Here is a 134,356-nt window from a genome sequence, read left to right on the forward strand (position 1 = left end):
TCACTGTCTGTTTTCCAATACAAATGCTCTTCTTCTACCTGGCAGTGAGACTCTTCTCCTCTTTTTCTCCTTTAGACTCTGACCGCACTGAATGTTTACTGCACCAGAGGGTATATTTTTTAATTCGTGTTATTGGCTTAAAAAAAGTGCTATGAAAGACCACTGCAAACTTAACGAGTTTTTATAAATAATTTGTAACTCAAAAGCCGGGGCAATGGGCAATATATAAACCCCTTTAAAGAGAAAAGTCATTAAAATAGAAAAACTGAGTATAATATTTAGTATTATTTACTTAGTGTAAGTTATTTTAAAACATTGCTTGGTTTTTGTTAAAATAAGTTGAACATGGCATTTTCACGCTAAACAAAAAGTTATAACCCTGGTTGAAGATTTTGACTTATATATGTGGGCACTAAAATATTTTTGTTATAAGTACACACGATATTTGTAGCTGTTGCTTTTCAGCTTTCCTCACTGACTAAATTACACAATAAGCATCATACATCAACCAATTGCTCCTAATATTTTTCGCTTAAAAGAAAACCTCGTTCAAACTTTGGTTCGTTATTAACGCTATCAAGTACCCAAAGTTTTACTTTGCAAATAAAGTTTTAGTTTTCATACGTGAAGTATATACCAGTCACGCACAGTTAAGCATATTTCGCGCGACCTCCGGACTTACAACATTACAAGTTTTATTGTTGGTAAGGAGACTATGATGAATGGTGAATTTGATTAAATAGAGTTTTTGAAAACTTGTTATATACGCTCAACAATTTTTTTTTTTAAAATTTATATTTACGCGTTGCCAGTGGTACGAGAAACTGACAACTTTTGCACTATAAAAATGAGCTTGAAGTAACTGCTTCTACTGAATATTAGGCGGGAGTTCGAAACAAAATACAAAATGGTTACACCACGCAAAACAAGCCCAAGCTAACTTTCAATAAAGATGCTTAATTTTTTACCAATTTAAACGAGATTATTATAACAAAGATCGTTAATTTTTCTACAGAAGCAAGAAGTACACAAATTATAGGTAGATAGCCTTAACTATACAATTGAACCATTGAAAATGATTAATAGTAAAAAAACTTGAGAAAAAACTTTTCTAAAATGCTAGCGGGAGTAAAACGAGAGACACAAACTAAATTCGCTTTGCTTTAAATTTCATAAATACCCGGAAGAGTAGTATTCGGTTTTTGATCCTAAACTACAAAACTCACAGAAAAGAGGTTTAATTAGCTCAAATCATTAACCAGGGTTAGTTCGTAGCTCAAAAAATTAGGGCATTGATGCTTAAAATCAAGGTCTGGGTTCAACTCCCACGCAGTGGTTCTCTATTTTTCGGTATAGTGTTGTATATATAAATTATTACCTTATCACCCATAAACCAATAAATTCTGATGATACAATGTTGATATGGGGGCGTAACTATTCTCGTAAAAATGAAAATAACAGATTTTTTCATATTAGTTGAACTAAAGAGTAAAAAGTCTATTAAAGAGAAGACAAATTTGTGTACTAGCGCTGGAAAACATCTTTTTCTCTGGATGCTTTTCATTCAGCTTTGTTTAATTTAATTCAAGTAAGAGTCTATATAGAATAGCAGAGGTCGCAATTTCAATGGCAATTAAATTACAAACGAATGGGAAGAAACAACTTCTTTGTTGAAAATCTTCGAGGTTAGTCCATTGCGTTAATCGGATGGTTTGTATAGTTTTCCTTCATGTATTTTAACAATTGTCCACTGGAGCTTCATTTAAAATATTATATACTGGGTACTGGTTAACCATTTATGTCATTCAAGTTTATACCAACATTAATGTCTACTTTTTTAACTTAAACTTTTTAATTACGAGCCAAGTTATCGATCTGAAGATTTAGTTAGCCTTAAAAATATGGAATAAGTTTATTTGTACTCTGTGAGAGAGAGCCCGAAGCTGTTCACGGGTGCGAGATTGGTTTTCCTCTCTCTCAAATAACAAATCAGCTCTAGGCGCTACAGCTCACCTTTGGCTAAGCGCAGAAAGGAATAGATTTTACACAGTACAAAGATTTTTTCCGTGTACTATGTACTATGGGTATGTGCTTTTCTTCGGGCGGACATTTTTACTGTTATTTTTTAAATTTCAGAATTTGTTAATTACTCACTAACAGTGATATAAAATATTTAACAATTTTATTTAGTATATTATACATACCTGAAGTGGTCAGCTTTGAAATGAGAATTTTAAGTAACTCATTATCTTGCTGTTTACTAAAAAGTATTAACTTTTAAATTTGTTTGTTAATGAAATACTAATATGTTTAGCTTATTACTCGATTTACTCGGTTTTTGCTTTATTGTGAAATGTTTACAATAATACAATATTCTTTTTAAATTTGGATTAATCTTGTATACTTCCTTTTCTTAATTATTTTGGGTGTTATTGAGTAATTTTTTATTTCTATTCAGTATCTATTTCTTGCTATACTTTTGCTATAATATATTTTATTAAACTTTTTATTAAAATGAAGGATGTGAAAAGTTGACCCTTATATAATTCTATCTTGAAATATAATTAGTTTTTCCTCTACTTGAATTGACAGTTTTTATATTTTCAATGTTTTTTCTACAAGCATATTAAAAATATTATTTATTAAATGTTTAATTTATATATACTGCTAACGAAATTGTGTATACATATATACTTAAATGTAGTATTTATTATTAAATATATTATTAATGTTGTTGGCATATTAATTTGTTATCTCTATTAGTCCTTTCTTTGCTTTTGCACTGGGGGGGAGGAGGGGGAGTAAAAAAAAATATATAAGTTAATTAATTATTTATTAAGATTTAGGAACAGAGTAAATTAGGTATGTTTTGACTACACGTTTACCGCACTTTCTCTTCATATACTCCTTCCTTACCTACTGTCAATTTATCTACTAACAGCACTAAGGAAGCTGGCTAATAGTGTTTTTCACGAGACAAAGAAATAAGTAAATCAGATATAGCAATTTTTTTTGGCTCCGTGCCAAAAACTAATTTAATAAGTATGCTGAAAGGTTTATATTTTAGCAATAGTATATAGCACACTTAAAATGTGTATGTAGTAAAAACTTTGCAGAAATAAAGAGCGACTGCTTTAAAAAAAAAAAATTAAGAAATACTGCTAATCTGTGTGTAGATATGGTTTTGTTCAAATCTTTAAAACAAAATGGAGGTCTTCAATAATCACAGTATCTAAAAATCTTTTGGCTAAATTCTTCAACTTCCTAGACTAATTTAAGGAAGACAATAACTTTGCTTTTCTCCCAGGGCTTATTGATAAGTTAAAGTGAGGTAGAATAAAGTTAAAATAGCTTTGAAAAGTCACTAATACGGAAGAAGATTAGTAGTAAGCAATGTTAGCTTTTTCAACACACCAAAGGGCGTATGCCCCTCTAAAAAGTCAATAACTCAGTTTTTAGTTTTGAAGGATCACCCCTTGGTGAAAACAATCCGAAGGCGTAACTCCTACTATGTTTATATTTTTAATATGTATAAATAACATCATAGATAATCTAATCTGGCATATCCTGTTTTCTGGTCAAATTTATATATAGGTAAGTAGTACACGCATATTCCTAGAAAATTTAAGTCATAAAATTCTAGCTCTCTTGTGCCACAACTTCTTTTACTTTTTACCCAAATTTATTCCTTTAGTCAAGGACTCTAAATTGCAAAATGAGAAGTTACTACCATAACATTTTTAGTACAGCCGCCTAACTACTATTCTTCGTTAGAGATTAGCTTAAAGTCAGTAAGTTCTAATCAATTAAATTTTTTCCTTTGCTAACTATGTGCATTTTCAGTTAACTGAGCTCTGCTGAAGATTAACAGATTAATGCGCATCCAAATAAAGTTTAATTTCAAGATTGCGCTTTAAAGTCGGTTATATTAGAATTCATGAACGTTAACCAAATGCGCGCGTTTGAGGAGCTCATAAAACTTACAAATGACGTAATCGCTCGAGATTATAATCTGCCGAGTGCAGCGAAGTAACGATTTAAGAGTTCTAGTTCTACCTTTCTCCTTATTAATTATAATTAAGACGCTATAGTAAAATTCTGAGAACTACGCGTAGCGAGTATTTAGAACTAATACATGAAAAAGATTAATTTCGACAACAAAATTAAATTGAGCGACTAAGTGCTACATGTAAAATAAGAAGTTAAACGCCAAGTTACATTTTACGCAATTATAAAAAAGTAATTATTTCTTAGAAATTGAAATTTGACCAATGACTTGAAAGCTTTACTTTTAGCCCTTTTTTAAGCTGGGACCTTAACACCAAGAAATCTGGCCAGTATATTTGAGCAAATAAGCATAAGTTGAACTACGAAACCGTTTGCTAGTCTGAAGAGGTGATCCTACGGCGAAATGAGGCAGGAACTTAAGAACAGCAGAGGCAAATACAAATAGAATTGCTAACGAATAAATTACTACCAGAGCTCACACTTAATCAAAATAAAATTAATATTAAAGCCAACCCTCAACCCTAACCCTCACCTCTATATATACATTCAATGACGGTTATTGTTTACTTTATAAAACAGCTGGACAAAATAATAATCCTCATCACAAAATACACGATATTTTTAATGCAGAGTTTTATTATAAACTTCCAAAAGTTATTAATGAAGGTTTTTTTATGTAAAACAAAAAGCGACTTCAAAAACAAGAGTTAAAAAAAAAAAAAGATAGTCGCAGACAAATATTAAAAACCACTTCCTATTCACTCGAAATTCATAAACTATTATCCCGGCACCGGTTTGACGAACGTATACAAATTATTAGCAGCAGCGAGTGCAATCAAATCGGCGGCCGGATGCCACGTGGTATGCAAGATTTTCTTGTTGAAGTTAACGTTGCTAAAAAGTTCCCTCTGGTTCACGCATTTATTCCTTTTATAAAAAATAAGACAGAAATGAAGTAAAAAGTAAAACCTGTGTGGACTCGATGGAAAGTTCTAAATTTTCTTTTGTGCCGAAAACGCGGAAAATATTATCATAGCTACCCGTCACCACGGATCTGCGTGGTAAAGCAGTGATGAGACAAATACAAAAGACATAAACGTACAAAAGATGCACTGGTTGCTGCCATCCCAAGAGCATTCAAACTTGTCAAATATGCAATCATTCTCATACAATTCGCATAGATTATTATTAAGCCTTTCATGAATGTTATAGGTTTCCACGGGCTTGTCTTCCTTCTTTAGATCCCAAATTTTGACAGTCAAGTAATCACGAGAAAGCAAGAATCTCCCTTGTATTGCTTGTGTTGAGTAAAAGTATTTGCAGAAGGTTAAAGGCGCACCATCTCTGCTGTGTTTCAAATCCGATATCGAGGATGTTATCTCGGAAAAAAAGGTGCGAGAATTAGTATTTTCCTGTAGTTTAAAAACTTTAGAGTGTAAGGCCTTGCTATTACGGTTAACTGATCATCTATACAATATACAGATACCCCTCGAATTTCTATCGCACAAGGCGGAGTCTCGCATATCGCAGAGGTTAATAATCCCTTAAAATTATAAGTTAGTTTTCTACAAGTTAACAACATTTTCTTCATTTATTCAATAATCTACCTTGACTTAATATTGGAATGAAACATGTAAGAAACTGTTATTAATAAAAATACGGTAATATAAATTTGTTACTTAACAATAATAATCACACTTCTAAAAAACATATAGCCGAATTGTGCGTTGACTTAGTTTTAATTCTATAGAAAAAGAACAGGAATTGCAAAAAATAACTTTAAACCAGCTACATACCAGCTATAAATAGTAAGCGAATAGGGAAGTGTTAAAGACTTTAATAAATTGCTATTTTGCGGGAAACAATATAAGTTTATAAACTAAGTAAACCTTTGCTAGTACTATATGCAAATAAGTGACATGCTTGAGGGTGAAATTCAGCACGAGTTATTACCTCTGTTAGCTCCTACGGCACAAATGGGAGAAAGGAGCATATAAAGATACAAAAGCTTTAGGAAACCTCCATATTTAGCGGCTTGATGTCTACAATGTTAAAACTTTCCTTATTGCTTTCTATATGCCACAAGTTGATGCGCAAATCGTCAGCAGACAAAAATGTCTCGTCGTCGCTGTTTAAAGAGATAGAATTGATGTGATACTGGTGGGCGTGTGCGTAAATCCTTCTGGGAAATACTATTTAGAAGTTATTAATTTGCAAGTTGACGAGCGTAAACTTAAAATAACAAAAACCTGAGCATGAAGGCGTACTAGAAGTCAGTTGATCGTCAGAAGAAGCATTAACAGAATCCCTGTGAAGATCTGTTGCCTCAGTTGTAAGTAAGTAAACGTAGCCATACCACCCTTAATCAACCTGCAGAATCCGCAAGGCCTGAGGAATTTAAAGATTGCTCTAAAATTTTCCACAGTTTTATAGTTTTATCTTTTAGCAATAAACATAATGTTTATAAAAATCACGGGAAAGAGCGATAATGAAAAATAGAACACAAAGATAAATGATAAAACTAAAAGTTTCTAGAAGCTTAAGTTTGTAATACCGTTTGTGGATAACAAAAACTGAGCTAAATTTCTTTTTTTAAGCCAGCGAATACTATTTATTTTTTCTTCGATCTCAAGACTTTTTAAATAATCAAACTCAGGTTCATGGCTTTGAAATTCGCCATAAAAATTAAAAATAGGCCCCATCTATAGTAAAATAAGGTAAAATTATTGTTCTCTTTTAAAAAAATTAAAAACTTAGCATAAATAACATATTACTTTAGAAGAAGTCGAGTTAAAAAGGACCACCCTTCCGCCTTTGTCTCCGGTCGCCAGATAATCGCCATTTAACTCGAATTCAACAGCGGAAATTACGTCGGCTGTAGTGTAATATACTACACAAAACTTTATGTAGGTAAATAGTTAAATAAAAGTTACCTTCGGAAAGATCTTCAGTTTGTAACGAGTCACCAAACTTCTGTAAAAGCGTCCAAGACTTATGGTCCCCCATAAAAATTTAAATACTAAACTATAAGAAAACCAAAGTTATTTATAAAGCTTATATAAGGTGAAAGTGAATTACATAATAGGAGTAGAAAAAGATATATAAGTAATCTTAAAGCGTTACAAGAAACAGGGCACGTTACCACAGAGAAAGGCTTTCTCAAAAAAAACCACTAATTGGTTATGAAAGGTAAAAACGTTTCCAAATGTAGAATACATAGGGATTAGAGATTAGAGTTTTCTCGGAAGAAAAAAAGGTTATTAATTTCAATCTTTGTAATTTCTCTAGCTATATATAACCACGTTTTAGACTATTTCAATAATATCTAAATGATTTCCCTTTCCTAAAAGATGAATCATACTATCTATCATTTTATAGTAAAAATGTAGACTATTGAGATATTGTAATTTAAGATAAAAAAAAGTAAGCACTTTTTATAAAGCAAAAAAACTTAGAAAAAACTTTTCCCTATTGAGGCTGAGAAGTACTTGGAACGAGCTCTTGCAAAAGTAAGTTTAAGTAATGTCCACGGCAAAAAATTGTAAACCAAAATTTCTTCTCTACTAAATAACCCTTGCACAAATCCACTCTCGGTTCGTCTTAGATACTGGCACTTTTAAGTCTAAAACTGCACCATTCGAATAATATGGACGTTGCTTTAGTTTAAAAGCTGTTGTTCAACACAAACCCTGAAACTTTGAGATAAAGCAAGCCTAATTATTTTTATCATACTTACATGAATTGAACGAAATATGTTATTAAACCGCAACGCTTCAATCGTCAGCCATTATAGATGCTCTCCAATAGTATGTCTTCCGAGGATTGTCAACAAAAGTTATCAGATGCATCGGGGTTAGTTTTTTTATGTTCCTTCTTTTTGGAGTCAAGAATATTATTAAAAACGTATCTAAGATAAACTAAAAACGATTTTCTGGCGTTAACAGTTTAACATCATACACAACGTACTTTCTTATTATGATTTTGTTTTCAAGCAACTATCTTTTTAAACATCTGCTTACTGCACTATTAAAAAAAATTTATGTCGGTTTAGTATTTTTCAAGTTTGTTTTAGTTTAACCGTTATTTTAAAATGTTTTTCCCCTTTAAATAGTGTCGTCTTTTCCAGTGATAATAAGTATTGACACTCATGACTACGCTTTTTAAAGGGGTGCGTGCATAGAAGAGAAAATTTAATTTTAATGTTCACCGCTAAAGTATGTGACTTACTATTTCTTCTTTAAATTTGGCAGCTTCTCTTAATCACATTTTTCTTTGGTCCGCATTTCTTCTTCCTATCTAAATAAATACTCCTGTTTTTATATTAAAATTTTCTATAATTAAATAAAACTTAAATAAAACACCTTTGAATCATAATTAATTATAATTATTTCTCTTAAAGTGTGCTGTACTTATCTACCCGTTTGAATTAAAAAAAAATATTTATTCACCTTAAGATTAAATTACACCTAAGAAAATATAGTACAAAGTGTGGGAGCGCTGAGATTTATATATCTTTAAAATTATGTTAACGCGAAACGTCACACACCTTGAAAATTACGGTATGCCTGCAAAAAGTTGATTGCTCGGACTCAATTCTTGGCGCCCTGTCTTCAGACTTAATTAACTACTAAAACAATTGCAATTTAGATTTTTTTTTTTTTATAAAAGTTATTTGTTTAAATTAGGAAGCACCTTAACTAATAGGGCGTTAATGTTAAATAAATATTTGTATAAAATAACATATTCTGTCCTGTTCCAGACTTTTTACAGTTAATCTGAATCACTAATATCCTTTTTTGTAAAAGGACTAAATGGGGAAGGGTTGGGAACTTAACTCTCCTATTATATTTTGCACTACCCACCACATTATATCTCTCGAGTAATACATGGTTTTATAGTCTTTTATGCACTTCTTGCACGCTCATCTAACTAACACTATATTTCTTGTTTTGTGTGATGGTAGGAAAGGTAATTATATTAAAATTACATGATAACATGATACTTTGGAAATAATTAAATAACTTTTAATAACTTAAACAGAAAATTTTTTACTTCTACGTATTTTTTAATACTTTCAATAATTTTTACTTTTCGTCTTGTAATTTTATTGCATCATGCCTTAATCTTGTATTGGAATATCACCGTTGGCCATGTTTCATCAGCAGTACATATGAGTACACATCTCTTTCTCAAGTGGGTGATAAAATCTGTAGTTAACCTTACGGCAGTCGCAGGGGCTCACAGATCTGGAAATTCTAAATTCAGATAGATCTCATGAAAATCATTGGCTATTATGCTCGGTCGTTTTCGATACCTTGCGATATGGTATGCTCTTTTTTTTTGGCTGATACCAATTCACACCAGTTTGTTATGTTACTTCGGGAATTAGCAGCACTGAAAGTCTGAGAGACCTCTTTGCGACTACTAAAGTTGTTATTGTGTAACTATTGTTTTATTTTTGGTATAAGTTAATGAGGTAAGGATGTAGAACTTTTGTATAGTTTTTTGCAACCATTTTTCTTTCTGTAGCATATTAAAATGTGGAGTTGTGAAGCAGAACAAGCTCTGCATGATGAAGTTCAGACAGGCGAAGAGATACTTGATGATGATGAGCACATAGACGAAGATATCACCAATTATGAAGTCCCAGATCAAGAATCTGACACGAAGGAAAAGTTATCAGATAACGAAAATGAAGAAGTAGACGCTGGACCATGGTATTTAAGAAGAAATGGGAATACTAAGTGTCAAATGACTCCACCAAAAAACGTTAAAACAAGAACACGAAATATAGTAACTCATTTACCCGGAGTAACTGCTCGATCTAAAGAAAAAATACTCCTATAGATTGTTGGAAACGTTTTTTGATGAAGAATTATTGACGTAATTGTTGAAAATACCAATATTTATTTCATTAAGTATATTAAACTTAGTAAGTCTGAAAAAATCTATCCCTGTACCATTTGTGGCCCATAGTTGCTCATTGTTTAGTCTACTACTCATGGTTATAGCAGCGAGATACACTAAGCCAAGAAGAGTTAATATTTCACTTCGACTGGTTAATTTAGCAACTCTTTTCTGTACAATGTCTACTGTGAGTTTCCGTTTTTTAATGAGGTACATACGATTCGACGGTATAGACACTCGGACAGAAAGGAAAACTACAGGTAAGTTAGCACCAATACGGCCAAATTTTGATTTGTCGAAAACTGTAAAAACTCCTATGTTCCATCCTAGGATCTGACTATAAATGAAAAATTGGAGACTTTGGGGACGTCTCAATTTTACGCAATTTATGCCTAATAAACCAAATAAATATGGTGTCAAAATTTTTTTGCTCTGGCAGATGCGAAAATGTACTATATTTAAAATATGGAGGTATACGTCAGAACTCAACATCAGAGGGACAATTCAAAGTAAATAATGAGCCGCTAGTATTGTCAAACGACTTGGTGAACCAGTGTGCAATACTGGAAGAAATATTACCATAGATAAAGGGTAACCAATGTTATATTACTTGATGTCCTGTTACTGAACCATGACTAAAACTATTTCGGGTACAGTTAGAAAGCCATTATTTCTCGATGGTAAATCCGTCCACCGTTTTCAAGTATGTTCCAAAATAAATACATATTAGTATCATACATCCCTAAGAAAAGCAAGATTGTGCTTTTATTATAAAATTTGCTTGAAGACGGCATTGGTAAGAATACTGGTGAAAAACAGAAACCTGAGATAATAACAAGCTACAATCAAACAAAGGGAGGTGTAGATATGGTCGACAGATTATATACTTTGTATAATTGCGCCCGCAACCCAAGGCGGTTTTCAATGATAGCATTCATCAGTATGCTGAACGTGTCTAGTATAAATTCTCAAGTTATATATGAAGGAAACGTTGACTGAAGTAAATTTACGAAAAGAATTTTTTTTTGGAAGATCTATCATTTTCACTTGTTGACGAACATTTGAGGAATCGTGCAATAAACAAAAATATTCCGGGAAACATAACTGCTAGAATAAAAAAATTTTAGGTATTCAAGAAAGAGACAACCATAGAGGAAACTGCTCTGAGTGTAAGGGTAAAAAGCAGAAAACAAGATATTATTGCGCAAAATGTAATATATACTTGCGCTTAGAACATTCCTTTGTTATTTGTAACGAATGTTGCGAAAAAAAAGGTAATATTTAGTCATATGAGATGCCCCTCTCAACAAATTGTCTTTGAAAATTTTATTTTTTTACATTTAATGAACTTTCTTTTTATTTTTTCAGGAGTAACATACGGCGTTCAATGTACAATATTTGAAAAAAAATAAAAAAAATGTAAGACTATATCATGAATTGTATTCGTTGCATTCTGAGTTTGCTTTCTAAATTTTCAAATTAGGTACAAGTTAAAATTTAGTGTGACCTGTACCTCATCTTAAACAACAAATATCCAAAAATTAACGTTATTTATTTAATATAGAAGTAAAAAATTTAAATTGGAGAGGTCTGAGAAACACACTGCAACCACTATGCCTAAATAAGAGGATAAGAGATGCGACTACTGTTAGATTAAATGGGTTAAACGGGTTAAGTTACCGTCCTTAATATTTTGACTATCATTTTACTGGGGATGATGTGCTCAGCTTCGCAGTCAGAGGTGTTGATTAAAGCAGGGTTGTCTATCTCTGGTATCGGTGCATGGTGTCCAAGTAAGCATTGGACCAGAGCTAGTGGCATACCCTTATTGCGGTTTTAACTTATGTCTGCTATGTTTGGCAAAGACCTGTTGGGATATAATATAAAGTTCTTGTAGCCTCATCCTCTTCTCCCGGCATAATGCATCTCTTCTCATGGTATGTCACTACAAAAAATTTATCTGTAATATATTCTTTTATTTTTTTATTAAAAATTTGTCTATTTTGTAATTAATATTGTTGCCTAATTTTTACTCAACCTTAGTAGGTGTTGCCAGCTCATATTCTTTTTATTTTATTAACTATTGTGAGTCGTTCAAAATAGTACAGTCATATATGTGCATCCTAAATATGACATTTTTTCCCTTTGATATAGTAATCAAACATGAAAATCTTGCTTTTTTAAAAACCACACTTTATAAATTCACAAATAAGCTCCTGTTAAAAAGATGCTTTAGTTTCTATTCCGCTAACCAGATCATTTTTTTTTTAAAATGCGTCCTCCGAATTTGCGATTGAGTAAAAAAGAACAATAAGAAATGCGGTAAACATATTAAATCAAACCAGGATAAATATTTTATGGAGACACTGATATAGGACACACGCTCTCATGGAGTTTACAAATACATCGTCGTTGCCATATCAAAATACGTTACTATAATAACAAGACTCGCGTCATAAATCATAATAAATATGTTAAAATATTGAAAAGAAACGGAAAAAATAAGACAGACAAAGGAGAGAAGAACCTTGATAAATAGGGAACGGAACATACAAACAATATGCAACATAACTCATCGTATACTAAAACATTAGCATTACCCTTAATATACTGAACAGAAGCTATGCGTGTCGCATTAGCTTATTGTATAACTAAAAACTTACCAAAGAATTTAGAAAAACTCTTACCAAATCAATTCTACGGAAGGAGACTTAGAAATGTCATGTCACAAACAGCTAGGGCATAAAGTTATAGTATACAAATAAATTTAAAAGGAAATAATATATTAAAATTTAAGAGGGCGAGGTTAAATACGCGATCATAAACCGGTATAATGACTTTACGTATTAACCTGTTATAGTAAGGCAGAGCGGTTGAAGGGGTACTCCAAATTAAGTCATTTGATTCAATACCTCGAAGGAAAAGTAGAACGTAACGTATACACAAGTATACTAACTTTAAAAAACAAACATAATAACGCAGTACCGAGAGAAAATCCAAAACAATATTTTAGGTACTATGAATCAACTTAAAATGATGAAGGTTACAGTCTTACGATAACCTTACAAAAATTCACGACCTACTTAGCGAGAGTGAGTATAACGACATGGACAGTTTGAAACGAAGAAACAATATAAATGAGCCACCAATTCACTCTAAACTGTTGAAACTGAAACATCTCAAGCGATAGAACACAGCGCACGACGGCCGCCAAGAAGGAACTATTATTTATACTTCAACGTCAAGGATATACGATCTGAATGCTTACAAAAGTATCAGTAAAAATATTATAACTACCAAAGGGCGATTTATTATCGAAAGAACAGTTTATACAGAGCTAGGCTCACTGCGAGGAATTTCCAGCAAGCCAAAAGCGTAAACTACCAGGAAACTTATTTACCGATGTAATCTAATTGAAGTTTTCAGATTACCGGTGTGGACTGCAAATCATAAGCAAATGCCTATAGGAACAATTGATATTTTACTGCCTTTTTACATACAAAACTTATTAAACCGGCGTGCACGACAACTGAAACTATAAACTAGACACTACTCAAACAGATTTTTAAGTGGTACGTTTAGTGAACGTTGGGCCATATGACTTGAATGACTCCGCTCTCTCCTATAAAGCTCTTACTTAAAAAACTAGAAAAATACGGATTTATATAGAACATAACAAATGAGGACATATTTTACTTTTTTTAAAAACTTTAAATACAATTATTGGTGTCCACGTTAACAATTGTATAATACTAGAAAATCACGAAATATTTTTAAAAACCCAATATAAAGGTTATAATCCGAAGGATGAGAGTAGTATTGTAGCAATATTAGGTATTAATATACGCCATTTTCATATCTGAACGGTTATGAGCCTAAAGAAAAAAGGTTAAGCGTCTAGCCCAAGCATTCAATATATATACTAATAGGAGACACACTACTCCCGTTCATACTAGAGTTGAAACAGCATCCTCTCACAGAAAAACTGGACATATATTCTAAAAATTATAAAGTTGTTGAGTCTTTTAGAGACATAACTGATAATACAAGACATGATCTCGCTTACGCTACCATATTACTGTTGGAATTTACACACAGTGAAAACGATACACTTAATGATGGCTAAAAAAGTTTTGGGATATTTATACAAAACAGATATTAATCTATACTTTAGATATAAAGATAATAGGCAGACAATTAAGATTTCCTCACTACAATGGGCATTTAATTCTGTTAAACGGGAATCCTGTGGATTAGAAGTCGAACATCGGCAAAACAACATTTAAAAACGTAATGAGCGGCTGAATACATGTCTTTAAGCAAAGCAATAACTTACAACTACCAATCGAAAACATGGTAAACGAAATTACCGCCAGGAAAGTATAAAAAAAAATCTCACACAGATATTGAGGCAGTAAAAAATAATTGCAGAGATGAGGGAAAAAAAAAACTTCAGCATGAAGAATAATCTTACCATTCCCAACCAGACTTAACAAGGGATGACACAAAAAATAACCATAGCTCCCTAAAAAATAATCTAGCACATATTTGTAAAAACAACAAAGAATACTTAAGCGAAATGATTTAAGATGCGAAAAAACCAAATTAATTTAATTTAAAATATCACATATTGAATACATTTTTACTAAACCAAAAAATAATTTTGTAATTTAGTAAGGATGAATTACAGAATATATGAAAATTAATCTCATCCTTCCGGAAAAGGTACAGATATAGATTGTTGGTCATTAAATTTCTTGTAAAGAATATGCATTTGTTATAGATATGATATAACTACTTTATATAATGAGTTATTTTTCCTTTTTTTTTTATACATTACATAATAATTATAATTAATATAACAATAAAATCTTTAAATTTTGTTGATTTTATGCCATATAATTTAATAGTTCACACATTAAAAACTTGCTCAGTTTTTAAAGCCACAATTTTTCAGTCCACAAATAAGATCTTGTTAAAAAAACGCATCCGTGTAGATCATAAATCCAATCACTTAACTTAAAAACGAATCTTCTGAGCATGAAGAGAACGAGCAGGTAGAAGAATAAAAATTGTAAAATCTTTAGGTTTAGTTAAAAAGGACCTCTATGCTTTTAGAATCAATTAAAAAAAAACATAGAAAGTCTAATTATTACGGGCGTGAAGCTGGGTGAAGATATCTTAGGTTTGTGATTTAAGTTGGCAAACGCCCACAATTAAACTATCAGAAAGCTAAGAGTAGGTTTAAAAAGAAAAACCAGTAAGATCTTAGAACAAACAATGAAATTATGATGAAGAATTCAAAGATATTAATAAATAGGTTACTTAAGAAGCTGTCAGTAATTCTTGTAGAACTAACTCTATATGGATCATGGCCCCTCTCGAAAGATCTTTTTGTATTAATTCCCAATATGCGACTACAATCACGCGCGAAATTTGGTGGTTAAAAAAGTTTCTCGATTAAGCGTAATATGCATATGTAAGTGCAGGACATATAGAAAAGGCATGTTTCCGTTTAATTTACCCTTCATGCCAAAAAGGAATATAATATGAAAGTTCCTAGCATCCAAAAACTAGTTGTAAAAGGAAATATACATTTATTCACTCAACATTATTTTTGTTTGCAGGTAACTTTTTATTAAAGTAGTTACCCTCTCTAGACTTGGAATACTTAATGAAATCCTGAATTCCAATACTAGTTATAATGAGAAACAACATTTATTTTAAAATAATTAAGGTCGCCAAATATCTATATATGAGTAGCAAAAACACTAACATGCTCATTTCTTTGCCAATCTTGTTTTCCGGAATAGGTTTTACTTCCTAACCAGAAGAGTTACTTTACGACTCTTCACGAACATCTACTCATTTTAGGGGTTATGTCAAGACTTTAACTCTAACTTCTATCTTTTATCTTTGGTTATCTTTGGCACCGCCATGAATAAAACCATCAGGCTAGCTAACTCTATAGCTATTGAGGCAACTCTTCACCGGGTATTAACCCATCCTACGTGTCCGAAAAAGATCTAACCTCTAACCATGAAAAGCAGCCCAGCTCGGAAAAAACCGCTTATGAAAACAGTAAAAGCTATCTTAGAAAGCAATGCTTCAACTAAGCCCTGCACTTCTTGGATCTGCGAAGTTAGTTTTTATGCTTCCGGTCGCATCATGGCGGGTCATACCCGTTCCTTGTTAGAGGCGTACGCTAGTGCGAGATGGCTTGTTTAACCTTTTAATTATAAACTAGAGATATGGTCAGCGCCTTGACCTGAGTCCTCTCTTATCCATCGACCCCGTGAAGCAGATTAATATATTGTATAAGGCCAATGAGATGGTTTTACCAACTAAATATTAGTCTTATTAATTAAGAAATAGATAATAAACAAGTGGACCTATTTTCTTCCTAAGTAGTATTCAAGGAAACCATGATAGGAAAAGAGGGGAGGGACGAAGGCTAAGGTTCCCTCAAAGAGAGTAGCTCGTCTAGCGTAAAAGATGCATAGTGGCCATAGTGAATGGGTTTTTTTTAAAACTTCTTAATCCGTTTTTCCTTAAAGAGGTATTGAAGGTTTTTCCCTATGCCATTAACACATATAATGTTAAGTTGTTCCTGGTGCTCGATCGAGTTACTAAACTTTATACTCGAGCTTTCACCGGGTTTATTAAAGTACTTTAATAAACAGTTAATTTAAAGAATTTTTAACTATAATTAGTAAATAAAATTTGTAATTTCTAAAAAAAAAGTTACATTACCATTTTGCATAGATTACTTCTTAACTATAACAACCCTCATAAGCGACTCAAGTAGCCCTCAGTTTTTACCATTATGCCAAAAAGTGGACGCCCTGGGTTATCATTTAGTAAGACAACCGAAATTGATAAGGCCCTTTTCATTCATTGGAGTGCTAAAATCTGAGCTATGTGATAGCTTCTAAGACTTCGGAAAGTATCCTTTGGCTTTTCGCTATAAATGTTTTGCCATTTTCCCTCTCTTCCTCTAAATCCTGTTATCTCTGGTATTTTTAAGCTATATACAATATATTTTTTTTTAATTTTTCAAGGAAATCAAGACAAAAATAATATTTTGTGGAGACCTTTATTCATAAAGCAACTTCTATTATAAAATAGAACGTCGCGAAGTCTTAACATGTTTTCCTTTTAGCGTCCAAAGAAGTATTATAACGTCAGTTGTTACTAGTATACATGACCAACGTGAATCAATAATCTTAACGTAACTTGTTTTCTTACGTCCTTATATCCCTTAAACAAACTTGGTTAGGAAAAAAACAACTTCTGTGGAACTTGGAGATTATTGGTCAAGGTCTTCTTCTTCAGTTAGAAGATATAAACATTATTACTAAATGCATTGAAGTTTTAGAATCATGGACTGTTGGTAATTAAACTTAATTAGAAAAGCCTTAAAAACTCACTTTATTGTTTACAGGGTTGTGGCTTTCAGCGCCCACCATACCATCACCTCTTTTAGAAAACCCCAGTTTCTTTATTATAGTATATTTGTATTACTCAATTTTGTACTCTTTTATAAATTTATTGTCTTTAACAGATTATTTTTGACCAAATTACTAAAGTGTTTATTCCAAGAGTTTTTGGTGAACTTTCAAAGTATCATTATCTAATTATCCAGCATTGCGCCTTATGTGCCAAAGCTGTTACCTTGATTCAAGAAAACACGTAAGCACTTCTTTTAAGCTTTTTTTTTTGTTTTTTAATTCTTCATTATAGTCGACGCATTAATTCACGAATTTCCTATAAAACTTGGAAAAAGATGCTTATTATAATGATGAGCATAACAGATTTATTTTTTTCTCAAGCAAACAGTTTGGCTGACACTGTTTATGACAAAATGCGGAAAGAAACGTTAAAGTTTATGTCTAAGTACTTAAACAATTTAGTACTCAGAGCTTTGGTACTTTCTTGGGAACTATTAGTAGCACGTTTTCTCTGTTAAAATATATAACTAGTTTGAAATGTGGGTTGCATCGTGCTCGCATTGTTTCCCTGATCCCACCCTCTGGAAAACACTATTTGTAGATTCTTCTTCCTTTTTTTCTCTTATATTTCGATCTACTCAAAATATCTGTCTAGTTCCACGCACAGTTTTGGCGGCACGAATCTGCGTTTGTACCCCAGTGGAGTTTTCTTTCGATATCCTTGACCCATCGCCTATTGAGCATCCTCTACGGGAAAGCAACCGGAGCGGTAAGAGCTTCCAGCATGCATACTCATGGGTAGGTGTGTACGGATCGCGCTACGAGTTCGTTGCGTCGACGCTTAGCCTTGCGAGTAGGACTAAAATTGCTCAGAGTTTGTAGTCTAAGTTTAGTAACGCTCCTTTTTCCTGTTTTGCCTGCAGCCGAACCTTGTGCTAGACGGCCCGACCGATTCTTCCCTCATTGAACTGCAGGTGTCCTCATTTATAAGATTTTTATATTTGGTTATTGGCCGTTTACTTTTCTGGGATTTCACCGGCAGGTTAAAGCTTTGGAACCTTTTATAATAGAAGATTTCAATATCCAATGCTTTGTGCACTGCTGGTTTCGTATGCTCATGCTCATTGGTTACGGTCTTACTTATATCGCCTGGGACATATCACAACTCGGCTTGTATTAGGCAATCCATGCGAATTAGAGTTGTCCATCTGCTTTTTACAAGCAATGCAAGCTGTTTCTTCCATTATACTGTCATTTATAGATGTGTCCGAACCTCCTGAAGAAGTACCTCTTCCCATGTTTATCTGAAAAACAAGACTAACTAATCTGTTCATATAGGAACAAGCAACCCTGAAAGACTTTATCTATCAATCCCTCGCTCGATACCTTACCGGAAAATACTACCCACCCTTTATGCCCAGTGATGACAGTTTTATTATAAAAGAAAAAAAATTACAAAAAAGAAATAATTATCTGAAGCCCCCCTGTGGAAACAGCATCTTGAATTTATTTGGGGAGTGGCTCGTTGGTATGGTACTGACTCAGTGTCAGCGCTTCTCTATTATAACAGCAAACCCGCAGAAGCAGCCTATAGTCCATTCCACCAGGGGCGGGCTCAGGCCATCGGAATCCTCTGCCGCATCTTTTCTTCTTCTAAACAAGACGCTCGCCCCTTTTTGCTGACCTACTTGGCCAGATTTTACATCGCTGTGACAGACGCGCTAGAAAGCGGAGACGGTATGGTCACAACTCTGGTCATTATGGTACTCGTCGTTGGCGCATAAGTGGTGCAATCCAAAATGAATTTTTTCTCCTGTAGAACTCGGAAAGGTTGTTTCTTAATAAGCTACAGGGAATGAAGCTCCTAGTTGTTCCATTTCTTGTTGCATTGGAGAAGACTTTAACTTCTAAGGAGCCAAGCTATCAGGTCCCTTACTTTGTAACGCTTGAAAAATTACGCCGCACGGCAATACAGGTCCGTATATTTTACGACTCGCCGGTTGCTGCTGCCGTAACTGTTTGTATCAGATACTGCTATCTCTCTTTCTCTATCCCAACTATTATAAAGAGTTATATGCGCTGAGATGCTCTTCTAGCAATTTAAATTCCCTTCAAATTAACGATTTAAAAAGAGGGGAAGATTCGTCTACTTCGTCTTCAGATTCTGTGCACGTAAAAGTTACAAAAAATGCGCCTCACGTAGAACAGAAAAGTGTAGAATGCGAGGACGCCTTATTCAACTTTTCCGATCTTCGAGCTGTAATAAAATTTTGACAGTGATATATAGCAAACTGCGGTTACTTTGCTTTTGAGCTACAGAGCGGACCTTTTTTGTTCAAAAAGCAAGCCTACACAACTCTCTCCTTGAAGAAGACATTTTCCAATCATTGGCCCCGAAAGCATTCTGTTCACTCAACGCGCTCTCTCCTTCCCGTGGACGCCTCTTTCAAACAGCCCTCGGAATTTTCTGTGGAACCCTCACCAAGCAGTAACGCATCACTACTATTTGCCTTGTGATGTGTTTCTGTGCGTCTTGCTTATATTCAAGTTAACAACAACCACTCCTCATAGCAGTCATAACTGTATTATATAACACCATAGAACTTACTTCTAAGGGACCTTTAAAAAGCACTATTAACTTGGTACTAATTTCTTTCGGTATTGTATTGTTGTTGGTGATATATGTTTCTGAACAATGCTGAAGTCTAAGACAAAAAGTACAAGCTTTCAAGAAAACCATCAGTTCAATAAGAAAGAACTTTACCTTGGAAAAAACATGCTTTACTACACTTTACTCCGAGCTTTCATCAGTGAAAAGTACGCAGACAATCTCAAAACGTTATTGTATATCTTTTATTAGTCATCTGTTTATATAAGCAAAAACCTTTATTACCAATGAAGGTGTATATTCCACGTCTATTTAGAAAATGTCCATACTTCCGCCCCTACCATGGCTCAGAACATTGCCAAAAGTCTTTTTTATATAAACTCTTACCACCGGCTTAAAAATATCAAATTTTTTAGTCGTTTACCGGAGACTTTCGGTCGAAAATAATGCTTGGGCAACTTCCGTGGCGCTGACCGCTTTCGACGTTCTTGCAGGCTTTGCAGCTTTGCAAGAATATCTGGTGGTCAAGGATCTCGTCTATTTCCTATGCAGTTATATTGACGGCTGCATAAGACTGCCTCCCCAACGACAAACGCAGGATCTTCATTTAAAAATTGCAGGAGCATTTCGTTGCTTACTGGCATGGAGTGGCACATCCCCTGTTCTCAGCAATGAGGGCGTTCTCCAGCAAGTGTTACAGGTGGGGGCCGCATATTAATACTCGACCAGTGAATCAGAATGTGTCATCAAAACTGTTAGGCTATAGAATTAGGTTTAACTGGAAAGTGCAGTGGTGTAATGCGCGGTGATAACAATTTTAAAAACCTCTCTTTGCGAGAATTTGCGGTAGAAAAACCGACTCCCCCCTCTAAAAGGTAATATTATATCTTTTAAATTTAAGATGCGGATATCGCATAATTCTCGCAGGGTAGAGAATACAGCTGAGCAGCTCCTGTTATTCCTTCTAGGCAATACCCAAAATAATTTTTCATCACGGACTTTGCTTACAGCAAGCCAAGGGGTTTTTTAGTTGGCGCTATAATATACTATATGCAATATTTTACCTTAGATCTTTTGATAGATAAACCCTAAAGAAAATGTTCGGCATTTCGCTGTTGATAAAAACTTTATTATATCCTTTGCCGAATCCGAATTGGAAAATTCTTGTAAACGTTCTTCGATCATTATAATTAGGGACCAGAACGGTTATCTCTGTACTCTTATGGTACTCGCCTAATCATAACTTATCACCCGTTTTACCCAGGACTTTTCTCTTTTGAGTACCGCTTAAAATTGCTAGAAGAAGAAAAATCGGGATCCCAGAGAAGTCAAAGGGAGCTCCGACTTACAAACGTTCTTGATCAAAGTAAAGTAAGGCTGCCGTAAAATAGTAAAGTGTGCATTTGTCGACTCTTATTGGTTATTTTTTTTTCAAGTCTGTACCCAGTTATGACGAAGGCGATTTACCATTGGCGGAACTTCCTCACTACGGAGAAGTATGCGCTAACACGTATCAGTTGCATGGGTTATTTTAATTTGCAGCTGATTTAGTGTTACCTGCCTTCACTCATGAGCACTGTTCCGGAGGCCGAACTGGACTTTTTCTCTCAGCTCCACGATATATGCTACTGGCAGTTCGAGCAGGAGTCGCAGACAGATGGCTCTTCTGACTCAGCCTCCGCGATTCCTGTGTGATGCTGCGTGGCGTTTATCAACTCTTTATTTACCTTGATAATAGGTAGGAGAATACCCCCCATACTCCCCGGTTAGAATGGGCTCCCTTAGGGGGCGGCAATTTATGTCTCACTTAAACTTTATTTCTTTTGAAAATGGACCAGCTAACTCTCGCCAGCCACGTGTTGTAGAACTTTTATCGTCTGAAGACTTCTATTCTTCCCTTCAAGTACAATATTATATATGCATAACAGGACAAGTAATAATTTTGATGTGTGCGTCTAGGAACTCGACTCCTTACCTGAATGCGAAACAGAGACTTTCACGATATTTTATGCTAGGAAGGGCATGTGTCTACCCCACCAACTATTGGAGCATTGGGAGCCTGTATGGAACTCTAGCGAATTTATGAGTTTTCTTCAAACGTAATTTTTTTAAGTTTATCTTCATTATACTCTACTAATAACGTGTTTTGTACGCACCAGTTTAGGGAGAGCGAGAGGATGTGCTACATTGCGATACTTCAAGTATTTCACCTCCCATACTTCAAGCCCAGAAGTATTTTTTTACAGAGATAACTTTGGAGAGGTTCGTTTGAAAATTAGAATATTCGCCATTTCAAACTGAACCTCTTTAACTTGTGTTGCAGCTAGCCATACCCTTACATACTTTGCATTATAATAAAGGGCTCCTGTAAAAATTTATTAAAACCATTTAGAGAGTTTATACAGATTTATTTTTTGTTAAACGAATAGACTGTCTTCCACGTGCCAGCTTGCATTGAAGATCTTTACCCTTCTGACGGTGAATTTGGCGATCTGAAGCTTGACATTGAGTGCACCAGCGAAATTAAAAAGGAAACAAACATCCGCAGCGTTCCCTATGATAATTATCCAGAGAGCTCTAACACGAGCCGCAAACCGTGTAATACTAGTGCCGGTAGTGAATGTGCGTGTTTAAACTGCTTCGTTAAAGTCCACCAAGATAGAGTAACGTTGATTGAAAAGGCGAATATAACAGTCAAAAGGTTGCGGTTTACGTTTCCTGTCACCTGCACCTGTTAAGTATCTTTATTGTCGTTAAACCATTCAGTTGCGCCTTAATAATCTGGCTAGAAAATCTACAGGATATCCCTGTTTTCCCTTTTAAGGATTCAACTAAAGTACGCATGTGTAACAGTGTTTTACATTTCACGAGATTTACAGTTTGTTATGCACCGCCAGCTTCTCATATACATTTATCCTCTGAAACGCAACTTGTATAGAATTATTATCAGCGGACCCCCTTTACATGGTCCTCTCTTAGATGGTACAATACTTGTCCTGTAGCCGTTACTTACTTTGAGCAAAGTTAAACTGTGCTTAACTTCGATTATGAGCATCGTTTCTTTTTTTTTCTTATAATTATTTACTTATTATTTATCTTTATAGGAATGATTGTCAATAACGAAGTGCTTGGTCGCATGACTAGAGCCACCCTCTTAAACTTTTCTAGGTACTGTAAAGCCAAGTGAGCTTATGCCAGCAGTGAGCAAAATCTTATGATCAGGCATTTACGAATTAATATGGACGTTATGACAAGACCTAGCCACGTCAGGAAACGTTTCATCGAGGGGATCGCCAGTAGATACCACCGAAAAGAGGGCCAAGACGATGTGCCGATCGAACTTCTTTATAAATAGTTGTTAGTATTAAAGAACGTAAGGGTTAAGTACGGAGCACACAATTCTTATGACACTTTTTTTGGTGAAATTATTCCGGGTCTAATATAGTATATAAGTTTGTAAAGCATAAAATAAACTAAGGTATTTAACTCACGATATCATATAACCAAAGCGAAACTGTATTATTTTTTAATATCAATCAATAATTTTGTTTTCTTATTGTTGCTTTTTGGCTCAATCAATACGTAATTTTTGTTTTACGTTGTCAGCGAATTAGCTGAATATATGTAGCAAGCTTCACGCTACCCAAGTTAGTATTCGAGTTATGCTTGCTACATTCTGGCTAACTTGGAAATGACAACGCTAAAATATTTCTCTTGGGTATCTAAAAGTTGCCTAAAGGCGTTAAAAAAATAAATGACTACACCATTACAGCGCCAATTATACTGTTTCTGTTATAAACAACGGATGGAAAAAAGCTGGTAGTGAGTAGAAAAATTAGTTTTTAAAAGGTTAATGCTAAACCTTAAAGCCTCCAGAAAACAGTAGGGTAAGTATGTAATAGTACCACAAGTACACTTTTATAACATTCTAAGTAGATGGACAGAAGGATAATCTCTTCCTGACATAAGATATACTACTACATATTTCCATGAAAAATAAAGAAAAATTAAAAATAGTTTTTTCCGACCAGTCCAATTTATTTAACCCCAAAACTTTAATAACTTTTTTAACTTTATCCTTTTAATAACACTCCTTCCTACAAATTTTTATTTTACGATACCTCTCGGATTATATTCGAAAGTAAAGAGTGGTAGCCACTGACGGCCCTCGCCTCAACAGAATGCGTTTAAAAGCCTGAAGAAAGTGCACCCTAGGAAAGATAAAACCTTCAAACGTATCAGCATAAAAATTATACGCTCATTTTTAGGTGCGTCCTTTTTCGTCAGCGAGCTACATTTTTCTATGTTATGCTATTATGGCGACCAAAGCAAGTTTCAAAGAAATCACCTTCCGGTAAGAAAACCTTACTACACAGGGATCTTGGTCTTCAAGCCATTAAAACTAGCTAGTGAAGAATTATTTCAAAGAGTTTACTGTTCGGTGACTAGATGAAGATAAACGTTTTATCTTTGTCCTCACTATAACATTTTATTTGAATACGTTGTGCCATAAGATATATGAATACCAGATGGGTAGACTATAAATACTAATAAACCAGTTTGGATAATTTATCTTTTACAAGAAGGTTTAAAGTTAAAAACAATACCATTTTAACCTTATTATAAATAATAAAAGAAATAAAAAAAAAACATCTCTATTTCATTATTGTCTAGAGATAGCTCAACGGCCCTCGAGACGAAAAAAAGTAGAGAGCCAAGAAGCTTCTTTAGCCATCTCCTCCAAACTTCTCGAGGGACGTCCATCTTTATCGTGTTTCGCTAGCTTGAAATTATATAATTATATGACGCACTCAAGCGCGCGCTTAACGTACCTCTGTGTACACTTCATCTGAATTTTCGTAATCACCCTTTTTCCTTGGAATAATGTGAACATGGACATGATCAACGGTTTGTCCCGAATCTGGTCCGTCCTATGGTTGTGCAAAGATTAAGTTTCGTTCTTAGATGGCGGCTCTTCGTGGGAACATACATCATGGCATTAAGTTATACGAGGTTAAAATTTACTTATTACAAACTTGAGCAGTTGCTCAGTAAATTTAACGCAGACCGCTTATTTTCGCTGACAATTTAAATTTTTTGTGCTTTACATTTTTAGTTTCCATGAATTTTATAATATAAATATGTAGAAATAAGAATAGTATGCGGTCAAAAGACATTTAAACCTGAGAAAAAGTACTTAGCTCCACCCATTTAAGCTACGAAAGATTAAAAAGAAAATCTAGTTCGCGTATTACGCTGTAAATTTGAGCCGGCAAGCCGCAAAGTAGATGAACTCCAGCACTTTTTTATAGGTGTGAACCCGCAACACCTACGCTGTCTATTATTATTACGAGGTCGTGCTGAAAAAAGGAAATGTAGTCAGTAGAACATTTCACTTGAGATGGCAACGATAGAAACAGACAACCAGGAGTGTATAATCATAGCAGGTCGCGAACTAAATAGATTATCCTATATTGTAACTAGTAAAGAGGTTAAGTTTTAGTCAAGGAATATCCGGTTTCCTCTAGTGAGTACTCAACCCTCTTAACGAGCTTTTATTAATAAGCTCCCCTACCCCAAATAATATGTTTTCTCGATTGACACCCGAATCTAAGCAGCAAAAATTATCTCTTAACAGTACTGCATTATGAGCAATATGATAACTTAAAAAAACCTCTATTTCATCCCTTTCTTTGAATAAATATTAAAAAATTCACCACGTAAAGTCATTTTAAGAGATTTGATAACGCAAAAAATTAAGTTATCATGCTAAGTGTTTTTCCTTACCGAATTAAGTGTTATTTGAAACCAACAAAAATATATTATAGGTTCCTTATTAAAAACAAAAATTTGCACGTCAATAGTATAATTACAACTTAAAAAGAAATAAAAACGGGTAAACTAAAACCAACCGGTAACAAAAAATTCGTTACCCACACAATAATCTCTTAAGAGGCAAGCGTATCAAACTTAAACATTTATATATTACTAAACGTGACATAATAATATTCTCAACAACCCACAGAATTTTAAATAACAAAATACCCTACAAATCCAACGAGCAGAGGTAGAAGTTACATTATCGGTATATTAGGCTGAAGACTAGAATACGGAGCAAAAGTAACTGAGTGTGAGGGAGCATATTATTAACGCCCCTAACTCGACTCCAAGAAATTATTTAAATGTTCAACCGAAGGCCGAGGTGTCGATCAACGTCTTAAAAAATTACGGACTCTACATTATAAACTAATAATCATGCTATAAGTCAATTGGCCTTAACCTTCATTAAGTTATTTTTTCTAAAACATTAAATAACTTTATATTAAAAAACCCAACAGTTTAACGCAAATACTCAAATAGTTAATGACTTTCACAGCAAAAAAAAAAATTACCTAATCACCCTTATATAACCCAAGCTTAAAATTAAGACCAGTTTCTATATTGCTATTAAATTATTTGGTTTACGTAAAGATTTTACTAATTAAATAAAATAACTCTAATGCAAACCTGTATGCAAAAAGTTAAGGAGGTGGCTTTAAACTCACGTTCGATAACAATCCCTAAATCTATGTAAAAAAAAACATAGAGATTTCAATTACAGTTGTATACCCACTTCTTGTACAGTTTTAAAAAGATCAGTAATTTCTTTAAAGGATAATTCAGCATATCTTTTTACTACCCTGAATTTGAATAAAAATATAAAATAAAATGTACGTAAGCTGATAAACCTACTTACCTTCGCGGACAGACAAGTACGTGGCCAGGGACGACTGGCTTCAGATTAACGAATGCAAAGCTACAATGAGGGTATAATTAATAATATAATATTACATTTTTTGACATAGAATGCACTAACCTAAGCCTGGTTGAATGGAAAACCTCATCTCCGGTAAGAGAAATAAATGAGCCAAAGCTAAAGGTCATGGCTTCTATCGCTGGCGTTAAAGATAGAGAACTTTATCAAATTCTTAGTAACGCGTGATTTTCTATATTTGGTAACCTTGCACGGGCGTTTTGTAGTCCACTCTTGATAAGTGGACGCTCACGCGTACTTCAAAGAATTAGAAAAAGTATTTTAGGTTTCAAGTCTCAACACATGTCTCTTCAAAACTACTCTTCCATTCTACTTCAATTTATTCATCCATGTTTACCAATATTCAGCAACTAATTCACTTTTTCGAAAGAGAAGCACTCAAATTCTACGCAAAATTGTGAACTTACCTTTTTTAGGAATTGGATAATCGCCGTTCTCCCCAGCTTCAAGAAGTTAAACCACGAACACCAGTGTTTATCTCATAAAGCTCAGACTCTTCTATGATTGATCCGTTTACGGAAGATGTCCATCCTTTGAAAAATTATAAGTTAGGGTTAACAAAACATGGCACTGGTTTATAACCCTCTAGGTTCCTTGTACACCAGCAGCTCGCAATGGGAACGGGAGAATTAAATCTATGGAATTTAGGCTTACAATACAGTGTTTTAGTGCATTAATCCTCTAAAAACCGTTGTGCTACATCGTTAACTTTTAGTTTCCTCTTAATAAAGTAATATAATCTGATGTTTTAGAGTCTAAGAGGGGGCGATTGAAGAGGTAACCACGAATGAAGAAACCTCGTGAACTAATCCACAGTATTGCTAGCTTATTACCCTACCGAGACGTTGTTGATAGACTAGGACAACCGCGGGGAACTTGATTATAATTAACTGTTTTATTTTTTAAAAATTCTCTGTCCGACGCTATTATAAATGGAAAGCCCCCTCTATTACATTTAGGCTTCCTTCCAAATCTAATGAAAGTTCCCTCAGTCACTTAATACTAAGTGTAACATGTTATGCACTGAATCACTCTTAATTGATAGTAAACCGAACAAGGCCTAACAATTTATTTTTTCCTTTAAAACAAGTTAAAATCTTGTATGTTATAGTCTTGAAAAATCTATACTTTATATTAAATCGAGAGGAAGGGGAGTAGCCTTCTACCAACTAGGTTAATATAAGGTTATTTTCCTTAGGATAAAGAGCCTCTTACCTTTAACCCTAACAGTTCTCCTGTAACCTCTACTTGTTCGTTATTCGTTAATTATAATTTAACATCACCTATAATTGTTATTTTCATACATTCCGCTTTTCTTTTATCCTCTTTATTTATTATTACGGTTTTTAAAATTTATAACGCTATTTTCGGTTAAGTTTAACTCTTTTTATCTTCATGGAACGTTATAACCTTTGTTTGGATTACTTTTTTATTATTGTTAGTTTCATTTTTAATATTTAGTATTTATTATTATTATCATATATAATAAATTGGCATCAAAACCAAGAATATCACGTTTTTTTAAAGGACGAAACAATCTCGTTTATGAAAAGCAAGCACACAAACGTTTATCCAAAGCGAAACTTTTGCTTAAATATTTTTCTTGCCTCGCTTTCTTTTCCTCAATAACTAAGAGTTGTTTGACTGAGCTCTAAATAGACTACTATATAGTTTATTGTGGGAAATGCAGTTAAGACAGTTAAGACCTTATATTACACTGCCCTACTGAATATGACCTTTTAAAGACAGTAGTGAACTGAAAATTAGTGAAGGAAATAGCTTCTGGTGAAAATTAGTATTGACCATTTATATTTATGTATTTTCAGCTTTTCGTCATTGTATAATTAAGAAGACGATGCGATCTTTAAGGGATTTAAAGCGTACCTTGGATAATTTCATGGATCTGTTGACAATAGATACTGTAGTGAACAATATAGGTGTAATAAAATTACTCTATGATCATCTTTTTCCCGAAAGCTTATAATAACAGGCGCAAGGGCCCTCCTTTGCATCCCTCTTCCATGCTATATAATATGGCGACCACGAGACGGGTAAATATACAATAATAACAATCAGCCAGTTAGCTATTGCTTTCTAAGATTGGTTGCTGAAATAAGGTACTTTCTACCCCGCTCTCTCTCGACTTTGGCGTAAAGCAATATAATAGATTGTTTCTGCTTCTTTCCTTTTCCACGTCATTCGCTATAGTTGATGTATTAACCCGGGCGCACTAAGGGCAAGATTTTAATTTCTTTTAATAAGGAAAAAGTTTTAGCAATACCATTACGGCTTTATATAAAATGAAGCAGAAAGATAACTTGGATATACCAACTTTGTAGATAGAGTAATAATTGTCGTCGAAAGTAAAGTTTAATAGGACTAACGTTTAAAGCATTGATATTACCACAGAAAAAAGGAAACCCTACCCTCTAGCACCCTAAAAACATTTGAGTATACGCCCGGCGGACTTAAGCGGTCAATTAACTAATATTCAATTTTCCAGCTCGGAGTTCATAAAAAGTTGTATATAACCAATACTCTATGCCTCGCTTGAAAGCAAAGACTAAGGGCAACCCTACTTTAACTGCCTCATCTACTCTAGCTGCACAAAAATTAGAGACTTTTTATTCCAGTTTTTCTGGCTTTAAGAGCTTGAATACCACGCTAACACTCGTAACATGTTTTTCGCATTTGTTTTTGCTTTTGCGAAATTTTAAAATAAGGAACACGAGCTTGCACCGGATCTAACCCCTGTCTTGAAAAATATATATAAGAAACTTTTAAAAAAAGATAACTTAACCCGCGCTAAAGCTTTAAATCAGTTAGAAAATGAAGGTTTATAACTTTTTGACTAATTAATAATTTTCGTTTTATTATTTGTTTATTTGGACCTTATACTGATCGTTCGGTTTTTTATATTATTTAACTTTATTTATTAAATCTAAGTAATTGTAACTTGCTATAACTACTTCCACGGACTAATTGAAGTTACTGTAGTTATTAAAGATAAAGATGCTTACCGGACTCTACTATATAGGTGGCCTGAATTTTTTAATAAGTTTGCTTTGGATGCTGATAGGTTTGTAGTCTGATACTTTTTAGGTTATACTTCATAATTTTTATCTAGGTCCATCCGGTTAGCGTGTTTTAAAGTGCACTCAGTTCTGATGGAGAAGTCAGTTAAAGTTAAAGCCTCTTTTTACAAGAAGTACTGTTTCGCGTATGACGGTTAAGTTTAAATTTATAAATAAAAATTCAGAATAGCAGTGGTCTGGATAGTCGGTCGATTTGACAGTGCAGCGGAGGTGGCGGGTATTACCTATATACCTTCAGCCAATCCACTTTTTAAAAACCGCCTTTTTACTTTTTACTTTAAAGATCTTGCTTTATCCTGTTTTGAAAGAACCTTTCCTCAAAGTAAGCATGGTATGATAAGCTCTATTAAATCCTACGGTTATTACTTGAAGAAACTTTACAACAAATTTTTTTTTGTAGCTGAGGCGATAAGATTTGTGCAGGATGAGCTTTCCTCTTACGTTCTGGCTTCTGTCGCTCCCCTTGTTTTTGAAGATCATTCGGCAGACTTTGTTGACGCTCGTGAGGTTTGCTTACCAGGCAATTTTATTCAGCTTAGATTCTCGAGCATGACTTCTAATTATTTAGGTTTTTGGCGCTATAAGGGTGCTCGCTCTCTTGACGCAAAGTGTTGAAGTCTTGAATGTAAACTGATTTTACCTTTTTTGTATTATCTAGATCGTCTAATGTATATACCACTGATCTGCCAAACCGCTTTGTATAGCTATAATTAATTCTGTTTGTGTTTATTTTTCTATTAATTATTTGTACATCTTTTTTTTGCAGAAAAGCTTAACCACTGCTTTAATAACAAAGAAGTTTTGGGCCTTTCTTAAAAACGAGGACGCAATGGTTTTCTACTCTTGGCTTTAGCCCTATTCCGTCTACTCATCTACCATCCACCAGATCCGCTTGTCCATGTATGAGTTTGTTACCACATGTGTAGAATGTAGCCTTAAAGTTTTGGAAGTCGCTCTTCCTGTGGCTTCTCCCGCTGTTTTGTCTTCCATAAGTTTCTCCGCCTCACTTCTTTCAAGCGTTTCTTTCTTATCCTGCTGGTGTTGCAGCGGAGAAAAGACTTCAGAACATCTCTGCTATGTGGAACTGTGTTGTCTCGTATTCTTCAAAACTTCCAAGCTGTTGGGCTTTTGTCGACTATCGAGAGGTGGCGTTTCAGGTTGACTCCCCTCTAGCTCGCTAAACTCTGGTACAACCCCCAGGAAGTTGCCCCGTGCCTTCATAAGGCTCTCGAGGACTGCCCCCCAGCCACTGCATGCGCTTTTTATCCTTTCATACTGCCATTTCTTTCCTCTTTGCCGCAGGGTAGTATCTTTGGCCACCATTCTATTATGAAAGTTTTATTGTTTCTTTTAGCTCTCATTGCTAGCGTAGACCTGGTTGTATTTGTACTGGAGACCATATGTTTGTCGACTCAGCGCTCCTGTTCTTTCTTGGATGCATTCAATTTATATTTTCCTTATCGACTGTTGTTTTAAAAGATGACGCGCAACATTTGGAAGCAGCCACTTTAGCTTATATGGAAATTTTAAAGTTTTATTTGGTTATTTTTATGTATTTCTCCACTTTAACGCTATTTTTTCCTTATAACTTTCTGTAGCCCCTTCACACCGAGCATGTAGCTCAACTCGAAGATCATCTACTGTCGATTTTCTTCTCTTCCGTACAGAGTCCTGTACGGAACGATATGTTTATTGCTGCATGGTGCAGCTTCATATTACGGGCGCCTTCCCTTTCTTATAGTTTTTGTACAACAGGTGCAAAGTTTTTGCTGAAGTAGTTTACTGGTTATCTACTACCGAGCACTTCGACGACGTATATGCAATTTTATTAATTGTCATTTTTATTTTAAAATTCAAACAGAAATGTTTGGCTAAGTCTTTCTGTGCCAAGTTAAGCGCTCAAATTATTTGTACAGATGTATTTCTGTTGCTTCGAGGCCCCTTCTTTCGGTTATGGTTAATGGTGTTTTTACTACAAGCATTTGGATACCATTTCTAGCGGAGAAGTCAAGTTCTTAGAAAACCTTCTTTCTTCATTTCGCCCTGACCAACGTGAGTTGACAAATACATCGACCGTCCTTCCGTGTACGCCCTCACGACGAGAATTCACTAGTACTTCACTGTCGAGATGCACTTTTGAAGCTTTTAAAGCCGATAATGGAGAAATTGACCAGTCAACCTGAAAGGTAACAGCATAGAGCTCAACTCGCAGCCTCTCATCTTCTACGACTGCCTTCCAGTCTGTCAACTTCTCAGTTGCAGTTGCTCGAGATTATTATAAACTCCTTTGAGTGCGACAGTCGTTTGCTACTTATGTTCTCAACACCAGGTTGAATACTTACTAATAATGTTCTCCGTATATGTCGAACTGTATCGCAGGCTCTTTTGTCAAGGAGCTTTCCCCTGCTTTGAACTTCCTCAACTCTTTTGTGTGTCCCTCTATCAGTCGTATGCCTGTCTCTTAAGTTGACTTTCATTTGTTCCGTCGTATTGGTTGTACTGTTTACAGAAGGACATCGAGCTCTCTACCACGCGAAAGTTAGCTCGCTTGGCTGCCACTCTTTTGGTTTGCTCCGAAAAAATTGAGAGAACTCAACTTTTCCATGCTTTTACGATTTTTTTGTTGAATGATATTTTTGCTGGAAGCAAAGAAACTGTTTTATATCTCACTTTGGAGTTTATTTCTTCTTTAAAGGAGCGTAAAGCCTTAGCTGGCATCACTGAGAATATTCCTTTCAGCGATTTTTTGTCGAGTCAGTTAGGTTGTTTATTGCTTTTTGGAGACAAATCCTCTGAGCAGTTTCAAAGTGCTTGCGCTGCGCTCAGAAGCATAGTCGCTCACGTCATAGGTTAGACCCGATCGTTCATCTCGTCAGCACGCACTTTTCTCAAGCTATATCGTTACAATAGGGTATCCATTATTGCGTCACGATGTTGCTGTGGCAGCGATTGATTTGCTGTCTAAAGCGTGTGGCAAGGTCTTACTTGGTAGATCCGCGGTATTACTCATTCTCCAAGTTGTCTCTGTTTTTCAACTTATTTTCTTTTCTTGTTCTACCAGATGGAAAACGAGTGTATTAGGTGTCTAGTGTTGTTTGCTTTACAATGCCTTGACGGGTACTGCTCTCGAGCAAAAGTAGCCTTCATGGCACTGGCCCGTCTTGTTTCTTCCCTTTTCTTTCTTATTCAATGTCCTCTTCTTACGCCAACGTTATGAGTCGAGCTTATATTCCTTTTACAGCTCACATGACAGAAGGAAAACATAATTTAGTAGAACCGATCCTACTAAAGGCGTGCCACTTCCTTCAAGGCTGCGATTCAGTTCTGTGGGACCACATGTTGCTATCATATTCGCAGTTGGCCCATCATCTCGCTGTGTCCCTCGAGTGCAAACAGTACGTCCCCTGGTATTAGTCAGATACGAATTTATCCATCTTTGTAGGCAATGTCTCCTTGAATCCTCCAGAGAAGCTCTTCTTCGAATGCCCCTCCGACAGGAAGACCAAGTTAAACTTCTCCGTTGGTGCTTACTTGATGAACACACGCAGTTCTCTCTGGTCGAAGCTCTTCCAGTTTTCCAAGAGCCTCAACTACTATTGGCCGGTATTCGCCATAACGCTCATTATTTTTGGTGTAGCTGCACTTCTCTCAGGTTATGACCTCTTAAATGAAAGCCCTTCTTTTACCGCCGGAAACTTTATTCTTTTGCTATCTCTGACACTCTACAGTTTGGATTGTATAAGGGCCCTTGCTCTCGTTTTGGACCTGAAAGGTAAAGACATAGAGCGAAATGTGCTTTAAATGCACTCCCCCCGTTTTAAAAGGAAGCAGTGGCAGTGCTGTAAAAGAGGCACTGCTAAAGGAGTTTATCTTTGTAATGATAGCACTTTCCTTTTCAGAGAAGTTCGTAGAACAAAAACCTTTTAAAAAGGTAGTGTAAAGGTATACTAGCCAAGTTATTACATAATTAATAACCTCGTAGGAAAGCAGGACCGTCATGAAGGAGCTTTATTCTGCTCTAAAAGATCGTGAGAGCTATCTTCGCGCGGTGCCTTCAGAAATCGTCTGTCTTATATTTGAGGACGTTTATTTTGAGTTGATAAAGAAGGGAACTGTTTATAGCGCATATGTATTGGAAATTATAAATGCTCATTAGCGGTTTCCATGCTTTACTCTCGTAAATTAGGCATCTGTTAAGTTACTTCGCTTTTTTCCCGACTGCGTGAGCACGATTGAGTTTACAGCCCTTAAAGTTGTTTGACTAGCTTTTTTTCCTCGTTTTCCTTTTTGTTATGCCCTACTAAATGCAGCGCTGTGAATCGAGTCCGTTCCTCTCTTTGCTTTTGGGAGAGCTGGTTGCTCTCTTTTGTTCCCAGCCTCTTTTACCACCAAGTCCACGCGAGCATAGTGGCGCTTCTCCCTGTATTGCTTCAACACTGTCTTCCTTGCAAGCTAGTATGTTGGAGGAGCTGGATGCTTTTATTATAACCGAGCACACGGGGGACGTTAAACGCAAAACTTGTATCTTTTTGTATTCCATTTCAAAATGCCACTCGCTTTCTCTTACCTTTATTACTTGGGGGGAAGATATGCTCAGCGTGTTCGCAAGTTTGTTGCTACCTGGCCACGAAAACAGTATATTGAATTGCTCACTCCTGCTAAGTAACTTTAGGGGCTATCAACTTGAGTTGCTCACGAATAACCTTGGTCCCCTTTTTTTGACTGGCTATTATATTCATAAGAATTGTTTTAAAGCTATTTGGTACGTTAGAAAAGCAGTACGCCATCCAGTTAGGAAGACTCTTTCGCTTTTTTGCTTCTTACTGTGGTCGTGAGCTGCCTTATAACTTTAGAGAACTGATCACAGTATGCGAAAAACTTGTAGCGGTGCCTCCTCTTTTCTTAGTTCGCAACGTCGATTCTCCCTCATCGTTATAACAACTATAGCATGAGGGCTTAGTGCTGGACTCAGAAGAAAGCATTCTATTATGTTCTCTTTTTACAGAAACTCTGCTTTGCATCTATTCAAGGGCAGATGTTTTTGAAAATTGTATATCACCAGGTATCTATTTTTTGTATATTGCAATGGCTGGTTTTTGCAGAGAAACTTCTTTATTAGAAAGACTCCAAGCGGTCTTTGGGAGCTTTATAGATGTGGTTTGCTTTTTCTCTAAATTGAAAGGTTAGTACCTAACATTGTGTTTCGCACAATCTCCTACTGGCCTCTACCTTAGATGCTTCTGTGGCTGGTTTCTTGTTTGCTGATAACTTGCGACAAATGCTGACTTTTTTAACGAAAAATAACCATTTTACTCCTCTTTTCGGGGTGGGATGAACAAAAAGGAATACTCTTTGCGCTAACTTAAGCCTTTTTCTCCAGAGCTTTAACGATATGATACTCCGGCTCGGACCAATATTGTTTTGCGATATTATAAGCCTCCAATATTCGGGTATTTCTCTTTCGTAAAGAATAATGTGCTCTTATGATAGCAGCTCTCTTTTCGTGGAGCTTTCTTACTTTTACTGCCTCTGATGCAACAAGAAGCAGGTAAAATCAGTAGTAAGGTTAACAATAGTTGCCTATTATTGGCCCATACTACAAGTTAGTAACTTTATAACCCTCTATAATTTCAAGCACAACAACCTCAATAGCGCTTTCCCCGAAGAAGTTTTTAAGGGCGACTATTCTTTGCCCGTGGCGGAGGTGATTGAGTATTACTACTGATTGTGGTTTCTCTTTGGCTTTATTTTGTTATTTTGCATTATAATTTTCAGAGTTGTGTGAGAGATTCGCTACCACCGTTTTTAAAGGTAAAATATACAGTGTTATATTTTCTTTTTTTTACTCTCTTAAACTTTCTGCACTCAAATTAGGAGTTTATTACATTGCTTGAGCAAGAAGGGGCCACTTTACGACATCAAGGCTTTATTCTTTGGTGGCTGCTCTTGATCCGTTTTTTGAAGTCTATCGACCATGTTTCGGTTGTTTTTTTCGATCTAAAGCAGTTGGAGTTTATAACTTTGCTATTATTAGTTGCGAAGGTCGTATATACACTGCCTCCAGAGGAAAAACTGTTTTTTATCTGTTCTTGAGAATCTTGTCGAACACCTTCCCTCCTTAAAGGAAGCATTGAAGCTGCAACTTCTTAGACCAATCGACTGTAAAATGTAACTACATTTCCACCCATCTTCTTTTAAAAAATGCAATCAGTTTATACTCTGGGAGATGCACACTATTGTGATCTCTCCTTTTTATCGGGGGTACTGTACGGAGAACTGCTGTCTGTAGTTCCCGCTTTGTGCCGGAGTTGGTTTGGTTCTTGTCCTCCACACCAGAAAGCCCTGATAGAGACGCTTACGCTCGAGTCTGTGTCGCCCCCGCTCATCCAGAGAGAACTCGACTTTGCCTCTGTAGTCTTTCTTATTGGGCATTTTGGTCCTAACCTTATAAATTATTTTTTGCTGAAGTCGAAACAGGCTGAGCTTAATGCTCGTGTGAGTCGGCGGGCCAGAAATATTCACATATCTTACGAATGTATTTTTCAAATGCGTTTTCTTTTCGTGGTTTGAAGATATATTTTATAGTTGTCGACGGCACTACGATGGAGTTGTCCGTGCAGATCCCTTCGAACTATCCGCTTAGCAATGTTTTCTGTTGTCTTGCGTCTGTTATTTTATTGTCGGACCGCCCAAAAGGTTCTTGTCAGCTGTGAATCTTATAAAGTCCAGAAAACCGAACAGGCACTAATAAAGTCCTTATCGACTTTCTTACTCTTTCAGGTGTCTGTACAGCTCGTACCAGCGCTCTTTTATTACAACTGCATATCTTGCTTTAATCGCAGAATGGACCCATTGCGGAGGCAATCTCTTTATGGAAGCATAATACAGACAAACGATACGCAGGAATTGCAGAATGCGTCATATGCTATTCAGTATGCTGTACTTTTTTAGTTTATACCTCATTTTCAAATTATTGCTTAACGTTTAGGTTATACAACCCTCTGACTATTCGCTCCCGAAATATAAATGTCATGTTTGTAGAAACAAATTCCACGTTTCATGTTTATGTAAATGGTCCGACTTTTAATGGCTCTTCTTTTAAAACTGCAGAGCCCTTCATTGTATAATGTTTATATAAATATATTCTCATAGGTATCAAACAAGTCTACGAACACTATGTCCCCTTTGCAGAAGCCCTCATAATATGATGAAATAGTGTCATTTCTTTCGTTTATGGCGCACAATAAAACAGTTTTGTACCTTTAATAATTTAAAAAAGTTGTTTACTATATGATTTTTCCTTGCGGTATCTCTCGCAATTGGTCGGAAAATGTAACCCTAGTAAAATCAAGAGTTTATTGCGGCTTACTTTTAATAGTTTAGTAAAAAAAACTGAGAAATTTAGCCAAACTTGTATTCGATTATTTACCGACTCCCACCTAGTCAATGACCTTTCTCTCACTGTCTCCTCGTTATCATTATATAAGTAGATATGTTCACCCTTAAAAATAGGAATACTGGTAAATAGGTAGAGGAATCAGTTGGGCAATAGTCAATTTATTATAGAGAAAAAAGGATTTCATATTGTTTTAATTCTTTTAAATCTTGTGTAACTTAAAAAAATTGACTAGTAAATCTGAAGACTATAGTCTAACGAAAGTTTAAAAGAAGGTCAAGGTTTTTCACTATTATTTAGCTTTATTGTAGGTTAGATAAGTCTATTTACATACTGCGCCCAGACTCTTATCGAGGGTTCCTTGGTCGTTTGAGCTTTGCCTATATATTTAAAAGTGTTTTTTTGAGAGCACGATTCAGGCAACAAATTTAGAATACTTCGAGCTCTCTTTCACATATAGTCACATACATTATTCAATGGGCTGTCTCATTTGAAAAGTACTTCTCCGCATGGATATTCACGTAGTTACTCATTGTCCTCTTTACTACTCAAAAATATTGATTAAATTATCTGTTAATATGGCCGTCGTGGAGGTCGAAGTGGAGAGAACACTGAGTCCCGCCTTCCCCCATCGTCTAATCACAGATTTAAAGGTATGCAGAAAAGTAGAGGTAGGCCAATAAATAATAACCGATAAACAAATTACGATCCTTGTGATTAAGCTCATTTTGTGACAACTGAGGAATCTTACTACCTGTAAGAAGTTGAAGATAGTTAAAATAGACTCTCTGGGTTCTAAACAAGTAGCTAAGATAGTGTCAAAAGTTTAAAGATTAAGCTACATTGAATTAGAAGTTATAGGCCTAACAGCTTATTTATTCAAGGATCGGTACGCTCAATCTATTGAGAAACAACAAACTGTAATAGGGAAGCATCCCCAATTTATTTATTTATATATGAAGTTGGCCATGCTACAGTAAAAATTACAAGAACTTTACCGATTAATCTTTATCATTTCTAGGAAAGTCTAAAAGTATACTTGGGTAAACACTAAAAGTTATTTATAACATATGGCCTTATTAAATAATATTATAGTTCATAGTGCCACGTTTATCTAAATTTAGTAAGTAATTAATTTTTCTTAGAGATAGGGGGGAGGGGGGGGAGCAGTTCATAGCACACATAGAAGTGACTAACTGAACGTTATATGCTTACTTGACAGTACCGTTATGGGCAAAGAAGACTAACGCTCGTACATGTTTTAATAAGAATTACTTTATGATGAAGTAGGATTTTTTATGGCTTTGTGCATTGTACCTATCATAAACTAATTCTAGAAATTAAGTTTCAGCTTGCTATAAGCTAAACGTTTTCATAATAATTGTAGTAAATATTGTATAATGTATGTATGTAATGTGTGGGATGAGCGAAGGGCACAATACTAATTGTTGTTAGTTAAGGCGTGGCATGCAAATATTAAAAATCTTATTCTGGTTAAATAAAGTTTTTTGGAGTTTAAATTTTTAGTAAAACCAGTTAACTTTGTGTTAATTTAATTGTCCTCTAGACTACTAAGTTAGTTATCAACTTCGACTAAACTCACTTTAGATGTTTAGTCTTTGTAGTATTATCTTTACAACGTCTCTGGTCCTCTAGAGCAACTTAATACCACAACAAAGACGCGAGGAACACCAAAAAAGAAAGAAAGAGAAGATTTAAAATAAATGGAAGAACCACACATGTAATAGTAAAAATATATAGAGAGTTATATTTAAAAAGAAGTAAAAAGATAATTCTCTAGAAATAATAAAAACTCAGCTGTTATGTTACGACACTATTAACCGGAAGTGTTGCTCATGTTATGAAAATTAGATTAGTAGCACATCATCTCCAATAAAATTAAATATATTTAGGGTCTATGAATCGCGAGGGTGGTGCACACAACTTGAATATCTGTTTAGGTAAAAGATCTACAAAAGCTCGAAGCAGCGGAGATTTCCCCATGTAAGACCGACCAGGGGCCCATGTCTGTGGTCGCGGTTTATAAATACCCTTGGAAGCTACTTCCGCCTCCAATTTAAACGCCATCTTTGCGGGTGACTCCTCAGCTGTTTTGTGCGGTGATCTCAATTGCAAGCATTCTTCTTAGAACATACAAGCCTATAATTTGAATGGTCACGTCCTAGAAGCCTATGCTGATGAGCACGGGTTATGCATACTAGGCTCCCAACAACCAACACACTTGGCAATTACAGGCACCATGGACGTACTGCATATCCTCATGCTAAAAGATATACGTCTCACAACGGCATTTGAAGCCCTCCATGAGTAGTCCACCGATCACCTTCCAATTATTTTCGAATTAGGCGAGGAGAAGGACATACCGAAGTCTAGCACCCGCTTTTTTACCAACTGGGTCAAATATACCGAGTTCTTAGAAACCACTCTTCCGCCGTATCCTCCACAACCGTCTACACCCGCCCTGCTGGATGATGCTGTCGCCTTAATCGAAAGCGCACTGAACATGGCTCGCAATACCGCCACAAACAAGTGAAGTAACGCTCCGCCCGATCCACCTTACTGACCAACTAAAGACACTTATTTGCCAACCTCGGCCTCTTATTAGAGTGGCCATGTTCTCGTCAGTGCCGAAGACAAACTTGCGCTTAATCGACTGCACAGGTGCATAAGAAAGAATATGACTCACTTTAACACGAAATATGAGGCCAAACTAGATCATATATCCAATTCAGGCAACAGTAGCCGCTCTTCTCTTTGGAGAGTTGTTAAAAAAGGTAATATAGTGGCCGAGAGTGATGAAGACAAAGTCATACCTTTCGTAATCGTCAATCTATCCAAAACGTGCCAGCTTCTCATTTAACTGCCATTGATGCGTTCCAACAGCTGAACATCCTTCACTTGAGCTGGTTAATGTCGGCGAGCTCCAAGCTATTGTCGTAGCGCCATTCAAAAGAAAAGCATTTGGCCCCGATGGCGTCACTACTGAGATGCTGGAGAAATTGTCATTAAGAGGTCTGCATCATCTGTACCTCCTATTAAAACCTGAGATTTTCTTGGCGCCTTCCCTATCCGATGGAAGACGGCGACCGTTGTGAGGCTACCAAAGACATTTAAACCGGAATAATTAACTAGCAAATACCGACCCATCAGTCACCTGTCAGCGGTCGGCAAAGTGGCTGAGACCTTTTTACAGCCGTTTAGAGGAGGCCGTTGGCGCTCGGCAAAAGGGTACTCAACTACCCAGCTTAACTGAATGGGCCACTCGCGCTTTTAACTTTAAGAAGACAACGGACGCTGTCTTCCTGGACTTTGAAAAGCGTTTTATCAAGTTTGGCATGGAGGTCTGCTGCACAAACTGCTTTCGTTATCCGTTCCTCATGCCCTTTATAACGTGCTGAATTCATATTTATATTACCGCGTCTTCAGCGTGCGCGCGGAAGATATACAGCCTCCGCTGAGATCTTTGAGCGCAGGGTCCACCAGGGATCACTCTTTCGCTCCTTTAATTTGCAATCCATGAGTGACGTGCCCTTGCCACCATATCCACGCGCACGAATCGCTTCCTATGCCGATGATACGACCGTTTACTCAGCGTCGAAGTCTCCCGCCTTGCTATTCAAGCATCTACAGCGCTATCTGGAAGCTCTTGCTGACAGGTGCCTTAATTGGAAAGTTTCTATAAACGCGATGAAGAGCAAAGCGCTTTTAAGTACTGAGAAACGTGTCGCCTTGCCGGAGTCCTTAAGCTTTGATGGCGTGAAGATTCTCAAGCGAAATACTTAGGAGTCATCATTAACAACAAACTTTCCTGGCAGCTTCACGTGACTATCTAGCGGTGAAGGTCAAGAGGTGCTTTACCCTTTACTATGCGGCAAGAGCAAGCTTTCTCTCCGAAACAAACGGCCAACTGTATATACCTTAAATTTAGCCAATGATGACCCACGCGCTTGCTGCTTGAACCTACGGCCCCACTGCAATAGCGTAGGCAGTTCAAATGCGACAGAAAAAAAGAAATTGCTGTGGATGACAAAAGCACCTTGGTTTTTGCTAAAATGAGCTCTTCCTCGGGCCCTTCAGCTGGGCCTTTAGATGTCGTCTTACAACCTAATGTCTATGCCCCTTACAACAGGCTAGCCCGGCAACTATTCGCCTGCTAATGAGGGATCTTTTTTAAGAATCTTAGGACGGGGCAAAATATCATCGCCCACGGGACATGAGTTGTCGCTGGCTTTTGTATAGGCGTCAAGAAAGTAATGACATTTTTCTAATGAAAGCAATCACCTATCATGTCTGCGATCACTCCTGCATGAGAGCTCGAGTATTCAAGGGCTGCCTCTCTCGAGTTTTTAGCGGTTTTTCACCACACTAGGCCGAATAGCGGGAGTCCGGGGCCGATAATTTCCGTTTTTTTAGCTCTACAGGAAAGGTCATTATAATTCTATAAAGAGCGTACACTGGTGGACTCTAGGTCTCCAGATCCTGCAAAAGAGGAAAATTCTATTATAAAAAGATTAAGGAAAATTTATTTAAACATAAACATATATAATAATTGACAAAAGATCAAAAGAATCAAGAAACAAAACAATCTGAAACAAAGCGTAATAAGAGCAAACTTTACTAAACTACCCAGCATGAGTAAAACTATGGTCGTGGAGCCTGTTGAATTAGCACAAAAATAAATAGGTACAGTTTGTTTATCGGTTAATTTATAAAACCATTTAATAGAAACGAAGCACGATTTATATTTGCAAATTTAAAACATCGCCGAATTTTTGAAAACCTATATTGGGGAATAAATGCGATTTTAGAAACCGATGAAGGACGAGCATGGGATAAGGGGGGATAAAGTCTATCTACAGCGGACTTCACACACCCTCTCATAACTCCACTGTGGAAGAATACAACGGTCTTTTAAGAAATATGACCAAGGCAATGTCACTTTCAAAAGTCATGAAACTGTGGGTAGAGACAGTGACATATTCGACTATAATTATTAATTAAACATCAGCAGCCTAAGAAAAAGCTTAATGGTGTTTTTCTAAATATCAATTTAAAATGTTTTGAGCTAGAGTTTACCACCATGAATTTGAAGTGGGAAGTTGGAAAATAGTGACATGCAAGAAATCCTTCTAAAACCCGCTTTTCTGGGGACTGTTAGAGCATTACATTCTCCTAACTAAAAAAGAGGGGTCATTAGTAGATGTTCCTGGCCGAAATTTAAGGAAAACCACCAGTGCAGCTGGAAGTATCCACCATCCACTTAAAAAGCAAGCGATTTTATTGGTGCCTACATCGACGAAACTAATAACGAACAACGTGGATAGTAAAAGCAACTCCAATACTAAGCACTGATGACGTTAATTTGCCCAAGGGCCCAATTTTTTTTTTGATGAGACCACTTGCAATGATTTTGAATATTTGAAATACGCCCAGTTATGATTATAGCATCTACAGTGTTATATCTCAGTATCTACAAACCCCAACTAATCCATATAGTACTTTTAACGAGAAAAAACTGGCGTAGAGCTCTAATTATGGGTAGTATTCGAGTGTGTGTTGTTATCTATTAATATTATCTGAAATACGGCACTAGGTATGAAAATTTTATTAAAGTGCTATTTATTTATAATTATAGGTATATGAATTGACTTATTCTTGAAAAAGGAAAAAACTAACTTGTAAAACTATTATAACAATCCTATTATATAACATTTTTGACCCAGAACTAGGCTGCTTTTGACAAAAAAAAATAAGGGACAAAAAAACTTAAAGAAGGCCCACGGGCTTTTAAAATAAAAGAAGATGAATCAATAAAGTTAGAATTTGAATATGTGGAGTTTGTGGCTCATGGAATAGAATACTAAGTTACTACCCGACCCGCAATCTCATAAGAAATTACTAGACTACAAATAGTGGTAGCACATCAACTCAAACTTACACGGATGTAGTTGACCTTAAAAAACGCCTACGTTGATGCAAACATGTTTATTCCTATTAAAAAACCTTTGTGTTTCAAATAAGTGTACAACGAAGCTACGAGTAAAAATCGTTGACTGCTTAACAATATTATTCTACAAAAAATGAAAAAAACCGTCGGCTATTATGGGGCTTAATAATGAGCAAAACCACAAAAATCGTACCTAAATAGTCAAAACTTGATTCTCGCATATTCCACAGCCTGAGCAAAACGTCACTTACATAATAACCCTTTATGTGGAAGACATACGAGTGTTAACAAACATTGCAAAGGATTTAAAATGATTAATTAAATCGAATAGTCCAAAGGGTAGAAAGGTCGCCCCAAATAAACAAATCTCAGTAATTCATATATTATTAGATGAGTTGGCTTTAGCGAAACAAAATCTACTTCCTCTCCTATGAACAATAAAAAATTAAAGTTGGGCCAGGTTACTTATAACTGCCCGCAAAACGATCTCCACAGGAACGCGTTTAACACAATAACATTTATCAAAAAGCACTGAGAAGCGGTTAAGCAAATACTATGGTATTTGTCCGAAACAAAAGTGCTTTTATGTATGATGGTTAAGAGAGAAAGGGATATGACGTTCGACAATTATACAGGGGAGAGTAATATCCCGAGTTTGGCTTAAAGGGAAAAGCTGGTAGCAGTATTAAGTTAAAAGAACGCTTAATATTTTAAAAATCAAAACAATGGATAACTAGTTTGCACCTTAAGAAGACCAAATGAGCCATCATAGCATCAAAAGATAGTCTACAACATAGTTGAACGACAGAAACAACAGCTAGGACGTTTTTTTTCGTTAAAACATTTTACATGTTTCGATCGTTGTAGAGTCTCAAATCCCCCACTGACTATTTAATTCAACTTATTTCCTCTACCTAGATTATAAGCGAGCGTTCCTTAAGGCAAGCAGCCATGAGGGTGAGACTACACCTCTTGCCTATTTAACTACTAATGATGTAGTTTTCTAGCCGGCTGTTAAAAAATGACCGCCGGCTACCCGTGAGCAGCAAAACAAATCATCGCACGTGGTAAAGACATGTGGTATTATAGCCATGGCATTAGAATTTATGAGGACAAGGTTTGATGCGACCGAAAAAAGAGTCGGGTTGCTGAGGACCAAACCTACGACCTTTTTGTATGAGGCTATTAACCGCTGTTACGTTGACAATTGTCAAGCATGGTATCCTGGCTTAAAGTATATTACCTGTTACAAGAATGATGTACACGTGGTAAGACATCTCTCAGCCAATGTTCACATTGTGGTGCTCAATAAGCCTGTGTTAAAATGATTTATTGTCCAATTTCCCCATTATAATGTGGCAGCATCTATAGCGTTATCTCGACGCACGCTTTTGTTTTGAAGAAAAGCAAATAATTTCCTAGTAATTTTAAGTAAAATAAAAATAAAAATAACCTATGAATTGAACATCGGTTTTAAGCTTTCATGATGAAAATCTAGACTGCTGTGCGGTAAGTGGGGAGAGAAGGAGAAATTTTTTTTTTTGCATAGTTAGTGAGGGCTTTTATTTATAGCGCCTCTGGACATCTGTGGTTCATGCGACTGCTGTCTGAGATTATAACTGGCAACAATGACTTCATCGCCACATGCGCTGCTTAAAATGACCAACGCACTGTAGCGAAAGTGTACCGCTGGTATCGCTCATTTGGGACGAATGATTTGACAGACTGCCCTCCGACAGGCCAATTCATCTACGACTTATGAAAAGGGCACTATATTCACCTCTACGTGAAATGCTGTGAACAACAATATTTCTTTGTTCGCTCCTGAGTCTCTTTATTAGTATAAAAATTGTTATAAAAAGATTATTTTTACAAGCGTTGATCTCACAGGTTTTAAGCTTTTTGACTAAAAAATTGCAAATAATAAGTAATATAGTATTAATAAACAACAAGAAAAAACAACTTAGGTTTTGGTTGCATAACGCCCACCTCACAATAAAATGTTAAAAAATAAAGAGCACGTCACACACCATCCTTATAGTTTTTAATGAGTTTATGCCTCCCCTTCAGACGGTCGGCTCTCACTTCAATAAAATCAAATTTCAGGATTGCAACTCGTATAGTACCTGAAAGCGACCAACCTGTTTAAAAAGTTCGAGTACTCGACGTTTTTGTTGACTCGATCGGGCCTCCTGTTAGTAGACAAAACGTTAAGGACTTCTTGTCGTTGGGAAACTGCTCTATAGCCTACTTTGTCCTAAGGAACAACATTTAGTGACTGGATACTACTGAACCTCTTTGGCCGTTGATAAAAATTTTTCAAGCTGAATTTAACTTTTTAGCTCATTTTATGAATGTCCCTCAACTTGATTTTTTTATAAATAATAAAATTAAAAGGTAATCTTTTTATTAAATTACAACTCTTTTTTGCTTAAATCCTTGCTAAAGCCTTACACAGTTATTGCATCAAGAGTCGGTTGCTAATATACAGTTTCAACTTCTGGAATTTTCACATCATTGCTTTTGTCGTGGACTTTCTTCTCAGGCGATTCGCGCCGCAGATCTTGCTAACTCTATAAAAAAACGTTGCAGTTTTTGTTTAACAACTTCTTTTTTCATGACCTTCATAATAGGAACAGTGGAAGTATGGTTACAAGAAACTGTCTTTAACCCTCCTTTCAAATTTTTACACCCCACCACTGCTTGTGAAATTGATCTTTACTTGGTACCCTATTGTACCTCACTAGAGTAGCAAACTTTCAAAATATTAATAGAGAATCATCCAAAGTTATTATAAATATTATTTAAAGCTTTATATACTTGTACTGTACACATTTTACACTCCTTTATCTTTAAACGTAACCTAAGAGCTTGATAGTTGGTTTAACTTCACATCCTTTTCTCAAAAAAGTCTTTTTTTTTATTTTTTATTTTTGTTTCTGTACTCGATTATAGCAAGCTCTTTCCAACCTTATTAGTCGGAGGAGTTTTATCCTTAAGACGGATTAAAGCTTCTCTGCTATCGTTTAAATGTTGACTATTTACTGGCATTTTAGCGGACGAAGAATTCCTTTGAAAGAAAAGCGTATCGCGAGGCGATAAGTTTGGGGCTTTGCTCCACTAATCCTGTCATTCGCTTTCTATCGTTATACAGCTCGTATCTTGTAAGCATAACAGTAGCTATTTCTCCCTTCCCGTAATACCTTGTTTTGTTACAGAGGGAAACTGAGGCTCCAAATACTGAAAACTTCTCTTTCACACGTTTCTTTTATGTAAAGGCAATCTTGTTGTTTGTTTATATATATATATGTTAAGGCGAGCTGCCCAAGCAAGCTACACGTAAAGCAGACTTATCTTTTTTGCGACGTGAGTTAAAAGTACTTTATGATAAAAACCGTTTAGACCCCTTCGAGCTTTACCTGCAAGTATCTTGTTTAATAGAAATTCTCTTCTTGAGTTATTATTTTGTTAGATTCGGACTTGTTCTGAAGGAAGATAAAGACCACAAGGCCGCCGTTAGCGTTTTTGTAGAGGCTCTGGGTATCTACCCAGAGTTTTACGATTGCTGGATGGAGTTGGCTGCATTGCTTGCCGATAAGCTTACGGTAAATAGCGAAGTCTTCTGCATTTTCCACCCAGTTATTTTTTTTCATCTTTCTCCAGAAAGTTGAATTGCCCAACCATTGGATGCGCTTATTTTACGAGGCCGCTCTGGCAAGTGGCACGCGCTTATCTCGTGAAGACGGTATTTGAATTTTTTGACTTTCTTTCTTTTAGAACGTTTAAAGTACGAGAAGAGTCTTCGGTGCTGTGAGATTCTGCACGATTTTTTCCCAGTCAGTAGCCTCCTAATTGCCCAGAAGGCTCTTTGCCTCTACAACATGAGACGTCTATATATAGCTTCTTCGTATTTATGTAACCCTGCTACCTTCGACAATAGTGTTTGAGGAGGCTTTGCTTGTCTTTGCAGAGCTTCGTTTTAAAGATCCCTACAGGTGCCCGTAGTCTTTTACGTTTTGTCTGCAAGATATGTTAAGTTCATTTTAATAGGCTCGACTGTATTGACAGGCTGTCAGACATCTTTTACGTTAAGGGTGACAAGGTAGGAGTGTGTGAGTTTTAGTTTACTACACTTAAGCGCTCTGCATGGTAGGTCCAGTTGAGTTATTTAGCTCACGATGTGGCTCGTATAGACAAGTATCGACCAGAGACCTGCTGTGTTATTGGTAGTTTTTGACTAGTGGAGCTTGCCAAAGCAACAGTTTTCACGTCTTCATAGGAAACTTTTATAGTTTGCGCTCTAATCACGATAAGGCTGTTTTATACTTTACACGGGCTTTACTCTTTAAAAGTTCTTGTTTTTTTGCTTGGACGTTAATGGGCCACGAAGTAGGTTTTAGCATTCCTTTTAATTTTTCAAAAATAGTGCTTTTAATAGTATATGGAGCTCAAGTTTCCCTCTAAGGCAATAAACTGTTATCTACGCGCGCTCGGTTTTTAAATTAACAGTTTTCTAACGCTCTTATTATCGCTCATAAATAAAAAGAAGCTAACAATAAAGACTTTCGGGCGTGGTACGGCCTGGGTCAAGCCTTTGAAATTCTGGACATGTACGATTATGCTCTGTTTTATTATAGAAGGGCATGTCTTCTCAGGTGCCTCAGTGTATCTTCCTTGTAGTGGTGTAACGTTTAACATCAGTTTCAAAGACCATCGGACGGACGGATGTGGCTCGCTTTGGCTAGTAGCTACGAGTTGCTAGGGATGTTCTTAGAGGCGATTCAGTGCTACGAGGTTCGCTCGTGTAATTAAATTATACGTTCAACAATATTTAATACTATTATTGAAGGCGGCCGCGAAAGACGAGGAGGTTTCTTTGCTTTCTACTTGTAGACTCGCTCAAATGTGCTCTCACTTAAGTTGGTCATTTAAAGATTTAGCGACCTTTACTTTACCAACTCCATATGTAGAGATGAAAGACAGAGCTGCCAAAAACTTCATGAGAGTTCTGCAAGACACAAATGTACAAGACGACGAAGAGGTCAAAAATGTGAGAAACTCTTAATTACTGTCTCGCATGAGTTTTTTTTATTGCGCAGATGGAGAACTACAAAATAAAAGCGTGCTTGTACCTCGCCCGTTACTTTTTTGACCGCAAAAAGTATTCACTTTCAAAAGAATTTGCCGAGCGGGTAAAATTTTTATTGTATGTTTAACAATATTACAGCAAAGTTGCTTATTTGCAGATATTTAATTGGAACAAAAGAGAAAAAGAAGAGGCCAAGGCCATTTTACAGGATATCATGACAAGATCCGTAAACTGTGTAAATAAAGGAGTGTAACCAGAACGCTTTAAATGTTTTATTATGTGGTAAAGGTTAAAACTCTGTTCGTTTGTAACGTGTGTTGTAGTATTCCTCTTCCCGCTTTATCTTTTCTTCATGTTTCTTTCCGAGTTCTTCCTTTCTACATTCTATTCTGCGGACAATTACATACACCGCCAGCTACTATGTTTAAAAAATGGAACTTGGGTTGTAATTACTAAGCACCTACCTACCGACTCGCTCTCCAGAAGGGCAAACTTGCCTGCCTCTTTAGTTGCCAAATTCCTCTCGTCTTTTAAAGCACTGCCTTCTAGCGACCTGCCACCCGTCATATAAAGAGATTGTAGCAGTTTTAAACAACGTATAGACGACCACGTAAGCACACCTCACCGTTCCAGCAATGAAGAAATCTACTTTTAATACAACTATCATGTCTGCTGTTACCGACCAAGGCGAGCCAATCAGTATATCCTTAACGTACCTGCAACCTGTTAACAAAAGGAAGTTTGCTTCACTCTTTAGTCGTAGCAACTCTCATTTGTATATACCCAGAACGGACAGGGCTCTTTCCTGGAGGTTGGTGATAGGGTAACCTTCTCCGCTGTGATACCTGATGACCTGATCTGAGTGGACACCCATTATAAAGTGACTTTCTTATTAAATTAATTAGTGGTGATATCTATTAAAAAAATAAAAATTACTTGTATACTAAAATGTCCTGCGTGAAACAAGTCCCATCGACCTTTAACTGCTTCATTCGTGTCTTATGGGAGTTGTACTAAATTTGTATACCAAGGACGTACACAATAGTGTCTTCTTCCATTGGAGGCCGAAAATCCGAAGAAGGCAAAGGGGATATCTGCATGGTAACCCGGAATCCTGTTGTTTCGGTTTTCACCTGGAGCAAAGTTGCTCAACCTGTTTAATAGTCTACATGTCTGTAGGGTAAGCGAACCGAATAGGCGCTGAGATTCCGGAAGGGTAATGGTCTTCTGTACTTCAATGCAGCGTTATGCCAACGAGATCCGTCGTTGAAATTCCTGCACTACCAGCTTTAGATAGCTTACATATATAACGGGGTTAAAACCTTCAGTGAGGGGAGTTGTTTTGTTTTTTCCCCATTTTTTGTAGCTGCATACACATCCTTTCCGTTGACCAAGCAGGCATGGTCGCCATGTACTACGTAGCCGAGGTTATACTTATATACTTTTTAAATTATAACCGAAAACACGAGTGGAAAACAATAAACCTTAGGGAATATTTGCTCCAAGTATTCCTCGTTCATTATGTACGGAATTTAATCTCCAAGGCATCCACAAACTTACAGCCAAACCCAACAGTGGTTCTCTCAACTAATAAAAGTAGCAACTCCTCAACCAAGGCCAATATAGTAATGTAAATAATATGAGAGTTTCTTTCATTACTGGGGGGGGTTCCTTTATTTCCAAAGAGAGACTGATCCGAGTTTATTACTACACGGTTATTAGACCTTAAGCATAAAAGGGTTTTAGCAAAAATATAGGTCCAAAACCAAAAACGATCCAAATTGCTTCTGCTTGACGAAAAGAATTTATATGGCCGCAATGAATTAAGTCGAAAGCTCCGTCCTAAAAAAATACTTACATAAAACTGTTTTAAAAAAACCAAAATAGTACCATTCAAACACGAAAATTCTTTTTTCCCAAAGTACATCCATTTTTTCCAGAAGCTCTTTATTTTTTTTAAATTCTTCTTTAGTAAAATAATAATTTTTAAAAAACCATATCAACTTGTTCTTTCATTTTTTCAACTAGGGATAATGCATCTAGAAGGTTAGTTTTAAGATTTGAATGAGCGAAAGTATTGAAAACATAATTGTTTAGAACGAGCACACCGCCCACGATAGTAAAAAGCACGTCTACGGCTGCTAATGTTTTAAGTATTAAGTTGTTAACTTAAACGACTTACGTTCTCCACATAACTCTTGTAAGTCAAGCGACTTCAAATTTTGCGGCTAAAGGGATGCATATACACAAGTTACCCCATAAGATAAAACTAAATATTTGCTTAAAACAGTCCCTCAAACCTCCCACCCGGCAACTTACAACTATTAGGCGCTGAATGACTGTTAGATATGTGGCAAACACTAGACTGGGTTTTACCAGCCCTAGATCATAGCTGAAACTTATTACACGTAATTTATTTTCTCTTATTTCCTTTTCTTACTACCATATAAAATTGTTGCCCCTAAGCCTCCATACCGAACATGTAATTAAATATTTTTGTTATTGGGTACTATGGGGACCGCCTCCAAAGAGCACGTGTTAACGAACCCAAGGGGTTAATAAAAAGCTTTTATATAGTTTTTGATGAAATATTAAGGGTAGTGCACATGTGATTATATAAGTTTGGCTAGCGCACCCGCTGCAGATTTTTTTTCTTTACGGTTATTGTAGTGCAGTTGGGGTTGATGCGTTTAGAGAGTCTATAATCAAATAAATTTACAGTGCTTTATTACTTCGCTTTCTTACATTGTATTTCTTTATGGTCTACAATATACTTTATATTATCTATATGAAAATATTTTACTGCCTGTAGTACGCAAATAATATGTAAGTTTTCTTAGACACACAGCTTGTGAAAACCAATCCAAAAAAAAAAGTATTATTATTATAAAATAGCTATGTAATTTATTAAATAAATGAGAACGAGATAGGAAAGAACAAAACAGTACAATGGGGCGAGAAGCAGTACCCAATCATCACGAGATAAACAGATCTAAGTCAAATAAAGCCCATTACCACTGTAAACATGCAAAATTAAAGCTCATACTAAGTTCATAAAGGTGGGGTTATATAGACAAAGTATTTACGAAGTTTATTAATTACTGGGCTGCTTAGTACATATCGTCATGTTATACTTTTTTTTCTTCAAGCTGTACTCCTTATTTTTTCTTGAGCAACCTAATTTACCTTCTGTAAGTTATTTTTTTTTACTTTTAAGTTAGTATGCCATAATTTTTTACGATATCACCTTAAACATTTTTAGCTTCGAACACATATACATGGCGTAAACTAGAGTTTTCTTCCGGTTTAGAAGATAAGATTGTTTGTTCTTTGGAAGAGGAATTATTCTAGTCTTTACGAAATAAATAATTTCGAGGTATTTTCCACACCAAATGACTATTCTATACCAATTACTTAGTAAGTTATTGCCAGAGCACCCCAAAAATAACCAGACGTGAGAAAGGATTTTGTGTCTATGTTTTTTTTTCGCTCTACTAACGTGGATCATTGGACTATTCTCTTTTCAAGGTGAAACAAGAGGCTTACAGCTGGTAGAAACTAATTAGCAACTCGACTAGGAGTAACGTGGATTTTGTCAACTCGAGCTTTAATTTTCGGATTGGAGAACATTAATAAAAGTCGTACCTTTGGTAATACATACAATTGTGACAAAAATTTGTACTCAATGATAAGAATAATTTCTTCGTATCCTGTCTAGCATATCTTTTTATGAGGAATTTTTTATAAGCTTTGGAAACCCAAAACGAAATATTGAGAAAAAAAAAAAATGTAGCTGCAATCTACCTCAAATATAAGTCTTTTACTAGATTACTATTTTACTGCATAATTGAACGCGTAACTAGAGGATATAATTACAGGAAAGTCATAGGGACACTTTATTAGATACCGGAAAAAACGGTTCGGTGTGGGCCTTTGTTTAATATTTTTATTAAATTTTTGTGATGGTAAAATTTATATAACATTAATAAGGAAATACAGACTATTAATCAAGTGCATAGTGCACAAGCGCACGATGGTATGTAGTACAAATGGTTAAAGAAGTTAAACTTTTAAGGTACCAAAAAAATCTAAAATCTTTTTGCCATTTTAAAAATACCTGTGCCTAAATCTGCCCTAACTTAGTCACAATGTTATGCGAGTGTACATATTTAAGTTTGTGTCAAAGAAAACGTACACTTAACCACTAAGAAGCTCTACCTACAAAAGCCACACACGTGATATTGGTGTTACGCGTTAATGCTCTATTTATTTGACAATATTCAGTCCTTGGTCCTTGACGTTCTCAGATATAAAGCCTGATAATACCGCCATGTGAGGGCCCTTAGATTATAGTCTTCCCGCGCCGGCGCCTGTCTGCAAAATTTATTCCGGTTCGCAAAAGCATTTTACCCGAGAGTACTACCACACGATTCTCTACGGGCGGGGGGCCAACTCTGCGTGCAACGAGTATTGATGAAGAGCGCGATGCCAAAGCCATTATTGAGTCGGCTTGCATGTTAGGACATTGCAAAAACGTATTTTTTTTTTATAATTGTGCTGCGAAATTTTTAAAAACACGGTTTTTTTAATAAATTTTAAACCATACAAAATGAATAAAAAAGATCTAACATCAAAAACCGCTAACCTTTTTTAGAGGGGACAAAAACAGTATTTATCAGAAGATTAGTGACGATGCCTATTGTAGTACTAAATACTGGTGCTTCAAGTTTAACCCCACAGCAGCCCAGGGGGTCTCACAGATCTGGAAATTTGTTTTCTAAATTTTCAAATTAGATAGAAGTTAAAGTTACGTGTGACCTCTATCTTAATGTCTCAATAAACGACAAGTTTTTTTATTTAATGCAAAAGTAAAAAATTAAAAACTCAAGGGGTCTGAGAGACCTACTGCGACTACTGTAGGGTTAAGAGAAATAAAGAAAATGAGATAGTTTGATACTCTAGCATGTTCAATCATATACCAAGAAAGGGAAATAAAACTTTCTTAGACACCAGGATAAATATTCAAACCCTGGTTTCTTGGTAGCCCCTGACAATAAACTATCGCCACAGACCCTACGTGTAGATAGTTATAAAGTTCCTTCAAATAACGCTATGAAACCGACCAAACTTGTTCATCATTTGCATTCTAAGCGTAAAGACGACATTAATTAGCCATTTATATATTTTTTAAAGATTACGTGTCCCGATGAAACTTCAGAAAAGTTAATTGAAAACGATTAGCTGCTCTTTAAATTGCTAAAACTATAAAACCGTTTACTATTGGTGAGGAGTTAGAGTAAAGACTTGTGGCATAGAGGTCGCCCAAGAAATTTAGGGGCCCAAAGCCACTATGAAACTAGGCTATACCGCTTTCCGATAGAACACTCTTTAGGATGTTGATAAAAGAAATTGAGACGATTTGCGTTCAATTAAATGAATCAACTGACGTTATCAATCATGCTATTTTACATTGCTTCTTTAGGTATAGTAAAGATGAAGACTTAAGGGAAGAACATTTTTGTGGCCTTTAATACCCAGACTGGCCACTAGTTCAGTAATATTTGATACCTTAAAAACTGTTTTCAAGCAAAGTACTTAACTTTAACTTGAAGTATATGCGTTGGTGTTTGTATGGATGGTGCTGCGAGCTTAACTGCTCGCCGCTCAAGAGCAGTTGCGAAAAAAAGAAGTTACTTACCAAGAAGTTTTGTTTACACAATGTTTGACCCACCGGGAGCGTCTAGTTGTAGAGAAGCTCTCTCATGAACTAAATACTGCGGTGAAGATCATTCACCAAACTCGTAGTCGAGCTACGAACTCAAGATGGTTCTAAATACTGAGCGAGTATGGAAGCACAACACCAACATCTACTTTATGCAGAAATGGGCTGGTTATCGAGAGAAAGAGTTCTCCACGTCTGTTTGAACTGAGGGAAGAAGAAAATTTATTTCTGGGAGAACGATAATCTGGTCAAGTAGAACCTTGATAAAATGAGAAATGGATGGCTACGCTTGCGTAAATGGCAGTCATATTTAATCTTCTAAACGAGCTTTATAAGGGGGCCTGGACCAATATTTTTACCTTAAATAAAATGGACACCTTTCGGAAGAAGCTGGCTCTTTGGGATAGTTGCGTGATTGAGGAAAGGATAATTGGGTTTTCATTTCAGAAGCAATTTTATTTGATGCTGTTATTTGAGCACAAAAAATATTTAACTTGATTTATTTCCACGATATTTAAAAACACCGTAAAGGAAAATTTTTATGGGTTAGTAATCCCCTTTATGATGTTAAAAAAGTGCACTTGATTCCCGTGAGAAAGAGAAGCTAATCGATATGCCTTCTGATATCGCTCTGATGTCCAAACATTAAGTGTATTCATTGTCTCAATTTTAAATATCCCTTAATTAAGAATATATTAACTTGTTCCTTTATTCTGATTTTTATTTGAGTGAGATTTTTTCAGCTATGTCAGTAATAAAAACTAAACAGAGAAATCAGTAGGATGTTAATGCAGCCCTTTGTCACTCAGAAACGAAACTGCAATCTCGTATATTACATTTACGCAACAGCAAGTGTCACTTGAACGAGAAATTATAATATTATATAATAACATTTAATAAATAAATCCTTGAAAATATTTTTTATTTCTGGCTGATGCCCGGCCCCGCAAAATGTTTTTTCTTTCGCCGGTTCTGCGGCTGTGAAAAGGTTGGGGAACACTGCTTTAGCCGAGCTGGAGCGCCCTCAAAGTTTTAGTGGTAATCAATTATTAACCAGGACACACGTGTGTTTTTTATAGTTTTCTTCAGGCAACCTTTAGTGCTTAATATTTATTGTCTGTTCCCCAGGCGGGGCATTCAACCTATCTCGGATGCCCTTGAAGTTTTAGAGTTAGATCCATGACGATATCGAGAATATTCATAAAGGCACGCTTGTCGAAAAGATGAAATATCAACTACATAATAAACCTACTAACAGTATTGTTAACTATCGGGGTCAAAAGCAATGAGGACGGGGTTTCGACTGTGCTATAAATACCCATGATAAAAAACCTAGTTGCAATTTCCTAAATCCTTTTACGTTAGGCCGTCGCCAGATTTTACGAAGCCTCCACCTTAGTGCAGCTTTTACTGCACTGTGATTATTAAGAGTTGGGCGTTCTTTAAATAAGAAAATGGTACATGAAAATAATTGCTATCATATACTTTTAATTTATTTTTAGAAGTTTTTGTATTTACATTATATACTATTTGACAGGAGAAAAAAGATATTTTTTATCCTGACACCGTTCCTATATTGCTTTATAATAAACACATAGAATATTTAAAACACGTCTCATGTTCGAGTTATGGTAACAGTTATGATTTTAAATCTACAGAATCAATAAGAATGGTAGGCTTTTCCTCTTTATATTTCTATTTTAACTTACCTGCATATATATGCTTCTACTTGGCTGACTTTTTACACTGTTATCATGTACCCTATTCCCACCTTTTCATATTATCAAGATATTCCTTTGGTTTTAAACTTAATACTGGTTAACTAGAAGCTAACTTATAAACTTATTATTATATTGTCCCGTATATATTATATGAGAAATATTTATTTAAACTTGACCCCAATTTAAAGAGGTTTGGGCATGTAGACGTATATAATTTTGTTCACTTAAATTTAGGTCCAACATTAATTAAGTTTATTATAAAGGTAAGTATAGCTTAAACGGTTTAAAATGAAAAAAATTATAAGTTTTAATGTTTAAATTCTAGTTAACACTAGTCACTTCCAGTATTAATCATATTATTTCACTAAAGAGCGGCATTTACTGGTGCCTTACAGCTCTTGATATAACCCACTCTTTAAAAGAATTTCTCCAGAAGCCAGCGAATAACTGTAAGACTATGTGCGAAGAGCGTATATAAAGAAAACTTTTTTTTTAAGAGTTAAAAAAACTAATTCTTCTATCGAACTAATAATATTTACCTTAGCGGACTCTATTTCAGAAGAGGAAAGAATTGTGAATTTCTTACTCCAATGCTACAATCCTGATGGAGGCTTCGGCGCTGCTGTTGGCCATGACTCCCATATGCTGTATACACTAAGTGCTGTCCAAGTAACTAGGAGTTTTATGTGATCCTCTTTTGTGTAACATTTAAAGAAACTTTTTTTGTGTAAATAGATTTTGGTTCTTCTTCGAAAACTTGACCTTGTCGATAAACATAAAATTGCCCGCTTTATAAGTACTCTACAGCAGGTAGATGGCTCATTTGCCGGTGATAATAAATACAGTGAAATCGACTCCAGGTCCTTAACTGATCGTTAATAGATCATAAAAAACATATAGAGGCGAGTGGGGGATCCAAAAAGCTTTGGGATTGGCAGGAAACCCCTTAGCTAACTTGTCACGCCCTCACTTCCACCCCCAACATCACTGTTTTTATTTGTAGTTGCCCTGCTTTAAAAATTTGTTGGAAACTCACTTAGAACATACCTTTTTCTGTACCTATATATCATCGGGTTTCATTGATAAATACAAGATTTTAGTAGGTGGCATAAAAGAGTCGTAGTTATTAAAAATATATAATTTTATAACAAAACCCCGCTTACAGATTTTCTTTTTGCGCAATTGCTTGTTTGTACTTACTGTCACTCTTGGACGCCTTTGACCTCCAAAAACATCCTAGCTCGCCCTTTGGAATTGATACAAATAAAGCAGTTGATTTTGTGCTAAAATGTCAAAACTTTGACGGCGGTTTTGGTATATCTACACCCATTTACTTTAAGTCGCTGATATTTAGCGACTTTATGAACTAAGGTACAGTCCCTGGGAGCGAAAGTCATGCGGGCCAGGTCTATTGCTGCATCGGAGTCCTGACCATCACGAGAGCCCTGCATAAGATAGATACTGACTTGTTGGCGTGGTGGCTCTGTGAGCGTCAGCTCCCTTCAGGTCGTCTCGGTCTCTCCTCTTTTTCTGTAGACAGCCCAACATGTTAACGTTTTTGGCAGGGGGCCTAAACGGGAGACCTGAAAAACTACCCGATGTGTGGTAGCTCACTATTTTTATATATTCTTGTATAAAAGTCAGCAGTATATACCTCTATAAAAATAAAACAGCTATTGTTGGTGGGTACTCTCTTCATTAAAAATGCTTGGCAGACTACACTGGATTAATAAGGAAGCTCTTATATTCTACATACGCGCATGTCAGGTAGTTTGTTAGGTGTACAAGTAAATATTAGACGATATTCGCACGGGTGTTGTGGTAGGACCCGGAAACCGGGGGCATCTCGGACAGACCTGGAGACTGCTGCGATCCATTCCACACTTTGTTCGGCTTAGCAGGTTAAACTTTTTTTACATTAACAATAAATGCGCCCTATCGTTGTATTTCATGGCAGGTCTGCAACTTCTCGGCGCCGCGAGCGAGTTACAGGAGATCAACGCTGTGTTTTGCTTGCCTCAATATGTAGTAGATGCTATCGAAGAAGACTGCTGTCTCGACCAACTGAGGGCTCACAGAGACAAAAACGCTAAATAAGATGGATGTAAAAATAACTTTTAGTAAACCTTTATTTAAGCTTCTACACCTTTTTATCATAATTAATTTGTTTACTGCATGCTGGAAGTAAGAGCTTCCAGCTCTTTTTCTTCTTCCGTCATTTCCATTCCCGTTCCGGGCGCTTTTGTAGGGACCTTGGGTAGTGAAGAGGATGGTAATTCTGTTAGCAGTTTTTGGTCAAGTTCTTCTTGTTCAAGAGTGTCTAATTCGTCAAGGAGTTCATCTTCGTCGTACTGTTGCCCTAAACCTTTAAAGAAAAAATTAAATATAAAGTTTTACAGTACAAAAATTGAAGTTAAATAAGAGTGCCTTGAGAGAGAGCTTCACCAACTTCATTGACTATGTCCATCTGCTCTTGAATGTCTTCCATAGTGTCGTCAACTTCATTAAGTGTCCTGGGAAAATAACCAAAATTGCTAAATAAAAATATATTTACTGTAATTGTTTATAATAAACTAACATGCCCTGAGTTATCGTTTTCATGGTTCTAGAGCCTTGCTGCATCGCTTTTAAGGCCTCAAGGTTTACATTTGCCCCCTCGATGGCCATAAGTTGGGATTCTAAAGTCATCTATATATATGTAATTAGCTATGATATTTAAGACAATAGCTAGTGTGTGGTTAATAATGACAACGCAAAAAAGAGAGTATAGGGGACAATAAATTACTTGTGCCCCTAAAAGTCGCTCTATTTGTTGTTCATATTGCTTCTTCCTCTTTAAAGCCATTATAGCAGCTGAAGAGTGAAAAGAGCTGGAAGTTGGTTGCAAGTCATATTGCAAAATATAAAATTCAAAAAAAGAGGGGAAAAAAAATAAAAACCTTTTTTATTTTTGGTGGCATTCTTTTTGGCTACTTCTTTTTCCATTTCAACCTTTTTTTCTAAATAACATTGCCTTTTTTGCAGGGTTTCCATACTCTCCCGAATCTTTAAAAATGATGATATAACTTGTAAAAGTAAATGGCATAGGAGAGTTAACATGAGACAGTAATAACTGAGCTCAAATTTTTTTTAGGAATTTAAACCTTACTAATGCTTTCGGTGGCTAGAGGCGCCTTTTTCTTTCGGGAGAACAAAAACATATTCAATTTTAATTGCTTATTCTAATAAAATATTATGCAAGTATCAAGCGCCCTTCCTCCGAGCGCTAGTGGGTATATGAGGTTACCACTGCTCCTGTTAGGAATGAAGTCGGGAAAAAACAAATAGTGTTGGGGTCTCCTTACCCTTGACCCTAAAGTGTTGCGTGGACTACTCATTTAATATTGAGTGATATTATTTTACAACATTGACTTTTATAAAATGAAGAGCTTATACTTTAAAAGCAAAGGAGTTAAGCAAGTTGTGCCTCATATAAAGAAAATCTTTTTTCCCAATAAGAAAGATTCTGTTAAAAGAAGTCCGTAAGAGTATTAGGCCATAAAATATTTAAAACAATATGTTTGTTTATGACTCACATAAAAGGAAGCGCTACCAATATATTACTATTTATATATATAATATAATCGTTTGCATATTTTTTTGCTTCCTAGACTTAATAAAATCTTTTTATAATTCAAATTATTTTAAAACTAGGCTATGTAACTTCCTCTTGTACTTTATGATTAATATTGTTATTTCTTTTTTAAACGTAAAGGCGAAGGAATGAAAATTCCACTAGGACCGTTAGAAGAAAAATATAGGGCATCTAAGGGCATCTGCATCACTTTGCTTCCTGAACGCTTTTCCAGAAAACCTATATCTGAAAGTGAAGCTCTGGTTATACAGGTCCAGCAATTTAAAGACTTATCGAGTTAATGTCCCGTCTTTTACTATTAATAATTTATATTTTCATACATTTTTCTATAGCAAGGAGGCGAATGAAAGGGTTGACCAAAGTCTCTACTAAAAATTGTTAAAAAAATTGTAAATTTTAGGGAGGTGTGCCTTCAAGTAAGCAAGTCAATAAACTTTCGATAAACAAAATCGATTTTTTTACACTAAGTTTTTATTTTAAAGATTTTATTTATAAAAATATTTATTATTTCTTCAAGAAACAGAAATAATTTTGTTCTAAGCTTATACATTAACAAATAATAAGTTTTAAAAATTTCGCGCTTTTCTTTTGCTTTAAAGTTTTATAGTAGTTGCAGTTAAAATAATTCTTAGAAGCGCAATGAAAAGGAAATTAAATTGGAGCTACTTCAGTTGTAAAAAAAGAGTTAGAAGTTTATATAAGGTTCTGTTTTATAGAGTCCTTATGCTGCAAGTCTGGCCCGTTCAAGAGGAAAAAGTTAATAAGGATAATTATTTTTTATAATTTTTAAAAGGTTGATTAAAAAGTTTTAGCCATATGATCGTTCAGTGGTAGCGCCAGCCGTACAGAAAACAATTTTAACCGTTTAGAAAGTTACGCTTAGCAACTTTTAAGTTTTCTTGCGTTATTTAATAATTCCTTGCACTTTTCCACAATTTCAAAGTCCTATATATGTATGTTTTAGCAGCGATAAGTAAAGAAATAGTAAATTTTCAATACATATATAAAATATATGTTTATAGACAAAACAACAAGCATCCATTCGTGATTTAAAGCCTGAGTAATGGTGAATCGCGATTTCGGATCCACACGAAGCAACTTTTGTATTAGGTCGAAAACTAAAATTAAAATCAACTTTTCACCGAGACAGTCAAACAGAGGGCAGAAAGTAACCCTTGGGGGACAAACCCTCCCAGTCCTCTTCGTTGTAGTAGAGATGACCCGTCAAAACCTGCTCTTCTCTGATTTGCGGATCCTCTGAAAGATTGTGAATGAGCGGTGCTTCCACAGGGCGGTAGAAAAAAAACCACAGAAGGGAGGGTATCCCACAAGACAAATGTAAAGAATAACTCCAAGACTCCAGCAATCAACTACGTTTGTGTACTGCTCGGAGCGCGCTCCTCGGAAGATAACTTCCGGAGCTGAAGGAAATTAATATGGCGGAAATATTTAGTTAAAAATAAGGCAGCAAAAAAAGGACAAATTACCGACATAGCCTGGAGTGCCGCACAAAGTCTTCATATAAGAAGTTTCTCCTACAATTTTAGCCAGCTGGTTATAGAATTTTTTTTTTTCTTCTCTTCGTATATTTAGATATATATAAACCCCAAAATCGGTGATCTTATAAAGAAAGTCGCCCGAACTAGTTTTCTCCAGCAAAATATTTTCAGGCTTTAAGTCACGGTGGGTGATACCTAGCCGATGTAAATGCTGCGGTTTTACATAAATGTTTCATAATAATAAAAAGCTGGTGTAGACGAGTTAGTACATCCACTGCGGTTAGCATCTGATAAAAAAAGAAAAGCGACTCGCGCTCTGAGAGTTTTCCTTGATTAATTATGTGGTCGAAAAGAGAACCGTCGAGGGCACTGGAGAAGAGAAAAGAAGTCCCTCCTCAACAAGAGAGGCGCCAGGAAAGAGTCATACAGCTCCAGAAAGATGTAGTACGCGCTTTTCGTTTCAAAAAAGTCGTAAAATTGAATAATGCACGGCTAGAATAGTTTATAAGTACAGATCTCTTCGCTTGAGGTCAAAACGGTACGTGATCAATAGTCCTCAAAATGTCAGCTTCTCGCCGGAAGCAACGCTCGGCCTTCTCAATATTAAGATCGTTCACGGGAGCTTTATCGGTCTGAAATCAAGTGTACATATAAAAGTAAGCAGCCTAAGTATCGGTAATAAAACAAAAATTTATGAACTTAAAAAATATAAAAAAGGCTTAATAACTTTCAAGTCGTAGGATAAAGCAAATACCAAAGGAAACAGCTTCCTCTTACTTATACACTTCGCAGCAACCTTAAGCCCCGTGCAAAGATTAACGGCCAACCTAACCTCCGCAAAACTCCCACTGATTCCGCGAAACAGTCAAAAGACATTAAACCATTTTATGTAAACTAACGTCCCAAGAATGGTTGGGGTAATCTCATACGGGAAAAGTGTGCTGGGCGGCTGTATTTTTAACAAAGCAACAAAAACTTAAGTGCAGTATATATAACAGGCCGAGAAGGACCTCACTCACAGTGTGCTTTGCAGTTATAAGACTACGAAATTGATAAATTCGTTCTACTAAAAAAATATTAAAAGATTAAAAAAAAGAAAAATAAACTATGGCGCTTTGTTTACCTTCCCCCTTCTCAAACAACAAACCTATTTATAAAAATTATTGATAACTAGGTATAAAAAACTTTTTTAATTTTTTAAATTAACCTATTACAGTGTTATCTGCTAAAAACCGAGTTTCTTTAACAACTTTCTCACCGTTTAAAAGAGTCCCGTTCGTACTAGATAAGAATAGGTAAAATTGAAGACAATAAATCTGAAATTGCCAACCTAGTGTCTTCCAGAATAACTAAAGGTGCATGCCCGTCTTTGTCTAGTGTCATCTTGAAAAATTATTTAAAGGAAATCAATAAATATAATAATAACCGGAACAAATAAAGACAACTTTGGCTATCGTAAAATGTTTGCTGCTTACGGTAGCTCCGTTTATATTTACATCACAAGCTAGATGTCTGCCAAAGACGTATTTCTCTTTGACTAACGCTTTAAATATGGTTAGCGAAAGGAAGGTTAAGTAAAAATAAGTTAATAATACTAAGATCCTTTACTCCGGGGTGCAAAGATTCTAACTTACCCCATGCTCTATTAGTATTATTTTCTACCGGAAGAGAAGTAAGTAACGGATCAGCTTCTAAAGTTGGTTCCAAATGATCTGTCATTTAGAACTGTGGTGTAATGATTACAGTTTTTAAAACCACTATTTATAAAACTTAGTATAAAAAAAAAGTTGAGGCTAAAACTTTTAGGTTTTTGTTAACAACGCTAATGCAAAGGCAAAACTTATTCTAACATCCCATAATAAAGGCGTATAGCCGACAAAAAGAACACACTTCGCTCTAGCAGACCCACGATTTTTCAGTTTTACAAGTGGCATGCATAGTTTAACACTACCTAGGCTTTTTGTTTTAACTACCAAACTGTCATTGGCATTAACCTGGAACATTTTTGTTAATATTGGTATTTTTAAAGAGCAAACGACTCTTCCATATTCTTAGATTAAGTTTAAGGAAATGGATCTATGCCCATCGTTTGTTCATCAAGTATCTTTCCTTAAACTTTCGCAAAAATTGATCTCAGAAAATATTAATTTTTTTAAGTATAAGTTCATTTCGTTAGGTGTTTAAGCAAGTTATTGGTTAGCATTAGATACCGAGTAGAACCAGCAAATTATCCTGCTATAAAATTAAACTTAAAGTGACTAACCATATGCTCAAAAATTATCCAAGTTATAAAAATGCTGATTAAATTCATAAAATTGATGTAGTCTCTGTAACCCAGCCTTTTTAAACCGCCATTAATGCGAAGTATTTCATATATTTAACTGCTTAGTGTGTTTTATAGGTTGACCCATTAAGGTAAGTGATATATTTATAATAAATATGGATTAAATAGTATGTTAAAGTAGCTAAAGAGATCTTTATTTTTCAGTCAAAACTAAATTTAAAGTAATACAATAATTTCTATTTTAATAATTCATTGATAATAAATATACAAGTCTAACTTAAAATCTTTTTTTAAGTTAGTTATTTTAAACTGTGTATTACCTTTTAATATATGTTAAGTGATTTATAATTCCCTCTTTACAAAAAAGTAAAAAATATATTAAAAATGCACTCTGTTCACGGAAGCCATTAAGTGTACTATTAAGAATATCAAAGTGCACAATGCTGCCGAAAAAAAGCACTACGCTTAGAGATTAACTTCTAAATCGATAACTTCCACGTGTGAGGGTGCTGAAGTATGTGCTAGTTTACTATTAAATTTGGATATCCGATACGAAATTAAAAGTTTAATTTACAGCCAAACAAGCTAATAGATAGATAACTTGGTTACATTAATTAATCTGCACTATAGATATAAGGTTAACTGAATATTAACGTGACACGAAACAATTTACTTTGGTTTATGTCCTCAAATTAAAGTAAACCTAGTGCATATAATAAACTAACAAGAAAAAAAAATTTTTTTTTTTTTTGAATTTATAGAAATAATAACATTACACATAAGTCACAAAACCTTTACTGCTTAGTCTATCTGGGCTGGTCGCGCTCATTCTCATCTATATACTAGGTAATGGTTCTATTTCCTAACAGTACTACTACTACATATTCTATAGCAGCAAGTACTATTAGTCAGCGATCAGTCGAATGAACTAGGAACTACGCTAAGAACACAGCTCAAACTTACATTTAATCAGGCGCCGGCTAAAGGTCTAGCAAGTACCGTAGTAGTTCACTTGAGCATACCTTGTATCACGATGCCTTCGCACGCAGTTAGTGATAAGAAATCAGAGTATATGCAGAGATTAGCTGATTCCATTGAAATATACTGTCAAGTATAAGAAGATTTCCACAACTTTTTCATTGACTTTTTTTCCTTCGAATTGAAAGATGGGTGGTTTTTTTAACAGCATGTACTTTGAGCCTCACTTTAAAGAGAGGGATTTATTAGATACTACTTAGTCATTTAAAAGGTTTAGTGCGCGGTAATATTATTTATGGTTTACGTGGCGTCGCTTTTAGTTAGTTTAAATTTAATAGAAATAACTTTACTAACGCCAATTGTTCCTAGGGTGCAAGTGCAAAATCAATTTAATAAACTTGTTTCCTCTCTCTTATTTTATTAACATTTTAGTTAGAAGCGCTACGGCATAACTTTGACTATGCGCAGGGGAAGCTAGAGTTAAGAGTATTAAGAAAAACAAAGTCGCGAGGACTTTTCTATGAAAGATAAGACAGTCTACTTATCGGGTCCACTCCGTCTGTACCGACTGGGCTTTTAAATATTTTTCTAGCTTTTGGGTAGTACATGTTTTTTCCGCTTATATTAGTATCTCAACTGATCGTACTTGAACGCCTCAGTCAATAATTTTTTAGTTTGTTAACTTATGCAAGTAGAGATTCTTGTGCGCGACCTTTCAAAAAAGTATCTATAGGTACCAGTTAACAGTCTCTAGGTGCTATTGATGCATAAAGCAATACCAGTATACACAACATTTAAGGGCACAATTTAAAACACAAATAGGAAAACAAAAAATAAACATAAAAAACATTGTATAGTACGTTATGTATAAACTACAAAACACATACATAAGCACAAAAATATAAACACAAACACAACACTAACCTTAAATTTTCACAGAAAAAATGATCCGTAATTAGTCCAATCAGAAACCTGAGAAACAAAAAATATACGAAAAAAGAAGTTAATATTTCAACACATGAAAAATTTAATTGACCTACCTTATTTATGGATACAAAAATAAACAAAGTAAAAGTTATCTAGTTCAATTAATTTTATTCACATGTATGGAAGCATATTTCGACCTTTTGTAAAGCTATAAATGCAGACCGAAACTGGTCAATAAAAGCATCCTTGATTTAATATGCGTCTTTATATACATTTTTACGCAAATTTTGATACACTCTATGCATAGGAGAAGGTATAAACTGAATATGAAGGAGGATCGATAATGATTTGGTCCTGTATAACATCTAAGGGAGTCAGTTATTTGGTAACAATGAGCGGGACCATTACCGCAAGCACGTATTTAGAAATTAAGAATAACCTCTAAAAACATGCTATTGGTATGACCTTGGTCTTGATGAAATGGTTTTTCAGCAAGGTTATGCCCCGTCACACTACACCATCGGTTGATCAAGGCTTTGTTCTAGCCTCCGCAAGTTTCTGATTTCAATGCTATTGAGCATGCATGGAGGATCCTGAAGAGGAAATTGGGGTCATACGAATCAGCTCTTGCTAACTTGGACGACCTTTTGGGCACGTGCGCAATCAGAAGAGAAAACATAAAAACAAACATTTTAATCAATTATCTGGTAGCTTTTCCATTTAACAAAGCACAAGCATAAACACAAACCTTTTGAATTTCGACAATAATGGAAACCAAATTTTACAAAAGTTTTATTGAATTTCGGATAAGCCATTGGCTGAAAATTTCAGAATGATTGCCTCAGGTTTCTCGAAATTATCCGGAAATACTATAAATATAGAGCGCGGGGCCGCCGTTCTAAAAGGATTTTGCTACGGCTAACAATGTTTACCTCGGTTTTCTGTTCAGATTTTATTTCAAACCCCAGTCTGCCGCAGAGTATACAGGCATGATTCGGCTAAGGAGGGCTATACTAATTATTAAAACCTCGATTATTAAATTAAATTTTTTCTACTAGCATATATCTCTCAACTTTAAGCTTATCTTTACGAATATTAAACTAATCTGACCATTTTTTTAACAAGTTGTAGCTAGAACATAGAAGCTAACTGTGTATAAGTTTTAAAATCTGTGTTATTGAAAAGTTATTTTATAGCAAATCAATTATGGAAAACATGGAAACAACTTTGAGCTTAGTGTACAAGTATTGCCGCCACCATTGCTAGTATTATTATTTGTTTTTATTACTACCGTTTTCTTGACACTATTATTACTATTACCACTTCTTTTATTGTTAATACTATCATTTCTGTTGTTGCTATTAATTGTATTTTAAATATAACTGCTATATATGTGTACTATTACCCTTAGGACATTCAATTTTTACTATTAATTCAACTCGTATAGCATCTTTTTAGTAACCTTTATAGCGTTCTCATTTTTCTAAGGGTATACTTCTTAATAACTTATAAATAGAATTTTTCGAATAATGGAAGAAAAAAAAGTAGTTAAGACAATTTTTGTAAAAGAAAGCGGAGTAGCGAAAACTACATTAGTAGTGTCTCTAAAGGATGCACACATGAAAAAACGGAAAATATATAATTTAACCATTTTATTTTAGAAAAATAATTGTTCCGCTCAAGTTTTTTTCACAAACGCATCAACTTATTATAGCGGCCATGAATAAAAAAATATTTGCTAACCCTACATTTAACTTTGTGTATAACTTTTATTTGGAAAGATCCCTTTTTTACTCTCTAATATGGTCGCACGCAACTTTTTGCAACGCAAGTTAAGCCACCAGTCTTAAGAAAGTATATCGCTTTTTAATGGAAGTTACTTTATATTCTTGTTTGCAGACGTATTATACACGTATGTTAGTTATCAAATTATAAAAATATATTGAATATGTTAAAATTAATAAAAATGTATGTTGCATACTTATTACTTTATTGAAAAAATATTTTATATTATAAGAAGCTTTAGCCCTCCATAAAGTCACTAGGTAAAATTAATGTTTCATATATTGGTGTAGCTCAGAGGTAATTCAAAGTGAAAATCGCTTTCTTTTGAAATTTCATAGGCAAGCTGAACCAAATCTCTTTTATTAAAATTATCTCTATAAGAGTAGCGCTTACGTAAGCTTTTTTTTAGCGTCTCCGACTGATTAGAAGGATAAAACAAAATATAAACGACTATATTGATAAACTCCTCGTACTCAGCCTCTGAAACTGTTTTATGGTCTTCATCAAATAATTTGGGGGCGAGGCTCGAAAGTAAGTCAACACTCGTATAAGTTTCCATAGAAATTTCTTTATCCAAGTAACTCACGTCTTTTAGTATAGATTCACTTTTTTTAATTAACTTAGAGATATGTTTTGAAGATTCCTCATAATTTGTAATAGAGTTCTCTAGAAGTTTTATTTTGTCTAAGAATGCATGCAGGGTGTGGTTTAAATTAATGTTTTCTTCTGTATATTTTTGCAACTTGACGTGTAATAAACTAATGTTGTGTTGTATATTATAACCATCATAAGCTTTTTGTAATCGAGAAACTAAGTTAAGCAAGTCTTCGTTTTGCGACTCGAAAGTGGAGATTATCTCCTGGTAATCTTCAAGTTGTTTGGTGTAATTTTTTATGTGCTCTTCAAAGAAAGCTACGGATTCTTCAATATTTAATTTCAGTGGCCTTAACTTTTGAAGTTTATAGTAAGAAAAAGAGCCCCACCCAGTAAACCCAAATATCAATAAGAGACAAGATGGCCATACGTAACGTAATAAAGGCATAGAACCGCTAACTAGAGAATTTAGAATTGTTTTTCTGCCAAGGTCAAAATTTTAAGGGCAACCTACCCCATGGGTTTTAAATCTGTTTACGTATAGCCTGAGAAGGAAATGGGCTAGTATATGTATAAGAAGCTCTAATGGGTACCGGTAATTAGATGCCTGCCTCAAGTGAAAAATAAATTTCATTAACACTTTAGTGAACTATCAGCGGTTCACGCTTTGTAGATAATCTTTTAATAACTATTAACTTTTTGCACTTAGCATTACAACTGCAGCAACTTGAAAGTCAATTCATTGCTTTCTACGAATTGTAAGTCTATGTAACAAACTCCATAGTTTTCAAGCCCGAGAAAGTTTTACGCTATTTACGTGCTCTAAGCATATTATATTTTATATCCTACACTTAAGCTTGACAGTTGGTGCTCCATTTGCCTTAAAAACTGTGTGCCTTATGAACATTGCTTAAATAAAGGCTATAAAGTTTGCATAGTTAATAAAATTGATGTAAAGTAGCTTTCTATACGATAATTTTCCGTTGTTTTTGTAGAGAAAAAAAATTATTTCTATATTAATTTGTATAAGTTTATGTCTCTGAGTAACTATCTTGATCGGCAACTCCTCTTTAGTGGGAAATATATGCCAAATCCTCCTTCTTATGCTCTTTCACGATTCAAGGGCTATCCGGTTTGTTAAACTTTTCCAGCTTTTTTTTTGGCCTTTTAAAAGCTTAGTCAATTTAAAAAGCGACCTTTCAAGGTGCCGTCTGAGGTACAGGAGCATTAACAAATATACTGGACGCTTCTTAGAATACAACTTTGGAAAAATCATTAAGGCTTGGTCTTTTAAAATCAAATAAATCTGTAGCACAATCTAGGTTAACTTTAATTTCCGGAAGTAAATAAAAATAGCATCACGAACACTGTTAACATTGGTGCTGTTGGTAAAATAGTGCCAAGTAGTACTAAGGTGAAGTAGTTATCATACCAACACTTAAAAATAATGACTAAATAATTAGTGTAAAAAAATTATTTAACCTCACTAAACTAACTGTTCACAACGTGCGTTCTATAGTGCATAAAGACTGCTTGCAGTCATTTCCAATTATGCACTATCTAATTAGGAAATAGGTTCTATAGGAAAAATCTATAAATACATTTATTTCAACAAAAGAACGTTTTCAGTGGAAAAAAAATAAAAAACATGTCAGAATTTTAATTTTTTAACATTTTTAGGTACATTAATTAGTATCTATAAGCAATTTAACTACTTTTGTATAGGAATAGTAAACACGAAATGAACGTCACTAGAACATTACTTTTGTGCTTTCAGCATAACAGAGCAAATGCTTTAGCTGTCCTATTAGTTTTGTAATTTGAATTGTTTTATAAACCGTGGACTTTAAGTAAATTTTTTTTAAAAAATAAAACTAACCTATTTCCTACCTAATTTTCGATTCCAAAAAAATTAATACATCTAATATAAATAAATGAGCGATCATGTCATCGCTCTTAGCTTTTAAATTGGGTGATAATTTAACTTAGACTCGTGGCAAATGTCTAGAAAGTGATCCACCGAGAGCACGCTGTTAAAGTAATGACCTGTTTTAATTAGAGCTTTTTGATAGTTTACCATTATTTGGAATGAACTGTAGTAACTAAACTCAGCACTATACTCCAGAATTATGGGCCATCTGAGTGAAAGCAAAGAGAAAAAACCGCTTAAAGCGACCAAAGGCGCAACAGTGACCTACGTATTTAGGGATGTAAATAGTATAATATACATCCACTACCTTGAAAATGAAAAAACCAAGAATAATGAATATTATATAGAACAATTAGTTCGATTAAAAAAGAAAATGGCAAAGACGACCCATGTAGAGAGGAGAAAGTTCTTTTTCTATTAGACAATGCACTGCGCCACAAGTCGATGGATACTCTACATTGGGCGCATGAACTGAAGTTCAATTTGATTCCGCGCCCACCGTACTCTCCAAAACTGGCAGCAGCAACTATTTTTCCTTTTCGCAGACTTCAAAAAAGGCTATATAGGAAAAGAGATTTAGGTAAAACGAAGAAGTTTCATTGTAGAAATAGAGACCTACTTATGAAGGCAAAAAAGCCAAGCGTTCAATGAAAAAAGGTGTAGAAATGTAGGGAAAGAGTTGAACTGATTGTATCACACTTAAAGGGACCTATGTTAAAATGTAAGATTGAATTTTAAAAATAAAAAAAAAATTTTTTTAATTAATGGGTTCCGAGACGTTTTCAAGTGAGATTTCTCGCTCTCTGCTCGCAGTCGTTAGTTTCTGTTTTAATTTCGCTTGTGAACCCAATCTACAGGGCTGGATTGTTCGTACCGTTCCTGATTGGATTTTTACAGATCTAGCTACAGAGCTAAAACGTAAAAAAGATGATGTTCATCTAAGTACGATCATAATAATTAGTGGTCTGATATTGGTTTTTGGTTATTACCTATTAATATAGGGAAGCAATAGATTAAAGCTTTATTAAACGATTCATTTTAATCTGCACTTTTCATACCTTAGATAGTAGTCATTTATATAATTTAGTTAAAAACAGTCAAGCCATTTAATTTTTTCTAAAATGTTATAGTCTCAGGTTCACTAAACTAAGGCACGTTAATAAAATATGTCGAGGCAATCGTAACTTAAAATTTCTTGTCTTTTTTTTTTAAATTATAGAGGGCACCGAGAGCTACTGAGAATTTAAGATAATATATTAATCGCATGGATCTCAGTCTTTATCTTTAAGGCGTGAATTTTCCATAGCAGAAAAGATAGGAAGAATGATAGTTGGTTGACAGTTCCACGAGACGATTAATGGATGTTAAGTAAACTATTTTTTTTTATAAAACCTTAATTTGTGTTATGAATTTTTAAGATCATTTCGTTAGAAGCTTTAGAGCCCCAAGCTCATAGCACAGTCAAAAAAGGTGAGAACTAGCTACAGAACTTGAATTTGTGGTGGAAATATATCGCTGGCATAGGTTTTCTTTCCTACTCCCAAATTTCATATAGCCTTTTAAGTTTCTACACCCGGTCTTTATGTCGCTTGATAATATTAACTAATGCTTAACCATATATTCCCTTATTTTAAAATATTTATTATAATGCTACAGCCTTAAAGGTTTGTAAAAATTATTTCTTTTTTGATTACTTTATTAGAGTTCCACAAGTTTTAAAAAGTAATAATGGAGGAAACACACCAGGGTTATATATATTGCACTTGTCTCTCCAATTCTCCGAAGCCTTCTCCAACGAACCTCATACTTTACTAGAGACTAGTTACTTCAGTTTCTATATCCATTCATATAGCGAAACTTAACTACTATAAATAAGTATTAATTAATTTCTCTATTAATTACTAATAAGTAGATAGTTGCCTTATATTTTTCGAAAAAAACAAAAAAAGCTTTAAAATGAGATTATTTATATAAATTTTGGAATATAAGTTATCCTCCCTGCTTTATCGTTGTATTTGCTGATTGTTTAACTTTCTTTTTCTTGGATGAAAAAAATATTAGTTGCAAAACTTGTACAATTATCACTAGTTACCACCGCCATCATGACTTTCATTGTATTTATTTTAGCATACTTTAATTCGTGTTTTATATAATTAGCCTATTTATTTCAAGATCCTTAGAGTTAACACAGCGTTCAGTTTCATAATTTGCTTCCACCTGCAAAAACTTTTACTTTTATGCTTTAATAAGGGCAAAAATTCTTTGTGTTTGGAACCTATAAAAAGTGCACCACATCACCGCCTTCGCTTTTAAGTTGGGACACTTGACGCTCTGTTTGTTATATACCAATGAATGCCACGAGAGCCATGCCGCTTATGTCACTAATGTCTTTTAGCTGTTCCACTGAAATTTTTAAGTAATTCTTAAGGTATTCTAGAGTATATGCTGAACTCCACATATATTGTCTCCTTTACTAGCAAAATAAATATCAGATAAAAGTTTACAGCGTTATATAATATATACATAATTAATAATTAATGAAATAGAAAAATATATAATTTATTTTTGCTCTCGGGGTGATTCATGCCCTTTAAAGCTCTGTATTCGTTTCACACTTATTTACTAACCAATTTTTTAAACTATTTTTAGACTTCTTCACCCGTTTAAGTGATCCAATAAGTTTAAATAATATTAATAAACCGATTGTTTAGTTCTTCATCTATTTTTAGTTTTAGAATAGTATTAAAAATATCCTTAGGTTACAAGCGTTCATCGTGCCAAATTGTAATGTTTTTTCATCTCATTAGAAGAAATGTTTCTTCTTGAGCAATACAAACCCTGCTGGTCCTACTACGGTATTTCGCGCAACTGTGCATTTCACAAAAACCTCGGGGTCCAGTTGAACATATTTAACACGAACTCCTAGCATATCATCTGGGAAAAAATTGAAGGGTTTCCACTTGTTTGTAAGAGAATTACATTAAAATAATAAAGCATCTATAAGTGTATAGCAACTTACCCTTGTGTGCAATAGAACCCTTGACTTGAGACACACATTGCGCTTCCTGCAGAAAAATGGATAGAGTGTGTAAATGCGCTAGTGGTATAAAGTAATTATTCATCGTCGTTAACTACTGGCCATAAAAACACCAAGATTTTTTTACTTGGAATCCAGGATTTTAGTTTCATTAATTGTGTGCAGTTCGTTTAAAATATTTTCTCTTAGCTTAAAAACTGTCTAACATATTTGTGAACTAGATTTAAGGTTCCCTGTGAAATATCATGTTTCAAGTTTCTTTCTAGCGCTACTATCTTACAATCTGTCTTTCAAATAACCTTATCCTTTTTAATTCATATTTTCTTTTTTGAAAGAATTGTGACCACAAATGCACATCAGTGTATTACACTAATTCTTTAAAAAAGTTTTTTTTAAAAGAGAATTTATTCTAACCATATATTTATTAAAAAAAAATCGATAGGGCTAAGGTTAATATAACATTGCATTAATTAGTGCAATAGGAACCATTTTTTTATATAAATCATGGTACTAGAGAAGAAGTTTCTTTCTTTTTTTTTTTTTTTTCCACACTCGTCAAAATGAAAAAAATTTACCAAAATAACATTTATTTTCTCTAAAGTTTTTAATTTATTTATAAATAAGGTGGATTATTAAGCCTACGCGGTGTAGTGTTTTAACTTTATTGCATGTATTGTTCCTCTCCTAAAAAATTATCAAGAGTAACCGCGACTCTATATGGGCCCCTAATATTAAGTACGATTAATCTCTAGTAAGGGTATGCAGATTCGACACGCACTCGTACTCTTGTGATCAATAAGACGTTTAGGCTCTCTAAAGCTCTGAATTAGGGTAGCTTTGAGAGTCCAAGGGACGTCTCCTATTTAAAATGTTTTGTAAACAGAATAATTAATAAATAAATATATAATAAAGTATAAATTAATAAAAAAAATATACTAAGTATAGAAAAAATAGCACAAGAAGACAAAAACGCAAATGATAAAAAAAAACCAGAAAGTTATTAAATAGTAACTTCTTTGAATCCTTTAATAAATAAAGTTCTACATATATGCTCAATTAAGAAAAAAATTTAGTAAAAAATTCAGTTAATCCAAGATAATAAAACAACATTAAAAATGCATATTCCATTAGATAAACTATTTTAGCTTATAGGCTAATTATTCCCCAAGCAAAAATATATGATAAAACTGCATTAATTTTAATTTGATCTACACTGAGTATAGTTTGATAGACCCTATTTCTTTCTCTAAAATTTTCCTAAATCCTAGAACCCCTTTTTATTAGGCTGCCTAATGGGCATTCCTCTTCCAGGAGCCTCTACTTTCTAGAAACACCATGACGCAGAGCATTAACATCTAATCTGTCGAGTTAAACCACAAATTTAAAAGGGCCCTCTCAGTCGAATTCTATTCTTTGTCATAAGGTTACACACATATTTGACAAGTGCTGCGTTATAAATCACTATTTCTCTGTTGTCTTCAAACAGTGAATAGCAAAAAAAAAAATTTCAGTTTTTAAATAATTAAAAAAATATGTCAGGATTTGTCTGGTGTTAAAAATATAAGGATATCTTTTTATGTTGCTATTTTACTTAATTTAAATTGACTGCGTTAATAATTATTTTGAAAGCGAAAAATGCTTAATTTTTTTTTTCAGTAGTATTTAGGTTATAAAAAAATATATATTTATTTAAAAAAATTCCTCTTAGGACTTCTTAGTAATGTTACCAGCTTGGATACGTTAATCAATCATACCGGGGTTGAGAGTTACCACCGTAGCTCCAATTCTCTTAGAAGAGGTTCTCCTTTTTGGGTTCTTAATAGTCGCTAATATAACCTCGCCCTTTATAAATTCTGATATAATGCCATGTTAAAAAAAGACAAAAACGTGTTTTGAAAGCAAACTTGAAATTAACAGGGGGGGGGGGGTGCCTTTTATTAGTAATAAATATCTAGTGGGAGCCAATAATAATGTTTTTTTGGATGAGACCAGTGCAACTCTACTTTTTACCACGGAGCTGCTTTAAATACATTGATTATTAACATATTTATAATAAATCTACATCCATACATATGTACGTATTACATAACTTTTCCCATCTTACACACATATACCTATATATACCTTATTCTTTAATCAACAGTAATTTAATTTACGCTAGCTTAGAATACCTAATTTCAACTGAGTTAAATTGCTCACCTACGAGTACCGATGAAGAAAGAGATTATGTATCACTTTATTTAATATTTATTAACTAGAATTTAAGTAGGGCTCCACTTTATGAAAACTGAGCATAAAAAAAGAAATCCTCTCAAAACTGGCTTTAGAAAACCAAAAAAGTCTTAGGAAAAGGTAAGGTACCAAGACACTAAAATCTAATTACTGAGGCTACTCCCCCACTTCTTAAAGAGCACAGGATTATTAAGAACATATTCAAATAAATGTCAAAATGATGACAAAACCACATATGGTTGTGTATCTACCAAATCTCGCTGTAATATTACTGTAAGTAATATTAACAATAATTGCTACGTTAATAGTTTCAAAAAATAGTAATAACACATGTAACGACAGTAGTATGTGTGTTAATGAATACAGTAGTAGAGATAAAGAAGTAATAGTAATTTTAGCGTCTATAATAACTACAATAAACTAACTTAAAAAGTATATTAATGATAAAGGAAGCCCTAGGGTACATTCTATTACTATAAGAAATAAAAGTAAATGTTAAACAATATTACATACAATTTATAGAAAACAATGTTTTCATTTTTGTTGCAAAAGGTGTAGCTCAAAAAAAAGATATAAGCTTTTAACAACCGTCTTCGAAAGTGAAATTTTAACGGGTTATTTTACCATAGAGGGCTAGATACTTTGAAAAGTTATATATGTAAAACCATCCCTCTGTGAACAAGAGATGTCGTCGTAGCTTAGCTATTAAGAGTATTGACGCTCAAACAGAAGGTAGTCGCTTCGATTCCCACCCACGCAACTTTATTTTTGTCTTTGGTGACCGCATATTATTTGCACCCTCTTAACTTCTTATATTCATTACCTATCGCCTACCCTCTGAGAAAAACATTTAGTTGTGTATCTCGAGGTAATTTAAATGGAAACCAAAGATATCATAAAGAACTTAAACTTTCTCCATCCGGGCGAAGAAATCAGAATCGAAGACTTCACAAAACACGAGCCTCGTTATACTTGTAAAACTCTCCAGGTCGGAATCGGTAAGGATTCCATTACTGTGGGAGCCATAAAAAAGAAAACGGGAAGAAATGGTCAGTGCTTTCGATGCCAGTTATTGGGACACACTGATCAATTTTGCACTCCAATGTTCAGATGTGTAAATTGTGGCGAGTCTCATGGTACCAAGCTTTGCACAATACAGTATATTTTAGGAATGTGCCTTTTAAAAAGAGACCTTAATTTGTGGAGATAATTTCACTAGAGCGTTTATATGTGCGTGAACTCTCCGACACATCTAATATTACGCTTTCTTCTAACGAGAATCTGCAAAAACTTATTTTCTATTATGTTATATCTCACCTATAGAAACCATTAGCACTCAAGTAGCTGTAGTCAGTAATGACCCTTTAATAACTTTAACTGCACCCGATTATTGAAAAATTTAGTTTATTATCTTGAAATGCTAATGGTCGAGAAAAGAGAGATGAACTATACGAGTTAATAACACAGGTATTGAGATACTTTTAACCTCGGAAACCCATCTCAAGGATGGATTAAATTTTTCCCCCGATTACATTGTATACAAAAGTGCCCGTAAAATGGCGGTAGGTGTGTGTGTGAGTAGGGGGTGAAGGGAGTAGTAGCAACAACACGCAACGACAAACAGCAGACATGCCCCATACTCTTTTTGATGTGTGGATATGAAATCAAGATCCTTGAAACTGTTAATATATGACTACACCTGCAAATTAATAGTCGAATTAAAATTGTTACACCTTTATTAAACCTCCAGGTATGGCCTCTATATCAGGTAAAATTGATTTAGAAACCGGCACTGTTTGGGGGCATGAGGTTATCTACAATTTGCGCCCCAAGACATAGGGAATATAACACCTAACAAAGGACTCAAGCAACGAACGCTTATTTCTATTTTTAAGAGCAGTTGTTTCCTACAACCGTGCGTAACGCAACCTGCCATTCTCCAAAGTATGCTAAACTCTCCACTCATATTGAAACAGGAAGGTACAAAATCACATATCTTTGGGTTTCGTAGTTAATTAGCTACTTATGTCACGATGTTTTCAAGTATTAAAAATGATACCAGATATATTTTGCTTTAGTGTTAAATGTATAAGAAAGTAGCCTAAGGAAAGACCGCCCATCACTCCTCGGAAGAGTAGAGGGTGACATAACCCCAGGTGATTCATTGTAAGCATCCACGTTGGAATAGTAAAAAACGAGGTAATTCGAATGGCATGATCCTCGGTAAGAGGGAGCACAAAATGGAATCACCGCTTTAGGGTTAAAAGAACCTACAGATTTTTTTTTTAACAAAGCGATACATAAGAATATATCTTTTTATGTTTTATTCTCCGTTCTGCACGAACATTCCCCCTATTACTGTTTAATTAACACTATTTACTCCTTGGTTAACAATACGGTTAGCTGACCAATCATACGACCAAGGAACTAACGCAAGCCTAGCGTTTTTATCATTCTTAAAGCATATTTTTTGATACATGCGGAAAGCTACTTTTGGCCTCTCCTAAGTAGTGTACGACTACAACCCCAAATCTAGAGCTTGGTAGGTGTTTAGGGTTATATAAAGAGTCGAGAAGAACCACGTGTCAAATCGGACGCTAGCCAACGAATTAAAAGATAAAAGTTTAGTTCAAGGGGAGCAACCAATGAGACCTCCGAAAAGTAGAGGATGATATCCCAAACTTCAACCCTAGATCGAAACCCACGAAGCCGCAAGGACTAAGCTTAGGCTGATCGCGCTTACAATATAAATAAGTTCCCAAACATTCGATTCGTTTGCCTAAAATATTTACTAACCGGAACCTTTTAAAAAATGCTTGCATTAAATTTTATTATAATTTGTATGTAAAAAAAAAAAAGAATAAATAAAAAATAAGTAATTAAAAATATGCAAAAATGATATAAAATAACAACTATTATAATAAAGTCTATAAGTTGTTTTTATTGTAAAAGTTTCTTGGTATTTTTACTAAAAAATGGATTTGAAGTACTAATCAAAATCAGTTTCATCACCAATCAATTCTCCTTTTTAGTCAATTAATTTGTAAAAAATTACCTTTTATAGTAATTTTTTGTCATACCAAGTAAACGGATTCGAAGAACCATTCAATACCTGATCACGACCAATAAAAATTTTTTATTAGTTAGTGTAATTAGTTTTTAATTTAATTTTGTATTTACTTTCGTATTTAAATTTACAGAATTGTTGATATATATCAGAAAATCAGATAAATTCCATGGTTAGTTACCACACTGTCAGCTTCTACAGCCGAGAAGCGCCTTATAGCGTTCAATATTACCACCCCCGATAACAAAATTTCTCATGAGAAGAAATTTATTTAAAAAAAAATTAAACGTACTCAACTTATACATCTCCGATAGATAGCCCTTAATAAGTGCAGCAATACATTGCCAAAACTCCCAGACATTTTTTTAATGATCTATGGAACTCTAAAGTAAAATCGTTAAATTCAGCTGAAAATTCTCTAGGATAATGGCGAAACACATAAAGTCGTCATCCAATTATAACCATTGTACCGCCTTTAAAAACGAATGGAAAGTCTTTTTTTGTTGTGGAGAAAAAAACCTGCTGGTCTGACTCACTCGCTTTCTTTGAATATGACCGTTAACTTTAATATGCTTGACTTGGAGCAAGTAAAAATGGTTTAAGGTGCCATGGATAGTGCCCTCTCTGATATAAAACTTTACTGCTATATTGCTCAATCAGAGAATAAGAATATAGGAAACCATTTGTGTCTCTTAATATGAAAAAGGATAAAGGACTCCATTTCATCACCAACTCCACTTTAAAATACTTTTCCACATACTCCCTTACACACATTACTTACATCAAAACTATCTTTTACAATTCTTCGTTTCCAGACCGCTGCAAACTTGCAAAGGTTGTTTTTATATAAAGTATAGCAGAAATGCTATTTAGTTGATAATATCGCCCAATCAGTCTTTTGTCGAAACTGGAAAAATTAACAGAATCGATTATTTTTAAGAGATTACATATTGTTTCCAAAAATAAAATAAACTAATGATAATTCGGGTTTAGGCGGGAACACTATACAGGCCAACAGCTTTTAAGGTGTTTTATCCACGTAACTAAAGTTTCAATAATAAAAGTCAACATTGTCCATATCTCTTGATGTTTGAAAAGGCGTCTGAAAAGGTATGGCATCACAAGTTGCTGTACAAGGTGATCCAGTTGGTTGGTTAAGCTTTTCTACACATTTCTCTTCAACCGAAGGTTTGCATCTAGAATATGCGAGGTAAAGTCAGTTCGCTTAAGACAAGCTGCCAGGGTCTCACAGGGTTCTTTACTGTCACCTTTACTGTTCATTATATATGTATTTGATATACCCAAATTGATCACAGTTTCTCACACAATATGCTGACGACCTCGCCATTTTTTTGCAGTTTCAAATCACAACCTCTAGCGATCCGGCGGATTCATAATTAGTTAACCATCCTTGAAGCTTAATTACAAAAATTAATAAAGAATGTAAATCCATCAAAAAGCAGTGCATTACTTCTCTCTAGAAGATGAAGAACATCCAACATTCGGGAACTCACTTTGCTTGGCCAAATACCCCTTTGAAGAATTCATGCCAATTACCTGAATTTTAATGGTAGATAGCAAATCTAATTGGGTTTAAGGTTTGTAAAAGATGGATTACATGAAATTATCTTGGAACTTAGAAGTTCCCCCCCCCCTCTGAATAGTCATTTTTATAAAAATAGGCCCCTTAAACGGTTTAGTTTCTGCTTGTTTAAAACTACACCTAAGGAGCCTTAACGCTTTCCATAAAACAAGCGCCTAAGTAGCAAGAAATTATTTATAAAAATAGTTTTAAAACTAATATAATGAAAAAAAGGGTCCTGATGGATGGCGCTACCAATTTTGATTGGTTTTTCGTATTCCTTTCATTTAGTATAGAAAAGTACTATAAGTAATTTTTTATAACCAATTTAATTAAAAAAGGGAATTAAATTGGTTTTGATACCTTAAATAGATTTTTATAGAGTTTTAAAATAACAACCTTTGAAAAAGGTCTATTAAAATAGTGTTTGATTGGACTAAGCATAATAGTTTTAAACTTTGAAATGCATCTTTTAGTTAGATTATAAAGGGTATAAATAGAATACTTAATACAGTAAACAACTACACTCCATCTTCACTGGGATAGGAGTTAAATCGGCCTCGAGTACTTGGGTTAAGATGGTAGTTAGTTGGCCAACTTTTTGGGAGAATTTAGACAAAAATATAGGCACCATGGTACAGGCCATTGAGAAGCCCTTAAGTAACTCACAGCTGTTGTGCAAATAGAAGGAGCTATAATAAAAACTTATAAAAGGTGAACTTCATTTGAGAAACAACAATATATAACCTACTAGACCATATTAGATCTCTGATTAAGAGATGACGAGAGTTTAGGGAAAAGATATGAACTTTTTTTTTTCCAGACGATAGAAAACTTTACTACAAGATCAACACTCGAATTAAGTAGGCATTTGAAAGCTTCCTTTAACGAGAGATGGCAGAATAAATTAGAGTTCTTTTGAGTCCGAGACTAATTCCTTATAGAATTTAACAAGTGTTATTCGCTCTACTAACTCTAGGGGCATAACACCGCCCATCCATGTACTGGACACTCAGCGACGGCGCCCCCCCCCGAAAAAGAGGGTATTTGCCGATTCACGAGAAGCTCACTCATCTGTTTTAGAGTCCGACGGAAATGAACACCGTATCAAGATGTGTCCTTCATAGTTGCTACTCACTTTTTAAGACCTAAGTAACAATGTTAAGCTTACCACCAGTGCAACACCTAAAACTATTATTTTAATCCTCAATACAAGGAAAGCCTTGGATCCGGACCGAATTACTAATGTTATTTTTGAAAGCTTAACTCCACGAGCTATCTCTCTGTTATCCTGATTAACCTCAAAGGCCTACCACTGCCCACTTCCTGAACGGTGAAAATTAGCAGAAGTAATTTTTATTTTTAAACTAGGGCCTTCTAGTCGTTTTATTAAAGGTTATCACCCAATAAGCTTGTCGTCCTGCCGAGAAAAGGTGGGAAATAGATGCTCTCTCTAGTTTACAAAATTTATGTATAGTATGTGCGACTCGCCTATTTTTAACTTGGTTTTCTAAAAAATTACTCCACTATTTTGCCAGAAACTTAGGCTTCGGAAGAAGCTACAAAAGTTTTTAACAATAGAGAAGTAAAAGATGTGACCTTTTTAGATATTAAAAAGATTTTTGATAAAATATGGCTAGATGGTCTAGTCTCCAAAATGATATTGCCAGCTTCCCAATTTACTTAGCTGCGGTGGTACATTCATACCTAACGGATAGAACCTTCACTGTTAGAGTTCATTGAAGTCTGCTATAAGACAATTAGAGATGGTATCCTACTAAGCTCTTTACTCTCTCCTTACTTTTTTCCTATTTACAAGCTCAATATGCCACAATGGTCAAAGTTAAATATGGTCTTGTGCGCTGAGGAGAGAGCTTTATATTATAGTTCAAAATCTGCTGGACCAGTGCTTAAAAACATACAGTCTTATTAGACAGTACTAGAGGCTTAGTTTTCAGCATGAAGGTTAATAATTAACGCGTAAAAAGTAGCTTTAGGATTATGACAAGAAAAAAATATATTTTTTCCAAACCCCTAGTCTCTTATTAAACCAAACTGTCAGTCCTCGATGTAAGAAGGTAAAATATTTCGGGGTTAGGCTTAACTACAAACTAAGCTGGACTTCGCATCCTTCTTACGTCGAATTAAAAAGCAGACAAGCTACAACTGTATTAAATTCCTTATTATGCCAGAAAAGCAAATTGCATCTAAAAAACAAGTTTCAGTCATACAACTCGGTTATACACTGCTGATGGTCTCTACCTCTATTGCCAGGACCTATTCCTCACTTAAACATATTCATCCCCTACAAATATTACAAAATTGATTTCTGAGTATGGTGTTGGGCGTCCCTTGGTTTGTGCGCAACAGTCAACTACATAGAGGGTGTAACCTTGAGCCTATTCAAGTATATCTTTATAAAATTTTACGGAACTAGCTTACTAGAGCCTGTAGCCACCATAACTTACTAATTAAACAAGCTCTCTTTATTACACCAAGTATTCGCGGCCACAACATTTCGTAGGCCTATTAGAGGGGGAATATGGCCAAAATTATAAATTATTTCATTAACATTAATATATTTTTAATATTATATCACTGTACTAAAACTAAACTATTATGTTACATGTAATATTGTTTTATTTCTTTTATTTTTTATTTTTTTAATTATTATCTTTTCTTCTTTTCCTGTTATGTCTTCATTGATATATATTATTCAGCTGATAAGCTCATCCGTTGGCGTTATGTTTTGTAAAGGAAGTCGAAACTTTAGCGCCCTCAATTAGAGGTATGGAAGGTAGATTAAGCAGCAATTAATAATAATTCACGCTTGTAGTATTCCAGCGCTACAAATAAATTAAGTAAAAATAACCGTCTATTTTTTTGTTTTTTTTTTGTGTTTTAAATTTTCTTCATATTTAGATATATTTAAATTATTTCAATATTTATCCTCATTTTTTATTTCTTATTACACACCATTCTTTACATATTTTTAATTAGAGTTGTGCCCTCGAACTGTCAACTTTCAACTACACTAAAAAAAGGTAAAAACCGAAACGTTTCCTTGCGATGCATATTATGTTTGTTTACGTAAATATATCTCTTACATAAGCAACTTGAATCTGATGGAGCGCGCTAGTGGATAATAACGCCCCAACTCCTCCTGAGAAGAAAAATTTAAATTGAGTGGTTTTAAGGTCTTAAGAATACCGTTCTCAGTATGTCAATGCTAAAGGAGGGGCAGGAGAGGCGGATTTATCATTAATTTTTATACTTCTTTTTATTCAATTTTTTGACATCTTTTTTTTCATAAACTTATATTCCTCATTTATTTTTTATTTTTTCATTATTTATATTACTTACTCATCCATTTTTTAAAATTATTTAAACAGTCATTTTGTTTTACTAAAATAAGACTTAATTTGAAGAAGCTTATATTCAGCAAAATTGTTTACCAAAAGACTACATACTACTTTGCATGTAACCTCCGACCTGTATAGGGTCGATATATTTTATACCTCCTACTTCAGTATTAATAGCTTATAATTTTATATTTTTTAGAGCGCTTTGTTCAATCCAATCTGAGAGAAGATCGGGATGGGATAAATGTGGAAGATGTAAGAAACTGGTATAACCCAATGGAACATTAGCAAAATGCCATTTACCGCAAATAAATATGTAATAAAGACAAAAATATTTTGTAATTATTCTTTTTTTTTTCTCGTCGAGTATCGGTCTTTTGTAAATTAGAAAGTTTTTCTTAAAAATTCAAGTAACCGCCGAGTAGTCTTATTTAAAGCTTTGTTTGTTTTCATAATATTAACTAAGAGTTGGAAATACCAGATTTTAGAAGTATTTATTTATTTTATTTATGAAGTTGGCGTACTACATACAAGAATAAACGTCTTTTTTACTGCTTAATCCTTATTCCTTTGGTAGTAAAGTGTCGGAGAGTACACTCCAAAAGTGGGGAAAGGCGACCTTTTAAAGTCACCTATTGTAGAGCACATTAGTTGCATTTTTGTTTTTATTTAATTAATACGTATTATTATCATTTTATTACTTTTACTTTCATTATTAATAAAGTTATTATTAATAATATCATTGGTAATAGTAGAGAGGGAAGTATTATAAGTATTCAGTGTATCGGTTAAATCGGGTAGGGTCAACAGGCTCTTAGGCCACCTATATATGTATATCTTTGAGGATCGTAGGTTATTACCGTGGATAGCAATTCGTTAGAGTGCTAGCTTGTTCAAATTATTTTCCTGCGTTGTTTTCAATCAGTTCCCTGATAATTTCAATCTTACAGTCTCGGTGTAGTTGTAATTCCCTTGTAAACCACGGGCTTTGGTGCAAAATCGAAGAAAATTATTTCGTAGGATTGGAAGCCTGTTTAAGTGTCTCACAGAAGAGTAAATCCAAGTGAATGATGCATATGTGCGTATAGGTTTTAGCTTGCATTTATATAGAAGCATTATATTACTAAGATTTAACTTTCTCTTTTTGCATAGTGGAGGGTATAGAACAAGAGCAATATTTCTAGATTTTGTTAGTTAAGTAGTCTAAGTGAGCGTCTCACTTGAACTTGTGGTCAATAACTACTCCAAGAGATACTTAGCCTGCATGTACCAGAGGAGATCTTTGTCATATAATGGTAAGTTGCTCACCCGGCGATGTTTTCTTCTGCCGAGATCAGTAAGGCCCTGAATTTTGTCGGGTTAATTTTATTATTGGAGGCGGACCGGCTTTCAAGGAGTTCTAAGTATCATTGCATACTTTTTTTACTCAAAGGGAATGATTTAGAACTTGTACAGAGCGCAGTGTCATCAGCGTGCTGCGAAAGGGAAACAGTGTTGACCGTTGGGGTATTAGAAGTGGTTAGAAAACAGCAGAGAGGACAAAAGGGAGAACTGTGGGACACCTGCAGAAAGAGAGTACGAAATGGAGATTTGGGTCTCTATGAATTTAAATTTTCTATCTTTTAAGAAGGACTCGTTTAACTGAATCAGGTAAGAAGGAATAATTATAATTTGCTAATTTCAAACTTATTCCTTCGGTCATACGTTATAAAAGGCCCCTTCGACATTTAAAAGCACAAGAGCTAGGTTTTTTATAGTTTAACGCTTTGTTAAAGTACTCAAAATGCCTCAAAAGTTTGGAAGTATACAACAGCTAAGCCCTTTATACCTTTAAAGGGGCATTTTAATGTTTTTTTCGGTCCACCTGAGGAATTTTTTTAAAATTTTAAAACCTCTAAAGGTTTTAAAATGAACTAACTTAAAAGCTTACTTTCAACGTTTATCATAGCATTAGCACATGCCAAGCCTCATTTAATGGATTGCAAAATGTTCAATTTATTTATAGATTACTTAGGCGACAAAATGTTTTATTTTTATTAACCAATATCAACTAATATAAGCTAATATTCTTTTATAGAGCTGTTAAAATTATTTTTCTTTAATGGTTGGCCTGCCCTCATTATTAATAAAAAAAGTTGAGATGTGCAATTGTGTGTAAACCTCAGTAGCTTTTACACGGATGGTACTTCATTGTTTCATGAATATGTTAGCTTTGTAAAGTGGGTTAACTAGTATAATTTCTCGTTTGTACTATGTCTGGCAAAAGCTGCAGAAAACTCCTCGTAAACGAGATTCGGTATAATTTCGTTTTCAAGTCCTTTTTAAATTAAACTGCTTAATCTGTGCAATGTGCAATGTTTTTATTCGTAGGAAAAGAAAACTAGCAAACATATATTGCGTTTGTAGTCTTGATACGGAGTTGGATACTCTCTTTGGATTACTGGAGTCAAATAATAACATTTTAGTTAGCTCTTCAAAACCTTTTCCGTTTTACAGGCATTTTATGTACGTTGCAAGTCACTATAGTTAGAATAACATTTACAAGAATTTCTATGGAAGGGATGAGCAAAATAGATAAACTTTTCTACCTTCTGTCTACCACCTTTCTTGTCGCTGCTTGCACAGATACCTCGCTTGCTCTCCTCAGCTTTAAAGGTCTCCTTTTTATTTTCTCGGTTTTTTAATCTATTTTAAGTAATTTTTGAAACAAGTTTTAAAAATAATTATGTTTTATAATACTTCTGCTTCCCTCATATTTACTAAAAGTACTTGTATTATAAAGCTTATATTAATTTTTTTTGTGTATTATCTTTAAAACTTAAATTTACGATTCAATAAATCATTACAGGGAATGAAAAAGATATTATAAAAGTTCGTGAACATAATGATATTGTTTATTCAATATCGTCAGCGCAGTACAGTTTAACGAGTATTCTATTTATTTCATCCTCTCGAACGGTTAACAGCCTAAATTTTTTATATATCGCCACGAAAGTTTTCTGAACTGATTCGTAGTATAATTCATACATTTAGGAAAGTTGCCTTTGGCAACTCGAGTATAAAAGTGACTCTATAAAATCTTTACATATTATCATGAAGTTTACTTCCTATTCTTTGGTTAGATGAATAGTTTCACCTTTTAAAAAATTCATTTTTACTATACTAAGATGCTTTTTATTCCTGGGAAAGATGAACTTTTAACACTTTCAGCTAATATTATAAAGTTTTGGAAGTTTTCTTACAGTAATTAAAAACAACTTTTTTTTATTTCTTCAAAAGTGTATATAAAATATTACAAAAATAATTATAGAGCCACTTAGAACCCATGACTCTAGAAACTCTTTACAAAAAGAATGTTCTTCTGAGTTAAGTGACCAAAGGGACTCTCTCGTTCATCTCATGGAAAACGAGGTTAAGTTTTTTTTATTTATTTAGTTAATTTTTATGGTCTGTAGAATTTCCGGCTGCAGCCGCGCCAGTTGTTAGCTCAGTCTTCTGTGAGGTTTCTCTTTGTTACTTGCTCTGACATTTACTGCATCACAGAGTAGTTTGGTTATAACCGAAAAAACGCTATTTTCTACTGTTGTTGTTTAGAGAAAGCATTTTGGTTGTGCAACGAATTGTGGACGGAGATCTGGCGTTAGTTCTTCGCCTTCCAGCCACTCGACGAGCCAAACTTTTACACCACAGCCGCCTAGGCACTCTGGTTTGACCAGTCCTCTCTGTTGCTCAGTTTTTTTTCACGTGCTCCCTTCCAGCTGGGCCTGCTGACCCGCGCAGGTTCGCTGTGGCTGTCCAACCTGCACGGTGCCGAGGGCCAACTTGGCAGTCTTTTCGGGCATGTCATAGACTTTGACTTAAGTGGTGACGTGCTCTGCTACATAACTAGCGACGCCCAGCAAGTGTTTTGCCAACTCTCAGCGAGTGACCATCGCGCGGTTACTTTCTGTCCCGCACGTCACTCTTGCATAGCTCAAGCATGGAACTTTTAGCCGGACTATACATTGCTGTTGAAAGAGCACGGAAGTTTTGAGACGAAGAGGTGACCTTCTCTTGTAAGCGAGGTTTCCTCTTCGCTTTACTATACATCTAATTATAAGGCGGGAAATATGGGAAGCTATCCTTAACCTTCCGAAAGACACTGAGAGCTTTGATGCGCTGAATAACTTTGTACTCGACACTATTTTCATCCTTTACGACTGTTATTAGTACTACTTTCAGTGCCAGCAGAAAAGTCGAATCGACGTTAACGACTATCAACACCTTCCAGCCACCACTGCATTGGCTCTTAAGTGCGTCGTGGACTGCGTAGATGCGTACGACCCTTTTTTCAGACTTCTAGAGTTTCTCCCGGAACTCGTTTTCGCTGTTCTCCACATCGCTCCTAAAGACAGGCAGTTTGCACTGGAGGTGTCACTCACGCTTTTAGGTCGATTTTTCCCAGCTTTCAGTGCTCTGGGCTAAACAAATTGCTAGAAAACTGGGGCCCTGGCCTCTCCGGTTCACATGCTTATATCGAGCTCGCTATGAACCTGCTACGGACTTTCGATAGGCCGCTCTCGTTGCGGATTATTGATGCCGGGACCGCTTGTCAGGTGGAATGGCCTTAAAAATTCCTCTGGTTGGTTATCTATTTTTATATGCGCCTGTAGGGTCATTTTAGTGGGTATTTAAAGCGAATGTTTCTCGACAACTTCCACGAAAAGCAGTTCTACCGGCTTTGGGACCACTTGGTTGGGTCTGTGGTAGACTCCAGTAAGCACACTCCGTTTATTGATGCTTTACAGCTATTGGAGGATCCCGTGTTTGTATTATACGTTGCTGTTGCTGTGGTTCATGTTTTTCGAAAGTATCTGTTAACTACGTCTCCCGAGAATCTTGAGGTGCACTGATTTTTATAGCCATACTCAACTTAGCAGCCACTATTCCATTGTCAGAGGTTTTTTAGCGCGTGCTACGATTCAAGTTTGGATAAGATTTTGAAGATCGCTTACGAAATCTATCAACGGTACCCGCTACGCCCCTTAGGGTTTCACCCATTAAGAAAGGTTTATGCTTCTTCGTTCTTTTAAAAATAAGTGGTTCATTTTCAAAGCTAAAGGGTTATGCAAAACGATCGCCGCGCATGACGACAGGTACAGAGGATGCCGTTGTGCGTGCTTAAATAGACTAGTTTAACTGTTGGCTTGCGCTGCAGAAGTGGGCCCCCCTTTGTTTTCCGTAAAAAACGAAAGTCTTTCTAAAAGACACTTTCATGGAGAGTCGGCTAGCCCGTGCGCTTTTGAGAATTTCAGTACGCAACCGCCGAAGGGAGTCAAGATCAATGAAGATTCGTGTTCAACGGACCTCGAAGCGGCACCAACACCCACTCCAAGCTCCCTAGAGGACAGCCTCTCTTTGGAAAACTGTCAGGAGGCTTTACTGATTCGGATGCTACATAGAAGATTTCAACACTCCATTGAAGACGCCGTTTACGTTCAAAAAGATTTAGACTGGAATATAAGAAAATTATTTGCTAAACTTTATAAGCGCGAGAAAGAAACCCTTTTACGTAATTTTTTTTGTTTTTTTAAACATAAGTCATTAATTTCTCAATCTTGTTAAAAGTTTTTGATGACTTAAAACTTTTGAGAAAACAAAAATACAAATTTAGTCAAAAAACAAGCCCGTCGCTCATCGATAAGCATCAACATAGTGACACTAAAAAGCAGAAGACTATAAGCGGTTTGAATAAAGATAAAGTTCTATTCCAACTCTTAGAGTTATGTGATGAACAACAACTACAAGAGATACTGCGATTAAATAATTTCCAAAAGAGAAATCACACCTTTTTTTCGGGCAGTATTCACAATAGTTGTGAAGAGAGCAACAACAACATAACTGCTAAGTCAATTGAAACAATATATTCAAAGGGAAATAGTAGTAACTCTCAATTGTGTGAAGAGAGCACCAACAGTAATAACGATAATTCAATGGAAACAAGATTTTTAAAGGGAAACAGTGGTGATTCTCAATTGTTGGTTCAAGATAATTTAATTTCAACGAGAGCGGAAGAGTCGAAAACTTCCTACTCCCATGACGACTTGTCTATTTTTGAGCAAACAGAAAAATTGAAAGCAGATGCCCAAGAGCTTTTAGTTAGATATGAAAATGTACTGAAAAACATGGTTACTGCAATTTCCACGCAGAAGAAAAAAGAAGGCTTTCAGTGTTCCGCGTATAGTAATATATCCCACAATTAAAAATTTATTATTTTATTTGTGTGCAAGAATTTCCCATTTGAAAGTAAAAACTTATAAGTTTACAGAGCAATAATAAAGATTTCAAGATAAGTTTTAATAATAAGTAAAAAATATTTAACTTGTTATTTAAGTCCCATATCTAGGGTTATGGGCATTTCTTAGTTCTAAATACTTTTTAACTTGATCATCAGAGAGTTGTTGTATTTTATGGTAATAAGTAGCGTTGAAGTAATGGAGTAAAGTCTTAGGATCAGTGTAAATTGCCTGTTATAAGACGAAATGAACTATGCCTTAAAATTTAATAAATAGAGGTTACAAGGTACGTACTACAAGCCCAGATAAATCGCAGTATTTTTTTTTGGGTTTAAGAGAAGGCAAGGCCCCTATTCTTAAAACTTTATACAGATAAGTTTATTTCAAAATTTCAAAATAAAGAAGTATATACAGTCCAAGTTATCGGGTTCCCCTTCAATAGTCTTTTCAAATAGTAGTATTTGTTTAAAATTTTTCTCTTTACTCCTTTTAAAATTTGGATTTTTAAAAGGCAATTCTGGCTCCACGGAAGGTTCTTGTTCTGACTATATAAGATTAAATATATATATATATAAGTTATTTATAGAGAAAGGTACAGCTTACTTTTATTGAAAATTTACTACTTTTTCTTCTCATTATTATGTCAATTTAATAGGCATAACAAAAAACTAACAATCAAATCGCAGTGCTATGATTTAGCAACAACTCCTCAAACCGTCAGAAAGCTCTCTTGGGGGTGGGCGGTTGAGAGGTTTGTCATCGATATCTAGCGTTACTAAAATTTAAGAGGGTTGAGTTTGGGCTCCTCTCTCCTGGGCGAGGAACTCATAATCGGAAAGGTCTGGCTGACAGTAGCGCTGACCACTGTCTCCAGATGATCTCGGGTCTTGGGTAGAGGTTTTCCATCACACTAGACCGAATGGCGGGAGCCCGGGTTCCGATATTTTCTACTTTCCAGCCCTTTGGACAGTCATCTAAAGGGTACACTGGAGGGCACTCGCGCTCTAACCTCTGCAGTAGAGGGATTCAGGTTAAGCGGTTTAAGGACTTAGTAGGTAGACCGGCCATAGAATGCCAGCGCTTAAAAAAAATGAGGACGAGGTTGAATACAGCTATTGAATGCCAAAAAAAAGAGACGCGCCGGTGAAATCGAACCCCCGACTTTAAGTTTGCTCGCTGAGCTACAGTGACAACTCTCAATGCTGGTATGTTAAAATAAGTTAGCTTGTTACAAATAGCCGCTAATACCTCTCTTTCGAAGGTATATTATGACTTATAACATTGCCCTGAAGAACTGGGGGGTGATAAAAACATATCGGGCTTGGGTCTTCATCATATGGGGACCAGAAACTAGAGCCCAAGGTATTCTTATAAACAATGACAAACATTGCTACTAACTAAGCCTCCAGGCTATTGACCCCCGTTATTGGCAGGAGTTTGTTTTATCCTTATTTTTTTCTCAAATAATTGCAACGACACACTACGGCCAGGATTGGTTGAGGGAACAACTTTAAAGAAGAAATGCCCCTTTCGACTGGGCATTAATTTGTCCAGCACTGTGGAAACAATAGCTAGCCCACGAGGGAAATCCTCTGTCCATGTTATATATTAATTTTTTTTATAAACTGGCATCTAAGGTTAGTCTTCCGAAGGACTTAACTGCTTAACTTGTTATTCCTTTCTTAAGGAGAGTTGAGGCAAGAATACCCAACGTTGTTCTTTCCCAGAGGATAATAACTATCCCTAAGCTTCTGAAACATAAAAATTTCTGTCTCGGACTTTGATCATTTGGCTTACTGTGAAGGAACCGGCCACCCTGAATATTAGGTTCGTCATCTTTAAAGGCCCTGAACTTAAGTTGCTGCTAGTTAGATCTCCTCGGTCATCAGCTCCTCACTGAAGAATAAATTGATTTTCTTTATAAAGTTAATTTATTAGATGTGATTAGGTCACAATAAGTTAAGTTCCCAAAATTTGTTATAGTACATTAAATTCTTTTTAATTCTTTTATTTAATTGGTTTACTGCATTTTTACATCAAGATAACTATTCGCTTAACATTTGATATAAAGACATCGCCTAATCCCTTTTGTATGTTAACGAGAGAAAGACTAAAATTAGCGAGGTTTAGTAGTCGATGCTTAGTCAAATGTATTGGTGAAATAGTTTTTTTTTAATGTGGGGACGGGGTTTTCATTTTCTCACAAATTTGCCCCTTTATCGACGGATTAATTTGATAATTTTTTAATGTCCGCCGTAGGTCAAATATCGTGAGACCGTCATACGGGGATTGAGAGTTGCTCAGCGGATTAGAGCATTAGAGCATAATTAAGATCGTGGGTTCGAATCCTACCGAGTCGACTTTCTTTTTCGGTTACTGATGTTTGCGTATATTTATATTTCGCCCTCATAAATTCTAATGAGTGCTACGAGAGTTGGACGTTTCTAAATCGTGTGCGTTAAGTTCGCATGGAATTAACGTAATATTGCAACGTCCAGAGTATCTAAAGCGCTAAGCTAAAGTTTGATATATAAAATCTCTGCCTATCCCTTGCCGTAAAGTGCCTTATTTAGCTAAGTACGGGGCTTTAATAACATCATGAAATTTTCATTTAAGTCAGTTTTTATGTGATATCATAAAAACCGAATTGCTCTTGTAGTATATTGTACCAATAATAAATCACTTTTAGGGAGGAGAGCGGAATCTCTTTAATATAACAAAGACAGATTCATGAAACCTAATTCGTGAGTCTGCAAAAAAGATAAACCACCCTGGCTTTATACGTTTTATGCCCCTTCTTGAAAAAATTTGTGTTGCCTCATAAGGGCGTCCGCGTTACGTTTTACCACCATCCTTGCGCCTTCGCATTTATCGCTTGGGGCCACTTTGCCCCGGGTGATTCAACTACGCTTACAGTTAGCTCCCACCCGAAGATGTCAACGGGCTTTAGGGGCGCATTTCGTTATCTTCAGTTTGTTGAAGCTTCTCCATCTTAGCAAGCAACTAGACCACAATTTCTTCTTGCGTTTACGATAGTTCCCGACATTGTTCCCTACGTTTTATTTGAATTGGACATCATAGTAAACTAAAAACTTGCACTCTATGGTTTTTGTGAAAGTTTTTACCTGGAGCCTGAAGTGTTCCTTCGCCAGCAAAGCCAATTCAACATATACTAATCGTTTTTTGATAACTTTGCTTTAGGGGTTGATTGTACCTTTTTTGCGGTTCTATAAATTTATTTTTTAGTCTTAAGTTCTTATGTTAATGTCACGTTCACCTTGTCTTACCAACAATATTGCGTCACTGGGCTTTTACAGGGATTTTAAAGTATTTATGTAATTTTTCAAAATACTAAGTTATATATAAATTTATTGTCCCTTGTGCTTCATGTTACAGGCACAAAGGATATTTTTGTCGTACTAGTTTATTTCTCACTGTTCTTGAATAAGAGTACATACAAGTCACATCCTATATAATAAAGTGGATTTTTTTACTTATAGTTATTATTTTCTCAAAAAATGGTTAATTAAACCGCATTCTTATTTTATAGGTTATAATCTTAAATACTGTTTTTAATACCTTTTTATAGTTAATATGCGCAGTATTTAAAATAATTTAATCTATGAGATTCTTTTAACTATTTTTGCATATGCTTTTCCTGTTCGCACATTCTCATATATTTTAGGTTATACTTTTTTCAATTCTACCTTAAGTTTTAAATATTTTCGATAAAAGCTTACATTAATAGCTGATTTTGTATTCACCAATTATTAATTTTTAGTTGCTCAAGTGTTGCGAACTCGTTAAAATAGCTTGGGGCATAATTGGTTGACATCATGGAGCCCTCTAACTCCTATTAAACATTTTATTTCGCGTTACAGCTTGATACCTTTATATATTGTATCCCTCCTCCTTTTGAGGTGGGGCGGCCACTTCTAAGCGTGGTGGTAGTCTAAAAACGAAGGGCCAAGAGCCACTGGGCGAGCTCAGTTACGATCAATGGAGCGGCGCACACTCTAGCCGTTCAAGGGACGTGCTCTGAGTTTGTTATATTTAGAGTTAATATTGACAAGGCTAAGAAAATTGTGTATTTTTTAAACGTAGAGGCATTATGAGAAATTTTTAGCTAACAAAAATCTTAATTTTATGGCGAAACTTTTTAATAAAAAATTCGTTGGGCTCAACTATCAATTTTGTGTTAAAAATCGTCTTATATAAGCTTATAATATAAAAATTACGCTACAAAATACAATAAACACTATACTTAAAAGCTTAAAGATGGAGATAAAACCGAAAGGCATCAAGCAGACTTACAAAAGTTCTATTAAAGAGGATTGACAAATTAATAAAAGAGATGTAAAGCCTACTCTATCTAATTTTCAGTTTTTGTCAGTTTTAAAAGGAGTTCTTTCGAACCGTGCGTCTCTAACTTATCATAAGTTGGTTAGCTATGGCAAGCTGCGCCTTTCCTAAGTAGCATGAAACTCTCAACTAAGAGCTTCAGTCAGGAAGGTACCATAATCACGATTCTAGGTTTGTTAAAGTTTATATAAACGATACTTGACTGTAATCGCAGCAGGTAAGAGTATTCGGTTTGAATAGTTAGAACCTTGGCGACTGCGTAGGTTGGTGCTATTAATGGTTGACCCGACCAAAGATGAAAATTCGTCCGAACGGTTATCCATCCAAGGATGACAATCTTCCGAGCGACTTAGATCGAAACCATCGGTAACCCTCGAGAGCTAACGTTAAAGTTAGACACGAATTTTAATAGAGATGTAAAGCCTACAAGCTTAAAAAAACAAAAGTAAGTTAAGTTAAAGTAGAAACAAATAATTATATATTTAATTTTTTACATAGAAGATTAAAAAAATTTTAAAGTAGAACCAATTTTAAGTAGATTTTTTTGGGACTGTAGAAGTTTAGAGATTCCCTTACAGCTCGAAGGAATATATATCAGCTAAGGAACAAAACCCTATTGGAGAAAGGACAGGAAGGTTTATACAGAATCTTGCGGTATACAGCTACGATAAGAGACTCATTAAACGCAGAAGAAACAAATAGTCTCCAAAGACCATGTGTTAAAACATAAAGGATAACTCAGTATAACACACAAGATGTTTAGCAAAATGTACTTGCAAAGGCCAAAAGAGCAAGGCAATAAGATATTGAGTCAACTTATACTTCATGTATTTAACTTAAATACTGATCTGCTTAAACTATAAAGCAAAATATAGTTAACGTAAAATACTAAAGAATAATCCCTACAACGTACTATCAGTTATAATTAATAAAGAACAGGTACTGTAGTATTGCTTAGTTACTTAAAGCAGTTTACCAACTTTGAGAAAAACCAATACATACACTTACTTTAGTTCGGCTTGAGATATTGGTATACCATAATAGGGGTTTACCAACGAGTGTACCGAACATAAAATATCTAATAAAACTTTAGTAAGGTAAAAAACTATTTTATTATTATATCAAAAATTTTTAAGCGTCCACTGGAACTTTCCGTACATTCAACCATTTTTGCAATAAATTAATTTCAAAAAAAATCAAAGCTATTGGGGCTTTATCCTATACGCACAACCTATGCTCAACAGCATTTCATTACATATATTATAATTTATTAATATTATATATAAGTATACCGCTTGTAAGTTTAGCTTTTCCACCTTTAGGTTGACAAAGGACTTGCGAGCACTCTGAACACACAACAACGTGATCCGAATGGGAAAAAACGGTGGTCAATGCAAAGCAGCCTTTAAATATATACTTAGATTAAAAATATTTTCCATAGACTCTACTAAACACAATAGAAATATAAACATAAAAAAGTCAGATAGGAGCGAAAGACTGTCATAAAAAGTCTACATAAGTAATTCAGTTGAACTATGCACCATTAAGTCATCACAAAATAAAAACACAGTTTTAAAGAAACCTTGACATTTAACATCCATAAAATAAGAATTAGGACTTTGCACAAGGCGCTTTAATTTGTGCCGCTGCTTCTCAGCTTTTGGTTCAGGGTGGAGCAAGTCTCTGGCGAGCTACAGTGAGCAAAGAAATATTGGTTTTAAATAAGAAGTAAGACTATTTCATAATCGAAGTAATTAAAACTAAAAAATGCAGCAAGGTAGAGAAAAGCTTAATGCAACAAAAAGATGAACCGGCATAGAGGGTAAAGAACTCCAAAAAAAGGGAAAAAGAAGAGGGGACGGGGCCCCAAATAATTCTGTGAATTTATACCGAAAAATGACGCCAACTGCATTACCACGTGAGTTATGTAGTTTCACATGTTACCTTCGAAATTACCTTTTATCTCAAATGTTTTAGATGGTTAGTTGAAAGACTAAGTTATAGTTTAAATGTCTCTTTTATAAAGTTATGCCCTTTTTTTACAGAAATATTATACTTTTATATATTAATACGAGAGAATTAATTACTATCTACTAAAAACAATTTTATGATTACAACAAATTTTGGTTTTTTGGTGCAAGTTTCGCGAAAGCATAAGCAGATGTTCTAATAATTATTTTCAAGTTTTGTAGATTTATAATACTAATATAATGGAGGAAATGTTTTAGGTTACCCTTATATGATTTCTATAGTTTAGTGTGCATTTCAACTTTTTCTAGTTTGCTTGCCTTCCCTCCTTTTTATAATAGATTTTAGAGCTTGCTTTACTACTGCGTTTATTAAGCTAATTTTGGTATTAATCTTACTATAACATGTTTACCATAAATCTCTCTAGTGGTGAACTTAATTAGTTTGAAACCAATGAATTGTAGGTAAACTTCACACACAAATTTTGTAACAGTTTTCTAATTAAAAATTTACAATAGGAAATAATTTTTTTTTGAACCATGACGCATGTGAGCTTTTAATGTGATAAACACTTTATTTAAGCTTTTATTAGATTTTACATAAGCTAAGTAGAAGTAATCAAAGTTGCATGTGCCTCTCAATTTCTTCGTCATCCATAGGCACGTCTATCATTTGTGAGTTGGTACACCTACATATTTCTTCTAAATCTTCTTTACTCTTTTGATCGTACACAAAATTGATAGCAAGTCCTTGTTTATATAAAAATTTTTTCTAAAAATAAAACAAAACATTACTATTTTTACCTCTTCTGCCAAAACGACCACAACGGCCGATCCGGTGAACATAATTTTCAGGATCCGGTTTTCGAAGTTCATAATCCCAAGGAATGTCGTAATTAATAACAACATTGACCTAATAAAAATTGCTACATTGAATAATAAAAGTTAATTATTAAATAAACCGACATGCTCAACATCTATGCCACGGGCCAGCAAATTCGTACTAATCAACACGCGCGTTTGTCCTTAAAAGCGCTTAAGAATCAAAAATAAAAACGTAAAAGTATCATATATCAACTACCCGTGCGAAATTGCTGCATCACACGCTTTCGTTCGAGGCCCTCAAGTTTGCCGTAGATCACAGAAACCGCGTGGCCTTCTTCTGACATGCGCCGCGCTAGAGACTGTGCTGCCTCAGTGGTCTGTTGTAGAAAAACAATAAAGCAAAAAAAAGTATTGTATTTTCCCGCGTGCCTTACGTTGACAAATATAATCACGCTGCCAAGTGTAAGACATTCATACAAAATCTTTAGCGCCTGAAATCTTCCGTTGGACGATCCACAATCCATGCGGTACTGTCTTATTTTTTTTACTGTAATTTCCTACAAAAAGAGGTTTAAAAATAATTAAAATATCTTTAAGTTAATATAACTTTAGGCTTTAGAAGCACGCGGTTTGCGGATTTTCCAACGACATCTGAAGCGAACTCGCAAACCTCTTCACCAAAAGTTGCGGAAAAAAGCAGCACCTGCTGAAGACGTGTACATTTGCTATATTGAACAATTATCAATAAAAACAAGTAACCAGATAAGCTCAAGGAACCTTTTAATTTTCATTGAGTCAATTCTAGAGGATCCTATTAACATCTGATCCGCCTCATCAAAGACAAGGATAATTATTTTAGATGGATCAAAAAATTTTTTGCTAATCCACATTTGAATAGTTCCAGCGGTCCCTATAATAACTTGCTCTCGAACTTTGTGGTCTCTAGGGACTAAAGTATTATGTTTCAGGCGAAGTTCCGGTAGAAGAAGTAGAAAAAAGTCACGTCTAGAAACTGAAGGAAGGGCGAGAACACTTTGAACCGTTAGATACTTCGCCATCATTTTTATTACGTTGTATGTTTGATCAGTTAGTTCTCGGGTAGGACTAACGCAAATGGCCTGGTTCATTGTAAACAATAATAAAAAGCTACCACCAAAATGAGCTAAAAGATTTATAGTGTTATTGTATTTTACTTAGTTTTAATAAATACCCACCTGCGGGTAAGAGGCATCCGTGACTCTTGTCAATATACCCAAACAAAAGGCGGCCGTCTTCCCTGTCCCGGATTGTGACTGCGCTATTAAGTTTCGTGGTCTTAAGATTTGAGTAACAAATAATAACATTTAGAAAAAAGTAAAAAAGTACTTACGGATTAGAAGTTAACATGGGAAGAGTAGTTTCCTGTATGTAAGATGGCTTAAAATAGCCCATGGCATCTAGGCCTTTTATTAAGTTCTTGGGCCTTGTTAAAAAGGGTAATACTTCGGTAAACAAATAAAACGATTATATTAGTACAGATTTAATTCCTTAAAGTCGGAGCACTTAGAGTAGAGAGGTGAATTCGGATCATTAATTTCTACCTGAATTTCGGTATCCCAGTTGATATTACCACCTAACATACATTGAAAAAGCGGTGATATACACAAACTATGAATCTTTACAACCTACGTTACTACCTTGCCTTAAATTTATTTTTTCGCCAATTTGAGCTTCAATTTCTAAAGCATTAATTGCTCTAGTGACATCATCCTCTTCTAATTCGTCATACTTTTTTATAAATAATATATTATTGCCTATGGAAAGCCCATCTATTATTGCAGCAACTTACTTCTCGTCTAGAAGAAGGGCTCCTACATGAAGTATGGTCAAAATTCTTGGTTGAGCTCGAACTTTTGGAATGAGTGTAATGCTCTCTCTCATCGGAAAATCTTTCCGGGCCTTTTCCCGCTCCTGAAGGTTGCATACTCAATTAGTTTTCGCTCATTAGAATACAAATGAGTTAATTTTTCTAACGCTCATTTGCATTTGCTACAGCAGCGCGTGACCTTTGCATACAATATTGGGTAAAGCCTATCAAAATCTGCTGTGTGGGCAAACGTACACATAGCCATCAAGTTCAAAAAGTGGAAAGGTTCACCAACAAGCGAATTCGCGGACATTAATTGTGCGTTAATGGCAACTCACACATCTGGCTAATAAATTATGTTACATGGTATGACTCGTTTATTTCTCTTTTCGTGGCGAATGTATAGATGTGGACGTACTCTACATTAATAAAAACGAAAAATTTTAGTTTTATCTAATTTTTAATTTTTTAAACTAACAGGCCAGATAAATCACTACATGAACATTTATTCGTCCATCAATTATAAGTTTATAAAATAATATTTATAATCTTTAAGGTAGAGGCGGGTTTATGATTGGATTAAGTGTAATGTTTAAAAAATCGACCCCTGGATCACTTCATATGAGCTTAGGCTCCTTGAGTTCTGTGGCTTTGATTAGCTAATTATAGCCCTAATAGGTTGTATTAACATATGCAGAAGGCGTGTTACTATCTAAGTATAGGAACAGAGGATTCCTTAAGGATTGATACTCCGCAGAAAAGAATGTTTAGTAAAATTAAAAGTTAGAGGGTAGTACACCTAGGCGAGGCCAGCGGATTTCTTTGAAAGGAAATAATTATTAGGCACTCTTACTAGGTCAGCTGGTCGAAATGCGAGGTGTTTGAATATTAAAAAAATAAACGTTAAAAATGGTGGATTAGGCGATACAGTTATATATGGGAGACTGCTTGCAATCTTTAGCATCTAATTGAAATTATTTTTAAAAACTGATAACCTTGTTAACTCGCAAAAGAAAATGAACGAAGAAATGGGAAAAAAGCGCGTTTAGGTTTTAAAGCATACGCTGAAACCTAAGGGTAAAGTATAGTTACTCAATTTTTTTAAACTTTGAATTGCTTTGTTAAACCGCTCTAAAAACTTTAAAAAAAAAGTGTAAAATTAGTTTAGCAGAAGGGAAGGTAAGGTTTTAAAGTATACATTTACACACACATGAAAATAAATACGAATCACATAGAATAATTTAAGTTATTAGCGAAACTAAGCAGTTTACGCTTTGTTAACCAAGAGCATCTGCGAACTGAACATCCCAAGCGATTTGACCAGGAGCAACGCTGACTGACCCCTTACCCCAAAGTTTACAGTCAAAAAGCGGTCGTCTCCCCTGGGGAAGACTTTTATATACAATTAGTGTGATAATAAAAACATTAATATTGCAGGATTTTAATATACATTTTAGAATGATAATAAAAACATTAATAATTGCGTCATGTATGTATAATGAATTCAGTTTCACTTTATAAATTTTTTTCTTGCAATTTTGTACTGAAATATTAGAAGGACAAGTTAATTTGTACATGTTAGAAGATAAATTTTTTATTGTTTTTTTTAAAATGACTGATTTACTGGTTACTAATTGGTTTATCACGAATCATTTTTCCTTTATTTCTAGTGTCTCTAGTTGTTTTGATTTTCCTCAACTCCAATTTAAATTTCGACTGATTTTTTTAAATCCCGACTTAAGTTGATTACTTAAATCCCGTAACTATATATATATATATATATAATTTTCTTTGTCAAAAATTAACATCATAAAAGAAAAAAGCACAATTTACCATAGTTAGGGCACGATCCCTTACTAAAACGATGGGCGTCCACTTTTTGTCGTGGAGGAAAATCTAACAATTATATTGTAGAATATAAACCAAAAATTAAAACTATTTAACTTCATGCATAGATGCTTTTATATAATTAAAAAGTTTTACATTGTTTCCTTCTCACTTAATTCTAAGTATAGTGCTTGGTTTGCGTTTTGAAACGATAGTTATAAATTATAGCTATTACGGTACCCCTCATTATAATCGTAACCTAACTCGAAGGAGGTTGGCGATTTCCTGACGTTAATGTCTACCTTAAGAAATAAGCTTTTTTAATATTCCGCGTAACTTTGATGCTTCGGGAATGTTCAATCCTCTTTTTTTTGGCACTTTTAAGGAGACATATTCTGTCTACCCGGTTGCAATGATGATAAAGCAAAGTTCTTCTAAAATTGAGGAGATGGAGCGCAAAGGATACAGTTATAATTCTAATGATTTTGCGGAGTATCAATTGCGTACTCAATATGTGTTATTTCCAGTTGTTATGCCACCTTCAGCCCTTTCCAAACTTGCTCACCTTGAGGTAGAACTTCCGATGGTTTTTAAAATAAAGAATGTTGAGAAAAACAGGTGCACACATTCCGGCGTTATAGAATTTATAGCGGAAGAGGGGAAGATTTTCATGCCTTACTGGGTTTGTTTAAGTCCAGTTTACTTTATAAAATACTCTTATTTTGGTAAAATTCTGTAGTACACAGCTTGTAGTTATCCTTTAATTTTATATACTTATCCTTTTATCTGACAAAGATGATGGAAAACCTTCTTTTAGACGTCGGAGAAATTGCAACCGTTTCTAATGTGGCATTGCCTCCGGGGACTTATGCTAAGTTTGAGCCTCAAAGCTTAGATTTCTTAGAGATTGCTAATCCCAAGGCAGTGTTAGCTATATTTCCGTTCAGTAATTTACAGTATTGCTTGATTTACCACTTTTATCTTTACAAAGTTTGGAGAAAAGCCTCAGGTCCTTTTCTTGTTTGTCTCAAGGGGATCTCATCGCTTTGCACTATAATAATAGGGTTTACAATGTGAAGATCTTAGAGGTGTTCCCGCTTATCTTTCTGCTTACACATAATTTAGTCAATCCATTAAATTGCAGACCAAACCCAAGGACGCTGTTAAGATTATAGAGTGCGATCTTCAGGTAGAATTTTCAGAGCCTCATGGTTTTCAGAGAGAAACTGAGACACCCAAATTGGTTGATCCGCCTCAAATAGTTAGCGAGCCCAGCGAAGGAAACGTGTTTAAGGGTACTGGCCGTCGCCTCGGTTAACACTGAATCTTTTATATTATGTTTTCTCCTCTACTTTTTGATGACCACTTAAACTTTCAAAGACGGAAAGACTAAAGTGAAAAAGGCAAATCTTTGCCTGACGAAAACCATCTTGCCCTCTTCAGCTTCGTACTATTATTCTTACTAGTTTCCTCTTTTACAGATCTTTCTGCTGATCTTTAACTCTCTATAGAAAACCAAAAACTAACATTTTAAAGTATAAGAAAGGTCGTTTAATCTTTTATCCTTATGAAGAAATTATTGCTGTTAATTTACTTAAAGAAACTACAGAAACCGTAAAACTACATAATTATTTTTTGTACATGCCTCATAAATTTATCTATAAAGGAAAATTCTATATTTGAAGGCATCGGCAGAAAATTGATTTGAATTTGTCGTGCCAATACCTTTTATTAAAAGAGGATGTTTCTTGTAAATCATATTAAGAAGGGATAAACACTGTTAATGTTACTGACTTCTAAAATTACAATTTTTAAACTTTTAAGCGGTAAAGACTTGCGTCGTTAATGTAATAAAGTCTCTAACTTTACTTGTTAATCTTTATTTTAAAAAAACTATAATTGTAGGGGTTCTTTAACTTTATTTTTATATTTTTTACCTTATTCAGCTCGCCACATTATATTTAATTATTAAATGGGCTCTTTAGCCGCTGTATATATCGACAAAAATCTTGTAAATAATTCAACTTAACGACAACAACGATAGTAATTGGAAGGTTAAACTAAACTAATAAAACACGTGTGGATGTGAAACATACGTTACCTTCACGTTAATAATAAAAAAAAAGATTCCCAATAGTCTGATTGTCTTTAACATATGCTAGTAACAAGCGTTTTAAAGATCTACTAAAGAGAATTTCACCAAAACGGTTTGATTTTGTTTTAAATTTTCTGGAAAATTATTTACCATACTTTATTTATAAAGACTACAGTTTGGATGACTGAAATTTAAATTAAAAAAAGGTTTTCAGTTTACAAGAAAAAGGGATGGAATATCATACTAATTTATTTGCTTACAATTAAAAAATAAGAAATTAAAAAGACTAAAAAACCAAAACTTTATAACGCGAGTACCTTTTCTAAATAAACAATACCACAATACAATCTTTACTTCAAATAAATGGAAAGTTGTAAGGCTATAAAACTTATCAATTTTTACTAAATGACTCAAATTAGTAATTTTGGTTATAATTTTTAAAAAAAAGGAAGATGTTGTCTTCTTAATATACGTAAGCTGCATGCGTTGAAACAAAAAATAAAGGTCGCTCAGCTACGGGGCCTAAGCTTTTAAAAATTTGCGCTGACAATTTTCCAAATACTGTGACCCTACCAAAACATTAAAAACAATCAACTTATAAATCATTTTTCAGTAGTTGAGCCGCAAGCAAATCCCCTTAAGTCATAAAAGTTAGAAGGCTCGAACGACAGGAGGTGTGGCGTAAGGCACAATATTTTTGTAATTTATGTTGTGTGACAGCCCCACGTGACCACCCCGCTTGCATGCTGCTCTCTGTAGGCTTTTTTAAATTAAAAATTAATCCTCTTAGCTTTTTTTAACCGTCCGGTGATCTTTCCTCCTTCAAGAATGGTTGTTCTATACAGTTGATTACGTTTATAGCGTCTTTTATTAATTTGTTGATATTTTTTACTTTTTTTAATTCTACTTGTAGTATCATATTATATTTTTATTTACATTTGTTTTTATGTCATTTAAAAGATTAATTTTTTTTTGATTAAAGCCGAAATCTGCTACTGTGACGGCTAAAACTAATAAAAATAAAAATTTGAATGCTGCTTCGGTTGCCAAGAAGCATAAAGGTTCTGTCAGTAGTTTTAAGGCAGCTGCTTCAAAAAACAAGACAATAGTGAAATCCAAAGCAACTTCCCTCGAAAACAAGGCTAAAAGTCTTTCCAAAGTTTCTAGTCAAAGTGCACTATATCAGAATAGCACCGAAGATCCCAAAACAACAGAAAAAAGAAAGAAAACTAAGAATCCACTGTTTGTTAAACGCCCTAGAAATTTTGGTATTGGGCAAGATATTCAACCACGTCGTGATTTAACCCGTTTTGTTAAATGGCCGAAGTATATCCGATTGCAAAGACAGAAGGCAATACTTTTGCAGCGCTTAAAAGTTCCACCTTCACTTAATCAATTTAATAAAACGTTGGATAAGCATACGGGTATTTACACATACATACCCTTATTTTACCTTTTATTTTATTTATTAGTTTATTTACTCAAGCTGCTGAGCTATTTAAGTTTGCAGCGAAGTACCGACCTGAAACGAAGCATCAGAAGAAACAGCGTTTGCTTGAAGCGGCTCAAGCTAAAGTCGGAAATAAGCCTATTTCTATGAAAAAGCCTGTAGTACTAAAGAAAGGCGTTAACCACATAACCGCTCTTGTTGAACAAAAGAAGGCTAAACTTGTTATGATTGCTCACGATGTAGATCCTATAGAGATAGTTGTTTGGCTGCCCGCTCTCTGCCGCAAGTTTGGCGTCCCCTATTGTATAGTTAAGGGAAAAGCCCGACTTGGCTCTCTTGTGCATCTTAAGACGGCCACAGCTCTTGCCGTTACTGACGTTCATGAAGAGGACAAGGATGCTTTCAGCAAACTTGTTCAAGCTATTAATGCTAAGTTTACGGAAAAATGGAACGAGTATCGTAAGACTTGGGGTGGTGAAGTTATGGGTCAGAAGTCTCGTGATGCTGCTGCTAAACTTCAGAAGCTTAAAGCTCTTGAACGTTCTGCAAAGACCCGCAAGTTAAAAGCTGTTGCTTAGCGTGCTAGTCTATAGTAGTATAATAAAGTGTACTTTTCTTGTCTCCTTTACTTTGGCAAATTGCTACGTTGCGAGTATTTTTAAATTTACCTTTTGTTTACCTTCGAATTACAGGTTACATTATACGTTCGTGAGAACTATTAATGGACGCTTTATAAAGCACTACTTGTCCACATATAAACTTGTCTTTATTTAATTTTATTAAGCTAGCGTTTTAGGTGTGCTTCAAATAGGCAACTAGATAGATATATAGAGTATATTTTATCGACAATTTTTGAAACACACAAGGGGGTATTAGAAGGAAGAAATGTAGCACTTCTTCCGTATTTATGTTTTTTAAGTTGTATTAATATCTTATTTAGTGTGTTAATATCAATAGAAGCAAAATTCCATTGTCGTCGAGACTTCGAGAAGAAGCAAAATATCAGCAGTTAAGTCCAATATGGTAGGTTATTTACTCACTCTTGAGCTTAATAGCAGTGCTTACGAAAAGGTACTCATGATAAGGCGAAAGGCATAATCTATACCTCCATGGTTACCTTTTCTCAGGTCGAGGATCACTAGATTTACACCACTCCAAAAAAATGGAGGCCCACTAGTAAATTAATGTAAAGTACGGTCGACCTCGCTTATAACGAACTCCAGGGGACCTCTATTTGTCATAACCGAGGTTCGTTTAATCCGGGATCTCTAAAAACGGAAAATTTTGCAAATAAAAAGGTAGATCTTAAAAAAAAGAATTTCATTATAAACGTGTTTAGATAGATTATTCGGAAAAAATTAGGTTTAATCGGTTATCGACTTTTGTTTCAAAGAATTCTTGACAAACACTCAGTTTAAAAATGGACTTGGACCGAAAAATATGGTTCGCTATAATTGAGGGTTCGTTTGGACGAGTTCGCCTGTATATAAATTAAACGGGGTTAAGGTTTGATCACGCAATTGTGGGGGCTGCACTTCATTCATTTGCGCACAAACTATTTACTAGGCGTAGATCTGACTTGAAAAAAGATGCGTTTTTGGATGTAAATTCTTCAATTATAACTATTCTGCTGGAATAAACCATTTAACGTAGATTACTTTCTTAAATTGGACACATTTTGGCTATAAAATTTTTAACCCAAGTTCACTTAATGTCGTATACAGCAGGAATATTTTCTTTAGAGTTTTTTTTGAGCTGATTTTATTCATGAAATAAATGATTACGACTCACTATGTTTCTAGCCAGCCTCATTCTACTGCTGACGCCAATATTGGAGTCAACTTGGAGATCGCTTCCAAGCAAAGAATTTGGCACCTACGACAACTCGCCGCTATATTTTGAACCTTCTTTCCGCATTATAGGCACCCAAAATGACTTTGCAGTTGAAATTATTGTGGTAAACGTACCAGAGTCAGTGAGGATAGTGCTACAGAAACTGAATATTGTAAATCTGGAAATATTATTAAAGTCAAACTCTAAACTAATGCTAATAATATTTCAACGCCAGAAACTTTTAAGGAAGCGATAGGTAAGTGATTACATATTTGTAGTGGTTGCGAGCGGAATTCGTTTTCATTCCAAACTGGCACCAAGGTTTCCATCGTATTGCCAAGAGACAAAAAAAAGTCGGTTGCAATTAGTCTCCAGAGTGAAAGTAGTTTCGGGAGACAGTGTTATTAAGGTCTAGGCCCGAAATTGTGCTGAAAGTTTTACTTAATTGAACGGAGGTGATTATTTTGGAACTTTGAGCTCTCTTGCATAGTTAAAAAATTGTTAAACTCTTCTTTTTGGGCGCCTCTATTAAAATGAGGTACTACAGTTTGAGGTAAACGGTACATGTTTTTAAAAGGAATGTTATTCGGAATGATATGCAATTACAACTAATAAAGAAAAATATATCACTAAACGTCATAAGCAGGTTTAACTTAAATGAACTAAGTCATTAAAAAAAATTTTCTTTATAGGTGACATAATAAAGCACCAGTAGACGTCCAGACGAAGAGCTCATCGGCTTCTATTCTACTTAGCTACTGTAACAAATACTGATACATCGTTAATTATCGGCAAATTAGCTGGAAAAAAAAGCTAACAGGCCTTTTATCTGATTTGGCTCTCAACTAAAAAAGTAGTGAGATAGTTTGGACTAAGCAATATAGCATCTACTATTGTAGACCGAGACGTTTTTTTAACCTAAAAAAAAAAAGGTACAAACTGTCTTATGATAACTGTAAGAAAAGAAACCACATATCACGGGCTGTTATTTTTTTTAAAAGAAGCGCCGGTGACTAAGTAGTCAAATTTTAACAATTACAGCTCTGGCTACAAAGGAGGTAGAAACCACTAACAAAGCCATACGGCCCGAGTCCTTACTAGAAAGTCATAGGCTAAGATGACGCCATCCACTTTTTGTGGATAATTAACCTGCAAATCGTGTATTAATCCATGGTTTTAATCCAGGGCACCTTAAAACAAAAAAAACATTGACCTTCGCTATTTTTTTCGCATACAAAAAAAGCTAAAAGATGGGACTATCCAGTTAAACTATGTTTCTATCTCCGCAATAACATATTAGCTTTCAAGTTGTATTTCCAAATTGTTTAATAATAGTTAGGCGTGTGTTGGGTAAGTAACTAGTATAGAACAAATTATTTTTCAAGTGCAACTCCAATGTGTAAGCTTGTAATGCATTGTTCTCATTGTTGCCCACATGTTTTTTTTGAGCCAGATCTATGTAATATTTTTTTGTAACATTAGACTTTGCACGTTTCGATTGTTGAACACGGTAATATGTGATGCCAAGTTCAACAGTTCTTATTACTTATGAGTCTATTTATTTGTCTTCTATTTTACCGGCCTACCTTCAAAGAAATTATTAGCCCATTCTTATATAATAAATTATTAGGTCTAGAAGAACCATAGTAGCATTCTATTACAAAATCACGATCTGTTAATATTTTTTTATAGCTATTAAAGTTTTCATGAAGTGTTAATAGAAATAAATACCTCTTTCTAGCAATTCTGTGTAATTAGTAATCCCTTGTAAAAACTTTTTTAAAAGAGTAGTTACATATTTTCTATATATAGGGACACTTGCTATCAGAGATGCCTTTTTTATGAATTTTTAGGATTTCTTCTTCACATCCGTTATAAATGTTAACAGTAAAAGTTTCAAAGTGCATTTTTATAGAAATATGAGCTCAAGAAATTTAATTTTCTTTTAGTATTAAAGGTAAGTGTTTGTACAAAGGCCACCTGAATTTTTAATGAATTTGGAGAGATAAATTTGTAACGACTTTAAATTTGTTTTCTCTTTCAGATATTATTTTGAGTTTTTAACTTACATCTATGAATATTATTAATATTAGTAGTAAAATATTTGCTGTTAAGAACTTCATTTCTATTAAAAAAAATACCATATAAGCATATCTGTAGAATTCTCCAGGTATTTCATTAATCGAAGACAGTTTAACTTTCTTTTGATTAATTTTTGTATAATTATTTAGTGATTTTTTCACTAAATAAATCTATATCTGAAATTTGGTTATTAACTAAGTTATCTTTTAAAAAGAAATATGATTAGAATATAACCCCTTTTCGTATAAGCTCAAGAACACCATTTTAAATTATTTTTACGTTTAATTCTTCAGTGTATATATCGTTCTGTAAGCAGGTTTTTACGTTGATTTTATTTTAAGTGTGTCAAAATTGTTTGGCAAAGGGTTTACAAAACATCTTGTTAATGTAAGTTGCGCGAAAAACCCCAATGCTGCAAGCGGTCAGTGGCCTTTTGAACATCGATAAAGAAAAGCCCGTGGGAAGTATTGAAGCCCCGAACTGTCGTTGTGCCATTACGTGACCTCATATTTTTAATCTGAATAGTTCAATAAATTTTTCCAACCGGGTGTAGTATAACAGTCTGGGTATTTTTGGCCATTGCTGAATAGTGCTTGTAAGTAGCAAACGACATCGCTGTATATGCGTATGCCCAGTTAATCGAAACAAATAAAAAATTTTTTTAATTTTCAGTGGATATGCCGTCAGGGTATGTCTTTTCTCGTGGAAGCGCAAGCGAGTTCATCGACCGTGTCCGACTTAATTAATTATTCACAAATGGTAGGGTGGTCAAGGAGTCTCTTGTATTTGTCCTCAGGGGTAACATAAATTGAAAGTTTGCACTAAATAGTGACGGTGGCCGGCAAAAGTGACTCATGATTTTCTGTCGCTTTCAGTCAATATAAAGCAATTTTAATTAAAAAAAAAAGGTCAAAAAAGATGATCATACTTCATGGGCCGCTTTAGATACCGTCCTGCAGTTCTAATCTCCAAGCAATTATTGTGAAGAGCAGTCAGTCCTATAACGATGCGTTTATGAAGACAACTTTAGCTTCGTCGGGGCTTTGTGCAGAGGCGATCAATGTATAAATAGGCTCTGGCAAATAAGTGACCAGGCAACTTCATGTCAACATGGGCAGCTGTTAGTGCATGTTTAGGGGATAACGCATTATCTAACGTAATCGAAGAGTCGAAGGATGGTGAGCAGCCGGTGGATCATAACATTTTGAATGGTTACAAAGTGTCTCAAACATTCTAAATCCTGAATTCGACTAGAATGTTCCGGAATAATAGGAAAAATTATAAGTTATCAATCCTACTAAATTAGCCCTCATCCCCTTTATGCTCTTCTTTTTTCGTTGTCTTTCATTACGTTATCAGTACCAATTTATATTTTCTTTTGCTCTTTACTTTACTTATTATAACGTTCTTATTTTTTTCTTTTCTTCTCTCTATACTATTTTATTTCTTTATTCTTAATATTCTTTATATTTTTGGAATCACACTTGAGTCAAGGTCCTTTGCTGAAAAACACTTCCCAACTTCGTTAATGGACAGGTGACATTAAATTATCCTTAACAATCCATGGAATACATGATTTATTTTTTCCACAAGAAAAAATTGAAGGGCCTTAGTTTCCTCTATATGAAAAACTAAGAATGGCTCTTGGGATTCTAACAATATATTGCAGCCTTCACCCAGATATTAAAAAACAATATAGAACTCGAAGTTACAGAACCTGAACTTGCAATTCCAAATGTTAAAATGTTTTTGGCAGACCCCCCCTGACAATCTTTGCACAAAATTCATGAACTCAGTATTGCTTCCAAAAACACAAATGAAACATTTCAACAATATGCCAATAGATTATAATTTTTTGAGACAAGTCGAGGACCATCGCGGAATTGACAATCTTGCTCCGAATATTAAGGAGCTAACTAATCTTCATAAATTTATTGTTCTTATACATAAAGTGGGTCCTGAATATAAATATGATACAATTTCGTTGGAACAATATTATAGCAACAATACTTGCTGTAAAGACTATCGTCACGTCCTATTACTAGCTGAAACTAGACAAAAAGAAGAGAAACATTCTTTAACCTCTTTTCCTTAACAAGTTAAATAAAACAAATTATACCCAAAAATTCTACGCACAGGACTACTACAATAACTTATCGGCTACGGAACGTGAAAAACGGCATGGAAGAAATTGCACTTAAACCATAAAATTAAGGCATATCTCTACTGAGCACTGCGTCCCCAAAACTAAGCCATGAAATGTTTTGTTGATACTGGGGCTTGCTCCTGTTTTATTAAAGACCGTGACCTTTATTTAATATAAAATACCACAAAAATGTTGTTGATACTATAAGAAACCAAATTGATGCGCATACCTCTGGACTACAAAATTATTTAATCGCGGGAAAGCAATCTTTCATACGGGTTTTCGAAATAATTTAATTTCTGTTGGGAAACTTAATGAAAAAGGTTTTCATGTAGATTTTAAAGATAAAGAAGTAATAATAATTAAAAATAATATTATTATTGCGCAAGATGTTATAGGTAATAGGGTATATGTTATTCACATTTACCCAAGTTAACAATTACACCACCATATTATCCACCAATCATCCCAGCCAATTCTCATTGAACATTTTAGACATGGGCATCTTGGCTATCAAAGTCTTAAAAAACTATTTCCTAGCATTCCATCTTTTAAAAATGAAAGCCGAGAGGTTTGCTTGAAGTGTAAAAAAACGAAAAAACAAAAAGTGAAAAAAAAAAGCGAAACTCACAACCAAAGATTGCCAGGACAGCTAATACACGTTAACACTATACAATGGGACGTAACCTCATACGACGTGTTTAGATATGTTGCAATGGCCACCGATGCCAGGTTAAACACATTACAATACTATTTGCCGAAGATAAAGAAATCAAACACCTCATAACCCTTTAGATTAAACAACAAATAAACATTAAAAAACATTGAATTTAACAGCTCCTTACCTAATTCCCTCATCGAGGAATTACGCACCGATAAAGAAAATGAATTCTTTAACAATGGACTAAGCCTGGGCCTTCAACAATAGGGTGTACGATTATCTACAGTACCACCACACTATATGTTAAACGAGAGGAGTATTCAAACTATAACCAATACAGTCCGCTGTATATTGAAACAATCAAAACTGCCTCTTAATTACTAGAATGAAGCATTAGATACACAGTTTTACTAACAATGTACTTAGGAAAAAAAGAACGTTCTTCGCCTAATGAAATATTTGGTTTAAAATCAGCGGGATTTAAGCCTCTAAGGCCGCTAGGTTGCAAAGCGCTTTTTTACCACTCGAGGTTTAAAGACATCACGGGGCAGAACACTTGTTATAAAAACCTAAATACTTTAGCGACAATGAATATTCAATTCTTAACATAAAAACAGGTAAAACGTTGCGATCTAGGGATGTTTAATTTTTCGAAGATATATCCCCTTATGATGTCTATACAACAGCCAAAATATGACATATATGTACAAAACTACTCTGGATCTGTAACCCCACAACTATCTCATCAAGGAAATTTAATTGCTGGTCGCACCTTTAAACGAAAAAAGAGCCAGGGTTAATGATAATGAGGGAGCAGATAGACCACTTGAAAATACTCTAAGTCACAAAGAAAGCACACAAACCGAGCCTACCTTGTTATTAAACCAAAAAATCAAAGGGCAGACCCTAGTTAACGGGATGCAAGATTATTTAACTAGGGATAATATAAATAGGAATGATATTATATTAACAAATAAAGAAGTTAAAACAGACTATTAATAGTAACTTCGGTCCAATTACATAATCTGAAGTTGATATAAACCTTCTCCATAGCATACCATTAAAAAGAACCCTCAGAGGTTTAAAACCACAAGGTATGCTTCCACTCAAGGGATCCGTCCTACCAAGAGAAAGCTTGTGTTTCTCACCTCCCGTCTTCGACCTAAGGTAAAAATAATCAAAGAAAACGGGGCATTATAAAAGGAACCCCAATAATGCACCTGACGCAATGAAAGTGAAAGATCGGAACGAAAAATTTAACCTATTGAACTAACATTAACGGAACATGAGCAAGCTGATATCGAATTATGTGATAAAAACTATATAATCAATTCTTGAGAACTACATAAAGTATTCGATGTCTAAATGTATCCCGAAGCTGGTCAATTAAGCTATAAATTAAAAATGAACTACTAGGAAAATACAAACTTAGAAAGAACCGAGACCACAATAAGGCCGGTTTAAGACTTTACTGATGATCCTTCTAAGAAATTAAAGGTCACTGAAGCATTTTTGGCCCACAACTTTCTAACTTTTACTGAAGCGAACTGTATAGAGGTAAATATAAGATTGCAGCATTCGTGAAACTTAGCTCGCTCTTGGATCATGGCGAATTCGAGGTAATAGAAATGGCGTACGTACCCACTAATAATAAAGTTATAACCGCCACATGGAAACTCCATATTAAACCGAACAACGTATTTAAAGCCAGACTTACAGCAAGAGGGTCTCAACAAACTCCTGGGTTGGATTATTAAGAAACCTTAACTCCTGTCCTTTCAAAATCATCTATTCGGCTTCTACTTGCGATAACCAACACCCCTAATATTCCTGTACATTCAGTCAATCTAACTACTGCTTTCCTACACAAAGTTACAAAAACCCGTCTATGTCCATATTTTACAAAGTTTTATTATCAAGATTAAAAAGGTACATATATACACAGAGCAAAATGATGAGTGCATTTTTCACTCTACAAATTTCGATACATATCTTGGTTTTATGTAGAACGACTGTATTATACTGGGAGATCATAAATCTTTTCTTAAAGAAATGAAAGCGGACATAATAAAAGCATGCGACAAACTTGAAAAAGTGCTAAGGAATAAAACTGGAATTATCGAACAACTTGCATCTAAATTTCATATCGGCCACCAAGCAAAACTGAAAGCCCCATTTCCTGCAGGCGTTAAACTAAAACCCTCTTTGGAAGGCATTCCGAGTCATATGTACTGCAACCTAGCTGGATCGTTACGAAACATTGCTGACAGCACACGCCCGAATATCACATACACGGCTTCTATGTTGGAAAGGTTTTTGCACTGCAGAATGAAATATACAAGAACATAGCAATACCTATACCACACCAAAGAGCTTTCATTGACAAAACTAGATATTTATCATCATAATATGCCGATGGAGTGCCACTGTGATGCCCCGTGGGTTAACATTTACAATCATAATGGGCTATATTATACTCATTCATCGCAGCCCTATTCTATGGTCTTCCTATCTTGACAAAACTAAAATTAACAAAACATTTTTTGTGTAGCTGAATGCATTGCCTTAAGATTTTTTCAAATATCATTGCAATATTAAATATAATTAATGAACTTCTCCCTAACTTTAATATTAAAATAAAAACTTATACTGGTAATGAAGCAGTAAAAGATATACTGAGAAGCGACGCTTTAATAAGAGTATACGACATATTGATATTGCTATCACTATGTTAAAGACGAATTTCAAAGGAAAATTTGTTCGATTAAGCACATTACTTCAGCAACAAACTTAGCCGGTATGTTTACGAAGTCATTATCAATAGAGAGACGTGGGTTTCTAATCACGAATTTATAGAGGTAATTAATTAATATGCAGTTATAACATCCTGAATGGTTATAAAGTGTTTCGAACATTTTAAACTCTCATTACAACAATAATATTCCGCAATAATAGAAAAATTATAAATACCATATCAATCCAATTAAATCAGCCCTCATCCCTTTAATGTTCTTTTTTTGGTGTATTTATTAGACCGCGTCGAGGGTTTCGCTTTAAGATAGCCTTATCCCGGCACCAGTAAGAGATTAGCAGGCGACCTACCAAAGCTTATCCCACTCTACTTTCAATGTTCATCATCTTGGTGTTAGAACGTACGTCCAAACGTCCGAAGTTCGTGTTTTTGCCTTCCAAGTCGGACGGTAAAATGCCAGCACACCAGAATTGTATTGACCTGCTTACTTATTAAATACTTTGTCTTCGGGGTTTTAAATCGATTGTTCCGAACAGCGTGTTTGCAATTAGAGCCATATCGGGCAATCCCCAAGGCAGCGGCTTATCCACATCGCTTAAACCGAAATCTCATTGGTCGGTTTCACGGCAGCCGAGTTAAAACGGGATCGCCTCGAATCTCCTCGGTTTTTGAAGGCTTTAAGTTAAAAAGAATAATGGAGTTGTAAGTTCTACCGCACTTATATAAAAACTCCGCCTTGGGGCCACTATGTGAGGGTAATAGCGAAACAGCTACATCTTTACGTTGCAGCAGTTACAGTGAGTCCTTTTTTTGAGCAGTAGCCGCAGGTAACGCAAGGAGTGGTGCTGCCGTCGCGACTGACAAGGAGCTTGTCGGTAACATGCGGGGACGTTCGCGAAATAGTTTACCATGTTACTTTGTACACCCGTTGTTACACGCAGTAAGAAACTTATTTTCTTAAAGGCATCGTTGATCCAGACACTGAGCTGCTATAGGGGAAATCTCAAAAACCACTTAAAATTGCTTGAGTGTCTTCGCATTTGACCAAGTTTTATAAACAACACGAAACACTCGAATCTTTCAGTGCACAGAGAACATCAATTTACGCAGTGAAAAAATTTTACAAAATTGATGGAATAATTTATTTTTTCCCATATTATTTAGTGCAAAGGACTCAGGTAGCTTCTAAATTTAAGAGCGAAAAAATTTTATATAATGAGATAAACTGATATTAAAACTCAAAATTATTACAAATTTGACACAATAAAATAGAAGTCTATATTTTACTAAATGTGAAAGGGTTTATTACAAAATAAAGTTTACATTTGTGGGCGATAAACTTTATTACTAGGAAATATCAACTGAAGCATATGCCCGAAGCATAACTAACCGAGCTGTCATGTTCGCTGGCGCAGCGAGAAGATTGAGAGTAACACGTAAACTCAATTTTGTAAGAACGTGTTTGGTTATCGTTGCAACGTCTTATTACCTTTAAAAAATTGAAAGAAATATTTTTAGAAAAAAAAGTATTGACTATCTAACAGAAAAGTAAGGTTTTTTAGATAATGAAAAAATAAATAAACATTTATAAGCAGCAGTATTGGATGCCGGCCACAAATTGTATTTCGGGATCTTTTTAAGTATAAACGAAACTTTTCAGGCTTAAGGGATTTAATAATGGACATTGCCTCTTCATCGAGAAGTCGGATGCTCTCGTTAATCTCGAGATTTTTATTCCGATAAGTATAGGAAAAACGAGTCCCCCTAAACAGGTAATTAGATCCAGAGCAACGAAATGCAACTATAAAAAATCTTAACCAATGACAAAAATCGGAAGAAACGATAAAAAAACTTTCTCCCTCTATAAAGTATTTGTATAAAATTTGACTGTATTCCTTTTCTAACTCTTCATCCAGTGAGCCAACCAATATCGGTATTATTTGAAACTGTTTACTAAATTACAATGAAGAAAACAAATTAAAAAAATAAAAAATGAAGAAACAGTTGAAAACACTTTACCCGTTCATAACGTGAAAGATGAAAGGCAGTTGCATCTCTAAACTATGTTCTTCTTCGTCAACTTCTCGAGACATTTGAGTAAATCTCCCTGTCTGAAGGAGTTCTCTAGTGACTGTTTTAAGTACACCATAAACTTAAAGATAAGAAGCTAATTTTTAAATAGATATTTACGTTCTCCATCAATCTTAATGTTGCCCAAAGGAGTTTGATACTCAGACATACTAGACAAAGCGCAACCCCTCAAAGAAACGTGATGAGAAGGGCCCAATATAAATATTCGTTTGCTATTAAAAAATAGAGAAAAAACGAGCGAACGGTAACAGACCAATGTTTAAACTTAAGTAATACGCACGGTTGAGAGGGTTGCATTGCTTTATAAGCAAAAGCTGCAGTTTGACCACAATATTTATAGCCTGCGTGCCTAAGCAAAGTTAAAAAATTTTTACAATTATAAAAAAAAAATTTGTACGGCGCAATAATGGCTTTAGGAATCAACTGCAGGTTGAGATAGTCATAACTGCTATCTTTTGAAGACGATAAATTAACGTTATTAAACCACTTACTTAATTCTCTTTCCAACTTTTTCGCTGTGATGCACATATATAAGATATATATTGCAGTAATAAGGAATAAAAAAAGTATTGTAAAACCATCGGCAGAATACCAGGAGCCTGCGTGTGTAGCTTTTCTTTCCACCATTTTCGGGAACTAATGCTAAAAATTTTTAAAGATATAAGTTTTTTATAGCTATTCAGTATTACAGCAGCTGCAAGTTAGGGCTAAGGTACTATCTAGGTTGTCTATTTTAAATCCCGAATAGCTTATATAAGTACTTTTTAACGAAACGGCCACAGTTATAGCTAACCCTTATACTAAGTTAGGTTTTTCAGCCCTTCTTATATAGAAAAAATCATCTATAACGTAGCAATAAGTGGAAAAGATACTTCATGAATTTAAACATCGTGTTTACTTAGTTTACATGAATACTTTAATAAAAAGTACGGCAGGTTGTTGATGAATAAAGATGTATACTATGATTATGTACCTTTTAGATTTGTTTATTAGGCTGATGTTTCTACACACGCCAGTTTCACTATATTCTATAGAAGATTCAGACCTCTTCGTCACACTATTAACTTTTTTTAGGGCATATTTAATTAACGCTTCTAGTTCTAAGAATAGACATTTTTTTACTGTTAAAAAAATGTTCTGAGACAATAATCCACTTAACTTGGATACAACCGGAGCGCATTCGAAAAATTAACTATTCAGCATAAAACTTTTCAGATAACAACTTCCGTGTATAGTTTTTCATTTTCGAATACAACAACATTTTGGTGTAAACAAGTAACTTTAAATTCTTTAATTCCTCTTATTTTTAATGTAGACGTTTAAACTTACACCCCCAGTAAAGTTAACTCACTTGCTTAGTTAGTACTTTCACAGTTAAATTTATTAATAAATATTAAAAGTTTCTACTCTTAATTATTAAATTAGAATTCAAAGAGTTAGAACTTTCTAAAAGCACGGGTTTTACATTGGTACTTTTAGTAGTTTAGAATTATTGCACTTGACTTATTAGTTTTATCTATAAGTTTAAAAGTAAATGAAAGACAATAACATTTATTAAGAGCCACTGAAACAATAATTCAAAGTCAACGATGGTTCGCCATTTTTTTCTTATGAAAGTCAAAAAGCAATTCATACTAAAAAAAATTAAATTGAGGTCTTTAGGAAACCCTTTATAACAGTGATAATTATTGTTAGCGACTCTTACGTTTTTTTTTCTCTTGCAAAAAAGGCAACATGGAGAGTAACAATGAAGATCCGGAACGCCAAAAAGCTATCGAAGACTTCCAAAAAAAACTAATAGAACATCGTGAGCTGGAGGCTTTGGTAAAGCAAAATCGATTAAAACTTCGGGAGCTTGGTTTCGATTTTTAATTTTTATTTATTTAATATTATTTATCTTTAATCCCCAAGAAACTTCCTATGACAAAAGCGAAGAGGATTTAAAAGCCTTGCAGTCTGTAGGACAAATTGTTGGTGAAGTTTTAAGACAATTGAGTGAAGAGAAATGTAATTTAAATTATTTTTAATACTTTTTAATTATAATTATTTTTTTTACTTTCATATACAAGTTATTATTAAAGCATCGAGTGGCCCTCGTTATGTTGTTGGATGCAGAAAACAAGTAGATAAAACTAAATTGAAGTCGAATGCACGTGTCGCTTTGGACATGACAACGTTAACTATTATGAGGCCTTTGCCAAGGTCCTATTCAGAATTACTCAGTAGAAACATTTGTTTTTATTTGTTTTATTAAAATTTTATAAACTTAGTTGAAACTTTTTAGCAAAATTAACAACTTTCTTATTCAGTAAAAACAAAAAAAAAGAGTTTGTTTGTTTTTATTTCTTTTGGAAATATTTTAAACTTAGTTAAAACATAAGAAAACTAGCAATTTTTTTAAAAAATTTACTATTTATTTTTTCTTTTTTCAAAGAAAATCTACAAATTCTGTAGAAATTTATAAGCAAAGTATTAACTTTTTTATATCTCACAACATATCGACTATAAAAAATAAAAAATAAAGTTACTATCAACGTAGCATATTTAGTGTTCGAGTTTATATATATCTCATTTTACAAGGTTTTATAGCTTTTACATTTTCTTTATTTTTCAATTTTGTTTAAATATTATCTATATTTTAAAACTATTGTGTCAAGGAAATTATTTATATATATTTTTCTTAATTTTTACTAAAATTGAGCAAAATGTCGCAGAAAGTAGGTGGTCAAATTTCTTTTAAAAATTTTTTTATAATTATTATTATAAATTTTTCTATATGAACTACTTCTATGGGCTAATAAATCATTAAGTTTCTTAAATCGTTGGCTCTATTTTTTGTATTCGAATTTTTTTTTAAAAGAATTGCAAATATTATTTTCTAAATTCTTTGTTAATTATTTAAAATGTTATATTATAATAAATATTTTTTTATGAACAACTTGAATTTATTTATAATAATATTTTTGATTTTTATAAACGTGTAGTAATATAATTTTTAGTTATTATAAATTTTTGTGTAACATTTTTTTATTTAATTCTTTTTTTGTTTGCTAAATATTACAATCTGAATATTTTTATGCGATGAGAATTCCTTGTTTGTAGTGTTGATTCAGGATTCTTTGTTTGGGGATTTTCTAAATTATATTGATTTGCTATTTATAAATTTATTTATTAAGTTTTAGCAATTAGTAATTTTTTTATAATTTTACTTTTGAATTACTTTTTTGGGTTAATTATTATATAAATTGTTTTTATTGGAAGCGGTTGTGAAATATAAATTTATTTTCAGTACTTAATTTTGTTTTTGAATAACAATTTTTTAATTTGGAAAGTTTTATTTAATACATAATTAATTTGATTTACACTAGGTGAAATGGGAAAATTTATTATTTTATATATTTTTATCGTTTTTTTATTTTTTTATTTACAATAAAATTCGAAAACAAATAATTTTATAAAGTTTTATTTCTTGGTTTGTTTTTTAATTTCTAAATTTTTTTATAAAAATTTATTATTTTATATATTTTTATTCTAGAGAAGTTGATCCTTTTGTTTTTAATATGTCTCGTGAGGATCCCGGCGACATTAAGTACAACGAGATTGGAGGACTGCAAGAGCAAATAAGAGAGTTGCGAGAAGTTCGCATTTTTATTAGTGATTTTAACTATAATATAATAATAAAGTTAACAAACATTATTTTTGTTTTTTTAACTTTTTTATAAGAAAAATGGAAATTTATAATTATAATTTTAATTTCTACTGAAAGCTATTTTTTTTCATTTTATTGATTATTATTATTCTGAGCCTTTATTAAAAATATAAAAAAAAGTTGTAATTAACTTTATTCAACTATAAAAAAACTTTAAAAGTTTCTGCCTTCTATTAATATTATTATTTAAGTTCTAATAAATACTAATGAAAAAGTAATTTTTTTTTATTTCTTTCAGGTTATTGAGCTTCCTTTAATAAATCCCGAACTTTTCTTGCGCGTCGGCGTAAAGCCACCAAAAGGCGTTTTGTTATACGGCCCGCCCGGTTTGCTTATAATTGTTAATATCAAGTTATTATTATTATAATATTTTTTATTATACAAAAAGTAAAAGAATTATTGTATGTATTATTTTTATCAAATATATATTTTTTATAAAAAAGATATTTTCTTTAAATAAATAATATTGTTAAAAAAGGTTTATGAATTTTTTAAATCCTCATAATTTTAAAAAAATGCTTTTGTCATATAATATTATTATTTTAAAACTTTTTATATATAATAGAAATTTAAAGTTTTTTATTATTATAAAAATGTATTTTTATAAATATTAAAATTTTTTTGAAATAATAAAAGTATTATTTATATAATATAATATTATTATAATAAATAAATTTATAGTGAAAAATACGTTATACGTAATAAAAATAATATTTTAAAGCTTTATTTTTTAAAATTTTTTTACTATTTTTAAAGTATTTATCATCGAATATAATATTCTTATAGTTTTATTATAATTATTAGTGTTAGACATACTTGTTACTACCAAGTTTTACTCGTATTACTTAATTATATTTTATTATTTATTTAATATATTATTACTTTTAAATAATTTTATTATTTTGGTGTCCTAAACTTTTTTCTACTGAATTTACTTTTTATTTTGAAGTTACTAAGCTGAACTAATTTGTATCCTAATTAGTTTGCCAGGTTAATTGCTACACGTTATTTTTTTCTTTTTCGATAAATTTGTTAAATTAATATTTATTAATGATATATTAAAATAATTTATATTTGTAAACTTTTAACGCTTTAAATTTAATACTAAAAGTTTTAAATATTTTACTTAGAAAAATTAACTAATACTTAAAAAAACGTTTTTATATTAATGGAAGTTTTATTAATAAATGATTCAAAGATACGACGATTTAAAGTTTATATATTAAATATTATTACATGTAAAAAAGTTTGATAATTATTATACTATAAGAATTTCGATAATTATAAATATATTTAATTTTTTAATATAATTACAAAAGTTTATAAAAAATATTAATATTTTAACAAAATAATAAAAATGTAGTATTATAATAATTAAGCCTTTTAAGAAAAGATAAGGAATGGGTCTAATATAAGAAAAGTAAAGTAAAATAATAAAATTGGTTGGATGTTATAAAAGTAATAATAATATGTTTAACATTCATATTTATTAAAAATATTAACTTTTTTTTTAAAAAGTTATATATTTATATAAATATTTTTATAAGGAAGAATGTTAAAATTTCAAATAATTATTAGTTAAAAGATAATAATGAGTGAATGTAATCGTAATGAAATATGAATATAAATTTTAAAGTAAAAAAGGGGTAGAAATAATATTTAATACCCTTAAAAGATACAATATATATTTTGTGTATGAAAACTTTTTATAAACGTTTAGAAATGAAAATAGTAATAGTTTATAACGTGTTATAATGATTAAAATCCGTTATAAAAAATGTGCCAAATTTACTGAAGTATTCTTGATATTTATAATATCTAAATATATGTATATATTACATACAAAATAATGAAGGGCTTTAATGAATAATAACAAAGTAAAAAATAGTTTACCTCATATTATTGTAGATAGTAAGAAAATAGTAAGATTTACAGTCATTCAAATAAAATAATAAAAAATCAAGTGAAATGCTTAGAATGAGATAATTTATTTTTTTATATTTTCAAAAAAAACAAAAATATAAAAAATATATAACATTTTTAAATATTATTATAATAGTAATACAATAATTTATAGATTTTATCTTTACTATTATGAAAAAGATGTACTGATTGCATTTTAAAATTTTATTATATATTATATAAAGAAAAATTTTCATGTTTATTAATTAAACTTATTATTAGTATAAAAACTGTTGAATAATGAAGTGAATTATATATCATCGCCAAAACTTTTGCGTTACTGTAATATTTTTATTAGCAGCTCGTGATTTCTGGTTCCCATCAATATTGTGACATTATTTGTATATATTTTGTACATTATAAATATTATGAACTACTAATTAGTAGTGTTTTGTAGCTTGCCTCACCATTACTTCCTAACCAATTATTTAATTATTTTCTGCCAATAAAAAAATTGGTAGTTTTTATTAACTTGTCGCGAGCACAAGTTTATTTTTGTTTTTTTTGTTCATAATAAAATAATAGTAATTATAATAATATCTCGAAGGAACTGGCAAAACTTTACTTGCAAGAGCGGTTGCTAATAATATTGAAGCGAACTTTTTAAAAGTCGTGTCTTCTGCTATTGTTGATAAGTATATTGGTATGCTAAAAACGTTACGTAAAAATAGATGTTTAATACTAGTAATAAAGTAGAGTAGAGCAAAAAAAATTTTCAGTAGAGAAAGTAAAAATATAATTATAGTAGTTTAACCAAAAAAATTATAAAAGTTAAACAGTTTTTATAATGAATTTTTTACTAAAAAGTATAAAATTTATAATTTTTTATGAAATTTGATAAGAACTTTTTTATTAACAGGCGAATCTGCTCGTTTGATTCGAGAAATGTTCGGTTTTGCGCGAAGCCACGAGCCTTGCATTATTTTTATGGATGAAGTTTATATTCGATTCTTATTATTACTGTTTTTATTATTTTGTAAAAAATTATTATTATTGACTTTTCTTATATGACTTAATAAATATTCCACACTTTTTTATTTTATTTGTTACATTTCCTGCGCTTTTTTTCCTTAATTTCTTTTTGTTTTTCATTAAATTTTTGTTATTACAATTTTTATACAATAAAAAAAATATTAAACGTTTTAAATTTTTTTAATAATAATTATATTCATGCGCTTTCCATCATTTTTTTTTGTTGATGTTTTTTTATTATTTTTGTATTTACATAATAATACTTGTATAAACTTTTAACAAAGATTTTATTTATTTATTATCATTATTGTTATAAGCTTTCGGAAGCCTTTTAATGTTATTTTTTCTTTATATGTTTATATACTTTTTAGCATTATTTGCCTTTTTATATTAAAAATATATATGATTTTCAAAATTTCTATTATATTTATTTATTTCTTATATGTGAACATATACATTTATTGATTTCTTTTCTATTTTTATAGAACATTTTATTATTTTTTAATTATCTTCTTACAGGTTATATATAAAAATAATTTTTTTCAAACATACAATAAAATTTTTTTAGTTTTTATTATTTTCAGTTATTTTAGTTACTAAAATCTATTATTTATGCAATATTCTTATTTAATCATTACTTATCAGTATTATTTACTTCTTTATCTAGATTCGCATGAACCTTTTATTATTGAGTTTTTTATCTTTACTTATTATCGATAGAAACTTTTTATTACTAAATTTTATATATTATATAAAGTAAACTTTATGGAAGTTTTTATTTATTTTATAATTATTTTCTCCTTTTAACATAAATGTTTGAATATTTGAGTGAAAATTTTTATAACGCAAATTTTTTTTGAAAGTTTTTTATTTTTTTTGTTATTATTTGGTTCTTTATTAATGTTCATTATTATTATAACTTCTTTTTAACTATAAACTTGTAACCTTCATCTTTGCATTTACATTTTAATAATTTACTTTTTTTGCTATAGATTTGTTGTAAAGAAAATATATTTAAACATTATCTAAATTTACTATTAAGTTTGCATAAAGTTTTTGACAAGTGTTTTTTGTTATTTACAAATGTTTTTATTATTTACTTTTATTATAAAAATCATTAATTGTATAAACTATAAAATATATTTTATTTTTATTTTTTGTATTATATTTTAAAAAGTTTTGAAACTTTTTTCCCTGAAAAGTATAATTTTATATTTTAACAAGTTAATTGTTATATTTTTTTACTATTATATTCATTAATAAACTTTATTTAAGTTTTTTTAGTTTTTAAACATTTTTATTATTTTTATTTTTTCCAGATCGATGCTATTGGAGGAAAACGTTTTAGCGAAGGCACGTCAGCGGATAGAGAAATTCAACGAACTTTAATGGAGGTTTTGCTTTCATTAATTTTTTTGATGCTGCCTTTAGTAACTTCTCTTTTTAGGTATAACTATGCCCTATAAATACTATTTTTTTTCTAATTGATTATTTTTTATAAATAATAAAAATACTAACAGCTACTAAACCAAATGGACGGCTTTGATGAGTTGGGAAAAGTGAAGATGATTATGGCCACTAACCGTCCCGATATTCTCGATCCGGCTCTTTTGAGGCCCGGTTCGCTTCGTGAATACTTATTATTACTGTTTTTATATATTTTTTATAAAAGGACGACTTGATCGAAAGATAGAAATTCCTCTTCCCAACGAACAATCCAAATTGGAAATATTGAAAATTCACGCTGCCCCTTTGTCCATACAGGGGAGCGTCGGTATATAGTAAATTTTATAAAATTATGAATATGAAAGTATAAAAAAAGTTTATAATTTAGTAAAATAATATGATGACAATAGATAACCAATTAATCGTTTAATAAGTAGGCGAATGGTGATCAATAGTTAGTAAATTTAGAAAAATTTGATGCGTTAATTAGTAATTAATTATTAATATAAATATTGGTAAAAGAATATCTGAACAAATAGTATATATTAACTTTCAGAACCATTCACATATCTAATAAAATAGAAATTGGCAATACTGAAAAAAATAAAACTTTTAGTTATAAATGGGCCAATGATTTTGACTAAAAATTTGTAAGTCCCGACGAATAACATTATAAAATAAAAATTATGAACTTTATTAAATTTAAAGAAACTAGAATAATTTTATTATTTACTAAATAAAATATAAAGTAAATATTATATTTATTATTAGTAAATAAAGTTGTACTTTTTGATTCTTAATAAAAAACTAAAACAAGAAGCAATAACAAATTGTATAATGAATAAAATATGGTTTAAATAAAGTGGTTAAATAACTGATTATAATAAAATAAAATTAAGAATTTTATCAGTTTTATTATCAATAAGTTTTAAGAAGTTATAATTTTTTATTTGCTCTGGAAGTTTGCTATATTGTTATATAAAGTTTATATTATTTATACAAATTTAACGATACAAATCAGAAAAAAAACTTATTTATTAATTTATCTTTGTCTAAAACACCGAACTTACTGATAGGTTGAGCAGTTAGTAGTTTTAATGACTTATAAAAAAATAACCACTGAGAAAATAAATAAATCAGTTTCTTATATACATATTATATTAAACAGTATCTTAAATTTATAATGTTATTAGTGTTGAGTAGTTTATTGGATTAATTAATAAAATTTATAAACCTTTCACTAATTTTAAAAATTATATACATTTAATTTTTCATAAATTTATATATGAATAAAGTTATTCAGCAAAGTATTTTTTTAAATCATATAAAAATAACATATTAATAAATTTCTTTATTTTCTTATAATATAAGTCAAAAGTTATCCAAATCATTTCTTATTATATGAATTAACCAGTTAATTGTGTTTTAAATTTTATTGAAATAATAAAGTTATTATGGCAGTTAAATAGTTTACTATATAACTTTAATAAATTTATCGATCAATGATTTTTATAATAATTACCAGTAGATTGTATTGTAAATTCTCTTCTTAAATTATAATTATTATCGGGTATATTTATTATTATTAGATTATGACGCTGTAGTAAAACTTACGGACGGTTTTAACGGGGCTGATCTAAGGAATGTTTGCACTGAAGCAGGTAAAACTTTATATATACTGTAACTATAAAAAAGTTGGTAAATATTAAGTTAATTTCATATAAGAAATTTTATTGCAATATTTATAATATTCCTTTAAGAATACTTATAAATGTTCGAAAATTATATAATAATTTGGCGCTAATTATTAACAAAAACTTTACCATTATTTTTATGTAATTTTGAAAATATTTTATCTGGTAAAAATAAAATAATCAAACGCTGATAAAATCAAATTTCATTTCTTTGTAATTATATTCATTTTTTATCGCTTATAAAAAAATATATTATAATAATTACCAAATTGTTTTCACAGTTGTTACAAATATTTTTATTTTAAAGATTCTAATTTTAACTTAGGCTTTTTTATTTATAAAATTTTTATATTTACAAAATTTACTTATTTAATTCATAAAAAAAATATAGAAATTAGTTTTTTTAATTTAAAAATGTGTATAATTTTTTTATTAAACATAAAAAATGTAAATGGTAAGTATTGACAGGGCAAATAGTTATTATATAATATTAAAGTTTTCTACAAGAATTTATTAATTGTTATAATTATTTTATTATATAAAACTTTAGTCATTCTAATAAAATTAGGCTTTTACTATATTTTTTACCTCCTAAATTTTTTAATAACAATAGTTTTTGATTAAAAGTAATCTAAATATAATTAATATATCAAAAATAAATCTGAAGTATTTTACAAATTTATTTTTTAACATTAAAAATTTTGAAGTCATAATTAAATAATAAAGAATTCTTCATTTTATTTTTAAAATTTTTAAATTTAATTATAATTTTTTTCTATTTTTTATATTGAATTCTTATAATGAAAAATTTAAATTTTAATTAGTTTATTATTTCATTTATAAAGAACTTTTTTTTATTAATTTTAAAATATATTGATAAGTTTACAATATTATATACCAATTTTTATTCTATTTTACATGATAAATTGTTATTATAAAATTGTTATTATAATTAAAAAATATTAGTAATTTATATATTAAATATAAAACTGAATTTTTTCAGTTTATAATTATAATTTTAATGAAACCTTTTTTATTTTTAATTAATATAATTACTTAAGTAATTATAAAATTTAACATAAATTATATTTTTCTTTATAAATAATTAATGTAGAAAAAATACAGAAGTTGCTTATTCGTTATAAACTTTTTTTTAATCAGTTTATTATTATAAAATTTTTAAAAACTTATTTTTTTAAAAAAAATTAATAACTTATTACTTTATATTATATTATTTTCCTTTATTTCTTTTTCTTTGTATTATATTACTTCATTTTTTGTAATTAATAATTTTATACATTTAATTATTATTTTTTATTTTTCATATTAAAAAAATTATAATAAAAAAATGTAGGAAACGTTTTGAAATTTTTTAACCTTTCTTCAAGTACAAATTTTTTTTAGTAACAATTATTTTATTATAATCCATATACAAATTTATTTTAAGAATAGAAATAAAGAAAGAACGCTAGAAGACACTTTAGTTCATTTATATGTAATAATAATATTTTACAAATTATTATTATATATTTAATTCTACACAAAAAAGTAATGGAAACTTTTTAAAAGAATTTTTAGTGTTTAATGAATTTTTAACTTTTTTTATTTCTGTATCTACTCTGAAAAAAACATTTTTTTATGTTTTTTCAGAGTTTTTTTTTAACTTTTTCTGTTATCAGTTATATAATTTACATTTGAAAATAATTTTTTAAATCTATTAAATAATTTGAAGAAAAAGTAAAATAATTTATTGTTAGGCATCTTTGCTATTCGAGCGGACCGTGATTGGGTACTTGAAGAAGATTTTATGAAAGCAGTTCGAAAAGTTGTGGACGCTAAAAAGTTGGAAAGCAAATTAGATTATAAAAAATTATAATTCTTAAATAAATTTTATATTTATTTCTTAATGATTTATTTTAGACTTGTTATTATTTGCAGTAAAACATTTTTATATAATAATAACTTGACTTTTGTCAAACTTAATAATTTTCTTTAAATTTACTTTTCTGTGCAGTTAAATGGGTATTATATCAAGTTATAAACTGCCGATACCAGATAAAAGCGCGTGCGCATCCAATTTAATTAAGATTTTCATTTTATTATTAAAGAATGGGGTTGGCGAATTCTTAAAAATAGAAATCCTTTTCAGCCTTTCATATCCTTGCAGGCTCAAAGGGATTATAGAAAGAAATTTTGGGTTAGGGTTAGGATCATTTACAAAGTAAGTAGTTTCAAATATTATAAATGTGTAGAAGCGGTCAGAAACAGTCTTCTTGGCTTGGTCGTCAGGGTGCGCGTGTTGACCGCTATTCCACCTATAAAACATCTTGTTTTATATTTATTGATCACTCAGGTTTAAAAAATACCACGTGCGAGGGTAAACAATACTCAAATTATTTATTCTCATTTAAATTTTTGTTAATTAGAAAATTTGTTATGAGGCTTCTCCCTCCTGGGTGAGGAGCTCACAATCGGGGGGGAGGGGGGGGGCCTGGCTGGCAGTGGTGCTGGGCATTATCTCCAGGTGGCTTCGGGTCTTGTGACTAAGTTTGCCTCTCCAAGTGGTTACTTTTGAACTGACCACACACTAGGCCGAATGGCGGGAGTCCGGGTCCGATTTTTCTGCTTTTCCAGCCTTTCGGGACGGCCGTTAGAGCTCTCTAAAGAGAGTATACTGGCGATCACTCGTGATCCAACCCCTGCAGAAGAGGGGAATTAATATTAAGCGGCTTAAGGTTTTAGTAAGAAGACCGGCCGTAGTATGCCAGTGCCCAAAAAAAAGAAAATTTATTAATATTTTCAATTTTTTTAACTTTTTCAGAGAAGTTTATTTCGTTTTTTATCTTGGAATCCTTTTAAATTGTATAAATTTTTTTTTGTGTTTTACATTTTAAATAAATTTGCTTTCAGTCAAATAGAAATTTATTAATATATTCTTTAAATATTGGTTTACCTTAAATTTTAAATAAATCTATTATGTACCTGTTACTTTATGCAAACTCAATTATTTTTTAAATAAATGTTGAAATTTTTAGTTATCTAATTATTTAAAAAAGTACCTATAAATTAACAATTCATATATTCTAAATTTATTTTTATTATTAATTTGTTTTGTTAAATTAATTTTTTTTGAGTGGGTATTTAATTTTTACGAATTCAGTTATGAAAATTACTAAAAAAAAGTTTAATAAATTTTATTATAATTTTTATTTATCTAAATTATTTTACGCGGACTTGGTTTTTTTAAAAAAAAATTTATTAAACGTCTAAGTTTTGTAGATAAATTTTTTTTATAAACTTTTCTTTTGGAAAACTTAATTTTTAACCCCCTTGTTTTAAGTTTTTTTTAAAAAAAATTACAATAATTTTTTGTAGAGTTAACTGAATTAATTTAAAATTTTTATTTTTGGAAATCTTTTTTAAAAGTTTATATTCATTTTTAATTCAGTTTTAATTTGGATGAATATTTAAAATGTTTTTAGGATGACACGAATTGTTTACTTCTAAAACCCTTTTGTCATATATAAAAAACATTTATTTCACTCAACGCAAGCAAAAAACGTTTATTACGGCTTCACTCTGGATCGTTAGAAAATCATTAATTTTTTTTTTTTAATTTTATTTTATGTTTGAAAACAATGTTTAAGAAATTATTGTTTAAAAATAGGAAAGTTTATGATAAGAAGAAAGATAATTTAATTATTGAGAGAATTGAATAAAAAATAAAATATCTTGCTTTTATGTTTTTCTATTAATTTTTTTTTAAATTAATATAAACTTGATTTAAAAATATTTTTCTTATACGACCTCTTTTCACTATTTTTTAAAACGCGCTTTAGGATTTTAGTGACAACAGAGAGTTTAGCAATCTACACTGTGCACTTTGTTTTACACGAGAAAATATTCATATAAAAGTTTTTGTTATCATTTTTTAAAAAAAATTTCCATGTATAAAGTTTTAGGAAATATAACTGTTACAGAAGTTTATAATAATTTTTTTACAAAGATTCTCATTTAGTTTCTAGTAAAAAGGATATTTAAATTCTCTGAATAATATTTTGCATAGCCACTTAATCCACCCTTTATTCCTATAAAATGGTAATCACAGAGTAAATAAGTTTTTAGGAGTAAAGTATGTCCCAATAAATCTTTGTGGGTAGGTTCATTTGCTCAAAGTAAAGGTTATATATCGTCTTGAAATTTAATAAAGCGCAGATAAATAATATTTGCTAATAAATCTTAATCAAACTATCAGTAAATATAATTTTAAGTACTTTGTTCAAAGGCGGCTCCTTATCATTAATTTCTATTTTAAGTATAAAGAGATAAAATGCTAGGCGTATAAGCTTTGAAAGTTAGATAAAAATACAAACTTGTTTTATTTATCTATTTTGTAAATGCTTAAGAAAAAAAAACACTATGACTAAAGCACCTGCCATAATAGCAATACCCTCCTGAATTATATAGTTTGTGTATCAATGTTGATAGACCTGCTTACATTGTTAGTTTTTACTATCAACAAAAAAAGCAAACGAGTATATGTTATTTTTTTACTAAGTATCGGTTCTCAAGATGCTCCGAAATGCAAAAAAGGTACTGAAAGCAACTCTTTAGTAGTATGTTTTTCTTTGAATTAAATTCTTTTTAGGGCTACAAAAGATTTGGGCTATGAGTACGAAGGAAAAACTGTTTCCGTAATTTTTATTCTACCTCTATAAGCTTTCTATACTTTTAATATTTTGAATTTACTTCTGGCTTTCTTTGTAGAGAGAATTTCTTTTTTGGCTTCGCCGTAAGGAAAGACTACAATTTGCCGTTAGAGAATGCGAAAAGAAACTACTTTATGGTCTATATAGTTGCTCTTTTATAGTTGCTTTACGTTTTTAAATTTTTCGATTTTATTATAATTACAATTTTTTCTTGTTATTTTAGAAAAAAGGGACTCTAAAAGTGAAACAAAAAATTATTTGCTTAAAGTTACAGATAACATAAAAAATTCGGAATCTTTTGCAAGCACTATAGAAAAAATAACAGAGAAAGATCTTATTAGAAATTTATCTGTTAAAGATATCCCTGAAAATCTTTTTAATTCTCTTAATACCACAAAAACGATTAAAGAAGAAAAATTAAAAACTTTAGATTCAGTTTTAAATAATCTTAATAATAAAAGTTTAAATCACAAGAGAGCCCATCCAATGACCGTTGATTCCACAACCCTCGAAAGCAACAAAATTAAAATTGAAGAGTTTCAGAGTTTTGACAACTTTAAAACTAATCAATGTACTAAAAATTCAGTTGTTAACGAAATTAACCCCGATCCATTAAAATCTACTTTTAACTATTTTTATGATAAACCTCACCAACTTGAAACTGAATGTGAAGATTCTTTGACGCAGCTTCATCATTTAGCTAATCTCGAAAAAATAATTTTTGAACTAAAAGAAAAATATTATCACTTGTCCACTGTTAAAAATGCTATAAAAATATCCATAAAAAGGTTTAGAAGTTGGCCTTCTCTGTGAATGTCTAGATTCTACTTTCTAATTTTGTTAACATGTATTTTTCAAATTATTAGTACAAAAGGTTTTGGTTTGTATTTACTTACGAGTATTATTTGTGTTTTATTAGTTTTTGAAAATCTCGCTTTACAATTTTTTTTAATATGGCCCTCAGTCAGGCTATTTAGAAATTTATTCAAACTCTTAATTTAAAGAAAATGAAAAGCTGTCAAAACTGCGTTTAATATAAATTTTGGTCTGTGTTGCATTTAAATTTATTTAGTAGTACATACTAGCTTTCCAGTGCTAAATTTATAAAGTCCGTTGTATCAAGATTGCTGAATAAATTAGTTACATTAAACATATTTTAACCGTTTTTTTAACAAAGACGAACGCAAATTTTTTATTAAGAAAATTTTATTCTTAATTAATTTCAAGGAGAGCTTTTATCTATATTTATAATTATCTAATTTTTTTCATCCTGTATAACGATCAAAAATTTAATAAATGATTTATAAATTAAAAAAAAATTTAGTGTATCAACTTTTAAATTATAAACTTTTGCAACCAAGTGAATAACTATTGGCTTTCTTTTTTTCCTCAGTTATATAATACATTTTTAAAACTTTATTTTTGACAAGAAAGCAATTTTTTAGTTTAATTAATTTAGGGATTTAGTTAAGAGTAGTTTTTGTGCATGTCAGCTTCTTTGATATAAGTAAATTTAGTAGAATACTGAACTTAAATTTTGCACTCTTGTTTGAAAGACTTCGATTATAATCTTTTTTACTTTTTATAGAAAAGCTTACTTAAATCACCTTGAAAAACTGCAAGCCTCTCCAGTTCATTCTTTAAATGATTTACAAAAGTGACTTTTTTTCTTTATTTATTTTTATAAAAGCTATTTAATAAATTATAATTAAATAGAAAAATTCTTCGAACAGTTAATAAAATTAATTTTGTATACGACGAAATTGGCGTTTTAAGGAAAAAAATTAGAGAAACACAAGAACAAATCAAAAAGTTCATTCAGTTGAACAAAGGTATTAACTGTTTAATTATTGCCATTATTATATATATATATATATATATGAACTCATTGCAAAGTTTAGTTATTTTTAAGGAGTTGAAATATTCACTACATTGCTTACTATTTTTGATAGTTTAAATTATTTAAGTTTTCTTTTTCATATATACATTATATGTATATCTTTTTAGAGTAGTTTTTTAATTATTTGCCGCAAACAAAAAATTAAAAGCAAATTTAGTGTAAAAACTAAACTTTTATATAAATTTAAATTTTTGATTGGTATTTAGATGGATTCGCTTTGCTTCTTACTCATATGTTTTTTTTTTAATTTTAAATATAAAAATTAGAAAGGTAAAGTAATTTTTTATCGATAAGTAATTACTTACTCTGCTCTCTTATGAAATCTTTTAGCATAATTAAATTAAATCTAATCCTTTTATATAATTTTAATATATTTACTTGGCCTAAAGTTCTGACTTACTACTGTATTTAATACTAAATTAGTAGATTAAGAGTTTATAGTTTTTTTAGGGAATAATAAAAAAAAGAATTATATTTATTAATCTTTAGATGTTTTTTTATTGCTTTAATATTATAAAACGTTGGTTATTTTTTTCAATAACAAAAATAACAGCATTTTTTTTTAGAAAAAATTTTGGAAAATATTCAACTTTCAGAGCTACTGAATAAATCTTTTAAACTCAGAAAAGAGCGAGATTGGAAAAATGCAAGTTCAGCTTTTTTTGAGTAATTATAAAATTTTATATAATTTATTGTAGTAAATAATTTTTATATATATTTTTTGTTTTTATATTTTCATAAAGAAGAGTGTTAAATCTTTTTTTAAAAATTTTTTCTTATTTGATTTCAATTGCTATTAATAAAAATCCTTTATAGCGCTTGTAAACCTGAAAGTAAAATTGGCTTGCAATAAAAATTCAACAGTTTTTAATATTTACTGATTGAAAGATGGTTTGATATAACAAAGCTCATTGATTGGGAAAACGTTTGCGTCGGCTAATAGCCTCATTATATAGGCGTAAAATATATTTGCAAACGAAGAATTTTATTAGTAATTATTTTGTAGCCCCGGCCACGTGCACTTAAGCTTTATCACATGGTTTTTCTTTAATACCTCATTAGCCTGTTTATAGAAAGTTTTTTTTATAAACTTCTAAACCACGTAGTGTTACGTTATGTATCAATGAAAATTAATGTTAACTTTTAGAGTTCTTGTTACTATATGGCTATCTTTTCTGTGGCGTATCGTTGTTTTAGCTATAAAGTATTAGATTAACTTTTATTTATATAACTATAAAAGTATGCAAATAATTTTAAAATATTTTTTCACTATTTTTAACTAAAATGTAAACAGCAGTCATTGGGTCTCCTTCATTTTCCTTATATGGTAAAAATTCCCTTTTTGGTCATTTCATTTTTAAGGCTAACTTTCATTATTTTTAAATGAGATGATCAAACTGCTTCTCCGCACATCAATCATAAAATCCCAAAATTTTTTTAAATATATATTAACGAAGCAAGTATTGTAACGGCTCTAGAATATTTATCAGCCATAATAATATTTTAAATTTGAAGGGGAAAATAGAGGAGCGAAATAAATGTTGAACGCATAAATTATAGACATAGCCTTTTTTTTTTTGAGGCTACCACCTTCATAATGAGGCGTTATAGAAAAACAATAAATATATAAATAAATATTAATGCACCTTAAGTAAAGGTTTATTTAGTTTAAGTTCTCTATAATAATACTATCCATGAAACCATATAAACAGCAATAAATTTTATAAACTTGAATTTTTTTTAATTATAACTTATTGCAAGTCCTTTATATTATCTAAACGGTGTATAGTCAAAAAAACTTCTTTTTTTTTTATTTAAATCTATAATTTAACTCGCAAACTGTTGTTCAATTAATATCTCTTCAGTAAAAAAAAGATTTGATACACTAGCTCTCTAAGCAAATGTTGCCGAATTTCTTTAACAGCGTGCTCTCGGTCCTACTAAACATGTGGCTATCAATATTCCAGCTATTCTTCAATTTTTTTCTTTAATATTAAATTCACACTATAAATTTTAAGCATAAAAACTTATAATCATCAAAATAATAATTTGTTGTAGCTGCTTAACCGCTTATAAAAAAGTAGTTTTCTTCAGAAGACCGTTAATAAAACTCTATATACTTCTTATAAATAAAATAAACAGACTTTTATTAAAGAAGAACGTCACAAATTTAAATTTTACTATATTTTATTACTAAAAAATTATTAACCACGTTTTTGTATGAATGACAATAACTTTATTAGAGCAGAAAAAAAATTATTTACTGCAAAGAATAAAAATACTATACTTCGCCACGTGTTTCAGGTTTAAATTGTTATTTATTTTTTTCTACTATTTTTTTAATTTTTTTATTAATAAATAAGAAAATTCAACTTTTTTACGTATTAAGTTAATTATATATAATATTATAACAGCAATTATAAGTTAATAAAAATATTATAGACTAACTTTATATAATTTGAATAATAAAACTAATTAATATAGAATAATAATAAACATATATGATAAATAATAATGCATTATGGTTTTACAAAAATTAACATACTAAAGTAAAAATAGTACTAAGTAAAATAATATTATTTATTTTAAATTATACTATAATTATTTATATAATAATGGGATATTACAGGGAAAATAAGTATTTGTTTGTACTTTTAGGTATTTTTTTTATATTATTCACTTTTTACTGTATAATACATTATTTATTATTACACTATTTAAAATTATAAAAATATTTATAAACAAAATAATAAAATTTGTTTGTAAAAAAAATAAATATTTGCAGAATTTTTTTTTGTTAAATGCACCATAATTTAATGTTTTAATTATATTATTGATGTGAATAATTCAAAAACTTTTATAAATTATTTTTATATTATACATAGAAAAGAATATAATAAAAAAATACATATAAATAAAAAATAATAAATGTTAATACTTTTAATATCCATAACTTTTACTAATATTAAAAGTTTATAGTAGAAAAAATAAATATTAATACATATAAATAATCTTAATAAAATAATAAATTTTTTGATATCAATAACCTTACTCTCCCGTCC

The 134,356-nt window shown here is 33.0% G+C and overlaps 16 protein-coding genes, 4 long non-coding RNA genes and 1 other non-coding gene across 42 annotated transcripts; 10 read left to right on the forward strand and 11 right to left on the reverse strand.

Moving 5' to 3' along the window:
- Positions 1–4,726: 4,726 nt before the first annotated feature.
- Positions 4,727–7,031, reverse strand: LOC135145624 (serine/threonine-protein phosphatase 2A 55 kDa regulatory subunit B delta isoform-like). 4 transcript variants are annotated; one of them, XM_064077737.1, is made up of 12 exons: positions 6,942–7,031; positions 6,783–6,898; positions 6,563–6,710; positions 6,379–6,447; positions 6,258–6,326; positions 6,028–6,200; positions 5,898–5,973; positions 5,495–5,551; positions 5,348–5,434; positions 5,122–5,296; positions 4,978–5,062; positions 4,727–4,916 (listed from the first exon to the last, which is right to left on the reverse strand). In XM_064077737.1, the coding sequence occupies exons 1-12, from the start codon at positions 7,012–7,014 to the stop codon at positions 4,788–4,790; spliced, it is 1,257 nt and encodes a 418-aa protein (XP_063933807.1). In that variant the 5' UTR covers positions 7,015–7,031; the 3' UTR covers positions 4,727–4,787. The 4 variants fall into 4 exon arrangements, with proteins under 4 accessions (XP_063933807.1, XP_063933806.1, XP_063933805.1 ...); XM_064077736.1 differs by having other exon boundaries at positions 5,122–5,434; positions 6,783–6,883; XM_064077735.1 differs by having other exon boundaries at positions 5,122–5,434.
- A 10,171-nt stretch (positions 7,032–17,202) lies between these two features.
- LOC135145653 (ral GTPase-activating protein subunit beta-like) lies at positions 17,203–23,431 on the forward strand. The gene is made up of 33 exons (XM_064077779.1): positions 17,203–17,308; positions 17,360–17,424; positions 17,480–17,607; positions 17,659–17,842; positions 17,898–17,963; positions 18,022–18,135; positions 18,290–18,340; positions 18,409–18,493; positions 18,547–18,650; positions 18,705–18,894; positions 18,948–19,129; positions 19,186–19,341; positions 19,395–19,625; positions 19,686–19,854; positions 19,938–20,008; positions 20,071–20,210; positions 20,268–20,338; positions 20,391–20,674; positions 20,734–20,849; positions 20,902–20,995; positions 21,056–21,179; positions 21,239–21,345; positions 21,411–21,470; positions 21,526–21,663; positions 21,713–21,877; positions 21,934–22,073; positions 22,134–22,236; positions 22,404–22,572; positions 22,624–22,675; positions 22,741–22,810; positions 22,872–22,956; positions 23,079–23,142; positions 23,197–23,431. The coding sequence occupies exons 4-33, from the start codon at positions 17,702–17,704 to the stop codon at positions 23,327–23,329; spliced, it is 3,675 nt and encodes a 1,224-aa protein (XP_063933849.1). The 5' UTR covers positions 17,203–17,308; positions 17,360–17,424; positions 17,480–17,607; positions 17,659–17,701; the 3' UTR covers positions 23,330–23,431.
- A 1,202-nt stretch (positions 23,432–24,633) lies between these two features.
- Positions 24,634–27,318, reverse strand: LOC135145641 (bis(5'-adenosyl)-triphosphatase-like). Its single transcript, XM_064077763.1, has 9 exons — positions 27,306–27,318; positions 27,196–27,231; positions 26,975–27,025; positions 26,831–26,909; positions 26,711–26,770; positions 26,584–26,654; positions 26,482–26,534; positions 24,807–24,905; positions 24,634–24,757 (listed from the first exon to the last, which is right to left on the reverse strand). Exons 1-9 carry the CDS (start codon positions 27,316–27,318, stop codon positions 24,656–24,658), a joined length of 564 nt encoding a protein of 187 aa, XP_063933833.1. The 3' UTR covers positions 24,634–24,655.
- A 2,258-nt stretch (positions 27,319–29,576) lies between these two features.
- Positions 29,577–37,097, forward strand: LOC135145630 (uncharacterized). The gene is made up of 48 exons (XM_064077751.1): positions 29,577–29,623; positions 29,786–29,867; positions 29,916–29,996; positions 30,048–30,100; positions 30,167–30,214; positions 30,284–30,390; positions 30,452–30,508; positions 30,650–30,715; positions 30,770–30,875; positions 30,931–31,028; positions 31,084–31,186; positions 31,238–31,306; positions 31,363–31,424; positions 31,482–31,585; positions 31,639–31,696; positions 31,745–31,801; positions 31,863–31,935; positions 31,997–32,069; positions 32,124–32,212; positions 32,263–32,339; positions 32,393–32,732; positions 32,794–32,882; positions 32,945–33,074; positions 33,125–33,278; positions 33,326–33,486; positions 33,536–33,655; positions 33,708–33,814; positions 33,866–34,012; positions 34,070–34,135; positions 34,194–34,404; positions 34,471–34,590; positions 34,655–34,770; positions 34,831–34,945; positions 35,003–35,065; positions 35,118–35,209; positions 35,264–35,333; positions 35,393–35,448; positions 35,519–35,587; positions 35,659–35,694; positions 35,758–35,865; positions 35,918–36,044; positions 36,095–36,294; positions 36,352–36,418; positions 36,469–36,530; positions 36,580–36,663; positions 36,726–36,815; positions 36,872–36,950; positions 37,036–37,097. The coding sequence occupies exons 3-48, from the start codon at positions 29,956–29,958 to the stop codon at positions 37,089–37,091; spliced, it is 4,476 nt and encodes a 1,491-aa protein (XP_063933821.1). The 5' UTR covers positions 29,577–29,623; positions 29,786–29,867; positions 29,916–29,955; the 3' UTR covers positions 37,092–37,097.
- A 493-nt stretch (positions 37,098–37,590) lies between these two features.
- On the reverse strand, positions 37,591–38,149 carry LOC135145619 (uncharacterized). The gene is made up of 4 exons (XR_010283512.1): positions 38,122–38,149; positions 37,971–38,033; positions 37,748–37,914; positions 37,591–37,659 (listed from the first exon to the last, which is right to left on the reverse strand). It is a non-coding gene; the product is annotated as an uncharacterized LOC135145619 (long non-coding RNA).
- Positions 38,150–45,573: 7,424 nt separating this feature from the next.
- LOC135145642 (cell division cycle protein 23 homolog) lies at positions 45,574–48,589 on the forward strand. Its single transcript, XM_064077764.1, has 20 exons — positions 45,574–45,644; positions 45,696–45,832; positions 45,881–45,972; positions 46,304–46,411; positions 46,466–46,508; positions 46,563–46,668; positions 46,720–46,852; positions 46,911–46,968; positions 47,025–47,135; positions 47,188–47,242; positions 47,298–47,349; positions 47,401–47,473; positions 47,527–47,636; positions 47,686–47,740; positions 47,794–47,902; positions 47,957–48,041; positions 48,097–48,166; positions 48,218–48,288; positions 48,347–48,439; positions 48,494–48,589. Exons 1-20 carry the CDS (start codon positions 45,598–45,600, stop codon positions 48,587–48,589), a joined length of 1,704 nt encoding a protein of 567 aa, XP_063933834.1. The 5' UTR covers positions 45,574–45,597.
- Positions 48,590–48,595: 6 nt separating this feature from the next.
- Positions 48,596–50,589, reverse strand: LOC135145633 (ethanolamine-phosphate cytidylyltransferase-like). 6 transcript variants are annotated; one of them, XM_064077753.1, is made up of 13 exons: positions 50,519–50,589; positions 50,332–50,375; positions 50,227–50,281; positions 50,103–50,178; positions 49,996–50,043; positions 49,821–49,923; positions 49,659–49,769; positions 49,527–49,611; positions 49,273–49,469; positions 49,120–49,220; positions 48,957–49,059; positions 48,805–48,889; positions 48,596–48,751 (listed from the first exon to the last, which is right to left on the reverse strand). In XM_064077753.1, exons 9-13 carry the CDS (start codon positions 49,326–49,328, stop codon positions 48,626–48,628), a joined length of 471 nt encoding a protein of 156 aa, XP_063933823.1. In that variant the 5' UTR covers positions 49,329–49,469; positions 49,527–49,611; positions 49,659–49,769; positions 49,821–49,923; positions 49,996–50,043; positions 50,103–50,178; positions 50,227–50,281; positions 50,332–50,375; positions 50,519–50,589; the 3' UTR covers positions 48,596–48,625. The 6 variants fall into 6 exon arrangements, 5 of the variants coding, with proteins under 5 accessions (XP_063933823.1, XP_063933826.1, XP_063933824.1 ...); XM_064077756.1 differs by having other exon boundaries at positions 49,120–49,224; positions 49,273–49,322; positions 49,375–49,469; positions 50,227–50,375; XM_064077754.1 differs by having other exon boundaries at positions 49,659–49,750; positions 50,227–50,375.
- Positions 50,590–55,437: 4,848 nt separating this feature from the next.
- On the forward strand, positions 55,438–57,995 carry LOC135145628 (geranylgeranyl transferase type-2 subunit beta-like). 4 transcript variants are annotated; one of them, XM_064077744.1, is made up of 12 exons: positions 55,438–55,515; positions 55,596–55,730; positions 56,150–56,228; positions 56,324–56,448; positions 56,515–56,639; positions 56,945–57,093; positions 57,151–57,294; positions 57,345–57,384; positions 57,453–57,546; positions 57,605–57,680; positions 57,737–57,899; positions 57,969–57,995. In XM_064077744.1, exons 1-11 carry the CDS (start codon positions 55,513–55,515, stop codon positions 57,874–57,876), a joined length of 1,110 nt encoding a protein of 369 aa, XP_063933814.1. In that variant the 5' UTR covers positions 55,438–55,512; the 3' UTR covers positions 57,877–57,899; positions 57,969–57,995. The 4 variants fall into 4 exon arrangements, with proteins under 4 accessions (XP_063933814.1, XP_063933817.1, XP_063933818.1 ...); XM_064077747.1 differs by having other exon boundaries at positions 57,151–57,285; XM_064077748.1 differs by having other exon boundaries at positions 57,020–57,093.
- On the reverse strand, positions 57,904–59,014 carry LOC135145629 (charged multivesicular body protein 4c-like). 2 transcript variants are annotated; one of them, XM_064077750.1, is made up of 6 exons: positions 58,923–59,014; positions 58,719–58,824; positions 58,565–58,632; positions 58,358–58,467; positions 58,207–58,292; positions 57,904–58,144 (listed from the first exon to the last, which is right to left on the reverse strand). In XM_064077750.1, exons 1-6 carry the CDS (start codon positions 58,977–58,979, stop codon positions 57,948–57,950), a joined length of 624 nt encoding a protein of 207 aa, XP_063933820.1. In that variant the 5' UTR covers positions 58,980–59,014; the 3' UTR covers positions 57,904–57,947. The 2 variants fall into 2 exon arrangements, with proteins under 2 accessions (XP_063933820.1, XP_063933819.1); XM_064077749.1 differs by having other exon boundaries at positions 58,719–58,844; positions 58,928–59,007.
- A 209-nt stretch (positions 59,015–59,223) lies between these two features.
- On the forward strand, positions 59,224–59,835 carry LOC135145631 (uncharacterized). The gene is made up of 3 exons (XR_010283517.1): positions 59,224–59,296; positions 59,534–59,664; positions 59,746–59,835. It is a non-coding gene; the product is annotated as an uncharacterized LOC135145631 (long non-coding RNA).
- Positions 59,836–60,060: 225 nt separating this feature from the next.
- LOC135145646 (myosin light chain kinase A-like) lies at positions 60,061–62,795 on the reverse strand. 4 transcript variants are annotated; one of them, XM_064077771.1, is made up of 17 exons: positions 62,508–62,795; positions 62,388–62,455; positions 62,243–62,295; positions 62,120–62,193; positions 62,036–62,059; positions 61,932–61,978; positions 61,812–61,861; positions 61,667–61,760; positions 61,455–61,544; positions 61,340–61,404; positions 61,182–61,281; positions 61,019–61,123; positions 60,901–60,964; positions 60,721–60,834; positions 60,587–60,670; positions 60,446–60,531; positions 60,061–60,358 (listed from the first exon to the last, which is right to left on the reverse strand). In XM_064077771.1, the coding sequence occupies exons 1-17, from the start codon at positions 62,629–62,631 to the stop codon at positions 60,293–60,295; spliced, it is 1,308 nt and encodes a 435-aa protein (XP_063933841.1). In that variant the 5' UTR covers positions 62,632–62,795; the 3' UTR covers positions 60,061–60,292. The 4 variants fall into 4 exon arrangements, with proteins under 4 accessions (XP_063933841.1, XP_063933840.1, XP_063933839.1 ...); XM_064077770.1 differs by having other exon boundaries at positions 61,932–61,975; positions 62,358–62,455; XM_064077769.1 differs by having other exon boundaries at positions 62,358–62,455.
- Positions 62,796–84,894: 22,099 nt separating this feature from the next.
- Positions 84,895–85,781, forward strand: LOC135145622 (uncharacterized). Its single transcript, XR_010283514.1, has 5 exons — positions 84,895–84,986; positions 85,061–85,195; positions 85,250–85,345; positions 85,539–85,648; positions 85,724–85,781. It is a non-coding gene; the product is annotated as an uncharacterized LOC135145622 (long non-coding RNA).
- Positions 85,782–85,853: 72 nt separating this feature from the next.
- On the forward strand, positions 85,854–88,932 carry LOC135145643 (uncharacterized). Its single transcript, XM_064077765.1, has 15 exons — positions 85,854–85,933; positions 86,001–86,101; positions 86,161–86,234; positions 86,285–86,396; positions 86,449–86,628; positions 86,683–86,732; positions 86,791–86,860; positions 86,912–87,119; positions 87,167–87,285; positions 87,343–87,423; positions 87,478–87,573; positions 87,628–87,738; positions 87,786–87,825; positions 87,888–88,241; positions 88,298–88,932. The coding sequence occupies exons 1-15, from the start codon at positions 85,858–85,860 to the stop codon at positions 88,930–88,932; spliced, it is 2,307 nt and encodes a 768-aa protein (XP_063933835.1). The 5' UTR covers positions 85,854–85,857.
- A 162-nt stretch (positions 88,933–89,094) lies between these two features.
- LOC135145623 (uncharacterized) lies at positions 89,095–89,503 on the reverse strand. The gene is made up of 3 exons (XR_010283515.1): positions 89,378–89,503; positions 89,260–89,327; positions 89,095–89,196 (listed from the first exon to the last, which is right to left on the reverse strand). It is a non-coding gene; the product is annotated as an uncharacterized LOC135145623 (long non-coding RNA).
- A 2,211-nt stretch (positions 89,504–91,714) lies between these two features.
- On the reverse strand, positions 91,715–95,172 carry LOC135145626 (small ribosomal subunit protein eS27-like). Of its 5 annotated transcripts, none has more exons than XM_064077742.1 (10): positions 95,139–95,172; positions 94,910–95,018; positions 94,620–94,730; positions 94,336–94,558; positions 93,853–93,940; positions 93,575–93,707; positions 92,706–93,003; positions 92,253–92,433; positions 92,091–92,192; positions 91,715–92,017 (listed from the first exon to the last, which is right to left on the reverse strand). In XM_064077742.1, the coding sequence occupies exons 1-4, from the start codon at positions 95,142–95,144 to the stop codon at positions 94,530–94,532; spliced, it is 255 nt and encodes an 84-aa protein (XP_063933812.1). In that variant the 5' UTR covers positions 95,145–95,172; the 3' UTR covers positions 91,715–92,017; positions 92,091–92,192; positions 92,253–92,433; positions 92,706–93,003; positions 93,575–93,707; positions 93,853–93,940; positions 94,336–94,529. The 5 variants fall into 5 exon arrangements, with proteins under 5 accessions (XP_063933812.1, XP_063933809.1, XP_063933810.1 ...); XM_064077739.1 differs by having other exon boundaries at positions 94,101–94,558; XM_064077740.1 differs by lacking the exon at positions 92,253–92,433 and having other exon boundaries at positions 94,101–94,558.
- On the reverse strand, positions 94,799–94,891 carry LOC135145662 (small nucleolar RNA snR60/Z15/Z230/Z193/J17). Its single transcript, XR_010283526.1, has one exon. It is a non-coding gene; the product is annotated as a small nucleolar RNA snR60/Z15/Z230/Z193/J17 (small nucleolar RNA).
- Positions 95,173–95,905: 733 nt separating the features above from the next.
- LOC135145651 (uncharacterized) lies at positions 95,906–98,087 on the reverse strand. 2 transcript variants are annotated; one of them, XM_064077776.1, is made up of 13 exons: positions 97,948–98,087; positions 97,796–97,886; positions 97,635–97,731; positions 97,489–97,581; positions 97,334–97,433; positions 97,123–97,237; positions 96,897–97,068; positions 96,727–96,844; positions 96,554–96,676; positions 96,376–96,496; positions 96,261–96,319; positions 96,099–96,207; positions 95,906–96,044 (listed from the first exon to the last, which is right to left on the reverse strand). In XM_064077776.1, the coding sequence occupies exons 1-13, from the start codon at positions 98,080–98,082 to the stop codon at positions 95,914–95,916; spliced, it is 1,464 nt and encodes a 487-aa protein (XP_063933846.1). In that variant the 5' UTR covers positions 98,083–98,087; the 3' UTR covers positions 95,906–95,913. The 2 variants fall into 2 exon arrangements, with proteins under 2 accessions (XP_063933846.1, XP_063933847.1); XM_064077777.1 differs by lacking the exon at positions 95,906–96,044 and having other exon boundaries at positions 96,123–96,207; positions 96,257–96,319.
- Positions 98,088–100,087: 2,000 nt separating this feature from the next.
- Positions 100,088–101,533, forward strand: LOC135145656 (ubiquitin fusion degradation protein 1 homolog). The gene is made up of 8 exons (XM_064077783.1): positions 100,088–100,259; positions 100,320–100,474; positions 100,588–100,718; positions 100,784–100,880; positions 100,937–101,105; positions 101,173–101,239; positions 101,304–101,406; positions 101,459–101,533. Exons 1-8 carry the CDS (start codon positions 100,145–100,147, stop codon positions 101,498–101,500), a joined length of 879 nt encoding a protein of 292 aa, XP_063933853.1. The 5' UTR covers positions 100,088–100,144; the 3' UTR covers positions 101,501–101,533.
- A 1,168-nt stretch (positions 101,534–102,701) lies between these two features.
- LOC135145644 (large ribosomal subunit protein eL8-like) lies at positions 102,702–103,915 on the forward strand. Its single transcript, XM_064077766.1, has 3 exons — positions 102,702–102,718; positions 102,870–103,311; positions 103,374–103,915. Exons 1-3 carry the CDS (start codon positions 102,716–102,718, stop codon positions 103,913–103,915), a joined length of 987 nt encoding a protein of 328 aa, XP_063933836.1. The 5' UTR covers positions 102,702–102,715.
- A 10,234-nt stretch (positions 103,916–114,149) lies between these two features.
- Positions 114,150–115,690, reverse strand: LOC135145655 (protein MEMO1 homolog). Of its 2 annotated transcripts, none has more exons than XM_064077781.1 (9): positions 115,664–115,690; positions 115,481–115,544; positions 115,300–115,417; positions 115,183–115,251; positions 115,002–115,114; positions 114,831–114,942; positions 114,630–114,764; positions 114,395–114,575; positions 114,150–114,300 (listed from the first exon to the last, which is right to left on the reverse strand). In XM_064077781.1, the coding sequence occupies exons 2-9, from the start codon at positions 115,527–115,529 to the stop codon at positions 114,169–114,171; spliced, it is 909 nt and encodes a 302-aa protein (XP_063933851.1). In that variant the 5' UTR covers positions 115,530–115,544; positions 115,664–115,690; the 3' UTR covers positions 114,150–114,168. The 2 variants fall into 2 exon arrangements, with proteins under 2 accessions (XP_063933851.1, XP_063933852.1); XM_064077782.1 differs by having other exon boundaries at positions 114,223–114,300; positions 114,465–114,575.
- Positions 115,691–116,623: 933 nt separating this feature from the next.
- LOC135145632 (26S proteasome regulatory subunit 10B-like) lies at positions 116,624–126,561 on the forward strand. The gene is made up of 12 exons (XM_064077752.1): positions 116,624–116,760; positions 116,814–116,909; positions 116,972–117,104; positions 118,438–118,540; positions 118,850–118,937; positions 121,121–121,216; positions 121,433–121,509; positions 122,865–122,939; positions 123,066–123,165; positions 123,218–123,319; positions 124,581–124,652; positions 126,443–126,561. The coding sequence occupies exons 1-12, from the start codon at positions 116,637–116,639 to the stop codon at positions 126,559–126,561; spliced, it is 1,185 nt and encodes a 394-aa protein (XP_063933822.1). The 5' UTR covers positions 116,624–116,636.
- Positions 126,562–134,356: the final 7,795 nt, after the last annotated feature.

Source organism: Zophobas morio, unplaced genomic scaffold (genome assembly GCF_036711695.1).
Source record: "Zophobas morio isolate AGI-343-1 ecotype UQ-CSIRO unplaced genomic scaffold, CSIRO_AGI_Zmor_V1 ptg000167l, whole genome shotgun sequence".
NCBI classification, from domain to species: domain Eukaryota; kingdom Metazoa; phylum Arthropoda; class Insecta; order Coleoptera; family Tenebrionidae; genus Zophobas; species Zophobas morio.

What these genes read in the sequence shown, in the direction of transcription:
- LOC135145653 (XM_064077779.1), top strand. Translation starts at nt 17,702, where the DNA reads ATGCTTATTATAATGATGAGCATAACAGATTTATTTTTTTCTCAAGCA. An exon ending in ACGGGAAAGCAACCGGAGCG is followed by an intron (nt 18,136 to 18,289) that starts GTAAGAGCTTCC and finishes TTTTGCCTGCAG; the next exon opens with CCGAACCTTGTGCTAGACGG. An exon ending in ACTTCTATTCTTCCCTTCAA is followed by an intron (nt 21,878 to 21,933) that starts GTACAATATTAT and finishes GTGTGCGTCTAG; the next exon opens with GAACTCGACTCCTTACCTGA.
- LOC135145651 (XM_064077776.1), bottom strand. Translation starts at nt 98,082, where the DNA reads ATGCAACCTTCAGGAGCGGGAAAAGGCCCGGAAAGATTTTCCGATGAG. An exon ending in GCGTGATTATATTTGTCAAC is followed by an intron (nt 96,497 to 96,553) that starts GTAAGGCACGCG and finishes TTTCTACAACAG; the next exon opens with ACCACTGAGGCAGCACAGTC. An exon ending in GTGGCATAGATGTTGAGCAT is followed by an intron (nt 96,208 to 96,260) that starts GTCGGTTTATTT and finishes AATTTTTATTAG; the next exon opens with GTCAATGTTGTTATTAATTA.
- LOC135145629 (XM_064077749.1), bottom strand. Translation starts at nt 58,979, where the DNA reads ATGTTTTTGTTCTCCCGAAAGAAAAAGGCGCCTCTAGCCACCGAAAGC. An exon ending in TGCCACCAAAAATAAAAAAG is followed by an intron (nt 58,633 to 58,718) that starts GTTTTTATTTTT and finishes TTCACTCTTCAG; the next exon opens with CTGCTATAATGGCTTTAAAG. An exon ending in AAAACGATAACTCAGGGCAT is followed by an intron (nt 58,293 to 58,357) that starts GTTAGTTTATTA and finishes TTATTTTCCCAG; the next exon opens with GACACTTAATGAAGTTGACG.
- LOC135145641 (XM_064077763.1), bottom strand. An exon ending in CTACAAAACGCCCGTGCAAG is followed by an intron (nt 26,910 to 26,974) that starts GTTACCAAATAT and finishes CTTTAACGCCAG; the next exon opens with CGATAGAAGCCATGACCTTT. An exon ending in TTCCATTCAACCAGGCTTAG is followed by an intron (nt 26,771 to 26,830) that starts GTTAGTGCATTC and finishes CCCTCATTGTAG; the next exon opens with CTTTGCATTCGTTAATCTGA.
- LOC135145630 (XM_064077751.1), top strand. Translation starts at nt 29,956, where the DNA reads ATGGAGAAGTCAGTTAAAGTTAAAGCCTCTTTTTACAAGAA. An exon ending in TGAAAATTGTATATCACCAG is followed by an intron (nt 34,946 to 35,002) that starts GTATCTATTTTT and finishes CTTCTTTATTAG; the next exon opens with AAAGACTCCAAGCGGTCTTT. An exon ending in TATTCACATATCTTACGAAT is followed by an intron (nt 36,419 to 36,468) that starts GTATTTTTCAAA and finishes TATATTTTATAG; the next exon opens with TTGTCGACGGCACTACGATG.
- LOC135145624 (XM_064077735.1), bottom strand. Translation starts at nt 7,014, where the DNA reads ATGGGGGACCATAAGTCTTGGACGCTTTTACAGAAGTTTGGTGACTCG. An exon ending in TAGTACGCCTTCATGCTCAG is followed by an intron (nt 6,201 to 6,257) that starts GTTTTTGTTATT and finishes ACTTCTAAATAG; the next exon opens with TATTTCCCAGAAGGATTTAC. An exon ending in TCAAGCCGCTAAATATGGAG is followed by an intron (nt 5,974 to 6,027) that starts GTTTCCTAAAGC and finishes TTTGTGCCGTAG; the next exon opens with GAGCTAACAGAGGTAATAAC.
- LOC135145644 (XM_064077766.1), top strand. An exon ending in AACGTTGGATAAGCATACGG is followed by an intron (nt 103,312 to 103,373) that starts GTATTTACACAT and finishes TATTTACTCAAG; the next exon opens with CTGCTGAGCTATTTAAGTTT.
- LOC135145633 (XM_064077753.1), bottom strand. Translation starts at nt 49,328, where the DNA reads ATGAAGCAGTTAAAGGTCGATGGGACTTGTTTCACGCAGGACATTTTA. An exon ending in AAGAGCCCTGTCCGTTCTGG is followed by an intron (nt 49,060 to 49,119) that starts GTATATACAAAT and finishes TTTTGTTAACAG; the next exon opens with GTTGCAGGTACGTTAAGGAT. An exon ending in TTCATTGCTGGAACGGTGAG is followed by an intron (nt 48,890 to 48,956) that starts GTGTGCTTACGT and finishes GACGGGTGGCAG; the next exon opens with GTCGCTAGAAGGCAGTGCTT.
- LOC135145626 (XM_064077742.1), bottom strand. An exon ending in TATGGATGTTAAATGTCAAG is followed by an intron (nt 94,731 to 94,909) that starts GTTTCTTTAAAA and finishes ATATATTTAAAG; the next exon opens with GCTGCTTTGCATTGACCACC. An exon ending in AAAAGCTAAACTTACAAGCG is followed by an intron (nt 94,559 to 94,619) that starts GTATACTTATAT and finishes TGTTGAGCATAG; the next exon opens with GTTGTGCGTATAGGATAAAG.
- LOC135145643 (XM_064077765.1), top strand. Translation starts at nt 85,858, where the DNA reads ATGCTTTTTATTCCTGGGAAAGATGAACTTTTAACACTTTCAGCTAAT. An exon ending in TTCATCTCATGGAAAACGAG is followed by an intron (nt 86,102 to 86,160) that starts GTTAAGTTTTTT and finishes TTCCGGCTGCAG; the next exon opens with CCGCGCCAGTTGTTAGCTCA. An exon ending in ACAGCCGCCTAGGCACTCTG is followed by an intron (nt 86,397 to 86,448) that starts GTTTGACCAGTC and finishes GCTCCCTTCCAG; the next exon opens with CTGGGCCTGCTGACCCGCGC.
- LOC135145656 (XM_064077783.1), top strand. Translation starts at nt 100,145, where the DNA reads ATGTTCAATCCTCTTTTTTTTGGCACTTTTAAGGAGACATATTCTGTC. An exon ending in ATTGCTAATCCCAAGGCAGT is followed by an intron (nt 100,719 to 100,783) that starts GTTAGCTATATT and finishes ATCTTTACAAAG; the next exon opens with TTTGGAGAAAAGCCTCAGGT. An exon ending in ATCTTGCCCTCTTCAGCTTC is followed by an intron (nt 101,240 to 101,303) that starts GTACTATTATTC and finishes AACTCTCTATAG; the next exon opens with AAAACCAAAAACTAACATTT.
- LOC135145628 (XM_064077744.1), top strand. An exon ending in GAAAAACTACCCGATGTGTG is followed by an intron (nt 57,385 to 57,452) that starts GTAGCTCACTAT and finishes AAAATAAAACAG; the next exon opens with CTATTGTTGGTGGGTACTCT. An exon ending in TCTACATACGCGCATGTCAG is followed by an intron (nt 57,547 to 57,604) that starts GTAGTTTGTTAG and finishes GTGTTGTGGTAG; the next exon opens with GACCCGGAAACCGGGGGCAT.
- LOC135145642 (XM_064077764.1), top strand. Translation starts at nt 45,598, where the DNA reads ATGAATGTCCCTCAACTTGATTTTTTTATAAATAATAAAATTAAAAG. An exon ending in TGCTAACTCTATAAAAAAAC is followed by an intron (nt 45,833 to 45,880) that starts GTTGCAGTTTTT and finishes CCTTCATAATAG; the next exon opens with GAACAGTGGAAGTATGGTTA. An exon ending in GTGAAATTGATCTTTACTTG is followed by an intron (nt 45,973 to 46,303) that starts GTACCCTATTGT and finishes CTGGCATTTTAG; the next exon opens with CGGACGAAGAATTCCTTTGA.
- LOC135145655 (XM_064077781.1), bottom strand. Translation starts at nt 115,529, where the DNA reads ATGGTGGAAAGAAAAGCTACACACGCAGGCTCCTGGTATTCTGCCGAT. An exon ending in CCTAAAGCCATTATTGCGCC is followed by an intron (nt 115,252 to 115,299) that starts GTACAAATTTTT and finishes AACTTTGCTTAG; the next exon opens with GCACGCAGGCTATAAATATT. An exon ending in ATCTTTCACGTTATGAACGG is followed by an intron (nt 114,765 to 114,830) that starts GTAAAGTGTTTT and finishes ATTGTAATTTAG; the next exon opens with TAAACAGTTTCAAATAATAC.
- LOC135145646 (XM_064077769.1), bottom strand. Translation starts at nt 62,631, where the DNA reads ATGACAGATCATTTGGAACCAACTTTAGAAGCTGATCCGTTACTTACT. An exon ending in ATAAGATCACCGATTTTGGG is followed by an intron (nt 60,965 to 61,018) that starts GTTTATATATAT and finishes TTCTATAACCAG; the next exon opens with CTGGCTAAAATTGTAGGAGA. An exon ending in GGGATACCCTCCCTTCTGTG is followed by an intron (nt 60,671 to 60,720) that starts GTTTTTTTTCTA and finishes ACAATCTTTCAG; the next exon opens with AGGATCCGCAAATCAGAGAA.
- LOC135145632 (XM_064077752.1), top strand. Translation starts at nt 116,637, where the DNA reads ATGGAGAGTAACAATGAAGATCCGGAACGCCAAAAAGCTATCGAAGAC. An exon ending in TTTGTTATACGGCCCGCCCG is followed by an intron (nt 118,938 to 121,120) that starts GTTTGCTTATAA and finishes AATATCTCGAAG; the next exon opens with GAACTGGCAAAACTTTACTT. An exon ending in TATTGTTGATAAGTATATTG is followed by an intron (nt 121,217 to 121,432) that starts GTATGCTAAAAA and finishes TTTTATTAACAG; the next exon opens with GCGAATCTGCTCGTTTGATT.